Genomic DNA, 143,348 nt, shown 5'->3' with positions numbered 1-143,348 from the left:
TCTCAAGTATGTACTGGTGCATTTTTCGGTTAAGAACTGAATGTCAAGCTATAAAGAAAATGTGCCTTTTTGTTAGAATTTCCTAAGTTTTGTATCAAATACAAGTCCTGATTTACATAACTTGGTTTTACATGGCTGGGTTTTCCCTATGTAATTAAAGCCTTGCTGCATTACAGGTAGCTCATAATCTTAACACATCATCAAACATATTTTTTCTGCTTTCATTTTTTTATATATCGTCAACGGAAGCAATTAAAACATTCGTAAAATTTGAAGGTATTTAAAGTTATAAGTGAGAAAACTCAGTATGTACCTCAGTTGAAGGAAAAACGGAAGATTGTTGGTATCCGCTGATGTAACTTGTGTCTGTTTGCTGTATATATTCTTGTTTCTCTTAGTTGGAAGAGTACCGGCATCTGCAGAGTGAGAGATTTCGGCATGGACACGATCAGGCACCAGTATTGAATCTGGATGACCATCAGGCCCAGGTGGGCCGCACTGGAGGTCAAGCTTTGATGGGAAACGCAGACTTCGGTGCTTTTAGGCCAGATCTTCGCCTTGTCAGTGCCCCTACAGACACGAACGATGGTATGTTGACTAGTACTTCATGTTGTACGTGTATGTTTATCTAAGGTATCTTTAATCAACAAACGAGATTATTTGTTTAAATTCAATGTGTTCAATCAAATAAACCACAATTTCTGAATGAATTCTACAATATTTAATTGTTCCATGGTATTTGTAATATATTTTATAAAATAAAACCAAATTTCTTTGAAATATTCAGTGACTTGATGGAAAAAATATTAAAACCTAGTTTAACCTTCGAAATGAGACTGTTTTCTATCACTGTTAATAAATTCATTTCTATTTTATATGCAGTGATTGTAGTGGATGACCAGCCTTTTCAATCTTTAGAAAGACAACATAGTCACTTAAACAACCTACGGACAAGAAGTACCTACCGGCCTAATATAGAAGAAAGCACTCAGTTAAAGAGCCAATCAAATTCAGATGGAGATCACATGGCAATGGCAGATGGTCAGAAGACCCAGATAGACCAATCACAGACAGAAACCAGAAATTCAAATATAAAATGTGGCAATTGTGGACAGAAGGGTCACAACAGAACGTTTGTGAAATGTCCGAGCTACCACACAGCTGAGGAAACCGCTAGGAGGGAGGTGAGACATTTTTACTGAACAGTTATTAACCATAACAAGGGGTTCATTTTACTTTACATAACATGCTCTGTTAAGTTCATGATAAGGTGACTGAAATCACTCAATACTTATTGTTTTGTGTGGTTTCTCAAGTTACAAATACACTTGTGCCCTTCATACCATGGTATAAACTGTAAATTCTTAGAAACACAATTTGTTGTTCCATTTCTTTTTGTTTAAGAAAGCTAGAGTGACATAAAGCAATTGTGTATAATTTCAGGCAAAGCTAGAAAAGATCCGGCAGCAAAAGGATATGAAACGTAAGGAGCAACAAGAGACCATTGAAATGTTGGTAGGTGACAGCAGTTACATGACCTTGTTGAAGGGGTCTATTTGGGTGGTAAAATTATCCTACATACTGACATTTCGGAGGTGAACTCTTTCAGAAAGGGGATTTGCATGATAATGGCACTCACTAAATAAAAAAAACTAGTTTCATAGTTAAATGCATACTGAATACTTAAAACATTTTAGGGGTCGATTTTTATTTTGCTCCCCAAAGGGAGGAGCATATAGTCGCTGCTTTGTCTATCGATCCGTCCCTCTCTCCCCTCACACAAATAGGTATATTGTAGGTACTAATTCCTTCAATACTTATAGGACATAAATTTGTTTGGCATTGCTTGTTGGTTTGGGTTAGTTAGGGTTAGTAGGGCAATAGTGGGTATCATTCTATAATGGGAGTATTGGGAAACTCCTACCATGCATATTTTTCATATTTAAGTTATCTCTTTAACATTCTTAAATAATTGGTGCTTGTCCAGATCATTGCTACAAAACTACTGATCGGATTTAAATAAAAAGTGGTATATAGATATATGGCAATTAGAGGAAGTGTAGTGCACAGGAACTATAATCCTGCCATGCATGTTTGAGTTATTTCCCCTGAAACTCCCCTTATCTGATAGTTTTTCGAAAATTTGGAGTTTTTCCGGGCCTTATCTTGGATATTTGTGAAATTCTATTGCTGCTTTTTGATTTCATTTCTTGAATTTTACTTTTAAAATTTAATTCTCAAACCTGCCCATAGCTTTCCTTGTTATGATTTTTTCCAAATTGTGTATGATAATGCTACCACCATCTACCTTCTACCAGTACATTATATAACCATATTCATCTTTCCATAGAAAATGGGTGTATGGGGAGCATCCATCGCTTCAGGCAATATTTTGTTATGAAATGATTACTTTATATCTTTATTTCAAAAGAAAATTTGAGTTGGAAAAAGGGTATATCTTTAAGCATTGGGAAAGGGGCTAAAATTCGGACCCATATTTGTAAAAAATGTGTTGTTTTGTCTTACTTGTTTTATACATGTCGCTTTCAGTCGGACCACAAGCGACAAGTTGATGAGATGACGGAGCAAATAGAGCGTGAGATGGGTATGATCCAGCGTTCCTTGCAACAGCGCGCGGCCGAGCTAGAATCTCAGGTTTCCTCTCGCGTGAAACGCATGGCAGGGCGTGGTGGGAAAAGAAAAAAATGATTGGTTAATGGATTGTGCATAGACCTGTGTTGTAAGTAAGAGATGGAAATGATTGGTTAAGGGATTCTGCATAGATTTGTGTTGTTAGTAAAAGAAGGAAATGATTGGTTGGTGGATTCTGCACGGAATTGTGTTGTTAGTAAAAGGAGGAAAGGATTGGTTGATGGATTGTGCATGAATTTGTGTTGTTAGTAAAGGAAGGAAATGATTGGTTGATGGATTCTGCACGGACAGGTGTTGTTAGTAAAGGAAGGAAATGATTGGTTAATGGAATATGCACGGACTTGTATTGTTAGTAAAAGCTGGAAATGATTGGTTAAGGGATTCTACACGGACTTGTGTTTTTTACACACAGACTTGTGTTGTTAGTAAAAGAAGGAAATGATTGGTTAAGGGATTCTACACGGACTTGTGTTGTTAGTAAAAGAAGGAAATGATTGGTTGATGGATTCTGCACGGACTTGTGTAGTTAGTAAAAGAAGGAAATGATTGGTTAAGGGATTCTACACGGACTTGTGTTGTTAGTAAAAGAAGGAAATGATTGGTTGATGGATTCTGCACGGACTTGTGTAGTTAGTAAAGGAAGGAAATGATTGGTTAAGGGATTCTACACGGACTTGTGTTGTTAGTAAAGGAAGGAAATGATTGGTTAATGGATTATGCACGGACTTGTGTTGTTAGTAAAGGAAGGAAATGATTGGTTAATGGATTATGCACGGACTTGTGTTGTTAGTAAAGGAAGGAAATGATTGGTTAATGGATTATGCACGGACTTGTGTTGTTAGTAAAGGAAGGAAATGATTTGTTTATGCAGGGTCTTGTGTTATCAGTTTAAGAATGAAAGTTTTAGTTGATGTTTTTTTTCTAGTCAAATGTTCTATGATAACAATTATGTGAATGATATAAGACAGTTCAGTAACGTTTTGTTTTTGAAATATATATAATATATATGTATATATGTATATATATATATATATATATATATATATATATATATACAAACTGAAATGAACAAAGGCAGCATTACAGTATTATTATGTTCTTTGTAACAGAGTTACCCAAAGAATGAAAGAAGAACACAAAATATGTTCTTTTATTGCTATGCCAATTTAATTTGGGATCAGAATGTTTTCCTGTTAACTTTGTCAGATAGTTGAGCTACATATCGTCACTTTAGTTCAAGGACCCAATATCTGATTTTATTTCTATATGCAGTTATTGAGTTATTGCACTAAGGTGACGACATAGTTAGAATGCCAGGTTTTGATAAAATTCATTGTTCAGAGGTTTTCATTATCTTTTGAAATTTTACATGCCAAAATAATATGCAAAATAGAGCTTTTGTCAACCTTAAAGTGTTAACAAGTTTAGTTAAGAAATTTTGTACATATTTTTATTTTCAAGTTAAAACTTAATTGAATTATTATTAATAAATGTGTGCACAAGACATTGTAAATGTGTCAAAATTAAACATCTCTATATTCATAATTATACAAGTGTTATATTTATAAAGGCATCTTAAGTTTCCTAAAAAACATTGTGTACTGGGGCTGTATTCAATAAGTATCTTAGTGAATATTTTCAACTTAGTGAGATTTTCGTAAATTTCTGACATCAATTATTTTAAATACTCGCTACTTTTCATCAGATTTAGTCATATGCATATATTGTTTAGACCATTTTCTTGCTTATTTTCATATTTTTGGTGTACAAACATTGTTCGTTTTCTAAAAATTCAAATTAGTTAAAAGGCAATTTTTCACTATTAGTTGAAAATTGTTACTAAGATGCTTATTGAATATGGCCCCAGGACTCGAGTGCTTCTTGCTAGATACAGATGCATTGAAACCCATTATGACGCTGATAAAGCTTTAAAAGGCTTTACTCTTAACTGACAATCATTTTGTTTTTAAATAAACTCTTCATTTATTCCACACATCTTTCCTTATATTTTTGTTACTTGTGTACTTCTAATCATGTAGATATGAATGTGCCAAAATGTATCACTGTCTGGCATATGTTCCAGTAAGTTTGCTTAGTTTTCTTTTATTTTCGTAGCTGTTCAAAGGATGAATAATATCAGAATAAATGCCTTTATATGTTATATTTTTCTTACAGTGTCCATGAAGGTTGTTTGTGTTGTTATGTTTGGAATTAAAATGAATAAAAGTTTCAATATACATGGCTTCTTGTGCTGTTTTAACTCTCTTGCATGTTTGAAGAGAAAAGAGTCAGTTATTTCTAGATTAGATTGATACATTTTGTATATTGAACGTGTCAATGTTTTTTTTTTATAATTGCACATTCAAGAATGCATCTTGAACTGAATGTTTTATTCAAACCAAGTGATATTTTAATTCTGACAAGTATATGTAAGCACTGTGAAAACAATCGTATACGTAATATTTATTTAGCAAAACACTTTCAATTCTGACATGTATTCTACAAGTTGTAAAATAAGTGCAGGTACGTTTATACCAATGATCGTATGGTAGAGTTCCATAGCCAACAAACCCAATTGCAAAATGTCATAAATCAAATTTGACTGTAATTCAAATTTAGAACTCGAAAGCTTTAATGTGGAAAAAAGTTTTGGCAAAATAACTGGCTAAGTGTTGCATTGCTGACTGGGATCAATGCAGGACAAGATCAAAATATTAATATTACCACGAAACAGCCAAAATGTGACCCCAAAAAATACATTCAAATAAATGCACATTAAGATATAAGTTAAAGTTAGTATGTCTAAAATCACATTCCGAAGCCAAGTAAAAGTCGTTTCTAATGACAATTATTAGCCTGAGCAAATTCCAAGGTTGTGTCATTAAAACAACTTGTAATTCACAAAGTTCTTTGCTTGACCATTCGACTCAAATTTAAATCATCTCTTTAAATAACTGACTTGCTCTTTCTTCAGTTTCACGAAGGACATTATGGTTACTCTGACGAGTTCTACAAATACATCTAGAATGACAAGAATGGCAGAGTCGAAATACCAGTACTGTACACTATATTGATATGTAGGTTTTGCGTATGTTCATTGACACTACTACTAAATTGATATTTTACGAGGTTTTCAACAAATCGGGTCATTAAAATAATGTAAGAGATTTAGCTATAATATTACTGTGCTATGCTGGATTTTTGCGTTATAACGAAATGAGCAACCTCCGTTGTTTTCGTAGAAAGTATTTTACTTACAATGGACGGCTCTGATGTAAATGAATTGATAGAAGCCAGGCTGAATTTCGAATCATTACTCTTAAAGTATTCTTAAAAAAAACCTACAAAGCTAAAGATTTAGACACTTGCAACCTCCTCTCCAAGGATTCGCCGCGCACGTGGCGCCACCTGCACGCAAAGAGTGCAAACCTATGTTTGAATCCCCAACCACTTCTCTCAATCTAGCCAAAAGACACTCACCGCCACCAGAGCACGCCGGGCCATCCTCAGAATTCTAGGTGAGTTTCATGCAAGAGTGAACTACTTCTACTAATCTCATAAATCTCTTAAGTTTGTATCGACGTCCATCTGTTACTGAGAGCAAAGCCATGCAAAATTTCGTTCTACAATCCAAATACGTCATGATTTGAGATGTGTCCTTAACCCTCTAAATACCGAGAGTCCGTTTATGCTCGGACCTGAATCCGCAATACCGCATTATTTTGAAACGAATCCGTGTTACCATTAACGGGAATTATTGTATTAAAATGTCCATATATGATTATTTTTCGTATGTCTTATTTTCATATTGGCTTTTACGGTCATTTTTTAATAACCAGTTATACCACACAGTTAGATCGAGAATTACAAAGTTAAACATGTTGGCCTAATCTGATAGGGATCCTTGATCCATATTGACTAAGTTAAACGTTAATTTAAGACGAAAGACCCAGATATTTTGTTTTTACATACTGAATGTATGACTTGTATTTGATTAAAATAGTTACATTTAATTAGTTGACAACATAACGTGGTTGAGAGCAAATGTTTGTTAATTCGCAAATCTATACATAGTATTCAAATAATTGTGTTAATATTAGTATGGCATTATGTCTAAGTTATGCAATACAATACATATAGTATTAAAATAATACACTACATGGCGGAATGAAATTGTTCTGTTTCAGTTTCTCTTTGCTGCGAATGAAATTCATGTAAAATATTAATTGATATACCAAATTATGATAATATACATATGATAATATATCATGATAATATATCCCTATTGTATCGTTTATCCAATTATAAGTTCATACACGTTACATCACAGGTCACCAAGGCAACCCACGTGCTAACCAGGGATACCGATGATCAGTGGGGAAATCGTTTCATAAAGGGCAGCTCGGTAGTACAGGGCTTGTACTTCAACAAGAACGGACAGACGTCTTCCCACATGTACACGCTTGTTAACAGGCTTAAAGCGATTGTTTACGCCGAGGCAGTTATATACATTGTAGGCCGGCCCGACGAAAAAGATATTCAACTTTCAGAGTGTGATCATTTGGACATAATGTGTATGAACTTTTACGTAGAACACTGACATATGTAAGTATACATTCTTGTTTATGTAATGTTATTTTCATATAGAGGTTGAATAAACATTATACGTACACACATATCAAATATTTCTTAAAATATCGAACCAACATTATTTATGAAAACTGTAACCCAAACACCTTAAGTAATTCTTGTAACGTTAAAACGGTTAAAAATTACGATAACGTCGGTTACACTAATGTACGCCAATATCGTACGCAACGTAATTATAAGAATAAGTGTTAACGATGGAAATATGATGTTGTATATATTTATAGGTTTGTTTGTTTCAAATGGAGTTGTGCTGATGACATCAAGTTTAATTTAAAAACACAAACAAACGCGGTTGTTAGATAGCGTTTGAATCATGTGCGTGAAGTTAGCAGCACAACAGCATAGCAGCAAGCTGCCAGCAGCAAGTTGATATGCTGCTGGCAGCTAGCTGCTACATTTTTAAATATGAATATAATGATTTATATGAACTACATACTACTTTAGTTAATCATTGTATGCTTTCCAGCTGTTTATAGGAATATAAATAGTGGTAAGAAAAAATGAGATTTTACTGTTTTAGCTTAATGTTTGATAAACTTTTGATTACTTCGGGTCTTTTTGATAAGCGGAATGTGTGCTATTTCGATAGTTGGAGCTTTTGTCCTGAGTAGGCGAAAATAGAGCTCGAAAATCGAAATTTGCTGCTGTAAAAGCCATTTTGGGGACGCACTGACCCGAAAATTCGAGTAAGGGGGCCATAACGAAAAGTGCAGGGATGAACTAGGCCACGAGCCCTACAATGTGTGCTATTTCGATAGTTGGAGCTTTTGTCCTGAGTAGGCGAAAATAGAGCTCGAAAATCGAAATTTGCTGCTGTAAAAGCCATTTTGGGGACGCACTGACCCGAAAATTCGAGTAAGGGGGCCATAACGAAAAGTGCAGGGATGAACTAGGCCACGAGCCCTACAATGTGTGCTATTTCGATAGTTGGAGCTTTTGTCCTGAGTAGGCGAAAATAGAGCTCGAAAATCGAAATTTGCTGCTGTAAAAGCCATTTTGGGGACGCACTGACCCGAAAATTCGAGTAAGGGGACCATAACGAAAAGTGCAGGGATGAACTAGGCCACGAGCCCTACAATGTGTGCTATTTCGATAGTTGGAGCTTTTGTCCTGAGTAGGCGAAAATATAGCTCGAAATTTGCTGCTGTAAAAGCTATTTTGGGGACGCACTAACCCGAAAATTCGAGTAAGGGGACCATGACGAAAAGTGCAGGGATGAACTAGGCCACGAGCCCTACAATGTGTGCTATTTCGATAGTTGGAGCTTTTGTCCTGAGTAGGCGAAAATAGAGTTTGAAAATAGAAATTTGCTGCTGTAAAAGCCATTTTGGGGACGCACTGACCCGAAAATTCGAGTAAGGGGACCATAACGAAAAGTGCAGGGATGAACTAGGCCACGAGCCCTACAATGTGTGCTATTTCGATAGTTGGAGCTTTTGTCCTGAGTAGGCGAAAATAGAGCTCGAAAATCGAAATTTGCTGCTGTAAAAGCCATTTTGGGTACGAACTGACCAGAAATTTCGACTAAGGGGACCATAACGAAAAGTGGGGGGATGAACTAGGCCATGAGCCCTACAATATGAGCTATTTAGATCGCTGGAGCTTTTGTCCTGAGTAGCCGAAAATAGAGCTCGAAAATCGAAATTTGCTGCTGTAAAAGCCATTTTGGGTACGAACTGACCAGAAATTTCGACTAAGGGGACCATAACGAAAAATGGAGGGATGAACTAGGCCACGAGCCCTACAATATGAGCTATTTAGATCGCTGGAGCTTTTTTCCTGAGTAGCCGAAAATAGAGCTCGAAAATCGAAATTTGCTGCTGTAAAAGCCATTTTGGGTACGAACTGACCAGAAATTTCGACTAAGGGGACCATAACGAAAAGTGGGGGGATGAACTAGGCCACGAGCCCTACAATATGAGCTATTTAGATCGCTGGAGCTTTTGTCCTGAGTAGCCGAAAATAGAGCTCGAAAATCGAAATTTGCTGCTGTAAAAGCCATTTTGGGTACGAACTGACCAGAAATTTCGACTAATGGGACCATAACGAAAAGTGGGGGGATGAACTAGGCCACGAGCCCTACAATATGAGCTATTTAGATCGCTGGAGCTTTTGTCCTGAGTAGCCGAAAATAGAGCTCGAAATTTGCTGCTGTAAAAGCCATTTTGGGTACGAACTGTCCAGAAATTTCGACTAAGGGGACCATAACGAAAAGTGGGGGGATAAATTTCTGGCTACTCTATTTTCGGCTACTCAGGACAAAAGCTCCAGCGATCTAAATAGCTCATGTTGTAGGGCTCGTGGCCTCATTCTATGAATAAAGATTACCTTATGTTGGTATGTTCCCGTTGCCCCTTCCTGTATTTTAAGATGAGAAATTGGTATTTCAGAAAAGAATAATTATTTTGGTGGTCTACTTATTTAATAAACCCGTCGCAATCAAAATTTTACCAAATGACCTAAAACAGTAAAATCTCATTTTTTCTTACCCCTATTTATATTCTTATAAACAGCTGGAAGGCATACAATGGTTTACTAAAGTTGTATATAGTAAACCTAAGTCATTATATTTATAGTGAAAACATGTAGCAGCTAGCTGCCAGCAGCGTAGCAGCTAGCTGCCAGCATCATATCAACTTGCTGCTATGCCGCTGTGCTGCTGTGCTGTTAACTTCATGCACATCCATATAGTCTGTAATTAAATATTTTTCGAGTGTGCACTAGGAAGGACACTTTTGCACAAACGTTAGTTATTTTCCCCCGATAAAGCTCAGTGTAACTCGTCAGTTTAAAATGATAATATCCATATAGTTCACAAGTAAATAGTCCGGCCAAGGCGCGGCATACTGGTAAAAATATTGTTTGGATGTAACCGTTTCAGGATTGTTCGTTTTACTCAATCTGTTTTGTAACATGGAATACGGTAATTAAAAATAAAATAAAATATATCCCGGACGGGAGTTATTGAATTCCATAATTAAAGTACATAATAGAATGTGAATGCATTGTATGTGACATATATTTGCCATTCTTTCGGAATATCACAAGTGCTTCAGACAAATATTTTATTGAATGAGTGTAAAAAGTATTTCTGTGCAAAGTAAATTGGAACATATTTAGCTTAAATTTATATGTCAACTAAAAGGCATATTTTCTTGTTTGAGAAGGTATGTATTCATCTGTCTTGCTTTTAACATTACATATATTCTGGTGCTATTTTTTCAGAATTTTGTAACAAAATATGAAAAGAAAGAACGAAGTAATGGTCGAAAAAACAATTGCAGAAAATGATCAGTCATTTTTACCAAATATAAATATAAACAAGGATTTCGGGGAAAAACCTGGCCCTTATTTTTAAAAGCGTTTAACTGAAGCAAGCTGTAACTTATTTTATTAAGCCATTTTACGCTCACCTGAGCACAAAGTGCTCAAGGTGTGCTATTGTGATCGGTCTATGTCCGGCGTCTGTCGTCCGTCGTTCGGCGTCAACAATTGGTTATAATCATCCTCTTCTCCTAAACCCCTTGGACAATTTTGATGAAACTTCATAGGAATGACCCTTGGTTGGTGCTTTTTTTCAAAATTGTTCAAAAAAATGAATTCCATGCAGAACTCTGGTTGCCATGGCAAACCTAAAGGAAAATGTCAACAATTGGTTATAATCATGATAATCTTCTCCTAAACCCCTTGGACAATTTTAATGCAACTTCATAGAAATGATCCTTGGTTGGTGCTTTTTCAAAATTGTTCAAAGAAATGAATTCCACGCATAACTCTGGTTGCTATGGCAACCTAAAGGAAAACGTCAACAATTGGTTATAATCAACCATGTTCATTCAAATTATGCCTATGGAGAAAAATTTGCCTCACCCAGTGGATTACAAGTTCATTATAATTACATTTTGTTAAAATTTGATAGTTAAGTAAAGTTTACTCTTGAAACAAGGGCAGCAAGTCTTGCCATATGGTCTCCCTTTTTGTTGCAGATTCCACTACTTTCTATTTTTAGTAACAAGGGAATACAATTTAAATTTTATTAAGTCTTCAACAGTCACTTCTAGGGTAATTGTTGAACTTTTTTAGGTTCATAGATTAAAATAATTACTATACACTTTATTCTTTAGAAGAAAATTTATTTTTTTCTTTATGATAAATTTAATAATTAAACTTTTCCATTGAACTTCATGTAGATTATTGTAAACTTCTTGTAGATTATTTTAAGCTACCATTTATCTTCTGTGTGGGTAGTGAATAAGCCTTATATAGAAAATGATTATTGAAATTTGAAGGATGGTGATGTTGTCCTAGATGAAAGAAGCAATAATAGGATATGAATGTGTTCTGCTAATTATTTTTTAGAGCTTAAGGCAGTTTATTGGTTTAATTGGATGGTGCACTGTTTGTTCTTTCAGTGAGCAAGCAATTTATAATAGTTTTGTCAGTGTGCAGGCAATTAAACGAAGTCCTGTCAGTTGTTTGTGTATCCATACTAAAGTTATTTCAGTGTGCAAGCAATTTAACATAGTTTTGTCAGTGTGCAGGCAATTGAACGAAGTCCTGTCAGGCAACTGAAAAAAGTCCTTTCAGTGTGCAGGTATCTGTACCAAGTGCTGCCAGTATGCAGTCAATTATCAAGTCCTATCAGTATACGGTTATGAGAATCAAATTCTGTCAGTGTGCAGTCAATCATCAAGTCCTGTCAGTGTACAGGCAACTGAACAAAATCCTGTCAGTGTGCAGTCAATCGAAAAGTCATGTCAGTGTGCAGGAAACTGTGACAAGTCATGGCAGTGTGCAGGCAACTGTGACAAGTCCTGTCAGTGAATATCCAGGCAACATGTTTGACCAGTATGTTTTTCAATATTCTTTGAGAACAAATATCAAGCTATATTGATTACAAAGGTTAAACTCTTTTACTCAGGTGAGCGATTTAGGACCATCATGGCCCTCTTGTTTAAACTTTTTCTTCATTCACTTTATACAAAACATAAAGATAACTCCAATAAATGATGGCTACATATAGTTTTAGAATTATTTCCCTTTGACTCTCTGTGGGCCTTGACTATTACTTGGATGTAAAAATAGGTGTGTACCGCACCATTTCAGGAGCAGCGGATCCAGGGCCCCGTTTTACTAACGGACTTACGTAAGCGTAACTCCAATATTTCCGTAAGTTTTTGCGTATACATGCACAATTTTTCAGCGTAACTGCGTTTTACTTAACAGTTCGTACGTACGTATGCACGTAAGTTTTTGCGTAAAACTACGTTTAAAAAAGGCATCCGTAAGTTTGTTCCAAATAGCGTAAATATGGCCGACGGAAGAAATCCCCGACATCGCCTGCCGCGTAATTTTCGCGATAGAGTTGATTTGCTGAATAATTTGAATGATAATGAAGTAAAAGTGAAGTACAGACTATCCAGGCAGCAAATAATTGATTTGCACGACCTTATTGAGGACGACATAAAACCAAGAACAATGCGAAGTCGTGCCATTCAAGCGATGACAAAGGTAAAAAATGTTTGTATTTGACGAGGTAATAGTCGATGGAAAACTTATCGTTTCTATAGCTCGTTTCTATAGACTACGTTCTTTCACGATAGCCTACCTTTCTCAGATCTGACCTTCACCTTGGATGTGTAAACGCTTGAAACAAAAGTTTTACGAACTTTCACACAACCTGCTTTTCCAACTGATTTTAAAACAAAGGCATTGGAGGATTAAATCGTAGATTTTAAATCATGGTTTGAACGTGTTTAGAAAGACTGTGGATTGTTTGTATCAACGTAATGTGAAATTTAAATTTGTATCCGAAATTATCTCTATCCGGATGGAAGCAATCGAGTGTTTTATATTAAAAGAAAAGTTGTTTGTAAGCGTGTTTGTGCTTTATAACTTTTGGGTGGCATTTAATCCCCAATATGTGATATTGCATGACATATATTTATATGCAACTTATAATCTACAAGCTAAAATGTTTGGTTCTTTGTTGTACCGGTAGCTCCTCATAACACTGCAGTTCTTGGCGAAAGGTGAATTCTATAGTGAGGGTGGACTTGTACATGGCGTCTCCAGAAGCACTGTATGTGTATCTGTTTGGCAAGTAAGTAAAACTTCATGTTGATCATTTATTGATTTAAATTAATTTATTTGGTGTTGCATAAAATTGTGATTTTAAGATCTTTCAAAAAAAATTAACAGACATTTGCTGTATATAAATTAATTTAATGTGTGATTTGTAACTACAGTTTTACCATATGATATGAGGTCTTTAAAAATCCTGAACATTTTCCTTCTAATTATGTTTTTCTCATGAATGTTAATCATTAATAATTCATCGAAAAAATAAAAATGTGTTCAAACAGAGGCTCAACCATTAAACAATTCTTTAATTAAAGGGATATCGATAGTTATAGTACTTACAGAGTTATGTATATCATTCATATTTAAGCTTCATGTACATTTAAAGAAACAATTCAATAAATTTACTTAATTTTTAATATCAGGTTGTAGACGCAATTAACCAGTGTGTCAACAACATCAAGTTCCCTACCACCCAGGCTGACCTGGCTTCTATTAAACAAAAGTTTTATCAGGTAGCAAGAATGCCAAATTGCATCGGAGCTGTAGATGGAACATTAATCCCCATCATAGCGCCAAGAGTGAGGGAAGATATATATGTGTGTAGAAAAGGATACCATGCAATAAACGTGCAGGCAGTAGTGACACCCGATATGAGGTATTATTAAATTCAGAACTACCCGGTAATATAAGTGACGTTGATAATTAAAGAAATATTTTTAAATACATACATGTATGATGAAATAAATGATTTATCTGTATGTACCTAATGAATAAATTACACTGCAATAAAAACTGTATTGAATCATTCAGTGAATTAAAACTAACTCGCATTAATATCTGTATGCATAGGGAATCCAAATCATGTATCTGTCTGCATATGTCCATATTGCAGATTCACTGATGTGGTCGCTCAGTGGCCGGGGTCTACACACGACAACACCATATTTGAGAACTGTGGCCTGAAGGCATGGGTCGAGGCAAATAATGTTGGTTGGCTGATTGGTGACGCGGGTTATGCCCTGAAACCTAACATGCTCACACCAAAGGCAAGTATAAACATTATAATTGTGTACAATACTTTAATGTAATATTGTTCAATACAATTACAGAAAGGGTTTCATGTAATTGTCTGTATTTAATTAACACCATCATGTAAAATGTGTTTGTAGCATATTAGGTGACATATTTGCTAGATTATGATCAGGTAACTTGTAAAAACATGGTAAGGTCTTCGGATTGATCCCAGATATAATGCAAGTTATAAATATAAATGCAATAGCTTTAAACACTAATTTCATGCAATTGCTGATAGATCCGGCCTACGACCCAACAGGAAAATGCATTCAACTTGGCACACAGCCGTACCAGAATGGTAGTTGAAAGAGCGTTTGGTTTGTTGAAGTCGAGATTTCGGTAATTATTTTATTTTCAAATACAGTATTACCATCTTGTTACCATCTATTGGTGTTCATAAGTAAGCAACTTAACTTAAAGAAGTGTACGGCAATTAATTATGAAGTGTTTCTATTCAGAAAGCCCAATTGATAACACTTTTGAAATGGAAGATGTAAATAAATAATGAATAAAATATAACAACAATAGGAGACCAAAAATTATTTCTTTCATTAAAATATAACAAACTAATTTGTTTTCATTTGCAACCTTAAATTCAAATTATTATCCCTGAGCTGCTATTTTTGTTGTTTATTCATCAATATTATAAAAAGAAACTTAAATTAAACGAGATTTGATGTTTATATGTTATGCAATTGTTAGAAATGTCACTTTAAATTAAGCAATAGTAGTAGCTTATGATCTAGGCATACCGTTTCGGTAAAAAAAATCACATTCCACTGGATGTGATGTACAACTTAGAGGTGCAGCTCTACATTAAGATGTGTATATTTGTCTTTGTGCTTCTATGTATGTTTTCAAACAATAATGTAGCCAAGCTCTCTAACTTATAGATGCACCTCTAAGTATAGGCGGAACCCTATTTTGTTTACTCCTAGTACAATAATTTTGACCCTATAGGTACATCATAGGAAAATGCTGTTAATTGGTATCATATCATGTTTGCACTCACTTCATTTCATGCAGATGTCTTCATAAGACTGGAGGATTCTTCCAAATCACACCTGAGAAGGCAGCCAAAGTCTTTGTTGTTTGTGCTAAACTGCACAACATGTGTATAGATGATGCTGTCGTGTTTGATGGACAAATCCATGTTGCCCCTGACAATGCACCACCTTACATTGGAGCACTTGACCCAAATGCGCAGAGGGACAGAAGAGCTATTATCGCAAGATTTTGAAATGAACACTCGCATTGTTTTAATTGTGTGCATATCTAATTATTTGGACTAGTGAAGGAAATATTATTACCTTGTGATAGATTCACATTTTTATGTATAATTAAGTTAAGAACTTTCTGTATCAAATTTCATAAACTGTCACAATTGGCCCATTTTTTCTCAAAACATCTTAAGTCTCTAAAAACAGAATTTATCTTTTATCCACTATTTTGGTTAAGGTTTGACTTGTATCTAGTATAAACATTTTGAAGACTTTTTATACATGTACTTTCAATAGAAATAATTTTGCTTATATTAAAGACAAACAATCTTTAACTTTATAGAGTTTTATTAGTAATCTTTATTAATTAAAATAGATACGAAAGCTTGTTATGTTTTAGATGTTTCGAGAAAATGGGTCTAACAGATTAATACCTGTATGAATTAAAATACAATATTGACACAACTGATGACAAACTGTGCCTGTACCATTAAAACCTTTTTTTACTCAGTATATGTGAAAATCTTTTTTTTTAAATGGAGTTGCTGCAAACTCAAAAATGGAAACAACCTTGAATTTGAATGAAGCTTTAAATTGTATGGATTACTTTAAAATCTCATTAAAGTGTAAACAGAGAGAACAAACTTGTTAATGGTATAATGAATCTGAATGAATTCATGAATAAAGAAGACAATGCATTACTATTACTATTATCATAACCATTGTTAATTTGTTGCACAAACATATTTGAAATGTAATGATTACCATCTTAATTGTCATATTTTATTTCATATTGGCATGAAGAAAGTAATTACTTATTACAAAATACAGTACAGCCATGACTCATAATATGATGAAACATTAGCTATTCTGTTTATATAACTGTTTATGAGGGGGGTATATACTCCTAATTATATCAGTGGAAGAACTTGAAGTAACAAAACAAATGCTGTTTCATGGTGATTTTAATCATCCTTTATCTGATATACAAAGAAATCTTATAACACAGTAAAAGGAAGTTTTATATTTTGTTGAAATGCCAATACAGTGTACCTGACCATTCTTCTAAATATGACATGTTTTGCAAATTCAATCATTTCAAATAACTCAAAAATGTACTAGCTAATGCATAGATGAGGGGGGGGGGGGGGCACTCATTGCCAGATTTTAACTAAAGAACATTCAAAAATCTGTTTTTTTCTGTATCAGTTTTCTTAAAGTTAACCTGATTTTACATAATCCTATTGCTGTTTATGTATATTCTTTGTTTTGCCTAAGGACTTGGATGAGATTGACTTAATAGCTATGAACAACAACAGTACTGAACTTTGTAAAGAAAAAACTGTCACATGTATGATTATTAGCCACTTCTATGTAATCACATTGTTTGAAATATGTCACTTTAATATGAATGCAATTGTGTTTCCATATATGTTATTAGTTTACTTGAACATGAAAAAACTGACCAAATTATAAAGATTAAGAAAACTGAACTGTGAATAAAATTTGTTGATATTCAAAAGTATACGCAAAATTTAGATGTTATGTGAGTTTAAGTAGATGAAATGTTGAAAGATTCACAGAATTCTAAGCACATGATTCTAATAACAGTATTACAAATGATTATCATAGGTTACGTGTCGACTATTAAAAGTTATTTAGTCACATTTCATTTTATTAGTCATTTAATAAATATTTATAATTGCTGATGAAAACATGAAATGAATTAAAGAGGTATGAATTGATGAAGATTGAACTGAACAATACTTCTTTTCATTGAAACAGTGAAGCTACAAACAGGAAGCAAAACACATAAACATAATGTACAATGGAACAATAAAATTGCTCAGCTATCACAAAGGTTTTCTTATAATTTTTAACTAGCCAATGTCATTGACATATGAATTAAATACATGAATATGTACACATATTTCTACATAATACAGTTAACACATGTTGCTGTTACATCTACTGACAAAGTTGTAATATGAATCTATTCATGTACATATAAATGACATGTAATTCAATTTTTTGTATTAAATGCAATCTGTAACAAGTTTGTGTATACGTTTCAAAACAAGTATTGCTTTATGTATTGAATAGTTCCATTAACGTTTTTTCTTACTAAATAAAATTTGATTTACAATATTGCCTATATTTAAAATTCTATACAAGTCATGTAACATAAGTTGAAGTTCAGTTTTACATGTTGGCATTATGATGCTTTGACCTTTTTATTCAAGTTAGTTAGATGACCTGAAGTAAAATCTTAATGATGACGAATGGCTCACTGTCTACGCTCAATTAGCCAAATATTAATCTAACTATTAAATAGACAAATTTAGAATACTATCTTTATTATCAGAACATCATTTCATGAAAGTAGTACCAGTATCAGGACATGTGAACAATTTGCCTGACATCTTCATTAGCAAATGTTATGTACTATATAAGTGAGTAAACTAGACCCATAACTGGATGTGAATCTTACACCACTACACCACCACCTTCTTCTGTTCAGAAGTATCAATGGGAGTGATTAATGCTCATTGAATGAACAGTGTCAGTAAGAATACCTCAATTAAGTTATTGGTCTATACCTCAAAGACTTTTCAAGTTATGCTCAAGACAAATATATGTGTGCAAATTAATAAAGAGCAATCACTCAACAATTACAGCACCAAGAGTTATGGATTTTGTGCAATTTACATCTCCTTAAAGCAACTGTGCACAAGATGAACAATTTGCAAGAAAAAAAAAGAAAATTGTCGAAAACTGACAAAAATTGGCTAGTCGATGTTATAACGTGATATTACCAAGTTATATATATATCTTAAATATACCACCCTTTGTAGCACAGTGGATAAATAGCTGGACTGCAATGTTGGCGACACGGGTTCGAACCCGGTCTTCGACACAATTTTTTTTTTCATTTTGAAACTTTTTTTTACAATTATGACATCAAAGCGTAACACATTCTAATAGATAATTGTTCTGAGATTCGTTACAGTAAAAAACGTTTTGGTGCCAATCTGATGTACAGTCCCTTTAAAGAGATTTAATTATATAAAATTATTTGAAGTCGTGAATGGATACAGAGTGGACAAGGTGATTCCTATAAAGCCCACATCACATAGTGGCGGGGTCATAATAATGTTCTATGTATTTTTTTTTATTGCTTTAAAGTATAGAAGTTAATCCTTAAATCGTTTGTAATTTTCTGCTGTTGAAGAATATCGTTGAGGAGCTCATTCTGTTTTATAAGAAGTCTTTCAATGTTTACTGCACCTGGAAAGTAATTTGATTAACATTTATAATAAGTTCCAATCAATGTCAGGTATACCACTGTTAACATAGTGAAATCAATATATGTCTGCAAAGGTTATATTAACAGTTATAATGTATTGATAACTGATGTTAAATTTATGTTCAAGAAGTTGAATAGTTTTGTTCATCAAAACAAGCAGCTAAGTTACATGTAACCTTGAATGACACAAGGCCTCAAGAAATACACACTATTTCCATTTTCAACATGACAAGAGCGCGATGACAATTACAACAAAGGTAGTGATCACAATGTGTCTGCCATGCTTAGCAACTGACAAAATAAGAAAATTTAAAATCCAACCTTTATCACTGTCACTGTTTTCTCCCACTAATGGCAGTGTTGTCATCCTTGTATTACTGAAATATTGAAAAGTACATGTAATTTCATTGTTATCAACAAATAACAATGCAATCATGATATGAAGTTATAACATGTATAACTTATTTCTCCTTTATAACACTCCACAGAATTATCTGCCTAAGTCAGTAGTACTAGAACTATAAGAACAAGGATTAAATCTTAGGCGGTCTAATCACTAGAATTAGTTTATTTAGTCATATATTGTGTACTACCTTTTCTGAACCATGGCAGTACCCAGGGGGAGTGAAGGGGACACTTTGTTTGAGGTGGTTTGACCTGACTCTACTGGCAATGCACATTCAGCTGTTTTGATAGACGATGGACTTGTAGCTGCAGTTATATAGACAAATATAAATATATAAGTGTTATTAAAAACAAACAAAAAGGTATAAATATATACCACATGTGTATCACAACTTCATCTGGAATGACAACATGATATATTCAAATGTTATAACTATCACTTAATGATTTAACATTCACGGTATGAATTACTTACATAATAATTTCAAAGTTTAACTTTACATAAAGGATGAAGGCGAGTACTTTTCTAATCCATATTAAATGTGAAATTAAAAAAAATTATTACTATTAAGAGCAAAGGTGTCCACCCCCACAAACCCCCCTATCGCCGAATCGCCGATCAGCTGAATCATCTGTAATACAATATTACCAAATTTACAAAAAGCATCTTGATTTTATAATGAAAATGTAATTGTTTAAATATGTTTTCGAATTGCTAAGAAATTATGAAATACTACATTTTCAAATCTAGGTTTTTGGCATATTTTACAATTTTCTAATTATATTCATATATGTACTTCATTTCCAGAATCTAAAATATATACAGGAAGTCGATGAGATTTGCCATTTTATGGCTTAAACCGTTACTTATGGTCAAAACTTTCAATATGTTAGTGTGCACCTTTAACTTTCCTACAAATCCTTTAAAGTTTAAAGATGAAAAATAAGTTGCAAATAAGTAATAATTTACCTTCTCCTCCCACGCATCTAACTTCGGAGGAGGCCCACCGCCTGTCAGAGCTGCCATCTGGCGCCTCCTCCGCTCCCTTCTCTTCACATCAGTCTTAATATCAGATAGTTCTTTTTACATTCGTCAAGGGTTCGTTCACACACACCCTGGGCATTCACTCTGAAATACAAATAGATAATTTCTTCAAATTTTATGATTGAAGTTCACTTAGAAGATATTGTACGGGGCTGTGTGAGGGCGGGGGCTCATGATCAAAACTTGCAAACAAATCAACATATAATATCTTTGTGAAGCCAATAGTTACATGATGTGAATGAAACCGGTAAAAAATCTATTTCAATGACCAGAATAAAACTGTTACACGGTATATGATCAACGTCGTCATCCGCCATAGTCAAAGTTTCCAAACAAGCTTATAAAAAGGTACCATACCGCTCCACAATTATCTTCCAGGATTTGTCCTTATCGCAATGTGTCAGTCCTGGGCAGAATTTGCTATCGATGGCATAATTTTCATCGAAGTTTGCATTTCTAAGAACTTCTTGCTCCGCCCTGGACCAGTTCTCCTTTCTTTTCAATTTCTGCGGTGTCGCCATTATTGTTGATGTAGCAGACGAAGTTTGTTTACTTTTTTGACAGGTGCGCGCCAAGAGAGATTTCTACCTCCAATCGGAGAGTTACGCATTATTTACTCCTACGCAAATATTTACACTTACGAAATTTTAGTAAAACGCACGTACGCAATTCGTAATATTTACGTAAGTTGAAAATGTACGTAAAAACTTACGCACAACTTACGAACTGTTAGTAAAACGGGGCCCAGGACTTTCTAAAGGGGGGTGGGCACAACTAATTATAAACATATCAAACTTTTTTGAATGCATTATTTTAATCATATAATGACATGGAATTAACATTTGTCTTCACTGTCAATGATGTTTGGCAGATATATTGAATTAAAAATATATCATATACTGAGATAAACCTTCAAAAAAACCCATATCTAGCCGTTTTGCAAATCGAACTAGGGTGGACGGAATAACAGGCTAAGTCGTTAACCACTCGTCCACCTGAGACACACATATTTATGCTTTAAAATCAGTGCTATATTAACCTACACTACAGTATATTGATTGCACTCAACGATACTGTAGGTACTTCGTGTGTCATTGTTATAAATTTAAGCTAACTGAAGTAAAAACAACTTGACAACAAATTCCAACAAGGGTTTCAAATAAATTATTATGTATAAATTAGCAAAAGTTCTAGCATAATTCAGAGAACTAGACGATAAAAAAGGCCGTAATAGAAAGTTTCAAAGCGACGTTTTGAATGAAAAGGTTTGTATTGAACTGTTTTTGTATTAACATTACATATATTATGAGGCTATTTTTCAGAATTTTGTTCCAAGATATGTATAGAAAGAACGAAATAATAGTCGATAAAACTTTGCAGAAAATCGTAAGATTTTTCCAGTATACACTGTAAATCTTTCATCAGTGACAGTACACTGTTTGATCAGTCATATTTTTTACCTAATACGGGCAAAAAAAAGGATTTCTGGAAAAAGATCCTGATCCCAATTTTTCCGAAATTGTTTAAGCGTAGCAAGCTAATGTAGCTTATTCCATTTAGCCATTTTTTCACTTTTTCTTTACTTCACTGAATAAAAACAAAGTTTAGGGTGATACTTGCCTTTAATCTTAAAAAAGGCCGGTATAGTGTATGGTTACCATAACAATTGACACACACCGTTTGAAGAATAAAGATCCATGTTAATCCACCTCTCGTCTACTTTATCTATTGGTTATCTGCAAGTCAAAGGCAGAATTGTGTGACTATTAATTGAATGCCGCTGTCCATTGTATCACTTGCTTAAGTTTATACGTACTTCTAAGGTAAACATATTTGATACTATGCCCAAAAGCTCGCAACTCTACAATCAAATATATCACATTCTTCTGCTGGTCGCGTAAAATGTCTTATCAATGTAAAACCATTGATGTACTTTTCAGCATTTTATTAGCATTCGAAGTGGGTTTATCCAAGGAGAACACTATACTCCTTACAGACAAAGCCTGCCCATCCTAAGATCGTTCAAAAGGGAGGGTAGTTACAAGTCATCATGTGAGTATAATAATAAAAATAAAATATTGACATTGTTTTAGGCAAATGTTTTAAAATAATTGAGTTCTATGTCAAAATTATTTGATGAAAACAAAAACAAACTTAACGGTTTGTGTTATTAGCCGAGTAATGTGATTGGGATACAATCAATGATACATACAAATTCCGCATGCTTGCTAATATGTTTAATTTTCTACACATATGAAGAGAACCATGGAAGACAACTGTTTTCGTTATATCTCCTATCGGGATTTGGAAGAAAAAACATACAAGAGTGTATGTGTTGGACTTGCCACATTGACAATTGGACAGTTATTCATTTTGCTCGCTTTGATTGCATCGTGGAGAATTCATCAGGAGCCGCCGCCATTGATGAGCAGCACGTACTGTGTGCCATGTAATGATATCAACCAAGCCTATCCTTACACTGACACAGAAAACATCATTGATGCATGGAGACAAATAAATAACGAATCAGTATGCTGTGGTCCCATTCAAAACGTGATGGAGCTTCGCACTCAAAACGTAATGAGCGTTTAGCTTTTGTTTATTCAGGGGCGTAGCCAGCGTAACGCACTTACGCATGTACGTAATATCAAATTGTAAAATGAAAAAAACAAAAACAAATGACCCAAAATGGCATCAAAGTCGAGGGCTAAGTTTATTATTGATATCAGAATAAAGGGAAGATCAGCTATAGTAAGCATTGTTCCTCTGTGCTAGTTACGGCTTACTGAGCCTAAATCAATCAATTGGTAACTACAAAGATGCCCCCCGACCCCCCCCCCCTCTACGGCTACAGGGATATTCCCCTACCACACTCTCCCCCTTTCGGGCGTAACATTCATTTTAGCCTGGCTGCGCCTCTGTTATTGATATATGTTACATTTCCATTATTTTAGAATGATCTCAAAAATTCTATATCGATTTAACTGTTAATCAGTTACAAGAGGTAAGAAATGCATATTGTACTATATCGACCTTCTCTTTAATGAACCGTTTTTCAGAAAAAGCATAGTTATGCATTTTGTTTCTAGATCTGGGGCGGTATTCATAAATTGTAAAGTAATTTCCTAACTTAAGTCACTTTCCCAATTTTATTATCTCTTTAGTCATAGGAAATAAAAAAAATGAAGAATTTCCATCACTATTATATTTACCTTATTGAGAAAAAAAACAACACTTTAATGTTAAAAAAAACACTAATATATTTCTTTTCATTTGACTTTGAATTTAAAGAAACTGACTTAAGTTAGAAAATGACTTAAAAAGTCTTATGAAAACACCCCCTGTCCAATAAACCTTACTCAAACTACTTTAATTAGTTATGTGAGCTGTATACATGTCTACAATGGATTTCTTTTGTTGTTTTTCCTCAAGGAGATGACAAAGCAATTCTTTGCAAACAGACCATCAAACTTGAGTAAGTATTTCTTTAATAACCAGATTAGAATTGGTATTTATATCTCATTCAAATGATTAAAGAAAACAATGCAGATTTTAAAATGTAGTTTGCAGAAGTAGTGTTTTAGTTCGTAATATTTTCAATACATCTTGTTTGCAAACATTAAATTACAATACAATCAACATATTTAAAAGATACAAACGTTTTATGAAGGGTTTGCCACACAGATATGTCGTTATGTAAAGCGTACCAATGTTATTACTTTTGCAAGATTTCAATATAAATCCAGCAGAAGATTTTCATTAAATAATTTTAATTGCTTGAAAAAATACGTATTTTTTTAAGTTTCGGAAGGTTTGTTATCTTATAATTTATAAAGGTTTACCAGTTATCAAAAGTTCATGTAATGATTATTGGTCTTAATTATCTTAATACAGGTCTTCTTGGCGGAGAATCATTTATCACTGACTGTGAGTGGAAGGGAATCGAAACGCCGACAGCTAGGTTGGCTGGAGTGGTAGATAGCGTGCCAAGTGACATAGTCCACGGTAATCATAACAACGTCAACAAAGTTTGAGCTTTTAAATTAATAAATATTCATTAGCAGAAGGGGAATTCAGACCATTTATTTGATGTTTTGTGCTTTTAATACAGACTGTCGTATTTTCGTATCGGTTTATATGTACGTGAAGTTAGCGGCCTAGCGGCCTAACGGCGTGAAGTTAGCGGCCAAGCGGCCTAGCGGCGTGAAGTTAGCGGCCTGGCGGCCTAGCGGCCTAGCGGCGTGAAGTTGGCGGCCTAGCGGCCTAGCGGCCTAATTATTTTTTCTATGTCCAAGCAATTGTTAATGCGTTTTTTTTTTAAAACAATGATAAATCAAGGTTTTTTATTCATATAGTTACATAGCGGCCTTAAATTGTTATCTATTCAGAATATCTTTCTTTATCTTTTATTCTAAAACAATTTTAAATTAACTGTTTTATGCACATAATATCACTCTGAAGCGTTTTTCAACTTTTTTCAAAAAAGTCGATCGAGCACTTCAGCGGCCTAGCGGCCTAGCGGCGTGAAGTTAGCGGCCTGGCGGCCTAGCGGCCTAGCGGCCTAAAATGGTATCCTATTTCAAAGCATGAATACATGCATTTTCTTCTAAAACAATGACATCTTAGCTATTTTTATGCACAAATTAACACTTTGAAGCTATTAGCGATTATCAACATTTTTTTTTTAAAAGCGTCGATTAAGCAGTCAGCTATTTCAAATCATTAAACATGCCTGATCTTCTAAAACAATGATATATTTACTGTTTTTATGCACAAATCATCACTCTAAAGCGTTTTTTTTTTTTTTTTTTAAAGTTCATCGAGCACTTCAGCGGCCTAGCGGCGTGAAGTTAGCGGCCTGGCGGCCTAGCGGACTAGCGGCCTAAAATTGTTTCCTATTTCAAACCATGTATACATGCATTTTCTTCTAAAACAATGACATATTAACTGTTTTTATGCACAAATTAACACCCCGAAGCGTTTTTCAATTCTTTTCCAAAAAAGTCGATCGAGCACTTCAGCGGCCTAGCGGCCTAGCGGCGTGAAGTTAGCGGCCTGGTGGCCTAGCGGCCTAGCGGCCTAAAATGGTTTCCTATTTCAAAGCATGTTTACATGCATTTTCTTCTTAAACAATGACATATTAACTGTTTGAATGCACAAATTAACACTTTGAAGCTATTAGCGATAATCAACATATTTTTTTTTCTTTCAAAAAAGTCGATTGAGCAGTCAACTATTTCAAAGCATTAAACATGGCTGATCTTCTAAAACAATGATGTATTTGCTGTTTTTATGCACAAATTATCACTCTAAAGCGTTTTTTTTTGTTTTTTTTTTTCAAAAAAAAAAATGATCGAGCACTTCAGCGGCCTAGCGGCGTGAAGTTAACGGCCTAGCGGCCTGGCGGCCTAAAATGCTCTCCTATTTCAAAGCATGTATACATGCATTTTCTTCTAAAAAAATGATATGTTAACTGTTTTTATGCACAGACTATCACTCTGAGGCGATTATCAACATATTTTTGAGAAGGATAGGCATGTTCACATGCTTTGAAAAGCTGACTGCTTGTTCGACTTTTTGAAAAAAAGGTTGATAATAGCCTCAGAGTGATAGTGTTTGCTTAAAACAGATAATATATCATTGTTTTAGAAAACAATGCATGTATACATGCTTTGAAATAGGATGCCATTTTAGGCTGCTAGGCCGCTAGGCCACCAGGCCGCTAACTTCACGCCGCTAGGCCGCTGAAGTGCTCGATCGACTTTTTTGGAAAAGAATTGAAAAACGCTTCAGAGTGATAATTTGTGCATGAAAACAGTAAATACATCATTGTTTTAGAAGAACAGGCATGTTTAATGCTTTGAAATAGCTGACTGCTTTATCGACACTTTTGAAAAAATCGCTAATAGCTTCAAAGTGTTAATTTGTGCATAAAAAACAGTTAATATATCATTGTTTTAAAAGAAAATGCATGTATACATGGTTTGAAATAGGAAACAATTTTAGGCCGCTAGGCCGCTAGGCCGCCAGGCCGCTAACTTCACGCCGCTAGGCCGCTAGGCCGCTGAAATGCTCGATCAACTTTTTTGAAAAAAAAAAAAAAAACCGCTTTAGAGTGATAATTTGTGCATAAAAACAGTAAATACATTATTGTTTTAGAAGATCAGCCATGTTTAATGCTTTGAAATAGCTGACTGCTCAATCGACTTTTTGAAAAAAAAAATATGTTGATTATCGCTAATAGCTTCAAAGTGTTAATTTGTGCATAAAAACAGTTAATATGTCATTGTTTTAGATGAAAATGCATGTATACATGGTTTGAAATAGGAAACCATTTTAGGCCGCTAGGCCGCTAGGCCGCTAACTTCACGCCGCTAGGCCGCTAGGCCGCTGAAGTGCTCGATCGACTTTTTTGAAAAAAGTTGAAAAACGCTTTAGAGTGATAATTTGTGCATAAAAACAGCAAATACATCATTGTTTTAGAAGATCAGCCATGTTTAATGCTTTGAAATAGCTGACTGCTCAATCGACTTTTTGAAAAAAAAATATGTTGATTATCGCTAATAGCTTCAAAGTGTTAATTTGTGCATCCAAACAGTTAATATGTCATTGTTTAAGAAGAAAATGCATGTATACATGGTTTGAAATAGGAAACAATTTTAGGCCGCTAGGCCGCTAACTTCACGCCGCTAGGCCGCTGAAGTGCTCGATGAACTTTTAAAAAAAATAATAAAAAACGCTTAAGAGTGATGATTTGTGCATAAAAACAGTAAATATATCATTGTTTTAGAAGATCAGCCATGTTTAATGCTTTGAAATAGCTGACTGCTCAATCGACTTTTTGAAAAAAAAAAATATGTTGATTATCGCTAATAGCTTCAAAGTGTTAATTTGTGCATAAAAACAGTTAATATGTCATTGTTTTAGATGAAAATGCATGTATACATGGTTTGAAATAGGAAACAATTTTAGGCCGCTAGGCCGCTAGGCCGCCAGGCCGCCAACTTCACGCCGCTAGGCCGCTAGGCCGCTGAAGTGCTTGATCGACTTTTTTGAAAAAAAAGTTGAAAAACGCTTCAGAGTGATAATTTGTGCATAAAACAGTTAATTTTAAATTGTTTTAGAATAAAAGGTAAAGAAAAATATTCTGAATAGATAACAATTTAAGGCCGCTATGTAACTATATGAATAAAAAACCTTGATTTATCATTGTTTAAAAAAAAAACGCATTAACAATTGCTTGGACATAGAAAAAATAATTAGGCCGCCAGGCCGCTAGGCCGCTAGGCCGCCAACTTCACGCCGCCAGGCCGCTAACTTCACGCCGCTAGGCCGCTAGGCCGCTAACTTCACGCCGCTAGGCCGCTAGGCCGCTAACTTCACGTACATTCGGTTTATTTCAACTTTTTCATGTGTACTATTTCACGGTCATTGCAAAAGCTATATTTTTTTATAATTATGATTATATTTATCCGCGGTCGACACTCGATATCAATCGTCTGTTCTTTGGTCAACTAAACATACAAATTCAAATATTGCAACATTTGAACACTATTGCAAGATGATAAAGAGCCACTTATTTCGGGGGCTGCAGGTGTGATAAACATGAAACACTTGCATCTCATTTAGGATGAAAATAATACACATTATCCTAGAACGATGTTTTAACGCTTATTTATTTTCAATTTTCATTAAAGTCTTTCATACTTATATATTTGATTGAAAAAATATAATATCCTTTTCATAAACCACATACTGAAAGACATAAGAAATGGCGCGGAGCTGCGCGAGACTCATCTTACATGGGGGTACGGGGTGAAACGGGTTTTCCAGTACTTATGCACGAAAATAATAGCTAATGCACTTACCGTGTAATTATGCACTTGTGACAGTTTAAATAAATTAATGTCATAAAAGTAGTGAAGAATTTGTTGTATGGAGTTTTAAACACTTGACTGTTAGCCCGGGGATTCCCGCCTCACCACTAACAATAATTGTAGATAGAAGAAAACTCCAGCTTTCTTTGAAGCCGTATGAGCGACAATATTTATTTGCGTTTAAATCAAACAGTTTAAAACAAACGTAAAAAACAATCAAATGAAATTGAGTGCCCCAGAAGATCCCGTTTCTTTATATAATAAACTTGCATGCTCTATATTTTAAAATATGAATAAAAAACACATATTTTTCGTGAACGGCAGACACTCAATATTTGCCAAATAATATTTTAAAGAGGTGAACACGCAATTTTTACACGTCTGCAAAGCGGTGTACGGTGGTCCAAAAGTATATGTGAAGAATTGTTCTTAAAATAATCGTACAAAAACATAAACGCTTTGTGAAATCTTTATCGGTATTTAAATCATTATGCGATCTTCTCTTTTAAAGGTCATTCAAAACTTCGATGGAACAAAAACAGCAGCCCATTTACTGCAAAAAGCTTCATTCATCTCGAACTTGAGGGGGAAATCTTCATTAGGAGACCAGGCTACTACATAGTGTCTTCAACGCTGAATGTAAATACAACAGGAACGATAAATACAAGAGAATTCAGTCACAGCCTAAGTCAACTGTCCCACAAATATGGAACCAAAGGTGTTCTCATGCTACGCAAAAGGTCCATCGAAGAATCCGACGGCAGTGTTTTTACAAGTTTTATGTCCTCGGTTTTTAAGTTGTATGAGCATGACAGAATATCTGTATCTGTCAGCAATCCAAACGTTTTAGCTTGTAACCAGTCAAACGACCATTTCACTGCATACTACACTTATGACATCGCCTAAATTCCGAGTATTGACTCGATTAGCAATTCTTTTTTGGTATATTTAGTTTTATAACTAGTTTTGTTTATGCAGTGTGAGCCTTAAAGTGACACTTTTATTCAAAATCAATACATACACATGTATAACAAACATAAATTTTGACTGATAAACCTTTAACTACTTACGAAATAATGCACTTATGGAAAATATTAATTACCGATAACAAGATTGTAACCGTGTATGTAATAGCAGAAAGCGCAAAAATATTAAATGATTGGTGAATGCTAAAAGATTTACTGTTATTAACAAAAGTCCCATAAGGTAGAAATATCGTGTTTTATGCTAATTTCCTTCAAATTAAACTCGGTATCCTTCATTATTTGGAGTAAGAGTGCATATTTAAGAAGTTGTATGACATGTATGTAATATAACACTGCCGGTATTGCATAAAAATACACTAGCTTGGTTTCAATTTTTTCTTTTATTCTTATGAAGTTGTACACATGAATTTATATGTCCAATATGAAGTCTATACGAAGACTAGCTGAAATTAACAACATAATAATATGATATGATTACTAATTTTTCATTCACTCTGACTTTGTTAAGGCATGACAGGCCTGGCAACATAAGTCTGTTGTGTATAAACAATCAGGCATGATTAGAAAATGTGACAATCGTTAACAATCACAACCGTGAACATAAAATATCTCTTCTATAAACATACTGAAAACAGACAATGAAATAACAATAGATACGTAGTTATAATTATACATGGCATGTTTATACTTTTTCCAAATAATTTTACTGCCCGTGCCTTTTCGGAAAATAAGCGCGAAAAGTCCAAAAATTTAGAAAATTATAACACGGTCATTTTACCTATTAAAGATTTAATTTTTTGCTTTAACTGAGGTTATTATATAGTATATGTGTCCAAACATACTTTTTCTATAACACGGTGATGCAAGGCAGCCATTAACAAGACTGTCCGACCTTTTTTATCTTCTTTTATTAAACGTTGATGATTCATATAAATACTGTACTGAGAAATGCATTTTTGAATTCATAACAATACTCACGATAAAAATATTTTCAGCTCTTCTATGTAACATGAGTGCGCTGACTCTCGTATAAGTTAATAAAGGAAAAAGAATAAACAAAACCAAATGATAGTCAATATGTATTGCCAACTGTTCGTGCCATAGAATGAATATAATTAAACATTTTTCAACAAATAACCAGAAACATATAAATCCGCCAACCCAAAGCCCGACTCGGCAACATCCAAGTAAACATATTAACTAATACCAGACAATATTTCATGCAAAAATCAACACAAAACCAAAATTACCTCAATATAAATAAACAGAAATATATATATATAAACATGTATATGTACAGCAGACGAGATGAAAACACAACAACAGAGTAACATTTAACTCTTATAATTATTAGCAATACTGACTTCTTGTTCAAAATAACAAAAACAAAATGAAATAAAAATCCCTAATATCTAAGAAAGATAATTAAATAAACATTCAATGAAAACGGCCATGGCTTAGCTTACGTCCCCTCAATATACAGTCCTGAGATAAATTAACTGAAATGACTCTTATATAACCTTTATAACAAAAAGGCCTTTAGGATCTGATTAATAAAAAACTGAAATATTTAGCCATGACCTTTTTCAAGTATGAATTTAAGCCATGATTAACGCCTTTAGACTTAGCATCATCAACCGGTCTAGGGAGCACTGACGACACTATGACACGAATATATGGATAACGTGATCTAATTCCCCTTATTAGATCGACAAAGGCACTGCGCATAAAGTGAATTTTCTCGCCGTTTAAACGCATTATTGGTACCTCATTCAAAATAAAGCTAAATTGTAGCAAACTAATTTCAGCGATTTGTCGTGTCAGTCTTGAAATAATTGTCCCCGAAATGGATAAATGTCTACTCCCTCAATCGGTGACAAATGTTTGATAATAGAATCTCCAACAATTATGCCATACGTACTTCTGAAAAACACATACAAGAACATGTGCTCTAATGACAAAAACTCATTAATTATTGTTGCAGTCATACATTTACATATAAACTTTTTTTACAACTTATTTCAAAAGACAACTGTCAGGCACGACAAACAAAGATCGAATGAAAATTTTAGCGCGGAAATATTTGCAACAAAACTATCACAAGATGAGGCAACCAGTCAGAATTGATACAATGTTAATTACTACCGTGACTTCCTGTAAACTTTGACATATTCGAGGTGAATAATTAGATGTTTTATAGTTAACATAAAACTACTGCTGCATTTTTTTTACAACTTTATTCAAAAATGAAAATATATTTTTGGAAGTTTTTGAGAAATGTAATAAAAAAATATCTGATATTTACATTATACAAATTCTGGGTCTGTATTTTAAAACACAGATTCAGTCTCAGCAAAAAATAATTGAAGAACAAAAAATCAAATAATTTATAGTACATTCATTATACACTATAAATGATAATGAATATACACTTAGCAGTTTCCATCATCAATACGCTGGTAGCAAGAAAGTGACAATATTTTGAGTAATGAGTATAAATTCAAAACTAAAACCGTTCGTAATCATAGCCCTTTCATGAAGTATATGCTTGTTTGACCATAAATAACATTACATTTGTACATAAATAATTACCACCAAATTCAAGGAAATTTGCGGAGTCTGCCAAAACACTAAGAGAGTGAGTCATTTGTCTTTGCTGGAATTGTTTTTACCAAACTTTTTAGTCATTATTACAGGTGATCTTAGAGACGGGCTTATAATACATTATTAGCTTTTTGACATGCTGGCTATTATGTTTTAGTTGTGTTTACTTGAAATAGTAGGCTATTTATACTTTGCGGAACGGAACGAAACGGAACGGAACAAACATTGAGGCACCACACGGGGCACAGCATTTTTTTTACTAATATGTAAATATATTAAATAATAATAATGATATATTGAAACTGCCTAGCGAACAGTCGATCAAGGGCTTTTTCGAACTGAACCATCTGAAAACCCACTTCTAAATGGATATTAAAATCTTCGGGACTGCAAACAGTTGTTCCGTTTCGTTCCGCAAAGTATAAATATCCCATAGAATAATGATATTCTATGGAACGGAACGGAACAAGATTTATTTTTTCTTGTCAATGGAATTTTTCATCCTGGTATATTACAGGTACACGAATTTATTACATGCAACCTAGCTGTTTTAAAAAAAACTATGTTCTTGACTTAGTCAATTTAGGAAATCCTATCGCCATAAAATTTATATATTAAAATGTTTTGCACTTGTTGCAGTAATTTAATATTTATTATTCATATAAACTGACGAATGAAAAAAAAATGAGTAGACAATCTAAATATTTTTTGGCGATATCAGGACCTCTTTAATATGTATCGAATGGCCGTCATATCCAGTACACTCATTTTGTATTATATAAAATTCTAAAAAATATTAATAATCATCGTAAACAAATTAAATTTGAAAACATGCTTGCCATATATAAATTGATATTAATAATTAATATTAATAAAGTTGAAATATCACTATTACAGTCGGCATTGTGTACAAACCATGTCTTCAACTCTATAAATTGTGATTCCGTTTCGTTCCGCAAAGTATAAATATCCCCTAGGATAATGATATTTAGCGGAACGGAACGGAACAAGATTTGTAGCTGCCAACTTCCCTACATGAATCAGAGGTGGAGGACAAATGATGTCAGACTAAATGTCTTATCAAATCGGCACGGAGAACATTGCCCGCCCAAGGATCGAACTTAGACACCGACGCTCCTACTTATTGATCTAAGCGGGCGGGTTGGAAACTTCTATAATTATCGTAAACAAATTCGATTTAAAAACATATAATTTGAATGTGCATGCACTAATAAAGCTGAAATACATGAATCACTATTACAGTCAGCATTGTGTACAAACCATGTCTTCAACTCTATAAATTGTGATTCCGTTTCGTTCCGCAAAGTATAAATATCCCCTAGGATAATGATATTTAGCGGAACGGAACGGAACAAGATTTGTAGCTGCCAACTTCCCTACATGAATCAGAGGTGGAGGACAAATGATGTCAGACTAAATGTCTTATCAAATCGGCACGGAGAACATTGCCCGCCCAAGGATCGAACTTAGACACCGACGCTCCTACTTATTGATCTAAGCGGACGGGTTGGAAACTTCTATAATTATCGTAAACAAATTCGATTTAAAAACATATAATTTGAATGTGCATGCACTCATAAAGCTGAAATACATGTATCACTATTACAGTCAGCATTGTGTACAAACCATGTCTTCAACTCTATAAATTGTGATTTCGTTTCGTTCCGCAAAGTATAAATATCCCCTAGGATAATGATATTTAGCGGAACGGAACGGAACAAGATTTGTAGCTGCCAACTTCCCTACATGAATCAGAGGTGGAGGACAAATGATGTCAGACTAAATGTCTTATCAAATCGGCACGGAGAACATTGCCCGCCCAAGGATCGAACTTAGACACCGACGCTCCTACTTATTGATCTAAGCGGGCGGGTTGGAAACTTCTATAATTATCGTAAACAAATTCGATTTAAAAACATATAATTTGAATGTGCATGCACTAATAAAGCTGAAATATATGTATCACTATTACAGTCAGCATTGTGTACAAACCATGTCTTCAACTCTATAAATTGTGATTCCGTTTCGTTCCGCAAAGTATAAATATCCCCTAGGATAATGATATTTAGCGGAACGGAACGGAACAAGATTTGTAGCTGCCAACTTCCCTACATGAATCAGAGGTGGAGGACAAATGATGTCAGACTAAATGTCTTATCAAATCGGCACGGAGAACATTGCCCGCCCAAGGATCGAACTTAGACACCGACGCTCCTACTTATTGATCTAAGCGGGCGGGTTGGAAACTTCTATAATTATCGTAAACAAATTCAATTTAAAAACATATAATTTGAATGTGCATGCACTAATAAAGCTGAAATACATGTATCACTATTACAGTCAGCATTGTGTACAAACCATGTCTTCAACTCTATAAATTGTGATTCCGTTTCGTTCCGCAAAGTATAAATATCCCCTAAGATAATGATATTTAGCGGAACGGAACGGAACAAGATTTGTAGCTGCCAACTTCCCTACATGAATCAGAGGTGGAGGACAAATGATGTCAGACTAAATGTCTTATCAAATCGGCACGGAGAACATTGCCCGCCCAAGGATCGAACTTAGACACCGACGCTCCTACTTATTGATCTAAGCGGGCGGGTTGGAAACTTCTATAATTATCGTAAACAAATTCGATTTAAAAACATATAATTTGAATGTGCATGCACTCATAAAGCTGAAATACATGTATCACTATTACAGTCAGCATTGTGTACAAACCATGTCTTCAACTCTATAAATTGTGATTCCGTTTCGTTCCGCAAAGTATAAATATCCCCTAGGATAATGATATTTAGCGGAACGGAACGGAACAAGATTTGTAGCTGCCAACTTCCCTACATGAATCAGAGGTGGAGGACAAATGATGTCAGACTAAATGTCTTATCAAATCGGCACGGAGAACATTGCCCGCCCAAGGATCGAACTTAGACACCGACGCTCCTACTTATTGATCTAAGCGGGCGGGTTGCAAACTTCTATAATTATCGTAAACAAATTCGATTTAAAAACATATAATTTGAATGTGCATGCACTAATAAAGCTGAAATACATGTATCACTATTACAGTCAGCATTGTGTACAAACCATGTCTTCAACTCTATAAATCCGCTTCGTTCCGCAAAGTATAAATATCCCCTAGGATAATGATATTTAGCGGAACGGAACGGAACAAGATTTGTAGCTGCCAACTTCCCTAACAAATCGTAAATAAATTAAATTTAAAACATGTTTGCCATACATAATTTGATTGTGCATGCACTAATAAATCTGAAATATCACTATTTAAGTCAGCGTTGTGTACAAACCACGTCTTCAACTCTATAAATTGTGATTCCGTTTCGTTCCGCAAAGTATGCAGAAATGTGGAAGCTGTAAATGTATCAACGTAATATCATTTTAACCTTAACCATGTGGGGTGGGGTGTTGAACTTCTAAATGCAGTATTCTGCAATCTTGGTATAACAGCCCTATGTAATGGGGTAGATCAGGACTGTTTGAATAGTAAGTAATGTTGCAATTTTTTATGTTATGTATAACTCCACTGAATATGTCGTGTTTGGAAATAGGCGTTTTCATGGTTTTAACAAATTAAACGGTGTCAGTTTTGTTTTGTAAATACTAAAAGCTTGTCTTGTTCAGTTTTCCACCATGATTCACGCGAATAACAAGTCGCAATTTTTTAAATTGATACAATTTATCTGCTACGGTTGTTAATGCTGATACTGCCACTACTGTCCAAAGATCGTCAGTCCATTTCAAGTACGATATTGTATTAACACTAAGCATTTTAAATGAAAATCTCCATGGAATACCACAGGTGGTAGTAGCATAGCTTGAATACAGTATGGGCTCATGTTATATTGCATGTTATACGTAAATGAGTTAAATATATAATTACATGTTTTATTTGTTTCTGAATTATTTACTAAACAAATAATTACTCTTAGAGAAGTCTATCAATTGTCCTTTAATTAAAAACTTATTAATCAAATAATACTAAAAATAATCAAAATACTTTAATTAAAAACTTATTTATCAAAAAATACTAAAAAATAATTAAAATAAACATATAAAAGCACATTGTTGTTGACTTATTTACTTTATAGAAAAAATTGGATGAGGGGTGAAGTGTCTTACTGATTTTGGGGGGTGAAGTGTCTTGAGGGGTGAAGTGTCTTCAAAATTTGAGGGGTGAAGTGTCTGGAGGGTGAGGTGTCTTGCTACCGGGCTCATGGGCAGTATATACATAAATATATCACAATAACAATGTTTTCTGAGAAAAAAATGGTTTTTATTTTGACAAAATTCAAAGTAGTCATGTCCTTCAAAATCTCCTATTTAATATCAAAGCTTTAGCTCAATTTTGTGAAAAGTTGGACTTAAAGAAAAATTTAAACCAATACCCACAATCAAGTAACAACAATACCTTATAATTATATTTTTTTTTTTAAATCAGATGAGCTAAAAATTATTAATTAATGCTATCCAGATTCTTCTGTCTATAATGTTTGCTAGCAGTTTTTTTTTTATAAAATGGATTTCTTATTTTGAGAAAGTGTAATTGTTACATCTCTATATGTGGTGGCTTACTTTTAAAAGGGGTACTCCACAATCCTTAATTCTAAGAGGATTTCAACACAGCACGTTATGGTGTTGATTACACTAGGTTTAAAGTGACATGTCTCCAGATTTTGGCGAAAATTTTCTTTCGTTCATGTTAAAGTTTGGTAATATTATTAACATTAAATTTTCAATATGAGCCTTTGTTGCTAAAATATTTTTAAAACTGCAACACAATGTTGCAATGTTTGAATGTTTGATCAATGAAATGTTTTTATGTTAGGTAAACTGTATCAATAAAAAATATCTTCATTTAGAGTACAAAATTCATTATATCAGCCAGAACTCTAATTGTAACACCAAATGGAAAATATGTTTATTGCTGTGGAAATCACCCGGTTCAATTCCTGACATGGTCATATTTTTTCTTTGTGTATAATAATAATATTTTATATATATATAATAATAATATTATATATATATATATATATATATATATATATATATATATATATATATATATATATATATATATATATATATATATATATATACGGAACAAGATTTGTAACTGCCAACTTTCCCACATGAATCAGAGGTGGAGGACAAATATTATACACAATAATATACACAGATTATATATATATATATATATATATATATATATATATATATATATATATATATATATATATATATATATATATATATAATCTGTGTATATTATTGTGTATAATATTTGTCCTCCACCTCTGATTCATGTGGGAAAGTTGGCAGTTACAAATCTTGTTCCGTTCCGTTCCGCTAAATATCATTATCCTAGGGGATATTTATACTTTGCGGAACGAAACGGAATCACAATTTATAGAGTTGAAGACAAGGTTTGTACACAATGCTGACTGTAATAGTGATATTTCAGCTTTATTGGTGCATGTAATTTCAAAAAAATATATGGGAAACATGTTCTCAAATTTAATTTGTGTAAGATTAGATAGTTTCCACTTTTCTGTATATGATTAATATGTTGTCATTTCTAAAAACAAAGTGAAGAGTCTTCATTAGCAGCGCAGGATAGCAGGATAACTGATTATATATAAGTGAAGTTTATACAAGCATTATAAAGGAGGAAATGAGTCATAAATAACAAATCTTGTTCCGTTCCGTTCCGCTAAATATCATTATCCTAGGGGATATTTATACTTTGCGGAACGAAACGGAATCACAATTTATAGAGTTGAAGACATGGTTTGTACACAATGCTGACTGTAATAGTGATACATGTATTTCACCTTTATTAGTGCATGCACATTCAAATTATATGCTTTTAAATTGAATTTGTTTACGATAAGTTTCCAACCCGCCCGCTTAGATCAATAAGTAGGAGCGTCGGTGTCTAAGTTCGATCCTTGGGCGGGCAATGTTCTCCGTGCCGATTTGATAAGACATTTAGTCTGACATCATTTGTCCTCCACCTCTGATTCATGTAGGGAAGTTGGCAGCTACAAATCTTGTTCCGTTCCGTTCCGCTAAATATCATTATCCTAGGGGATATTTATACTTTGCGGAACGAAACGGAATCACAATTTATAGAGTTGAAGACAAGGAGTGTACATAATGCTGACTGTAATAGTGATATTTCAGTTTTATTAGTGCATGCACATTCAAATTATATGGCAAACATGTTTTTAAATTTAATTTGTTTACGATAATGATATAGTTTCCAACACGCACACTTAGGTCTGTAGGTAAGAGCGTCGGTCTTAGGGTCGCAGAGTCGCAAGTTCGATCCGGGAAGTTGGCAGTTACTTGCGGAGAACAGGTAAGTACGGGTACAGAATCCAGGAACACCGTTTAGGTTAACTGCCCATCGTTACATGACTGAAATACTGTTGAAAACGGTGTTATATAAGTTCCACATTTCTGTATTTGATTTATATGTTGTGATTTCTAAAAGTGACGAGTCTTCATTAGCAGGATATGTAGCCTGCGATTTTGTTTATGCATCATGAATGATTATTTATATGTGAAGTCTATACAAGCATTATAAAGGAGGAAATGGATATTGAATAACAAATCTTGTTCCGTTCCGTTCCGCTAAATATCATTATCCTAGGGGATATTTATACTTTGCGGAACGAAACGGAATCACAATTTATAGAGTTGAAGACATGGTTTGTACACAATGCTGACTGTAATAGTGATACATGTATTTCAGCTTTATTAGTGCATGCACATTCAAATTATATGTTTTTAAATTGAATTTGTTTACGATAATTATAGAAGTTTCCAACCCGCCCGCTTAGATCAATAAGTAGGAGCGTCGGTGTCTAAGTTCGATCCTTGGGCGGGCAATGTTCTCCGTGCCGATTTGATAAGACATTTAGTCTGACATCATTTGTCCTCCACCTCTGATTCATGTAGGGAAGTTGGCAGCTACAAATCTTGTTCCGTTCCGTTCCGCTAAATATCATTATCTTAGGGGATATTTATACTTTGCGGAACGAAACGGAATCACAATTTATAAAGTTGAAGACATGGTTTGTACACAATGCCGACTGTAATAGTGATATTTCAACTTTATTAGTGCATATAATATCAATTTATATATGACAAGCATGTTTTCAAATTTAATTTGTTTACGATGATTATTAATATTTTTTAGAATTTTATATAATACAAAATGAGTGTACTGGATATGACGGCCATTCGATACATATTAAAGAGGTCCTGATATCGCCAAAAAATATTTAGATTGTCTACTCATTTTTTTTTCATTCGTCAGTTTATATGAATAATAAATATTAAATTACTGCAACAAGTGCAAAACATTTTAATATATAAATTTTATGGCGATAGGATTTCCTAAATTGACTAAGTCAAGAACATAGTTTTTTTTAAAACAGCTAGGTTGCATGTAATAAATTCGTGTACCTGTAATATACCAGGATGAAAAATTCCATTGACAAGAAAAAATAAATCTTGTTCCGTTCCGTTCCATAGAATATCATTATTCTATGGGATATTTATACTTTGCGGAACGAAACGGAACAACTGTTTGCAGTCCCGAAGATTTTAATATCCATTTAGAAGTGGGTTTTCAGATGGTTCAGTTCGAAAAAGCCCTTGATCGACTGTTCGCTAGGCAGTTTCAATATATCATTATTATTATTTAATATATTTACATATTAGTAAAAAAAATGCTGTGCCCCGTGTGGTGCCTCAATGTTTGTTCCGTTCCGTTTCGTTCCGTTCCGCAAAGTACAATTTTTCGTATTTTCTCTGGAAGTATTGCATATCTGTGCATGTTGTAAAGTTCTGTGCTTGCATGTATAAGTTCCTATTTTCCAAACTTCGTGGTTATTACTGGACAGTTCAGGCTTCCTGGCCAAATTTTTGTTCCTTAACCCCGCATATAGTTTATAGCAAGCGCATTACCCGCATTATGGTGAAATGCAAACACACTTCTGCAGAATTGCATAGCCTTTAGCAAACTCCACGCAGTGTTACTTCCCTTGCAGTACAGTAATCACTGCCTTCACAAATATCACGTGATGATAGATAAAACGGCACGTGATTGCAATTTACAAAATGGACGGAAATTCCAGCAACATGTTTTGTCTTCCTCTGCAAGAACATGCGGCCAACATTCGATTTGTTTTGGTTTTGCTTGCAATCCTGGTTCAAAACGTTCGATACATGTCTGAATAGCTAACAACACATCCATGTTGATATTGTAATTTGTAACTCCTACTTTCAATTTGAAAAAAGACCGAACATTTCCGAATGTTTTTTTTAATTGTTATTTTTTTTATAAAACATATTATGCCTATCAACTGGCGTAAAGTAATTATTTAAGAAAGGATATAAGAATAAATATATATGATTAAAAAAAATGCCATTAAAAGTTTTCATCCAATTTTGGATGAAAATCTTGTGGTGGCAGTGATTACTGTACTGCAAGGGAAGTAACACTGCGCGGAGTTTGAGCCTTTAGACTTTTAGAGGATACTTCTGCAGAAGTGTGTTTGCATTTCACCAAGACAACAATACATTTAACAAATAATAAATAAACGCTTTTCATCATGTTTATAAGAGATCTCGTAGCCTGCTAACACATTACAAACAATAACCAGTGTGGACATACATATTTGTGACGTCACATTCGTTTATAACATGGCTCAAAAGATATCTCGATTCTGAAAGGATTATCGCTGTAAGTTTGTTATTTTTTATATCACGTTTTATCAAACATAGCGGAGGCCGAGCGGAAAGTGTACAATAAAATGGGTTAAGTTCAACAGTTCTTATCCGAAGACGATACACACCTCCGACCTTCCTTTTATTATATTCGAATGTGCGGAGCTCCCTGTACTAGTCCGATTACGTCCTTTAATCGTCATGTCTTCGGGCGAACAAGTGACGTTGGTCCCTCTCTCTCGAGGTCCTCTGATTCTACCGCTATATAAACCACATTGGCCGCCTGGCGAAGTAAAGACGAATATTTAATATTTATGCGAAAAACTACAGTTAAACAAGCTCAGTAGCAAAAAGTTTAAACATTAAAGCCACCATGGAAATAAATAATATATTTCGATATAAAAACTGTATTTAACCATGGTTGGAAAACATATTTCTCAAAGTTATACTCAGTAAACGAAGACAAATCTTTTGACACCGAATACAAAACGTATGTTGAAAAAGAACTGAACGATTTAACAATTAATACACGTCAAGTGTGCATACAGTTTCCAAGAATATCTATTGATATGGTTACATCAGCGCTAAAACATGTACACATGTTTTGTGAAAACTACATCCTCGGCGGGAAACTCTTAATTAAATGCATAACGAAATTGCTTAATCATATGATACAATTCTCGCACACATCCCACATGAAGAAGGGCGTGATTAAAGTTCTTTTCAAGGGAGGCAACAAAATCAGATCTGGCCCGTCAAGTTACAAGGCTATTTCCCTTTGTTCTACGATGCTCAAACTTTTCGAAAACGTCGTTTTAATCCTTCTTGAAAAAGACGGTTCTATACAGTTAAATCCCTCCTAAGGTGGCTTTCAAAATACATAAATTGTACAATAACGTCAATTATGTTACGTGAATGCATTTACTACGCCAAAGAAAATAACTCGAAACTATATAGGGCCTACATTTTTCCTTTACGCCAAACTCGCCTGTAGCCCGCAATTGTATACCCTCTTTATTGATGGGATTACTACATAAGATTGACGCCTGCAACAGCAGCTTTAAGATACATAACATGGTCTGCGCATACCCAACGACAGCAGACGATATGGTCATTATGTCTTATGCAAAAAGGGGGTCTCGACGAACTTTTGGATGTCTGTTTTCACAATGCCGGAAAAGAAAGATATTACTTTAATCCATCAAAATGTAAAGTTTTAGTATTTAATGAAAATAAAAAAGCTTTATGACATGGAAACTGGGTGATTATTTAATTGGTGAAACAGATTCCTATTACCACATTGGAATACTTTGTAATCAACATTTAAGTATTAATGAAAACATCACAGAAAGCTGCCATAAGCTTCGAAAAACATGTTTAAATGTGACAAACTGTGGAATCGATAAAAACGGGCTAAATCCAATCACCTTAAAACGCATTTATGAAACGAAAGTACTCTTGGCCGCGCTTTACGGTAGCGAGCGCTGGAGCGGTGTCACTTCGAACCAGTTGCTCCATGTTACAATAGCGTGGAAAATAAGCGATGACGAAAACCTCAGACTGTTCTCTCATTTTCACTAAAATTGTGAATTTGTCTGATATGGCGATTTCTTTAAAGCTTCTCAGTCTATAGAAGGCAATATTTATCAATGTTCGGCTTACTATGCAAATCATTTGCAAGGAAATACAAAATGACATGCTATTATTGTGGTACAGTAACAAATGAATTTTTTCTCGGAAGGTGTTCGTTTGTCAATATTTTGAAAATGAACGATGCCGACTGTGGTCAAATTTTGAAAACCTCATAAGTGAAGAACACTTTAGACGCTTGATTTTATTAAATCTGAACCATCAACTTATTGAAATATATAGAGGATTTACCGTTCTCGACATCACTGATGAGTGTGGAATCCACTGTTTTATAGTTGTGTCAAATTTTGCAACAAACATAAGTTGACTATATTTGCCATTGTAACCACAACCCAATGATAAACTAACTTGAATACAAACAGCGTCTGTTCCTGACAGTATGTTAGATTCAATGTATTGTTTGTGAATATTGTAAATACCCTCATGCTTAATAATTATATGTGCCAACAATGTTTGTTTGTTTGTTTGTTATTATTTTTACTATTTCTATACATGTATATAGTATTGTGTATATTTGTTTGTTTATAGGTTGATGGTGTTTCAATGTTCTGTTACTATTGTAATGTAACCTTCCGCTGTAGGCGGAAGTACGTTCGTAGTACGCTGATGTACTGAATTAAATCAAAATCGGCATATCAGGTCTCGGTGTGGATGGAACATAAATATGTATATAAAGACCAGTCGGCCCGTTCGGGGTTGAGCATGCTTTTCTCTGAAGGGATTTGTTGCGTCTTTGACCGCACGTTACACTGTCAGCTTCACTATACGTTGGAGGTGATCCGTTCTACTGGTTCTGTTTAAATCGTAAGAGTCTCATGTGTACTAAACAATTTCTCCATATTGGGATACTGCTCTAAGTGTTTCTTGTAAAAGGTCTAACATATAATCATAGGATTACAGAGTGGCAGGCAGTTTCTGTATGATGCCTTCAGTATCTGTCATTCGTATAGAGTCTACCACTGGCAGACTAAGATGTTCAGCAAGCTTAGACACCTAAACATCGCCAAAGAAAGTTGGCATGGCACTTGGAACACTGTTACATCTAGGGCACAGGCAGCAGTTACGTTGACAGGACCCAACCTCTGGCCACGCCTCCCCCCACCCCATTTTTTTCTCTTTTTCATGACTAATAATGATTGAACATTTATCACAAAAATCTGATGTACAACCAAAAATTCAACGATTTTTTTTCTCCAATTTTTACTATTATTATATAGTAAAGGTTGACATGTGAAGGCCCTCAAACTGACAGTGGTATTTTTGTCAAGCACGTATCTAACCTAATTTTTAACCAATTTTCCTCAAATAACTTGCATTCTTCTAAGAACATAATTAAGTTTTAGAAAATGTACAACATCTATGTAAACCTAAACTTCGAGAAGCCGAAACAAATTGACGTAATACTGACCTGGTAGCGATTTTGGAATTATTTTTGCGTGTGAGTAGGTTGTTACCGTTTGTTTAATTGCCCCCGACAGCTCTCATGCCCTGTCATTTGTTATATTTGACGAAACCAGCGATTTTTTGTTGAATGTTGTTGAAAACACAGATTCAGATGGTGATTATGAATTGCCTACCAGGGGCTCCTCGAAGTTTGGGCTTTAAATGTCAGTTTCGTTGATGGTAATATATTGATGCTGTACATTTTCTAAAACTTTATAATATTCTGAGAAGAATGCAAGTTACTTGGAGAAAATTGGTAAAAAAATAAGTTAGTTGCATGCTTGACAAAAACACCACTGTCAGTTCGAAGGCCTTCACATGTCAACCTTTACTATAATAATAGTATAATTTTGAAAAAAAAAATCGTTGAATTTTTGGTTGATATTAAGTTTTTGTGATAAATGTTCATGTTTCAATCATTTTGGTAATGAAAATATATTTTTTGTGTGTGTGTGGGGGGGGGGAGGCGTGGCCATAGGTTGGGTCCTGTCCACGTAACTGCTGCCTGTGATCTAGGGCGGAGACTGCACTCACAGGAACATGTGAGCCTAATAAGTCTGCAACATTTTTCTCAAACAGTCTAGTCAAATGAGACAAGTAGTCGCAGTCATCACACAATAGGTGTATCAAAAAGATATTCTGGGCACACTCATCATTTTCAGGAGTTTCTAGTGCTCTGTTTCGGTTCGCCAATGTGTGTTCAGTCGTAGCTGAGTGGCTTTTGATGGAGTCCAAGCCGATATATGGAGTCTTCACCCATACTTGACTCAGTGGACACCACTTACAGCATGTTTAACAGTTCATCGCCTCCAATCTGTGTACACCAGGACTGCTTTCCTCCATGCAAAGGAGCCAAGATCGCCCACTGAGCTACTCTTTCCTGAACGCTGTAGCATGTCCGCTGCTTTTCTGTCGTCTTTCGAGCTACAGGCGAGGGTTCCATTATTTCAAGTGGTAGCATCTGTGGTGCTTGTCTTCTTGTACGCTAGTTACTCATCCTGATAGTAATCCTAACACGCAAAGCTTAACTGAGCACCTACACAGTGTGTCAACCACATTGTTAATATTAATGCCAGTCCAGTAATAAGATTTTGTACTTGTCTAAAATAGCAGACGCTCACAACGGCATTCTTCTTATCCGATGGGGGATATTAAAATTGTATTCAGATAAGTAGTTGATGCTTAGAATAGATTATAAAAAAGTTATATTTATACTTTATCAATATAAAAATATTTTGCACAAAATTGGCATTGAATTTTACTAAAAACTGGTTTTACCTATTTAAATTAATTCGGTTAAAAAACCTAAAATGAAACAGTTTCGTGTACATACCAGTATGTTTTGACAAAGTGAAAAGAAACAAACACCTTAAACTCATAATTGTTTGTTGTATATTTACTTGTTTGTAGAAGGACCTGATATGAAATAACACTTACGTTTAACTAAGCATGTTCTATAACCGTTCATAGACATAATATGCTTTAATTCCGAATCCCAATCAATACATCTGGCCGAAAAGTGCGTCAGAGTGCGTCCTTCATGCCGTATTAATAAGGACTCGTAAAAGAATCCGTCCAGGTACAATTATTTGAACTAAGATTAATCATTTCTATGCACTTAAATTCTCAATCCAAAACCTATTGATTTCGTATTCTGTATTTCCTAAATATTATGTTGCAGTCATATGGAAGTAAAATAGAAAAAAACTGTCATCAACAATTTGATTGGTGTGGAGGAACAGCTCATCATTTTTAGTGTGTCTTCTTACATTCTGAAGGCAGAAGCATACATATACATCTGTACATTTAAAAGTATTTACAATTCAAAATTTATTACAACCTCATGTTGAGAATATATGTATTTTAACATATGATTTTCAAATAATCAACAAGGTGTGTTTTGAAACGTAAGTCTAGATGGTACGACAATGATGGGTACGAAGACAAATGTAAATAACGCACTATTTAACCTCTTGCATGTCCACCACGATGGTTTGTGCATAATCATTAACGTCCAAAATGTTTCTGTTGTTGTTTTTCACGTAAACAAATAAACTACGGTAAAAACCCATTTTCGGACAACCCGCTCTCTCATTTTTAAGTAAGTATGATACATTCTGACGCGTTAAATTCGCAAATGGGTTAAAGTGTAGGAAATGATTAGAAGCGATACCGCAATTACAAATTACGTGATATTCATATCTAATTAACTTTGTAACAATTACAATTTACCCTCTTAAACTGTCCAAGTGAACCATGCGTGACAATAATATTATGGTAAAGAAAATAAGATCAATTTGCACTATTCAAACTACAATTAGCAAACATTTTCGTTGGCAGAAGCACCGTTGAAACCTTGTACCAAATTTGGAGCCGAACTGGGCGCTCCATTTAGCGTAACATCCTGAAGTCCCTGGTCCAAACAAGTATTTTAAAATAAAACAAAATTGTATGACTGTGTATGCAATTCCATACCCATATTTTATTTTATTAGTATATGTGCTTGGCAACTACAGCATCACCAACAACAACTCTATCAGTTTATAAGATAGATAGAATTGGGCTTGTAGTTAAACACCAACAATGGCAACATACGAATACCGTCATTAAATAATTTACGCAAAATTCGCGACATTTTACAGTGATAAGTTCACTTATGCAGTTTTTCCCCCAACACAATACCACACTCACGTGCAACATCGAATCAACGAGAGTGATGATTATTATAATGTTGAAATAACTTGTTTCCCAATCGTGGAAACATATATGTAAAATTTAAAAAACAATAAGTTGACTGCAGTACTGTATGTGGGAGCAATAAACATCAAACTCCCAGACTTAGCTTTAGAAAGACAATAACGTGGGAATTCTGCATGGTAAAACTACATTGTGGGAACAATCAGTATTCACAAAAAAATCATCAATGCAAACATTCATTCATATATGTAACATTTAAAGCTCGGGGATGACGGGTTAATGTGCCCTAAATTTGACTTTGTACACATAAGGTGAAATTACCAAACTATCCTGATATTATTGTTTTTCCTGTTTAGGAATTTTAATCTGCCCTAATCTGTTGATTAAATCCATTGAGTATAACGCTTCACGGGATCAAAAGGTCATCATCGCGAGCTTAAAGGCGTGTTCTAAACTAAAAGAACAGCCACAAAATAGTCAATGCATGAACAGAAATACTTATACTTGCCAACTGTGTCTTAAACGGTCAAACTTTTATGTGTTTAAATTTCATACCCTACTGCAAAACATGGCCAGTATTTATATTAAGTCATTTTGACTAAGTCGATTTGCTTAATTTTTCATAGATTCTAATCAAATTAATTTAAATTGATCAAAATAAAGTATACGTTTGTCTTTTTTATTTCAACATGCAAAGTGTTTATTTTGAGTATTTTAGAAATTAGCAAGTATTTATATCATATAACCAGTGTGATACTTTACTTAAGAAAATGTCTTAAGTTAGGAACATACTTAACTTGATATGTTTTTGAAGTGTATTTAAGGGAAGTAAAGTTAGATCATAAACCCGTGACTAATGCATTAGGTTACATTTTGACTTGGTGTCAAAATTTAAAGCCCACAAATACAATATCTATATACATTTAATATTTTACTATGTTCATAACCATTGAACATTGAAACAATATAACCATGAAACAATGCATGTAACAAGATAGCATAATTTGTAAACATTGGATATATGGAAAGTTTTTTGCCCTATTTTAGAAAGAATGTATATTTGATCGGAACAACATAGTACACTTTTCTTTCTATTTCAAATCACTCTATCGGATCAGTGATAGGGAATGGCGAATGCCTTTAAAAATGTTTTGTAAACACGGAATGCATTAGAATACGGTATCTGACTTGGAGTTAAAGTGTTAAATGGTTTCGTAAACGGACATTCAAGTAATAGGTTACTATTTTCATATCGGTGTGAATGGTTTTATAAAAGGTTCAGGATACTGGTCAATGGATCTTTCCGTTGTTAAAAGTGGACACTGAAATCGATACAACTTACAGAAAATGTGGTGGAACTAACTTACTATTTTCGGAAAAATCATACAGGAATAAAGATACATGTAACAGTTTATGTGGCACCTTTTCTGTTTGTGGACGTTATTCCAAGTGAATATTTTTGTGGAACGGGTATCTAGTGAAAGTATGTGAATAATAGGTGTCTATAAGACCTTTCCTCGTAAATACGTAATATTTACACAATTAAAGGATAAGTAATAAGGTTGCAAATTCACAACATACTGTTGAATTACAATTTTATACAAGTATAATAGCATTTGTGTTCGGACAACATAAGAAAATTGAATGTAAATACCATCTTAAGTGGATCTAAAACCACCTTATTTATTATAACGTATCGCCTACCCTGTTAAGCATACATACAGTGAGACCATAACATTAATGTGTTTCCTCTTTAATTACCTAGAGTTTTAATAAGGTACCCATGTTATTGAAATCCCACAGTTCCATCTAAATCAATATCTAAAGGATACGCGGTTAATTAGAGCACATGACGGCTAAATCAATGTAACTACCAATATCACGAAGACTGGTGTTTGTATTACTAAAGTGCATTGATATTTCCAGATATGGGATACATTATGGACATAAAGCGACATTATTATATTTGCCTGTTGAAAGATACATCAAATTTCAGTATGTCATTTGGTTATCAATTTACCAAAACGTTACGGGAGCTATACCATCTTGGTATGCGAATTTTCGGTATTAATTGAATAATTCATAGCTTTAATTAAAATCTCCGTTTTTTTCACAAAGAATGACAAAACCTATTTCATGGAAAATTATGTAAAGCTACAATACTTTTGTACGCAGAGGATAATCATATCTCAGCATCTCTTATTTCAATACATTTGAATAATTTTATCGTTTATTCCGCGTGAAGTGAACTAAGATCGACGGTGAGGATTATGCCATTAGTTTTTGTTGCAACCGTGATAACATGCACCTTATTTGCATGGTCTGAGCCTAAGGAGTTATTTAAAAAGTGAAACTGACATTCATGCATGTACACTTTTCTAACAAGTAAGTGGATTCATTGGCTCAGATAATGAATGTCGCGGCAGTTTAACCCGAATACTGAAAGTACATGTATGTATAATACAAGTAAATATTCACCATCAGTTAATATATTAAGTGTAAATCTGCAGCTCAAATATAAGCTAGATACATGCATGTGGAGTACCGTGATAAAGATTGAGACAATGGTACGTAAGAAGGGAAGCGTCTGATCATCTTATCAAATATTAAATACTTAGCTGTAAGTAAAGTCCACATGTGGCATGTTATCATGTTTAGACTTAATTCAAATATGTGATAATTTTTCCTTTCTTTACAGCTCTGTGAAACCATGAGTGCCCTTCTTCGAATAGGACCCATGGCTATTTCAACACCAAAGAGGAGGAACGGATGTTACTAACATTTTCTCTCATATAAAATGTTCTATACAGTATGTGCAATTATTGTAGACACAAGTGTCAAATGCTATTGAAAGTTTCTTTTCGAATTATCTCTGAAATGGACGGAACTAGCTAGGGTACTGTCAGTATTTGACGATGTACAACCGCTCTTTGTTATGCCGGTGAGCTCAAAACCACTGCGAGGGAAAAGGCCGCCGCCCATTCTCGCACCCAAACCCTTCAACAATACCCGGAAGTTGGCATGGAGGTCGGTGGATGCATCCCCGACACAAGATGTGATCACAATCGGTGTCGAAGAGGAGCAGACACTCGCTCCATCCCTTCCACCAAGACCAAGACAGTCCATACTGCGGCAAAAATCCTCAGATTCATCCAACGGGCAGCAAAAGCCACCCCCTACAGTTAAATTCAGTGAAGACTTTCAGGACTTTGAAAATCCCCCACCACGTCCAACTGCCTTAAGCAAGAGAAGAGGGGGCGATTCTGACGATGCTTGTTTCTCTAATGGACCTATCGGAGCGATGGCTGGTGCTGACGAAAATGTCGGGGCCAGACGAAAACCTCCCCGACCCGCCACAATGAGCAACGCCCAGGCACTGAGAGAATGTGAGGTACATATTGTTTCTGAATTGTTATCTTAACATGTATACATGTATGTTTACGTTTTTTACATAATTGATTAGTTACTTTTTGTTCGGCTTAGAAATGGGGTTTTGACAGCTCCAAAAGGCCGTGAAATAACTCGATGTATATGCACCCATATAAACTAAAAGTGTAGCCAAAGTTGCTCTGTAGTTATCATAGGGGGGCTACATCGGCATAATTTGTTTTTCGTTTAAACTTATTTTTTTAGAATAATTATTGGTTATTACAAAATCATTACTACGTACATATTGTATCGGACTCGGACCACATCCGTTGTTCAGAACTCAAGAATGTGATATACTATGGGTGCCATGATATCGCAGTACCCGGTGGACATTCATTTGGCCGTCTTGGTGGCCACAAACCAAATTCATATGCGCCCAAGCTGGAATCAAACCTTAAACACTATGTCGATCGGTGAGAAGCGAATGCGCTTACCACAGCACTAACCCTAGTCTAAAATAATAGACGTGTTATACGGGATTCATCCAATCCCTAAGGATTTGATAAGGATTTGCCATATCAAAAATCGTAAAAAAAACCCTCAACATACAATTATTTGGACTACACTAACCCCAGCGCTTCCTCACGAAAAGCGCTTAACCAAAATTTGTATTGTATAGACAATAAGGAAAGTGTACATGTATGATGTATTTGGTAGTAATATGAAGGAATTACAGGAAATATTAATGAAATAACTTGCAATATGCAACAAACAAATGTTAAAATGAACTAAACTAGTAACACCTGGCAGAATTGCATGGTTGTCCATTAAATGCGGCAGATCTTCAATACAAATAGTTTACTGTGGTTTGACCTGGTAGGATCATTTGTTCGCGATGTTATATACCTGGGAACCGGATAACAGGTAGTTTGTTTTTCGGATTTATTTATCTTTGTGTGTCTAGAACCGATACCGGTAAAGTAACTTCCACTTACTTACAATTAAATAACTGTTATTCTTAAACAGACAACTGTCATGTCCTTGTCGGGAGTATTAAAGCTAAATATTAAAGATATTATAATTAGTATTCAGGATAAAAATTGTACAACTAACGATTTGTTGTCATTGTGATTGTCAGGCTATTCAAAGAATATACCAGAAACGTTAGTTTATACTCAAAATAACCAAAATATTCATGAATCTGTCTTACTATGTTTAGACTCTACATGTTTTTTATGTATAAATATAGTTTGGGTTCTGGGGCCTGTTTCAATAAAGATTATCGTTGTAAAGTGGAATTATCTTAAGTGTCATATTTTCATTATTTGACAACATTTATGAAAAGAATCTTAGCCAGTATTAAAGAGTAAAACACAGCAGAAAAAAAGATAACTAAATGCCATCTGTGATGTTACTTGGGAGTTATTTTCGAAGTTACAACTAAAATCCTTTATTGAAACAAGCCCCAGTCCAAATAATTGTACGTTGACAGATTTTTTTTACGATTTTTGATATGGCAAATCCTTCACGTACAAATTGTTTTGTACCAAAATTGGGTAGTTATTCTGATCGGGATTCCGGGTTAAAGCATATTGCGTCTATAAAATATCATAAAAAGAAGAAATATTACCAGATAATGTTATTTTATATTAGTTCCGTTCACAAAAAATAAATATCCAACGAACAATTATGAGTTTGATGGGTTTTCTTCATTTCATTCTGTCAAAACATAACGATATATACATGAAGGGCACCTGTAAGGCTTCAGGGCACAATATTTAAACAATCGGAACATTTCGGCCATGGCCGAGTTGTTACGATTGTATTTACGTGGTCTATCTCGAAGCTTTTCGGAGGTGGCCGAGTTATTACGATTGGATCGAGTTGTTCTGCTTGGCATAATTGTTGTATGTGTCAGTCAACTTTCGTTTTATTGGAAAGGTAAACAATGTGTTTTAATGCATTAAATGCTTGTTGTGTGCAAAATAACGTTTCACTTAGATGTTAAAATATGAATACCCCCGGTATAAACCTTTATGATCAATTTCAACCATAAAATACTTCACTTAATACAACTTCAATATTTTTCAAACACACGCGTTTTTTGCACGAACCCGTTTAGACATTAGGGATTGGAAGAATCCCGTATAGCACGTCTATTATTTTAGACTAAAACAAGCCCCAGGAAGGCTCATGTCCAATGTTGTGCCCCCACTTATAAATGCCAACCCCTGAAACCTGATGTCATTCAGTTTTGTTACAATGAACATGTAATTGTTTCTACTGGCAGAGTCAGTAGCACAGTATTGTTTACTATTTAAATAGTAATATATGTCATTGTCGTATAAATTAATAATGTATATACATGAAAAGTACAGTGTATTTATAAATTGTAAATTTGATGAAATGCCATTTACACATGGATTGTTTTTTATAATACTTAGTCCAGGCAAGTGAGCACTTAGTAAGCTTTTGACATACGCCCCTACCTCAGAACCGAAAGTATATGGCATAAACTATTTTCATAGATGTTTGAAGTTATGCTCATAAGAAAATTTTAACAATTTGTAGTCGGATATGGTGCATTTTTAGCATATTTTATTACTTTTTTTCTCCCATATTGAAATAAAAAGTAAACTTTGACAATTTTTGAGGGGCGCATCCAGAAAGATATCACATTAGTGACAAGGTCTATTCTTTAAGTCATTCTTTCTCATTTTTAGGCTTTATTTGAATTTCCAATTTTAGACAAAATGTTGCGTTATTCCAAATCAGTAAGGCCTTTGACCCCCTTTCTCATGGTAATGAAAAAAAACACTGCCAGCATGTTTAATCTCTTCTGAGTTATTGCCCTTCAATTGTCATAATTTTGCCAAATTTACACTTTCTTCTCCTTTGGCACCTAATTGTCAGACTTTGTCTCCTCTTTCTTTTATTACTTTTTCAACCAAATAATTTTTGTCTGCTGTCTTATCAATATCAGATTGAGGCATAGTCAGAATGTTTGGGTATTATATTTCATTATTATCATCAAGTAAGTTTGATACCCAGTCAGTTCACCAAGGACACTCCAGAGTTATCAGCCTTGAATTTTCAAATATTTGCAAAATGGAATATTAGCACTGTCAATTCTATAAGTTTAACTGAAGCAATTACCAAATTTGTCTAATAAACAATGTGTTTATTGGCGTGATATATCAAATGAAGTGAATTATTTGAATGGTCTCAGACAGCCTGGAGTCATCCCCCTTGAATGATTTGCAATTGCTAGCCATGTTTTATGGCCCTTTGAACAGTGTACATGTGAAGAGTTTCATTCTCAGTCAGAACTCTTATTTAATATGAGTACCTGTTATAAAGCCCTTTGAACAGTGTACATGTGAAGAGTTTCATTCTCAGTCAGCACTCTTATTTAATATGAGTACCTGTTATAAATAAAATATGTGTAAAAAGACAATGCCGAAACATGCTTTTAAGGTTTGCTGTGTTTTTGCCACTCAAAAGTGAACCTTAGAACACCTCAAAAGGACTCGATCAGGTTTAAAGTGTCAGACATTGAATTTGAGAAAAATGCTTGTTACAAAGATAAAACATACTCAAATGAATGTTTAAATAAGAACTCAATTGTCAAAAAATAATTTAAATGTGTGACTGAAAAGCTTGTTTGGTTTAAATGCTATTGAACGTTGAATCATTTGAGGCTTGGATTTACACTATTATGTTAAAAGGAGTATCTACCAGATGCTGTTTGGTGTTTGTTCATAAAAGTACGTAAAATAACTCTGATTTTATGAAAGCTTTAAAGGTATAAAGGTTGACAAAATGTTCCCTTTTTTTCATTTAATGCATTATCATTTTAAACTCATTTGACTTTAATGATTTAAATACAAAAGAACTAGGAACAGATAAATAGATATTGACTTTTATATTTTTTTATTTATAATGGTTGTTTTTTAATTAATATCTGGGGCAGTAGTCAATACTGATTTTATCTTTATCCTTAGACATGCCTCAGTGATTCCATTAAGCCTATTGGTCAGCTAAATATACTGGCCAATCAAAACACTTAGTTTCAAATCATAAATTTAAGTTCAATCTAAGTTGCTTATTGAATACTGCCCACTAATTTCTTAGATGAAAAATCACCAAAATATTGCTAATGTATATATACTATGGTATAGTCACAATTTTAGGCATTTTGTCGCTATTTTCACAATTCTAAGTGCCCTGGCTCAATAGTTAAAGCCTGGAATTATAGATATTCTGTTTTTCCCAAGCTTATACTGTTTTAATATACATAGGATACTTCAGAAACAATAGTCATTGGACCATTACATGATTTTAAATAACCGAAATTCACCTTTTATTATTTTGTACTGGCATGGGAAAACCCAGTTTTGTGAATTCCGGGTTATATATATTCACAAAAATGTGGGGAAAAAAGGTGAGGAATGTGTCTTATTTAAAATTAACAAAATGGTTAATGACATTGTTGTTAATTTTTAAAAGTGATATTTTTTTTTATTGATGTGCAAATATATATTCAAATAAAATGAATACAGCTGAAACACTTGTTTCAAATCCTGTAAGGAACTCTGCACATGACAAATGACAGATGTATCCATTCAACATCCAGAGCAGTGAAGATTTGTAAGTTAACAACAATGTTGTTAAAAACGTTGTTAACTTTATAAACTTCTGAACAATCAGCCAAATGTTTAATACTTCTATCATTCAATTTTCAAATTGTTAAACATTCCATATCATTCCAAACAAAGGCATTTTAGTTGGTGTAGTTTTTGCAGTTAATTTATTATTTTCTATTTTGCATTAATTATTTATAACCGGTAATTTGCAATGCTAAAAAGACGGGGGGTTCTGAAATTACAGCAGGTCCAAAAAAACTGCAGCTTGTAATAATTTATCTTTTGTAAACAGTTTACCTCCTATTTTAATGCAAAAAGACTTTGTTCAACAAGGCGGTATCATTTAAAAGAGTACTCCATTTATTTTAAGTGTATTCCATTTATTTAATTGTTATTTACTGGAGTGTTTAGTTTGACAATTTTACGTATCTGATCGATCAATGAATTGATTAGCCAATACTGTGTTCATGTCGGAACCGGCAATTTGTTTACAATAGAACATAATAGCATCGGTTCATTATTGCTTTTGACTCCACTGCACAACTTCCAATATTAGATAAAGAAAAATTTGATATTAGAAATTTGAGGAGTCGTATATCGCGATATTATTAACTTTATGGGTCAGGTGGACTTAATTTTTTTTGTGTGTGAAAAAGTATTGAGTTATTTAATAAATTCATAGGTTCTTAAAAGGATGAATTGTGAATTTAAATAGTGAGAAGAAAATGAATTGAGAAGCCAAACATGAAACCAGAATGAGATAAGAGTGGTAAAGCGGATTTGATTTTTTTGTTCAATGAATGAAAAATACTTGACACAGTGAAAAAAAATCAGCGGAAATAATCTCCTCTTGGTGGGTGTTTTTAATTTTGTATAATCAATATCAAGCTGTATATGTTAGCTTAGAAATATATTATTCTTGCTTGTCTGTTGTTGTTTTTAAGACAAAAGTAAAGTTAAAGTAATAGTGTACTGGTACAAATTTGTTAATGTTTTCAGCGTCATGGTCAACTTTGCCAAAAGTTCTTAAAGAACTTTTTAAGATATTTCAATGAAACTTGGTACATATGTTACAAGAGACAATACACACATGTATGGTACATAACAAGGCCCTTAACTCTGGATTTAACACTTGTCAAGTAATGCACCTTATTGGACTGCAGGAAAGAAACAATTAAGCGTTGATTTTTGTGGTATTTTTGTTTTTTACAAAATTTCTTCAATTTCACTTTTTTTTTAATTTTTTAATTTATTTTCACATTGTCGCAAAGTTTTGCAAAATTGCTTTTCTATGATGTGGGTTTATTTGTGTAATGGTTATGAATTATTTTCTGTGAAGAAACATACTTTGCTTTCACATTTTTATTATTAATGTTTGAAAAATGCAGAGGTGGGGATTTAAAATATAAAAAAGATAAGCCAGAGATTGTTTTTCTGGAGTGGTTTGAGCATTATGTTTTGAAGTGTTGTTCATTTTTCCTTCCCTAAATTCTTCAATGTGGATATTATGTATGGTTCAGCACTGAAAAATAAAAGACCTGGCGTGATTTTGTGTGAATAAATCGGGTTAAGCAGCTTAGTACTGTATTCTATAAAAAGATAGGCAGGTCATGTAATGGTTTTATATAGTGGCTGACATTGACGATAATTTAACTGGTGTTACAATGACCGTAAACATTTTCTTAAAACTACCCTGTTCTACCGGTAATAACAAGGAATATTTTATAAGATACACACAATTTCTTAAAAGCGCTTGATTTTGTTTTTCAGTTCTGACAGTAAGACAAACATATGTCAGTTGGTGGATTAAATTAAGTGTTAAGCTTTAATAAAATAGTTTGATGACTGATGTTACATGTAAGGTTTTGCATGTATATAAAACATGATTCTGTCATAAGTGATTTGTTTGAATATGATAAATTTGTAATCAACGTGAAGAGGATGAATCATTTGAACGGATTTCTTTAATGTAAAGAGTTTTTGAAATGTTATTTTATCGCTTTATACAAACATTTGTCGAAAACCTTTTGCTTTGTGACGATTTGGGAGAAGTGCAATTAAGTTGTAAATACAAGAGACGGAGATAAAAGATCATCATCGTAAATAGGAGAGTGGGAGATAGAAGATCGTCACCTTACATTTCTTTGTAATGCGTATTGTTTACTTTGAAGAGTAGAGTTTACTCTTGGCTGTCATCAATATTTGTGTCAATAATGCGGAAGACATAACAACTGAGCAGTTCATCTTGAATGCCATTAATTTTGATGATTTCAAACTGTCTCTTTAGGGGTCGACACTAACTTAAGAACTCAGAGTCCATTTAACCTCTTGTTCAAAAAATTTGTAAATAAAAGATTTTGTTTGACTATTAATTATATTCTGCTTCTTTTTATTTATTTATTTATTTTGGGTTCCTTTTTGAATTTCTGCTAACAAATGAGGGTATACCGACAGGACACCTGACTTGGAGGTTCTGGTGTCCCTCCATGAAATGCAACGTCCTCAGGATCCTGGGACATGGTTATGCACCAGTCAATTGTTACCACGGGCCCCCAAGATCCGGGGGTATACAGGGGATAGCCGGGGAAATGGGTCTTGTTTTTACCTTTCAGGTGGCCGCGCAGTGCCACCTGCGTCTTTGCGCCAAAAATGGCTGTGAAAGGGCCTTACTTAGAGTCCCTGGGGTGTGGGGGCATTCAGCAGGGATTTTACCAGCAGTTTGTCCCAGCCAGACAGGAATCTTACCCAGGGGCTTGTCTGGACCGAATTTCAAAGTCCCCGCTATTCTCTGGACCTGGGGGGGGGGGGGGGGGCGTTGTTTCAATCGACTGGTGTATTAGTGCTGAAGGCTGCTCTATATATATGTGAGGACAACGAGAAAATATAGCAAGAGTGTTAACACTTATATTTCTTCAACAGGGATTGCCTGAGGGATTCTGATTAAATCATTTAGAAAGCTTCCGACAAAAAAAATTGTTATTCAGTCATTATTTGATATCATTAAGTGTGTTATTTAGTGGTTTACCCATGCAAACTAGCGTAAATTAATACAGACATTTACACAAAACACTAAGAAAATTATTATTTGATTTTGCATTATCAAACAATAATTTGATCTGAGCGGGCTGAAATAAACACCATAATTATTAATTCATGCACAGTTAATTTCCTCATTAAACTGCTTTTGCCCAAGTTATTATGTTTTTGTTGTAAGAATACTTATATAAATATTATCAATTTTTACGAACATGGAATTTTGAATCATAGATTTTAGATTAGAATACGACAATAGCCACATGAATCACCCATTTTGATTTGTTCCTCGATTCCTTTTCAAATCGACAAACATTCTAAGCCATTATAGATTTGTGATTATCCAAATATGTTTAATCAATTACTTTCTCCTCAGTTACGTAATACAAAAGAAAAAATTGATTACCTTGGAATTTGATTGTGTTTGATTGGGTTAGATAACATCACTTTGAAATATTTAATCAAATAATATGAAATTTAATCATTTAAAAAAATATTATTAAAGTGAAAAAGACATTCTTATGGTCTATGAGTATGTTCCACAAGGAACAGAAATTACGTACAGTCTCAAGAATGAGTTCAGACTCAAGTGGTAAAACTTCAGATGTTCATTTAAGAAATGGATTGCGGGCTTGATGTCATTATCAGGGTTTGAACGCAATTGGGCTGGTCAAAGTGTGTAGGGTCTGAAGGACTCCACGCATACTTTGACCAGCCCAAAAGCGACCCAGGTTCAATTCCCAGCCTGGGCGCATGTAAGTTTGGTTAGTGGTCACCAAGTCGGACAAGTGGGTTTCCTCTGGGTACTCCGGTTTTCCCCACAACACAAGACCACACTCTCTCCAAACATTGTGCCAAAATGAGTGACTTACAGTTGTACAAGTTATCATAAATTATTTCACAATCGTTGTAAAATAAATAATGTTTAAACTGAAGTCTGAAAAGCGCTGGTATTAAATTATAAAGAATTATCTTTATTCCTTTCAATTAACAAATATAAATGCGAATAAATGTACAATTTTGAATAGTACTGAAATTTTATTATCGGAGAAAGAAGGACGCAATGAAATGAAGTTTGGAGTCTGATCCATGATTTGAGCCTGTTTGTAATTATGGCCCTGGGGCTTTATTTGATAAGCAACTTAAATTGAACTTAAATTGAAGATTAGAATCTTAGTGTTTTAAATGACCTGTATATTAAGCTAAGCAACAGGCTGAGTGGAATCACTGTGGCATGTCTAAGGATAACGATAAGATCAATATTGAATACTGGCCAAGGCCTCAGATATAAAAGAAGTTAAAAAAAGGTAAAATGGTATTTTGGATCAATGCTGTACATGAAATATTCATATGGACACATGTTTGACATCTGGGACAATTTCATTCATTCAAGCTTAATATGACATTTGTTTTCTTACAAACGTTAGACGTGAAGACTATAAGAAAGATGTCCACAGTATATGTAGCATACTTTTCTATTAAGAGGGTCATCAATAAAAAAAAATATGGGTGCATAACAAGAAGATACTTATTGAAAATTAAAGCTGCACTCATACCGATGAATATGATGTTTTAAAAAAAAATTGTCATGGAATTAGCCATTTTTGCGTAAATGTCTGGAAACCCGTGATATAAGACCGCTAACAAAAGATCAGACCACAGTTTTATGTTTGAAAATTGATGTTTTATGGCTAAAATTGCTACTTATTGCTTTAAGAAGAATGAAAATTTCGTCAGTTTTTCAAACAATTGAGATCAGTTCTATTATGAGTTACCTTATACGACTGAGTGATGCCAAAATCATCTGATTCTGAGACAATATTTTTTAAAAGGTCAAAACTGTCAATCAGTGAAAGTGCAGCTTTAAAGCGAACTCTCACAGATTGACCGTTTTGACAACTTTTTTATTTTTTGTCTTGGAATGAGCCAATTTTTGCGAAAAACTTGGAAACCAGTAATTTAAGACTGCCGACAAAAAATTAGATCGCATACTTTTATATTTAAGTTCAAAAATTAATGTTTTATGCTTTTTTCTTAAACCGTATAGTAATTGTTTAATTAATATAACATTTTCAAACTGAAATATGCAAATCTGCGACCAGATCTTTTGTCAGCAATCTTTTACCATTGGTTTGCAGACGCAAAATTTGCTCTTTCCAAGACATAAATAAAAAAAAGCTGTAAAACGGTAAATCTGTGAGAGTGCAGCTTTATGGCCAGTTATCAACTTTTTATGTTTGTGTTCGGTGTTTTCTGGACCATGGAGAGATTTTTTGTCGCATCACATTAGGTAAAATTGTGTTGGATTTATATGAATAATTGAGATTCTTTATGTGAAATAATTGAACAGATATGTTCAGATGTGGTTTGATATATTAATTATTATTATATCATAAATTTTGTTGCATGCCTGATACAATATCATTATATATTTTTTTTATGCACCTAGTGTACTAACTTTCGATGTGATATTAGAATCGAATAGCTTTGAAAACTTGTATTCTATAGAGCGACATTTATGTATTTAGTGCTGGAAATTATCAAGCTAGTATTTAAATAACAATAAAAAAAATCACAGGCGTTCAATTTGAAAACTTTTTTATTTAAATTTATAAAAGCGCAACTGAGGCTTGATTGACAAATTTCATATTTAATGACAACTCATGTTCTGTCAAATATTAATTATTTATGTTTGAATTGTCTGGTAAGCACAATGGTAAGCGCAATCGCTTCTCACCAAGGGGACCTGGGCTTGATTCACAGCTTTGTCGCATGTGAGTTTGGTTGGTGTTCGCCACAAAAGTAGGACAATTGTTGTTGTTTTTCTGGGTCCTCTGGTTTCCCCCACAACAAAAGACAACACTCTAGCGCAGCATCATGCCAACGAGAGTGAATTAAGTTAATATAACTATGTTCACAATCATTGTAAAAAAAAATGTTTTAACTTATACTTTTTTATTCTATAGTAGTAATACATATATGACGTTCTATTTCAGGAACATACAGACTGGGCCAATGAAGTTCTCACCAGGCACAACCTACCAATAATATCTGACCTACGTACCAGCATCGGGGACGGATATACGCTACCCACCATCCTCGAAATTATCAGTAATTAGTTTGTTTCTTTTTATGGTTGATAGCTTGAAATAATGTATTATTGATATCACAATTATGTGAGAAATGTTTCCCACCAGTGAATGTGTCTGAAACAGAATGCTTAAAGCTGCACTCTCACAAATTGACAGGTTTGACCTTTGTCTCAGAAACAGCTCATTTTGGCATTAGTGCCTTCAATTCAGTCATATAAGATATCTCTCAATTGTTTGGTAAACTGCTGAACATTTTATTTTTGTTAAAGCTCATGTAATTCTTTTAGCCATAAAATAATAATTTTCAAATGTAAATATGAAAACTGCAATCTGCTCTTTTGTCAGCAGTCTTATATCACTCTTTTGTCAGCAGTCTTATATCACTAGTTTCCAGACAAAAATTGGCTTATTCTGAGACAAAAAAAAAACAGTTGTCAAAATTATAAATCTGTGAGAGTGCAGCTTTAACTTACTTAAATATAATAGTTTTTAAGTGTGATTGTGTTTGACAGTTTTGCTATGTTTGAATAAGTGTCGTGTCTAAAAGCCACGTGTCAGGTACATAAAACAGCATCTAAATGGTTTACAATTACAAATGTTTGCCAGGAATAAATATCCATTTACTTTCACTGCCATTTCTGTTTGACTGATGGATTAATCTTATGAATTATTTGTACAATAATAATGTACTTCCTATAATTCAGGTGTCAGCTAACATCGTATTTTAGTATTCAAATTATAGGTTTTCCAGTCATCTTATTTTTGAAAAAGGAAAAAGGTTTTGTCGTAGCCTTGGCATTGTTGTTGATGGCATGCACAAAATTTAATCTGGCCGTTACTCAAAAGGTGCTCAAGATATTCACATATTGTCGGAGACAAAACACACATACACATAAAGGTGTAAAACTCTCGCTTTATAGGTGCACAATGTAGGTTGATGCAATTATTTTCATTTTTATGCATTATTGTATTTAACTTATTTGACTTTAATGTTCAAAACAAAAATATGCATGTGATTTAGGTACAGATAAAAAAAATATTAGTGATGTTTGGCGCTTATTAAAAAGGAGAAATTTTGGCCACGTTACTAAGCTATTAATTAAATAAAAACATTTATAATGGCCTATTTTTAATCTGTACCTAAAACACGTGCATTTTTGTTTTGTTTTTATTATTAAAGTCAAAAACAAACTTTTTATTGTATCAACCTATATTGTGCGCCTTTTGAAGTAAATGAGCTATGTCCCTTATTTGACTGAAATTTTAGAAATGTTAGAAATACAACAGACAAGGGTTGGTGTTCACTCCACAGCTCTTATAATTGTTCACACAAGTATATTGAAAACATGTCCTCCTATTGTCTAGGTGGCGTTTCATTGCGATGTGTTGAGACGAGCCCACAAACAAAGGAAGCGCGTGTGCGTAACATTCGTAACTGCCTGAAGTTTGTGTGTAAACGCGGCGTTGACATCACAGATATCCAGCCTGACGGTAGGTGTAACTGTGTGAAAAAAATAAATAAACTGTGAATTTGTAAAGGATTTAAGTAACATTACATAAAGAAACAGATAGAACATTTTATCTTTCACCATCAAGATACAAATAATGTACATTCAGTTAAAACCAGTTGGCTCAATATCCAAGGGACCGACCAAAACACTTTGACCCTCAGGAATATCGAGCTTAAGGAAATGCTTTCCAAGAGTTTAACAAAATCGGTCAATGACGAAATTGAGCCAAGCGATATCGAGCAAACGGGTTTTGACTGTACTAGATAAATTGTGGTGATGTAGCTATAGTTTTGAGTTTTACTGATTTGTGGCTCATTAACAAAAAAAAAAAATCAGCTAATAGGGGAGTACATGTGATTATGTGATGATTATAGCAAGTCTTTATTATATCATGGAAGAAAAAAACATGTTCACTAAATAATTAATGTCATGTTCAGAATCATTAAAATTGATTGTGGCTTCACCTATTGATTTTTTTTGTGAGTGGCTGAAATTTCAAGGTCACAATTAGTGTTAAAAAATGACGAATATGTCCACAATTGTCTGTTTTGAGTTTCACTATCAAAACTTTGGGGGGGGGGGGGGTAGGTAGGTAGATTTTTTTTTTGATTTTTTTACTACCTTGCACCTTTTCTGAATGACAAGTGAACAAAAATATCATGGCAGAGACTAAAAAAATTGTGTTATGGGTTGTTTTGTGAGACAATAAGGAAACACTTCACAAAGTACTTATAAATTGTGGCCTTTATAATGTTGTATATTCATGATCACCTTCAGAATTTGGACCGGTTTACCATCTTTCACCAAAGACTGCCTGTAAAATGTTTAAGGAGAGATATGTTAATATTAGCTCTAAGTTATCTCTTGGATCCTTTTTCCTGTATACTTGTAATATGCTGATGTATTGTCATCATATTAATACTGTTTAAACCATTTTTTTCTATTACCAATCTTCCGTTCTTGTTTGAATTGCCTAATATTTATACCAGTATAATAGCATTCTCATTTATAATTTCAGAGATAGAAGATGGACATTTGAAAACCGTTCTGCTACTGATTGGCAATATTCGGAAACATTTTCAGGTATATATTGAATAATGAGCTGAAATATGTACATTATTATAAATATCGATAGAAGGTTTCACGTAAATGAACATAATTTTCCTTAAGATTTTTAGCTTTTTTTTTGTTGTGTCATTGGCAAGAACCTTTGGCATATGTTGAAAATGGTTCCAAAATATTCTGATGAAACTTTGTACCCATGTTACAAAAGGCAATATGCACAAGTAAAGCATTAGGCCATTAACTCTAGTTTTGATTACTGTGGAGTAATGCCCCTTGCTTGATTGAGAGAAAAAAGAGACTTATGTTGACTTCTGTGCCCAACGATAGAATTTCCTACTTATAAAAATGGGAAGGAAAATAAGTACCTATCCCAGGTTTTTCAAAATATCACTTAAATTACATGATTTGTTTGTGTCAAATTACAATAATAGGTTGAGTTTAAACTACACCAAAATTAAATAGGGGATGTTTGTAAAGTTTCAACAAATTTAAATTACAGAATGGATACAAGCCGGAGTGCAATGGTTTCACATCGCCTGTAGAGGAGAGTGGGGCAAGCGTGATGCCCGGGGCTGTACGTCTCCCTGGGGCCGTCCCCACCCCCTTCATGGGGGGCCAGCATACAGGACATGGTATGTTAATTATGCTATTAAGTGGAATAGGGTGGAAATGTAGTGTAGAGTGTCATTTTAATGAATGGTATAATTATGATATATCAATTATCCAGCTGTTCTTTTATGTCCACTTTATCAGTATCAATCAGTTATAGAAGATTTTTCTAATTTTAAATCATGATTATAATTTAAATAAATTGAAAATGAAAGAATTGATCTCAGTGATTCAAGTGTTTATGCTGAATGAATGGATGAGGGCACACGGCCAAATCCTTTAAGCACACTAAGGCATGCTTGCATATACTAACATTAAAAATGAGATCATAATTAATTTGGACATTATTATGTTTTATACTAAGGAAGTGCTTAACATAAAAGTAAAACAGTATGTTAAACATCTTCATAATTTTAGGTGGAGGGGAACCTTTATCTCGGTCTGGTTACCATGACAACAATGACCTGTTGCTGGGGACGATGCGGCTGGAACCAAATGGCGATGGAAACAACAACAACAAACCTCACAACAATATTATTGTAAGTTTTCATGATGGAATAATTAAATGTTTCATACTAAGTTAACTGGCTGTTGAAAAACTATTAAAATCATACACATTCATATTCTTGACATTATTTCTAAGAGTCTGTCTTATACTGCTGATGATGTGCTGATCAATATTGTGTCCAATGTGAACTGCTGGGCCCATGATAATGTCAACTGCTGGGCCCATGATAATGTCAACTGCTGGGCCCATGATAATGTCAACTGCTGGGCCCATGATAATGTCAACTGCTGGGCCCATGATAATGTCAACTGCTGGGCCCATGATAATGTCAACTGCTGGGCCCATGATAATGTCAACTGCTGGGCCCATGATAATGTCAACTGCTGGGCCCATGATAATGAACAGTCTCAAGTCCAAGCCTAGACTCTGTCTGATTTAAACACGAAAAAAATCAGAATGATTTCACTTTTTTTACAAAATGTGTGAATGATGTCAGTGTTTGGTTTAATAACTTTGATGTGTATTTTCATTATAAAAAGTACCTCTTGCTTAAATAGTTTACGTAAGCAGTAATTTTGTGGGTGATTGTATGGTCAGTATGCAGTATCAAGAATATAAAAGAAACATGATATGTAATGTGTTGTTATTCCTCAGTCTACAACAGAGATTGGAGTAAACGGTGTAGCCCAACATGGGGTGGATGAGCGCCGTACCCACCTGGGGGCTGGGGGGTATAGGGGTGGTGTTATCCGGCACCCCAATGCACGCCCCCTCACCCAGCCTACCCAGGAAAGCCCTGGCGCCCCTCCTACATCAGCACACAGAGCATGGACTGGCAGTCCTCTTAACAATGCACAAGTGAGTGTATACACTAATGTATAAGAGTGTAATTCATTTATGCCTTAAAGGGACAAGACACCAAATGACACAAATGCAAGAAAATTGTCAAAAACTTGAATTAAATTGAGTACAACGCATTGAATGTTACTTACTGATGTATCACATCACTTTCAACACATGTATCTTTCGCAGGCATTGCATATTTTTCCACTTTCAAAATTTACTTGGTTTGTCTACCATGTTAATCTCAGTTTATTTAATAATAGCGTCGGTATATGTATAATAATTATAATCCTGTAAAATGATGCATTATCGGCCTCATACTAGCTTGCATTGATAATTCTAGACTTGTTTTGAGGAAATACTGTATTTGCCGACTTTGGGACCATCTGGTGTCTAGTCCCCTTAATTTGTCTTTAAAATGAACTCAAATAAAATATATAGAAAGAAACTGAATTTCCATGGCTTTGAAATTAAATGTTGTACAGATGATACATGTCTCCTGCTGACTAAAGAGTTCTGTGGTTGATCTTGTTTCTTGAGGTGCTTCAGTAAGGTTCCCAGTAAGTGGCATACCTGGCCATACTCAAGTACTGGTAAAATCTTGGCACCATTAAAATGGCAAGTGCCTATGACTCAAAATCATTAACAAAATCGAAGGCTAAGGGGATGTATATACATGTAACTTTTCAGTGGTTAAGTTTTTCATAATTTAAATGTTAGCATTCAGAATGCTTTGTATTTGTATTTTTTAAAACATTCCTAAGTCAGGGGACAAAACTCCCGCTCCAACTCCATATAACATTTTCAGACCAAAATAAAGAAACACCTGCACATGTTGACACCATCCTCAACTGTAAAGGTGTACAGTTCAAAATGCTTCTGGTACGCTCCTGCACATAGTTCATTTTCTAAAAAGGAAACAATTTTTGTTGCAGAATAATAATGGTGTAATGACAAGTCCGACTGTTGAAGAGCGACTTCGACAACTAATTGGGAGCAAGCAGTCTGGAGGGTCTAAGGGAAATGGGGTAAGTGATGCTCTCCCTTTGTAGATTATACAAAATGTAGTAAACTTGGAGTTACTTCCCTTCCAGAAATCCCAAATTATTATCGGTGAATCCCGAATTATTGCCCCTTCGTCATTCAATACCCTCATAACACTATTATGCTCTGCTTCATGGAGTACTGTGGGAAATTGTGCTAAGAAAATCTCGTAATCATGATTAATTAATGAGGTAGTTTCATTAATGCCAAATGGGGACCTCTTCGGAATCCTAGCCAATGAAATTACCTCATACAAAAATAAAATGAAACATGTGTTTGTTTCTTTTTGAATATAAAAAAAGACCTGTTTGATGTCATTGTTGATCTCCTAAGTTGAAAGAGTTTTCTCCCCTATCTCTATTAAAACTCTTAAAAAAGATATTTTTTCATTCAATTTTCCCACGGTACTAATGAAGTGTAAACAGAATAAAGTACCTGGTTGCAGGCGATGTTCCCCCTTGAGAATTTTGTTTGTGTTTGTGTGTATCTTTGCATGTGGAGACTGGTATGGTTTTTTCATAGGAAGTTTTTTTTGTATTGAATATTGAAGCACTCTCGTCCCAGAAAACCAAAATAAAGTCAAGGAAAATCAAAATATATTCTCTATTAGTTGAGAAAACCTACAAATAAAAAAAATGGTGAAAGAAATAGAGTTTTCCGTGCCTCTTACATGGTTGATATTAAATAAATCTTAGCATAGCAAAAACATAAAGGATTCAAGTTATTTAAATATTCTTTTAGACAAAATGACCATACCAGTCTTCATTAGTGTTGGAATGGTGTTAAGGTGATGGTTACTGTTGTTTCTTGAACTGAAAATTCTGATGTGAAATCATATTTGAGACTGAGCACAACATTACTTATGTATTTTGAAATATTGTTAAATCATAGGCTTTTTAGCTCATCTGTTTTGCAAAGATAAGACACCTTGGCCATAACTCAAAAACCATTAAAGATGTTTAAATGAAATTTGGTACACATGTTGTCTGAGACAGTGCACACATGTTTGGTAAGGCCCATAACTCTTGCTTTAATAATTGTTTAGTTGTTCCCCATTTGGAATTTTTTGAACAACTGTTCACCTGTCATAAGCAACCACTTTGACCTTTTCCCGAAGGTGGCCTCTTAATACAGGTTTGACTGTAGCTGGCAAGCGTTGGTGTTTGCTTAGAGGGAAGCTTGTAAAATATATATTAATTATGTTTTATGTCAACGATGTACTTTAAAAGTTTGTTTTAAAATGTCTGAAATTAAATTCACAAACAGTCTGCTTTCTGGTGTTACAATTGAAGATTCATCTGCATGTATGTGGCATTACGAGGGTATTTATTATATTAAGTGATATTTACACTTCCCAGGCTGGTTTATTTACTCCTATGTATTTTGTCATGCAATGTTTTCACGAACACTCCAGATATTGTTACAGGGCCTTATTTCAACTTTGTAAATTGATAATAATTGTTGACAAAAAATCATATAACTATGAAAATCAATTCTTTTGCAAAAGAATTATAGTGTACCTTCGAATTTTATAGTTATCTTTAAAAGTGGGTCAGTTTCAAGTTCTATTAAGAAAGTATTCAAATTGAAATAGCAATATCAATCATCTTAAAGTGATACTTGTATTTAAAATCAATACTTACACATGTATAACAAACATAAATTTTGAGTGATAAACCTTTAACTACTTACTAAATAATGCATTTATGGAAAATGTTAATTACTGATAATAAAACTGCAACCTTGTATTTAATAGCTAAAAACACACAAATATTATATGACTGGCAGATCCTAAAAGATTTATGGAGATCAACAATCGTCTCATTAGGTAGAAAGACTGGTATTTCTGCACCTTTCATTCAAATTGCACACAGTATTCTTCATAAGAACCATTGTTTTTCAATATTATTTTATTCATTCTTTGGTAAATTAGAACAGTTGTATTAATTGTGGTACTGCTAATTTGGGAGTAAGAGTGCATCTTTAAATCTTGGAAGAAAACATTATCTGGAGTGTTATCCATGTTGTGTGAATCCTTACCCCGTGTGTCACTGCCTACATGTACTAACACGTGTGTGTGTCTGCCCCATGTCTAGGGCTACCCGGGCGGTGGAGGGTTTTTCCATGGTGGTGGGAGTGAGGTTTTCGACAGTGACGGGGAAATGTTGGTGGTTCCCCCACCCACTAGCCGCAAATCTCCAGACTTTGACTCGGTCATGTACTCTCAGTATAATTACGGGCCTGGTTATCGGGCAGTGACCGATAGCTCACAGGGGCCCCAGCAAGGCTATGTGGTAGGTTCAAGAAATATACTGCAAATAGCTTAATATTTGTGACGGTTAAATTTTTTGCATAAAACGTAAAAGTTGAATCATATCATAAATTTCAGGGATGTGATTTATAAGCAGATTCACACAGAAGTCAGGAGTGTCATTGAAAAAGGCTTCCTTATAAAAAAACAGTTTTGCTTTTGTGGCAGGGTGCTTTCCCCCTTTGACCCCCATTGAGGGCCTTTATCATCCCAAAACCCATTGTCAAAATAGTTTTAGTCATTTAGCCAGTTCAATCACATCCCTGAATTTAAAAATCTAGCTTAATATCATTTAAACAATAATTACCTCTAAAAAAATGCTTGGCCTAGATGGTTCTAATCCAACTTGTAAGACATGGGCCTGTATAATATAATATGGTCTGTTACAGTTGACCTCACATCATTGCTAGTATTACCATCAAAACTTGGTGAATAGTCCGCATGCAAGCCAAAGTGGTGGATATTTGTAAATACCCATGTTCGAAACCAACACCAAGGCCACACCAACTTAATTTTCCGTCAGATCTTGGCTGAAACATATTGAAGCTCGAGCTAGAGAAAAAGTGAATTTCATTTAGTTTATAAAACTGGAGAGGGTGATATAATACATATTTAGAAATAAAATGCTCAACAATTATAAATTTATTCCTTCTTTTAAGTGTAATTTATCCCTATAAAATACTCCAAAATAAAAACTCATTGAGTCTTCCTGAAATCAACAAAAACATATTTTTTTTTACAATGACATAATTTGTTTGCTTCATATAGAAAAGTTTTTTGCTTTTATTAGATTGTCAAAACATTACCATTATTCAGGATGGCATTTCTTATTCTTGGTTTTTGGTATAAAATAGAAGTGACTCTGATCCTTAAAACTGTAAAAGCTTTCTTTGTATTTCTCTGAAAAAATAGTGCGAAAAATCAGATCAACAAAATATATCCGTTTGGTGTGGCCAAAACATGTCTTCAGAAAGTCAAGGGACATAACTCTTGATTGATTTTAATGAATACATTTTTCCCCTTTTCTGGGCTATGCTGAATCAAAACTTTATTGACCAGAAATGTCATGGAACCCGAATTGTAACTCTTGGGGCCATGATTACCAACTGTCTTTGAAGTCTGAGTTCAGACTCAAGTGACAAAACTGAAAAACTTCATTCCTTCTTGATGATGAAATTCGTTGAGTTTTTATTACTATATGAAGTTGTACAATTATTATCATTACTTTTTTGTGAAACCAGTTGAATAATGATTATTGTATGTAATTTGATAAAAGTGCTTTCCTGAGTCTGAGTCTATATTCAGACTTGGGACTATGTTTGTAATCATGAGCCCTGGATTAAAATGTAAATAGTGGCCCATTTTCAGACTTTCAATTTCGTTTATGGTAAACATAGTTTTTTGCACACACAACATTTATGGTTGATACTTTGCATACAGTCTTTTGGGGAATATTTAAATAATCATTCATGATTTTTTTTTAAAACGAAATTATACAGACTACAAAGTAGAGTTTCGTAAAGTCTTGATATGATGACCTTTTATATGATTGACAAATGCTTTGCATTAGGCCTTAAAAAAAATATGTCTGTTTCGGGTAACCCGACCCTACCTATAAAAATGTGCCGACCCTCACTATTTTTTTCCGTTTCTGAGCAAAAAATATTCGTTAGTGAATAGAGAGTTACGAAGGGCGGATAAATGCGAATTGGACAATCAGAATTATTGTTTATATGATAAAACAAAGTCAGGCAATGACAGTTATGTAGGAAAGACTGCCATGTGCAAGGAAACACTCTGAACTTACGACAGATTTTGAAGAAAAAAAAGATAAAAAAATCCCTACCTACCCTACCTAAAATGTTTGGGAAGGTTACCTATAACAAAAAATTTTTTTTTTGGCCTTAGCAAGTTATTAAGGCTAGGGTTTTAGCTAAAGAGTAACCAATATGTGCTGTACCCTGTCCTTTTTGTGGTAGCACCTTTATGCCCTTATGGAAACCAGCATTGGTGCCCGTCTGCCTGCATAGCCCGATACAATTGGCTCTTTTCTCAATTATCACCCCGTCCCTCTTTTGCAGCACCTTTCCTTCTCAAAACCTGGCTAGAACCCCACCCGTCTGCCTTCATAGGCTGACACAATATGCCCTTTTCTCTATTATCACCCTGTCCCTCTTTCGCAGCACCTTTCATCTCAAAACGTGGCTAGAACCCTAATACCAAATAATTTGGGATGAAATTTGCTCTTCATACTTGCCTGTACATGCATAACAACATACGATAGGATTTTGAAAATATTTTAAAATGATATATCATAGTCTGACCTACATTATAATTTTGTTTATTTTTTTAATGAATTAATTCATGCATGATCTATATAAATATCTTCGTACAGCCATCAAAACCATCAGAAAAGCGTGAAGGATCCCGTGCTGATATCATTCGTTATCGACCTCCATCTGCTGTAGCGTTTCGTCAACATGCCCCGGCAGCCCAGATAGCAAGCTCCGTTCCCCGTGCGCGACCCTCATCAGCAACTGGTAGTCTCATGACTAACATGTACAACGGCGGGGAAAACACAGAGTTTAACCAGGAGAATGGGCCGAATTCTGTTCCCATGGGAAATAGAGCCAGTGATGTACGGCCCACGGGAAATAATACTCCGGGGAAAGGCTTGAGGTTGGTTGACATATATCTTTTGGTTTAGTTTATACCTGAATTTCAGCTTGAAGACAGCTTCAAATTACACTAAAGTCTGTCACCTGAATAGAGATGAGCGATAAAAAACACACACCAAAAATGCATTTTATTTAGGTACAGATAAAAAATATAAGCAATGGTTGAGCGCTTTGTTTTAATGGGGAGTTTGTGGCCATGTTCCTAGTAACTTAAAAAAAATCATTTATAAAGGCCTATTTATCTGTATACCTAAATCATATTTGTTTTTGTTTTTCACTCAAATCAAATGAGGTAAACATGATAATGCATTAAAATTAAATGCACCTATAAACCTATATTGTGCACCTTTAAGGGGACTAATGTTTTAAAGAGAGGATAATACTGGAGATAACTTAACCAATAATAAAAAGAGGATTTTTGTTCTATAGAACTCAAAACTGAAAAAAAGTTTCCATTTCAAAATAGCGTTTCAACTTCCAATTTCTCATTCTCAATTTTTTTTTATATTATGCAAAAAAAAAAAATGGTTTGGTTAGGATTACATCCTTTTCAAAAACTGGTAAACAAGTAATTAAGTTACACTTTTAGGCATTGAGGTAGATAGTTTATTATGCCCCCCTTTGAAGAAGAGGGGGTATATTGCTTTGCACATGTTGGTTGGTTGGTTGGTAGGTTGGTCGGTTGATATACCAAAGCTTGTCCAAGTGATGACTTGACAATTCCATATGGTTATCAAACTTAACATGAAGGTTGGGCCTGACCAGTAGATGACCCTATTGATTTTGGGGGTCATCGGGTCAAATGTCAAGGTCATATTGACCTTTCATGTTAAAAGGTTGTCAAAGCTTGTCCAAGTGATAACTCAACAATGCCTAGACCTTTGATCATCAAACTTGACATGGAGGCTGGGCCTGACCAGTTGGTGACCCCCCATTGATTTTAGGGGTCATTGGGTTAAAGGTCAGGGTCACAGTGACCTTGATGATAAAAGGTGATAACTTGACAATGCCTGCACCCATGGCCCTAAAATATGACTTGGAAGTTAGGCCTGACCAGTAGATGACCCCTATTCATTTTAGGGGTCATATTGTCAAAGACACAAACTCTACAAGTGCTGGACTTATTTTCATCAAACTTGACATGAAGGTTGGGCCTGATCAGTAAAGTATACCTATAGATTTTAGGGGTCATCGGGCCACAGTAACCTTTAACGTGAAAGGGTAAAGAAAGCTTCTCTGAGTGATATTTCCACAATTTCTGGTTCTATGATCATCAAACTTGACATGGATGCTGGGCATGACCAGTAGATGACCCCAATTGATTTTAGTAGTCATCAGGTCATAGGTCAAGGTCACAATGACCTTGAGTGCGAAAAAGTTGTATGGGTGATTACTCAACAATGCCTGCATGCAGGGCCCTCAAACTTGACTTGGGATTGGTCCTGACTAGAAGTTGACCCCATTTGATTTTAGGGGGTCATCAGGTCAAAGGTCACGGTGACCTTGAATGCAAAAAACTTGTCTTGGTGATAACTCGGCAATGCCTGCACCCATGGCCCTCAAACTTAACATTTAGGTTTTGGGTGACCTGTTGATGACCCCTATGAATTTTGAGATAGTAGGATCAAAGGTCAAGGTCGTAACTCATTCATCATAAAAGTTTATGTCATATTTACTTATTCCCTGCTGCTTAGAGGATACATTTTTATCTGCAAATATCAGTCATCATCTGAACATGATTAAAAACTGTACCTTCAATTCTCACATTTTGAATGGTCATAAAACTGCCTCAAAGGCATCCAATGCAATGACAAATGCAATGACAAATTAGCTGTCATTTTGGCACATGCAAATTTCATTTAATTGTCCAAATAATCCTGACAATATGGCGCTCAGGGGGGGCATAATGTTTGACAAACATCTCTTGTTAAATTTTGGATGCTCAGATTTCTTAAATATGCAAAAAAAGCAGCTAAGCAACTGAATATCCTTCAAAGACTAAACTGATATTTGACAATCATGACTTAGCTTATTTTCATTAAATCTTTTATCAGATATAATTTCAACTACTGTTGTGTTATTTGTCATTTTTGTAGCAAGACCAACACAGAAAAATTAGAAAAGATTCTATACAGAGTTTTAAAAAATTGTCCTAACTAATGAATGTTTTTTTCATTGAATTCGACTGCCCACATTTTTATCGAGCAGAGAAAGTCATCATGCATCGATATTTAAACTTACCAATGTCTATAGGGTTTATCACAAGAATATGTTCAAAACCTTGTGATTTTAATCTCAGATATTAAAACTGTATAAATCTGCCATCAGTAAGAACAACCTAATATGGGAAGGACTCTTTCCGCTTTGAGGTCAGTCAGGTATGGAACAGCCTCCCAAAGCAAATATAAGGTTCTCTCAAAACTACCTGGAATTTAAAAGGCTGATCCTCACCAGTCCTGGACAGGTCCCTCTTGTAAATTCTAAATGTGTAAATAATCTTTTTTCAAAGATTTGTTCTTTCAAACTAAAGTAAAAAACAGAAATGTAATTCATAACATTTTTTTACCAACTACACTACTATACCATGCTGTATTTTCCATGTAGATAATGCTACTTACAATCTTTGCTGTTTAAGATGTATACTATAATTATCCTTAATTCATACTCTTAAAAGAACTAACCATTTACAGTCAGGTACGTCAACTAGAGAAACCGTGTTTGTAGTTGATGTTATCTTGGTATACAGTGCTCTTATCCATCTTACTTTTTGTAATTGTTTGCATGAATATAATTAGAAACGGCCTTTGTCAATACTAGCTGATTAGATTTTCGTACTAAGGGCTGACGCTCAACATAAAAAGAAATTGGTCCGGCCTTGAAAGTTATGATGTAAAACAAAAAGCCTTATTATAGCTACCTGCCCACACCTCAAAAGATTAAACACAGATTTTTTTTATATTGGCCTTTAAGCGGTGATTTTGTGGTTTGTTTGCAGAATGGTAAACTTTGTTAATATCATTGCATTAGTTCAACATTAAGGGAAATCTGTATATGACCAATAGTTAACAATGTACGAATATGAAATTTTAATGAGATTTTCCAATATTTATTCACATAAAGCCTTCGAAAATCCAATTTTGATGCCAATACTAAGATTTGAAACAAATCTATTACTCCGGTCTTGTGATAAACTTTATGATATTGCAATACATTGTATTGATGGGATATTGAGGGATCAAATGATTCCTGTTTACTGATAAGATTTTGAGATCAAGTGATTATAGCTTTGTTAAAAATTTCATACGGCAAACATGATATTATCTTCTCAATTTTAACAATCCAGTAGAATTTGCAATTCTTCTATTATGGATATCTGTTATTGCTAACTATAAGCTTTTCTGTCATTCGGCACATGGGATATTCGCGAAAATGGAATATTATGAATAATTCATGAAAAGCTATAATTGGTCATAAGTTCATATTATGACATATGGACTTCTATTGGTTTTTATGATAGACCTTTGTGTAATGCAGATATCTACTATTCAATATTCAGGTGAAATTTAGTGGAACAGGGTCGAATGTTTATTTTGATAAAGGGATTTGGAAAGCCTTAGTTTAAAGATTTTTTTTCTGAGGGATATATTTTTTAATGACTCTTGGTGATTTAAAATGAATTGAATGATTATCATAGTGAGATAAACTGGATTTAACAAACGAAATTAAGAACCATGGATGTAGCCATAAGGTAACAGATCTTTTTTGTTCAATACATATTTTTTTCACAGAAAAAGACACATTTATGTTTATGAACCAATGTTGTGAAGGAATTGTTAAATATATTTGTAAAACTATAATGGCCAGATTTACTCGTCTTTAAGTCTTGAGCTATTTTTTTTGTCATTTTTTTCAAGTTGAGGTACTGTCAAAGCCTTAGTGTCCTTGCCGTCGTGCAAATTTTTTAACTTTGGCCACAAAAATGCTTCAATATATTTGAATTAACGCATGTTGCCCGAGTCCATACACAAACGTATTCCAAATTGAAAAAAAATATATGTCTCTCAAAAATGATACAAAAAAATTATATGCATTCATGTATAAAGCTAGGTTTGTTTCTAATTGTATGTCAATCGTCCATTAGTTCCAATAAATTAGTGTGAAGCATTATATATATATATATATATATATATATATATATATATATATATATATATATATATATATATATATATATATATATATATATACAATGAAAAAAATGTGTGTTTATTGTCCCAATTTGAATTTTTCAATGGGTTGAATTAAATTTTCCAATTTCAGCTGAAAAAACCTACAAAGCTGATGAACACTTTCTTTTTAAAACGAATAGTTATGAATAGGATTACAGATTGGCTCTTTCACATAACCAAAGTCAAGGAAGAGTTAACTCATAATATATATTCAGGCAAATTCTTGAGTCTCAGCCAAACGTTGAGTATAAGACCCAGGCATAAGAAATAAATCATCATTTCACATTTGATTCACAAACAAAAAACAAATAAATAGGGTTAAAAATGGCTGAAAAAAGAGGTAAAATAATTGAAAAAAAATGCTAATGCATCAAATAGGGAACTCCTTTGAAAGAGTTACAAAATATCTTAAGCGTTTGAAACATGTCAGTGACAAACCGCAGTTTATGTCAATCAATACACACACCCTGGTTTACACTGGTATGGTTCTTAACATAGTTGACCACTTGTTGTCCCTCTTACAGATAACAATAATCAAAACATTTTAATCATTAAAATAATATTTAGGTATCTGTAAATGAGCTAAACGTCAAGAAATTGAATGTTATTAGACTGGCAATTAGTTATTGATTCCAATGCTATGGTTCCTAAATTTTAGCAGTATGTGTTCAGGCATTTGCACTATAATCATAACAATGTTTAAATTTGGAATTTGACTGTACATTATAATATTATGTCACTTAGTTCACATTCTACATTATAATATACATTATAATATTTTGTCACTTAGTTCACATTCTATAATATTATGTCACTTAGTTCACATTCTACATTATAATATACGTTATAATATTATGTCACTTTATAATATATGTTATAATATTATGTCACTTAGTTCACATTCTACATTATAATATATGTTATGATATTATGTCACTTAGTTCACATTCTACATTATAATATATGTTATGATATTATGTCACTTAGTTCACATTCTACATTATAATATAAATTATACATTATAATATTATGTAACTTAGTTCACATTATACATTATAATATACATCATACATTATAATATTATGTAACTTAGTTCATGGGTGAGCGTGCCATTACATGTTACAGAATGCGTGGAACCATTAGAATAAAGGGAACCATTACTTCCAGTCCTGAATATCTCATCCTTCATCATAAATGTATGTTAGTATAGATGTTTATCTAATCCGGATTCCAGGTTGTCCTGTTAGCAAAGTGATAAGTGCACTCGCTTCTCACTTAGGCGTTATTAAATGAATTAAGTTTAAGCTAATCTATTCCAGTGGTGGTCGTGCCAACAGCAGCGACTTACGGAATGCCTGGAACCGCCTGTATGGAGGGAGCCAACCTCCACCGTATGTTTCTCCGGCAATGCGCAGGGCTACAACACAACAACAGGTATAGTCAAGTGGAAATCATTGTTTTGATTGTGGTATTAGTTTTATATTTTTTTACATGTGCTATATTGAAAAATAAATCCAAACAGTGGGTTTACTTTAATATAAGTTCACTGTTTCTCTCATTTTAGCCTGTGTCAATGTAAGAAAAGGAACGTTAACGCACACAGCGTTGTGGGAAAAATCAATTACGAAATTTGTTGCAATTTATTGGAATAATAATTTTATCAATTAATAATTGCGAATTAATTAATAAAGCATGAAATAAAGACAGGAAGAAAAGCCTCTCCGAAATATATATTTCGGTGCTCACTGAATGACATAAGACATGGGAAGATGTTGATAGGTGTAAAAAAAAATTGTATAAGTGAATATTTCTTTATTTCTATGTTTAAAGTTTGCATTCTAAAGAGTTCTGTAAAACGTTATACCTGAAAAAGAGGTCACATATTGCCAAATATTGCCTTTTTAAAAATAATATTTTCCCCTTTTTTCACAGGTTCGTTCACAGTCACCAGCGAGTCGGCCAGTGTCTGCTCCAGCCCCCGCTCACATGCAGGCTCATTACCAGCAAGAGGTCAAAGGTCAAGGCAATAGCCCTCAGACTGGTTTTCAGCCAGAGGTCAGCAGGGGTCACAGCAATAATCTGCTGACTGGTTTACCTCATGAGGTCAAAGGCCATAGCAATAACACCCCGAGTGGGTTGCACAATGATATTAGGGGTCATGGGAATTTTCCACAGACTGGTTTTCAGCCAAATGGTAATAAAGGTCATATCAATTCCCAGACTGGTTTTCACTCTGAGCTAAGGGGTCACAGCAATGGGCAGACTGGTTTTCAGCCCGAAGTGAGGGTTCAGGTTGACCCTAGGGCACAGTCAACTTCCCAGCATCGTGAAAGCCCTATGGGTCAAAGCTCCAGCACGCAGGGTCACCTTAACGAGTCCTCGTCTAGTCAGCAAAGTAGGCTCTCTGAGGAAATTACAAATCATGACCCTCAAGGACATGGTGGTATGGATGGAAATTTGAGGAAATCGAGCGAGAGTTCACACCAAAGTTTTGGCCAGGCTAGTCCTGGAAGTCCAGGTAGCCCAAATTACGCAATTGGGCCGGCGTCAAAGTACCCAGAATATCACAGTAGTCGGCCATTGTCAGCAAGAAAACCTCCGGCATTACCGTCGCGTTCTCCACAGAGGCCAGATAAACTTGTGTTGACTCAGAGGAATAACCTTCATAGTGAACTTGGTGGTAAAAATGATAGGAGAACAGCTAACAGGTCGTTTGCAGAATACGGTGATAGGGCGCCTAGCCCTAGTGTTCATAGGAGTAATAAACATACAAAGGATCTAACAACTGCTCTCCAAGCCGCCAGCAAGGAGCATAGACATAATCTGGACTTATCTCGAGATTTCTCTCATAACAAATCTCATGACTTATCTCAGGAGATGCAGACATGCAGCATTTTTGACTACAATGTGCCATCACGGAGCGAGAGTACGGGGTCGATAACTCCGCCTCTGCCCCCACTGTCACCCGCTAATTCCGATTCTCCGACAGAAGAATTTCCATCCAATCTTGCACGATCTACGAGTGCGAGTAATCTAAGAATGCCAGATCAGCACGCAGTTGAGAGCCAGTTGAGAGATGGGCGTAAACCTCGCAGAACGTCGGAGTTGAACTTCAGGATGGAGAGAAAATCTCATGGGAAGAAACAGAAGAAAAACTTAAAATCGAAAGGTAGGGGAATTTAACATGTTATTTCATTTTGGGGTTTATATAATAATATTGTACATAAATAAGTACCGAAAATGTTGCTTTAGATAATCCGCCATGTTAGATAATTAACTTGTGGAAAATAGTGAGAAGATCATGTAAATCTCTAGGGATATGATAAGTACCCAGAGAAAAAACGAATCTGAAACAATTTATTCCAAGTCCATTAAAACATTCTAAAGTATGCAGGTTATGACTTCAAACATACATGTATGCTATGAAATTTTATTTCTGATTTCTGTTTTACTTAGTGTATCATATGCTTTAGAAAGTGAGAGTGGTCTAGTGGTATAGGTGGCCTTCTCAAACCTAAGAGATGTTGGGTTCAATCCCTACTGGGGTGTTGAGTGGTCTAGTGGTATAGCTGTTCACCTGCAACCTAAGAGTGTGGGTTTGACCCCACCAGGGTGAGAGTGGTCTAGTGGTAAAGCTGTGGGCTTGATTCCTACCAGGGTTAGAAAGGTCTACTGGTATAGGTGTCTGCCTCTCACCGAAGAGCTTGTGGGTTTGATTTCCACAAGGGAAACAAGCTCATGGCCTCTCAGAAGAGATATTGAAACGTACCTGAGTGATTCTGTAAGCTTTCAGCTTCCTTCACAATTGAGCTAAACGAAATTAAGTGTAAACTATCATGTGCTTTATTTTTGTCTTTTCAAAGGTGCTAATTTAGTGGATGTTCGAGAATCTGATTCAGAGAGCAACCTGTCCTTTGACATCGATATTGACAACACAATACTCACAGTGGAATCTCACGACACAGAGCAACTAAACCCTGCAGGGATGGGTGCGGGCCTACCCCAGACACGGGATACACCATTGCGACACCCTGCTGGGGACATCCTCACGACACGGGAGTCCTCTTCTCTCCAACATCAAATGCATAGCCTTGAGAACCGCTACCTCGATCTCCAGACACGCGTGCAGGGAGGGCACCCGGGTCATGGTCCGCCGGCTATCGGTCGGCAGCGCAGGTGGAGCATTGGTAGTTCTGATACTAGCTCATTCCGACGGGAAGCTCGTTTCAAACCAGGCAAACAGCTACACCATAAACATCAATCCCGGGAATTCAAGTTAGTCTTAGTTTCTTTATAGTATTGGATAGTTAACATTTCACTATATTGTATGTTTACCTACATTTCTATACTAGCATTGGGCCTTAAAAACAACAACTTTTTAGTCTGGGTTACCTGACTCTACCTACGGTACAAATTAAGCATCAACCTTACCTTTTTAGGTGCACTAATTAATGATGTGCTTATTTTTTTTCATATAACTAGTACAGCTGAAACAGTTGTATTAAAATGTTCTGTGTTTCTGGATACATTTTGGCATTTTCATAATAGTAAACTGTGATGTTGGAAATATATGCAAATTATTTCTTTTATAACTTCATGTTTTAGAAATATGTGAAAATATTTATGATTGACCTGAAATAATTTTGCTGTATTAGTAAACACAGCATGAAGACAGTGTCCTATAAATCTTTTTAAAACTGTGTAAGTTAAAAGATCTATATGAAACACTGAACATTCATAAATGGTTTGAATACCATAGATATATTTTGAGTATAGACATGTACCTGGAATTATATATTGTGAGAGACCATTGTGCAAAAAGAAAAAAACGGGCTTTCAGATGAAATTTTGTTTGCTCAGTTAGCTTAACTGGGCTTCAATAAAAAAAAATTGTTAACACAAAGAATTGTACTATTTCAGGAACATAAACAAGCGTTTCCAGCGTCTGGAATCACACGTAGTTACGCTGGCCCGTAGTGTAGCTCACCTCTCCTCGGAGTTGCGAACACACAACACAGTGGTGACAGACCTGGAGGGCATTAAACGCCAGCTAGCCGATCTGTCCCAACCTTCGAAGGGTCAAGGTCATACTGGGACGGTCAATGCCCGTACGGACCGGGAGATCTTCAGGGAATGGGCTCCCGGGCTCACAAACCCCAAAAGGGTTAACAAACTTACAAAGTAGGTTATTAGAATTTGATAAGTCTAACCCGATTATGGGTAATATTGAGTGGTCAACATTATATTTTGTCCAATGAGAAGGCTGTATTTGTCTCCAAGTTTTCCAATACATTTGATTGAGTAAATCAGCAGTCAGTCATTATTGATTTTAATCAAGTGAAGCGGTAGATGTAAACAAAACAATGGCTGGCCCTATTAGAGGGTAGTTTAATCAATAATAATGTTGATTGTTTAACCACTTAAAAACTTAAAGATAATGTTTATATGTACTTTGACTGACTGTAGCATCAAACCATTTATTTTTGTACATACAAACAATCTTTAACCATTACTAAATGTGTAATATTATAATAGTAAATATTAAACTTACAAAGTAAGTAATAATAATTTGATGAGTCAATATTATTATGTGTAAGAAATGAGGATCTGAAAAACTATAAAGAAATTAAGGTCTTTACATTGATGCATATATTTCTGATTACAAAATGTTTTTCATAATGTTTATTTATATTGTCAGTTAAGTAACTGTAATATTGAATTTAAGGTGAATTACAAAGCCATTACAAATTTTATTTTGCATACTTTTTATGACGTCCTGGTATCATTGTTTCAGGTTCTTTGGATCGGAGCCACCGTTACTGGAGTTGTTCTTGAAACAGCTTGGCTATGAGGTATGGTTTGAATGTTTGTCATCACGATTTAAGACCCAAGTCTCTTTATTTCAAGTAATTTATCAGGGCCTGTATTCACAGACAGTCTGAGTTTGAGACTCGGGCTAAGGAAAGTGAATTCTTAAATGTTTCAGCATATTTTTTACATATCTATTTTTGACAAAATGTCCAACTGAAGCCTGATTGTTAAAAAAGGTTATTTGTTACAGATATAGCTATTTTTACCATTATGATTCATATTAGTGATTTTATCAGAAAAAACAACAACACACAGCTTAAGCCTTGAGTTTCAGTTTAACATGAGCACAGGCTGTATGTGTTAATTAACTGCTATAACATGTCTTTAAACAATGTTTGAATTTAAGATTATTGTGTGTATTTGCCATCAGATTTAAGTTCATGTTTCAGATTCATTTTGTAAGATACATTACTGTTCAAAATAATGTAAATGTTGTGGTAAGAAAATTCTTATTTGTTTTTTTTAAAAACTGTTTACCCAATCATGTCTTTGATCAAACTCTGGCTAGATTTTAAGAAATTGACAGTCCTTAATTGTGGTTCTCCTGCTAAAATCAAATCTTCAGCATCAGAACTATAAGTCAACCAGCTTATTTCTCCTGAGTTCATATATTTACCGATCAGTCGAGCACCTGGGGGCTGGGGCCATATTCATAAGGCTTTATTTAGAAGATTTAAATTTAGTGGGAAAAAAAGCCTTTATTCAAATTTGAACTCGAAAAAAAATAACCCAAAAAATGGATTATTTGTATTATCCAAAAACTGAATATAGGCAAGAAAACAGTCCTTTAACGTTCAGCATTATTATAAAGTTGATAAAAAATAGCAGTTGTTTTAAAATATTTCACCAAGTTCCAATTTTTTGTCTTGAAAATTAGAAAAACTTCACTAAGTTGAAAATGTTGTTATTTTTTATGCCCCCCTTTGAAGAAGAGGGGTATATTGCTTTGCACAGGAATGTCGGTCGGTCGGTCGGTCCGTCGGTAGACCAAAGATTGTCCGAGTGATAACTCAACAATTCCTGGACGTATGGTCATCAAACTTCACATGAAGGTTGGGCCTGACCAGTAGATGACCCCTATTGATTTTGGGGGTCATCGGGTCAAAGGTCAAGGTCACAGTGACCTTTAATGGTAAAATAATTTTAAAGCTTGTCCGAGTGATAACTCAACAATGCCTGCACCCATGGCCCTCAAACTTGACATGGAGGTTGGGCCTGACCAGTAGATGACCCCTATTGTTTTGGGGTGTCATCAGGCCAAAAGTCAAGGTCACAGTTACCTTGAATGGTAAAAGGTCGTCCGAGTGATAACTTGACAATGCCTGCACCCATGGCCCTCAAACTTGACTTGGAGGTTGGGCCTGACCAGTAGCTGACCCCTATTGTTTTTGGGGCTCATCGGGTCAAAGGTCAAGTTCACAGTGACCTTGAATGGTAAAAGGTTGTCCGAGTGATAACTCAACAATGCCGGCACCCATGGCCCTCATAATTGAATTGGAGGTTGGGCCTGACCAGTAGATGACCCCTATTGTTTTTGGGGGTCATTGGGCCAAAGGTCAAGGTCACAGTGACCTTGAATGGTAAAAGGTTGTCCGTGTGATAATTCGACAATGCCTGCACCCATGGCCCTCATAATTGAATTGGAGGTTGGGCCTGACCAGTAGAAGACCTCTGTTGTTTTGGGGGGTCATCGGGCCAAAGGTCAAGGTCACAGTCACCTTGAATGGTTAAAGGTTTTCCGTGTGATAACTTGACAATGCCTGCACCCATGGCCCTCAAACTTGACTTGGAATTGGGCCTGACCAGTACATGACCCCTTTTGTTTTTGGGGGTCATCTGGCCAAAGGTCAAGGTCACAGTCACCTTGAATGGTAAAAGGTTGTCCGAGTGATAATTCGACAATGCCTGCACCCATGGCCCTCATAATTGAATTGGAGGTTGGGCCTGACCAGTAGAAGACCCCTATTGATTTTAGGGGTCATTGGGCTAAAGGTCAAGGTCACAGTCACCTGGAATGGTTAAAGGTTTTCCGTGTGATAACTCGACAATGCCTGCACCCATGGCCTTCAGACTTGACGTGGAGGTTGGGCCTGGCCAGAAGATGGTCCCTATTGATTTTAGGGCTCATTGGGCCAAAGGTCAAGTTCATAGTGACCTTGAATGATAAAAGGTTGTCCGAGTGATAACTCAACAATGCCTGCACCCATGGCCCTCAAACTTGACATGGAAGTTGGGCCTGACCAGTAGATGACCCCTATTGATTTTAGGGGTCAAAGGTCAAGGTCACAATGACCTTGAAAGCGAACTCGACAATTCCTGGACCTATGGTCATCAAACTTGACATAAAGGTTGGGCCTGCCCAGTAGATGACCCCTATCGACTTTAGGGGTCATCAGGCCAAGGTCAATGTCACAGTAACCTTTAACGCAAAAAAGTTAACAAATCTTCTCCCACTGATATCTCAACAATGCCTGAACCTATGATCATTAAACTTGACATGGATGTTGAGCCTGACCAGTAGATCACCCTTATTGATTTTAGGATTCATAGAGCCAAAGGTCAAGGTCACAGTGATCTTGAATGGTAAAAGGTTGTCCGAGTGATAACTCAACAATGCCTGAACCCATGGCCTTCAAACTTGACTTGGAGTTGCATCTGACTTGTCTGTGTGATAACTTGACAATGCCTGCACCCATGGCCCTCGAACTTGACATTTAGGTTTCTGGTGACCAGCTGATGACTCTGGATTTTGAGTTCATAGAGTCAAAGGTCATGGTCATAACACACTCTATCCTCACACTTTAATGGTCATAATCTTAAAACTGCCTTAACGGCAACAAATCAGCTGTCATTTCGGTCCATGCATATTTCATTCAATTGTCCATATAATCCTGACAACATGGCGCTCAGGGGGGGCATAATGTTTGACAAGCATCTCTTGTTTTTAGATATTTCATTCACTCAGTTGAAAAAACGTGTTGTAAAAAAATCAAAATATTTCACTAAGTTGAATATTTTCACTAAAAAGCTTTATGAATACAGCCTCAGTTAATAATTGTCCAGCCGTTACAAAACTTAAAGTGATTGACACATTTCATACTAAATTTGTGCGTTATTTATAAGCTCATTCTTTCCTTTACAGCGATACGCGATCAACTTTCACTCAGAGCATATTGGGATGATTGAGCTGCCGTATATGACGGAAGACAGGCTTGAGAAAATAGGGGTTCCCATGGGGCCACGAATGCGCATTCTACAAGAGGCTAAACAATGCTTCAGGGATGACAATATGGACGTCTACATTGTTTGATAGTAGTTGGGGGATGGGGATGTTCAATATGGATCTGCTCTGTCCGGTTGTCTGCTTTGTTGTAAAAAATTTGAGCGAAGGCTGAAAATAGTTAATTATAAATGGCATTATACAAATAGTCCAAGCTTTTTAGGTTCCAATTTGCTTGTGTTATATCCCAGGAAGTCTTAAGACAAATCTGTAGCGAAACTCAAAAGCCTCGTGTTTGAAATTTAGACAAGCTCGTACTTCGTATTGAAAAGTATCACTGTTTAAATTTTATATTGTGTTAGTCCAATAATTTGTTTTTTAAAATGATAGGTGTTAATAACTGTTAAAAGCACGATTTACCTCAAGTTTTGCAAATATTAAAATCCACTATTTTGTTTTACGCTGTGTGGGTTTTTCAAGGGCAGTTACACATTACTCTGTATTGCCAAAACTCAATAACATAAAAGGTCAATAACCGAGTTATGAAATCCATGACAAATAACCATTCCATGTTAAGGTAAGGGACACATATTTTCTGATCTTGTACTAGCTAAACAGGTAGTTTGGCTAGTCAGAGAAAGACACATGTTGAGGAAATATTTCACTTTTCTAGTGGATCGGGTAGCCAGTGGCTGGTCAGTGGAGTCCATGGTTAAGATTATAATGATTAATTAAAGTAGAAAACATGAGTTCAGAACATGACAGAGTTGTACAACTTGTTCTTAAAACATGGCTACATCTGTAGATCTTAAATGCCTTGTATAAATATTAAATGCTCAATTAACAACACCTACACACCCAGGAACACTCTGGTATATACAGCGATTGAGTTTCAACTGGTATCCATTAAAGTTTTAGCCAATGCTGTGCAACTGATCATTTAGTAGCCACTAAAATATACACTCCTTTTAGCAATCATTTATAATTGAATTCAATCAAACATGTGCAAGTTGATTGTAATAAAACCTCAATTATTAGTTTATTATGTAACCTTTATAGCATTGCAGACATAATATTATAGGGATCTCATGTTGTCCAGCATCATACTTTCAAGTATCCTCTCTCACTTATACATTTTTTATTCAATCTTTACTCAACTTGGTTAGAAGTTTATTGGCATAATATCTCAACCAAGTTTAATACAAAGCCAAAATCACACATTGAACTCCAGAGAAATGGCCTTTTAAACTTAAAAAAATTCATCTCTCCAAGCAGGCAACAAAGTCAATACACAGGATTTTAGTTTTAACCAGTGTACATGTATATGCCATGCTGAACAATGTTCTTTTACTTTGTTATGACTGATGGCATGCCCTTTATTTTTGCCCAAGTTGAAGTGATGTACTGTACCCATTATTTTATAGTTAAAGCCACATGATTCAACTTTGATCTCTTCAAGTTTTGTGATTTCATACAACTGGATTTAGATATATTTTTTCTGTACTTTTTATAACCATGACTTCACAAGTGTATACAGTGACTACATAAATATTAAATTTGACTTGGTAAAATGTCCTTGTTTTGATGGTGCGTTCATCTTTCCATTTAACACAAATAACACTTTCAAAATACAGCACAGTGGCTTTTTTTCTGAAGATCTAATCAAGTATACAAACATTTGATATAACCGAAATACAAAACATGTCAAATTAAACCCAAAATATTTGAAAAAAGTTTGACATACCTGTAACCTGAATATCGAGATAACAGAGTTCAACTGTATTATCATACATATAGGTAGCCTAGGTAAACTGATTAAGATGAATATTTTTCTATATTTTTACCTATGTTTAAAGGCTAATTAGGCAAGTTAATGGCTTGACTCACTGTATAATCATGCAATGAAGTATATTTTAGGTACATGTAGTATAACCATTCATTCCATAATCTACAAAGACCTCTGTGATAACATTAACTGAACATATATTTATTTGTGTGTGTCCATAATGTATCATGTGCTTTTATACTTTTTATATTTGTTGTGCCTATTTATTGTACATGTATTGTTTGTGTTTATATCAAGACCATAATTTGTGGGGTCAACGCTACAAAGTTCCAAAGGTTCTGCTCATACATGCCATATTTCTGGATACCATTCCAGGGGATTTGTTCAGAAAGGCTGAAAATTCAGGGGGATTTTGGTTGTTATCAGCTATCAATTGTCGAAATATCAAAATAATTTTAGACGCACTATGAAAAAATGTATTCACATATAGTTATTGCTATGAAAACCTTTACCTTTTTGGACATACAAAAGTATTTTATATATCATCATATTTTTATGAAACTGTCATGTCATACTGTTATGCACTTGCAGAAAAAATATGTCATGGGAAAAATATGTTTTTTTGAGACAATAAATTTGGCTTACCTTCCTCCAAATTCTGCTTACTATCAGCAATGATGACTTTCAGACAATAAGAGAATGGAATAAATATTATCAACTTCTTCCATTTTCCAAATAGCAATATTTATTTGCCCTTGGTCATTGTTACACAAATAAAATTTATAATTTCATGTAAAAGTTTCTTATGGCATTTATCAAGTTTTTTTTTAAATATTCATTGTTATTCATGAAGTAATTTTCTCCCTTGTGGAGTTGTTTGTTTACATTCAGTTTTACACACATACTTTAGTTTCGCTTTGTCATCATTACATGAAAAATTTCTCTTAAAAAGTTAAATATATATTTATTTATTTTTAATTCCGGGGGATTTTTTTCCCTGCTGGGAGACCAGGGGAAGGATCGGAATTACGGGGAATTTCATCTATTTTTTAATGTCACTTGGTACCTTATGGCATTGACCCCACGATATTGTTTGTTTCATTTTTGAAGCACATCAGGGGTATTCATAAAACATCTACTTAAGTCATTATCCTAACTTAATTCACTTTTTTTCTAAGTTAAGTATGTCACTGTTCATATGATAAAATATTGTAATATTATCTAAATTACTCTATTTTATCAATACTTTTATGTAATAAACACACCCACACTTATAAGGTTGAAAACATTTGTATTTTTCTTTAAATTTGACTATTAAAATTTCAGAAAATCGACTCAAGTTAAGAAATGACTTGAGATGTTTTATGAATACCGGCCTAGATTTGTACCATTTTATTTTCATTGTGAATTGTTAGCTTCCATGAAGAAACTTATTTATAAAGTAATATTTAATATTTTTAAAATGTCTCAATTATTATAATTATCTTATAATAAATGCATTTATAATGAATATCTGTTCTTTTATTTTCCAAGAAGTTTCATGTTGGCAAAGTTGAGCAAGGGACTCCAGAAAAAATATCATTTATTTCACAAATGAGAAAATGGATAAACATTACAACCCACAACATGACAAAGACTCGACCTAGGTGATTTAGCTTGGAAAAGTGAGATTGCTTAGATAAGATGCTATTAGAAACATCCTTGTAATGTAATGGTTGATCTATATGTATACTTAAATACATGCCTCATTTATCCTGTGACATGACCTAATACATGTTATTGAATATATTCATGTAATAGAGTGATCAGAAGCGTATTCAATAACCAATTTAGGTTTAAGAGAAAAATTGGAGTGTTTTGATTGGATTGTAAGAATAACTGGCCAATAGAACTAATGGAATCACTGAGGCATGTCTAAGGATAAGAATGATAATTATATTGAATACTGTCCCTGTTTTACATCCGATACAAAAACAAACAAGATAAGATTTTTCACAAGTTGATTAGTTATTTACAATAGCACCAAAACTTGCAAAATTGAGCACATCACTATGTCATCCATTCACATCATTATGAGTGACGTCATCATCGAAATCATCGTCCGATTGGTTATCAGTGTTTGGTTTCACATCACTTAGCATGACCCGGATGGTTGGGAGGTCAGACGGTTCCACGAGATCCAAGGGTCGTTCGCCTTCGTCTGTCAAGATGTTCCTATCAGCCCCACTTTCGAGTAGAAACCTGGAACAACAGATTTGATCATAATTGTCATGATAGTTAATTCCTTTTCGTAGAATAAACTTGCTCAACACCATGCTTGACAGTTCTTGAAAGGGCAGATGAACAAAGTGATATTATGTAACTTTTTTCCAGAACAAATTTGCACAGCGTCTAAAATACTCCTCAGATCGGTTAGCCTGCCTAGAAACATGAAACAGTATATACTTGTACTTCATGAAAAATTGTCAGTCTTAACTTCTAACCATAAACCTCGGACAATAAGTCATCTACCTAACTTCCTAATTTTTCATGACCAAGCTCCTCTACCTTTTATCAAATGTGTTCATATGCATTCAGTATGGATACTAATACAATGAAAAAATAGAGGAACACGCCCAGTAGTAAAAAAAAATCCACGACTAAAGATGCCACGTCCTTTCTTGTTTTTTATAGTTTTGGTGTACAAAAACGTTTTAAAATGTATTAACAATCAACTTGCAAAAAAGACAATGTTGCACAAACTCACTACTTATAAGCGGTCTCATTCGCAAAGGATCCATATATGTACAGTATGCGTTGTTTACAAATCAACCAATTAAATCAATGCGTTGATTTGCCTAAGATTGAGTTACTCTAAGTTGCAACAAGGCATTTTGATCATGACTTTATCAGCTGATCTACGAGAGGAAGTACTAATATACAAACAAAAAGAACATTTACAGCATGTTCTTGGGAATTTGCAGCAAAAACAGAATGTTTATACACCAGACAAACACATTAAATCATAATGTTATACGTTCAAGAGATATCCTGAAACAGCGGAATGCAGGCTTCGGGAAATCATGTTTGTTGGATCTATTTCAAACTAACTTAGCAATAATCTAAAACGGAAAATTTTCATTGACATATTAAAAGGAGATTTTTTAAAGTCACATGATATATTACGACCAGAGTACAAATGTCGAAAAAGACAATATTACTCAAAACACGCGTTCCGCACCATCGATAATACTAAGTTACAGATTGAGTCAAAAGTAATATCAAGCTGTTCTATAGTTCTATAACAGATCATCAGTCAGTCTGTCCGTCATATTATACTAAGTTGTTAAGCTTTTAAAGAAAACCTACAGAAAGACAGGCCGGCCATGCGTCAGACAGAGATTTTGGTTTCATGCTTACATAAAACACCTGACGTGAAGCACCGACATGACGTGTCCAATTCCAGAGTGCCAATTTGCGACGGACATTCTTAATATCCAGTGAGGCAATTTGTTTATTTTACTTAATCTTTAAATAATAATATTCGGAACGGAACTAACACAAGAACTTAGGTCAAATGTACTAGTTTATAGTTTCAACCAGGTTGATTTGTGTGAGTGTGTGATTAATGTTGTTTTTGTCTCTCATTTGATCATGATTCAGGACACGTTGAAATCGACTTGGAAATATAGTAACGAATTTGTTATATATTATACACGGGTCTTGGTCGCGCTCGTTGACAGACTGTTAAGTGAGAAAGTGGTATTATAGGCCTTTGGGAAAACCGGAGTGCCAGAAAGCCCAATATTTGTCAGGCTTGATGACATCCAACCAAACTTAATTATTAAAAACTCAGGACCATTCCAAGGATAGAGTATTCTTGCCAGTGATTCTTTACTTGGCTATGTCCGCGTGTCCCTCTGCGCATGCGGCGTGCAACGGCGTCCAAGAATCCTCGTCCTGTTTGTTGACCGTCGCTCCGTGGGCCACGAGCAGTCGAACGGCCGCCTCGTTCCCATCCAGAACCGCCTGGTGCAGCGGCGTCAAACCTGATAACGACATAGAACGCATTATTATTTAGTAACAAATTTATTCAAAAGTCTATCAAATTCGTTTATATTTATACATTTGGTTCTACGCAAGGGAAATTGTAATGATACAAAACATAAATAACTTACTGTTTATGTGTATTCTCAAGTGCTATATTTGCCGATGGAACCATTCCAAGTTATGCCGAACTCACCGGCGTTGTTTACAACATTGATATATATAATTGGATGCTAATTCTTATAACCATGGTCCTCCGGTCTTAGACATAATTAACGAAATAATTTGACTCCCATGCATCGTTAATTACGCTGATATACTCGTGTAAACAGGTTTGCTTAGCACGGCACCAATCGCTATATTATACATACATCGCTAAACAATAATGCCACTGCGACGCTTACTGCGCTGGTAACCACTTTTTGATTACATGCATTAACACGCGATTTGTCTTTAACCGCGCTGATATTTATTTAAAGACCAGCTTGCCTTAGCATGGCACTAAACACTATTTTATATATAATGTCATGTCTAAACTCTTACCCACCTGCGACGTTAATTGCACTGATATCCACTTGTAGACTTGCTCTCCTTAGCATGGACCCAAGGGCATGCACGTCATTCTCTTTTATGTTGTCAAGAAAGACAAGCTCGTCTGGAAAGCGTACACCCTTTGGTTTCTTTTCTTCCGGGATTTGTTTTGCGAGCAAACTCGCTCGGCGACTCATTGTCGAAAACGACCGTGTTATAGATACAACTGAAACATAGAGATCACAGTATAATTATTCCATCGACAAGCGTCTTGGGGGAACGTCGATACTATTAAGTTCTGTTCAAGATTATTTCCTCATGAAAAACCAATTGGGACCATCATTGCCTGATAAAAACAACAACAATAAGTTGCATATTATTTTTCGCAAAATTTGACACAGCGATAAAATCCTTGATTCGGCCTTTATCACTGATGTCGAGATTGATGAATCTTCTTGACATCTAAATAAGTCGATGGTTCGGATTTGATAAAATCAAGCGTCTAAAATGTCTAAATCTACGAGGATTATAAGTTTGGACCATAGTCGGCATCGTTTATTATTTTTCCAAGTTGTATTCCGGTTATCAGCAATAATGCAATATGAACAGTTAAACTGATAAATGACAGTGTACTTATCCGCTGTTTCAATTAAACGCAGTCACTTACACAGCTTATGTATCTTACATTGTTCGCAAACTTAGTGATATAAACATTATTTTACAGATAAAGAGAGATATCATTTATAATGTTAAATAACGCTATATAATGCTTCAAACGATTGTTAATATTCTGAATTTCTAGATCTTACAGTCTTAAAGGAAAACAATGTCCTTGTTTTGACAGGTCACGGACGAGTTTAACAGATTTTCTTAAGCAAATGTAACAAAACTTGGGAAAATACCATATATATTCGATTAAAATCTAAGAAAATAATTAAAAATAATTATTTATCTTTTTATTTTAAACTGTGTTTAAGAGTTATTTTACCGACTTCAAAGGGGCGACCACAAAACAGCAATTGGAAGCCTGGAAGGAATATAGTTCAAATGAAAGCTGTATCGTTGATAATTGTCAATAATGAAGCAGAAAATGCTATATTTTCAGAAAAGCGTTGTTATGCTATTGAAAATTGAATTATTATCCTGGGAGGAATAATGTGCTGGCCAGTTATTATTATTAAATAAAATGAAAACAAATCTGTATTCATATGTAACTGCATTTCACGATGTCTGGCGCCATAAAACGATAACGAATCCTTTATTACAGTGACCACAGAGAAGGGACCAAGCAAACACGAGTTACACAAGTTATTTTTCACATTGATCAACCATTCTCATACATTAAAATAATAGCGTTCTTCCATCAACTGAACATGTAATAGCAACAATTCCAATAAAACTATTTGGCAGTTAAATGGGAAAAGGTATTATAGATGTTAGCTTTAGGGTTAACTTGGCAAACAGGGTTTTGGAATTCAACTGAAGCATCGACCTATAATATAATATTTGTTAACAATGGTATGTTTCAAAATTGGTTTACAACGATAGTTAAGCATGCACACAAATAGGGGCTCAGCTGAAGATTTTTAGAAGGGTACTGCGCCCTACCTTTTTCCAAGAGCCCGGGGCCTCATGGAGACTAACATGTGTACCCTTCTTTTTATCCCCCATAAAATTCAATAATCACTTGAGTCGGATGTATACTTTTGCCCTCATAGAATTAAAAGCTAATCATTTTAATTTATTTCATTTACACTTATTTAATTAGTATAACTGCATACAAAACATAACCTATTTGGCAGCTGAACCCCAATTTTATTTTAATTAAAGACACTTTTTAACATTTTCTGTAAAATTCATAATATTTTAGTATGTTACAGCCCGATACAATGTCCCCTTTATACCTGAAACATTGCCCCATTTTTTAAATACCCTGCTCTTTTAAAAGCATGGTCATAACCCCAAAACATACCTCTGTATAGACGTTGCTATATCCTTATATTTCGTATCTGATTTCAGCTCATATACATACACCAGAGTCTACAGGACTTACGTCGCACTGTTCCAGCACCTTAAGTCCGTTGCCCAAAGAATTTCTATGATTTACAAGGAACATAAACATAAAATCCACAAAGTGAACTCGGATATATATAACAAACAGTTCAATATAACATCGAGAAACCCATCTCGATATCACTCATTTACAACACAATTACCCTCAGATCGGCCTTTTCGGCTTCCTAGAAACACAATTTTATTAATAGTTAGCTACAGGTTTTTCCCAGGAAGAATAACAAGAATGAAAAGTGCGTCAACAGTTTACATAAACAGAGAGTTTTATTACGCACGTGAGCCAAAACTATTGTTTATAATAATCACATCCAATCTGACACTCGATATCATTTATTAAATGCACTGTTTATCTTTATATTTGTTACAAATAATCAACTTAACTAGCTAGTAGCTAGCATTTAATACCATTCCAAATAAACAAGGACGTTCAAATTCCAGGTTTACTAAGTCGCAACTCCTGAATCAAATTCAAAACATTATTTTCACTTATATTCCAGATATGCCTTATTTTTCACTATAACTATAAGGACTTCGAAACATACAAGCAAAACTCGTTAAGATGTATTGTATTTTTCATAGAGCCAGTGATCGCTATTGTTATATGATCTACTGTAAGGCCCAGAATGCTCCGCTTCTCACTTTATTTCCAGAGTGTATAATTATGTGGAAAACATCTGCTAGCTGGAAATTATTTCCTTGTGTTGCAATTCGGGCGGGTTAGATTAACTATGGTGAACATTTTGTTTTCGATATTAATTCTAAAAAAAAAACGAAAACAGACAAGATTTGTTCAAGTAGTGCATAACAATTTTATTTGATTTAATGGATACCCAATTATCACTTTATAATTAACAAAACTTATTGAAATTTATCGCAGGGTATTTATAAAACTATCAAATAAAGCGCTTCAGATGATGAAAACGATTGATTCAATGGTGAATTGTTTATATTATCAAATAAGTATGGGGTTTTGTCTCAACTCACGACAAGCGTTCTAAAATTGTATTATTATTCGCATTAAATGAAAATTGTAGCACTAAAAATACCAGTAGATGCACACTCATGTATCGTAATAGTTTTGTCTGAAATATCTATTGACACAAAATTAAAGTCCTTAGTTTTAATGTAATGGAACACCTTACAGCTTAAATTCCAGTAAATGGTATATTTGCAATGCATATTTAAAACGATTTTATAGCGAAGTTTTGATAACAAGTCACACATAAGAGCCATCCTATTAAGGTGACAGGGTCGTAGTTTATAATCAATATCTTAAATTATATAATATAGTTATTTTAATAATTTATCTTATTATAAATGCATTTATAATAAATGGTGGTTTCATTGCAAGGCGATTGACAATTTTATTTAGTACTGGTACATGCATAAACCCATGCTGGTGGAAAAGATGACCAAAATTGAATACACATGTGAAATCTGCATGATGACCAAGACTATCTTGTGCGTAAGTTTAGAAAAATGAGGATTTTTGGACGATGTTATACAAATCTAAATAGGTGGAAACACCCTGATCTATATGTACATTGCATTTTCCTGTAACATTGGCATAACCGATGTCTATTATTACTTTTATCATACCGTATTTAAATGATTGATCAATATGTACACTGCAATGTTGATGCAGGCATTTTACAACGTAATATGAGTTTTTTTAATATGACCATGATGAAGTCATACATTATAAACCTTGTACAGTTCTTCATATCGGGTATAATAAACACATATGATGAATAATGAGTTTTCACATATTGATTAGTTATTTACAATACGCGAGACATATATCTATATCAGCCAGTGAAATCATTTTTAGTGACGTCATCGTCCAACTCGTCTTCTGATTGGTTACCTGTATTTGGTTTCAATTCACTTAGTATGACCCGGATGGTTGGGAGGTCAGACGGTTCCACCAGATCCAGGGGTCGCTCGCCTTCGTCTGTCAAGATGTTCTTGTCAGCCCCACTTTCAAGTAGAAACCTGGAACATCAGATTCATATGTGTCAGGATTGTTAATTACATTCGCTACAGGAAAACTACTAAACATCGAAACCTGAAACCATTGGTCTGACTATGCTTGGGAATTCCCCTTTCAAGTGGGAATCTGAGAGAACAGACGAACATAGTGATTATATGGTATTCTTTTTTTCTAAAACAAGTTTGCTCAGCATCATACAAACTAGATAATGATGGCCAGAAGATTTTTCATGTAATTGTATTCCTGCAAAAGGTTCTACCAGAATGTTCTTTGGTCTTCTTGGCACTATCAGTAACACAATGGAATGTAATGGGATACAAACTACAAGGCAATTAAAAATCAAACAAGATGCTACAAGACGTTACAAGATGCTCTGACCAAAACCCCGTTTCAAGGTATAAGCACCAAAATTTAGCAAACACCAAACAAGAGACACAACGTTACAAGATGCCCAGACCAAAACCCTGCTTCAAGGTATAAGCACCAAGACTAAACAAACATCAAACAAGAAACACAACGTTACAAGATGCCCGGACCAAAACCCTGCTTCAAGGTATAAGCACCAAGACTAAACAAACATCAAACAAGAAACACAACGTTACAAGATGCCCGGACCAAAACCCTGCTTCAAGGTATAAGCACCAAGACTAAACAAACACCAAACAAGAGACACAACGTTACAAGATGCCCGGACCAAAACCCTGCTTCAAGGTATAAGCACCAAGACTAAACAAACATCAAACAAGAGACACAACGTTACAAGATGTAATGGATCAGGGTGCTAACTTTGGCGTTCCACGTGGCTAAAAAGTCACGATATTACAACAGTGACCTTTCAAATTCAATAACATTGATGTGGTAATAGATATAGCTGTACACTATAGCTGGTATTGTATTTCAACTTGTTGCTACAGCTATAAAATACAGATCTAGCTTTCTTTTGTCGCCAGAAATTCAGTTACAGCCTTATAATTACATCAGACCGTTGCAAGTGTAGCAAATACAGCTACAACTGTAATTTTACTACTGATGTTCTTCATTTGTGGCTACAGATGTGGCTTTAGAATATAGCAGTGTTCAATTATATATTTTACAGCTGAAGTTTGCGTCGCTTTCACATCAACCAATTAAAACCAAACATTGATTTACCGAAAATTGACTTTCTCATCGTTGCACAAAGGCATTTTGATTGTGCTTTTATCAGTTTATTAACGAGTGTAAGTACTAATAGACATACACAACGAGCAGTTATAACATGCTTTTGGGAATTTGCAGCAAACAGGGTTATTAATACACCAGACAAACGCAATAAATCATAAAATCTAGACATTATACGTGAAAGAGATGAAACAACAAGATGCATGGGTAGGAAAGGCATGTTTGTTTTCACAGTTATTAATTCATATATAGAAATAATATAAAACGGACCGTCCTCATAGACATATTAAAAGTAGATTTTTTAAAGTAACATGATATATTACGACCAGAAGATATAGTGTTAAAAAAGACAATATGGCTCAAAATTACTTGTTCCGCACCACTAATAATACTAAGAGACAGCTTAAGTCAAAGGTTTTATCAGGATATTCATTTAAGTGCTGTGACAAATCATGTCAGTCTGGTCTTAAAATTATACTTAGTTGTTCAGCTTTCCAAGAGAACCTAATGCAAGATCGATATGACAAACATTTTGGTGTCCTGCTTTCCAGCTTATTCCTGACGTGAAACACAGACAGGACGTATCCAATTCCAGGGTGCCAATTTGCGAGAGACATTCTTATTATCTAATTTTGTCATGTCTAAAATCTTACCTACCTGCGTCGTTAATTGCACTGATATCCACCTGTAGACTTGCCCTCCTAAGCATGCACGGGGTTCTCCTATATCTTGTCAAGAAAGACAAGCTCGTCTGGAAAGCGGACACCCTTTGGTTTCTTTTCTCCCGGGATCTGTTTTGCAAACAAACTCGATCGGCGACTCATTGTTAAAAAAATACGTTGTAATATGTTAAACGGAAAAAAAGAAGAGATCGCAGTATATGAATAACATTGATAACATTGGTGAACTTCGGTACGATTACGTTCAGTTCAAGCATATTTCCTCATTATGGTAATGATTAAAAGCAACAGTATATTGTACTTTGGTCCTGTCTAATATGCATTACAACTCAAAGTAAAGAACTCGAGTGCTGATGCCGTTATCTAGTTTTAAAGGAACTCGCTCACAGACTTCATGTTCGTATAGTTTTTCCAAACTATTTTTTAATTGAGTTATTTTACTTACGTTTATGAAATAACAACAAACAGCAATCACAAAACTCCTTTTAAAACTTGAGCATTTTCAATAGCTTTTCTATTGACTTGAGGAACACTTTGTCGTGGCCACGATAAAGTCAACTTCTTGGGAATGAGATGATAAGTCGTGGGTACTAGGTTGTAAGTTGTTGCCACGACATACTAAGTCGTTGAAAATAATAAGAAAGTCATGTCCATTGATTTTAAATTCACGTGTCACCCCTATGCCACCGTACATATCTGAGCGAGAGTTTGTTTATATTGTAACGACTTTTGACACATTCAGTACATGTAGGAATCTTGCCCTTTGAATAGTAGTACACGGTCCATGGATATATTACATCCGAGCAAGTGGCTGTTTTCACTGTTAACCAGGGCCACCTATATGAAATACAGAACGCAATTAAGAATTTTGTACTCCAGATACAAAACTAGTTTTTGTGTATTATGTAAAAGAAACCATTATGCTTGTTTCGTCGATTTGGGAAACATTCAAAGCATATACAGAACACTTTGTGGTTCTACTGTTGAAAATCTCTCCTAGATGCAAAATCGCAACTAGGATGTTGGTGAAACGACCACAAGTCAGAAATTGTATAGTGAATGCGTATTAAATGCAACAGTTTGGAGGAAGGGCATTCTGAGCCCCGTTATCGGAACCCGCAAAATGAAAATTTGTTTAGTTTAGTTCATTTTGTTTTTCTGTTTAAAAACGTTATGGGCACATATATAACATAGGGCTATTTACCATATACACAATCAATACATTGGATCTCGCATTTAGATCAAAACAGACGCTAATCGTCTGTTTGTACAGTTAGTCAATAACTGTGTTTACAATGGCACATATTGTCAACTGATGGTTTATGAAAAAAAAATATATGGCGATAAAACACAGGATTCAGCCTTCATCAGTGATGTCTATATCGGTGAATCCTCTCAACATCTTAATAAGTTCATGATCCGGATTTAATAAAATCAAGCGCATAAAGTGTCTAAAGTATTCTTCAACCCAGAGGTCTTTCATTATTTTCCAAGTTGTTTCCGGGTTATCAACAACAGTTTATATAACTTAAAAGGGGCAAAGACGTAACAAAAATTGAAAAACTGGGCGGAATATAGTTCAACAGCTATATCGCTACTATTTGTTAAAAAACGTAGCAAATGCTATATATTTCAGAAATGTTTTAGAAACGCTATTGAAAAAATGAAATACAATCCTGGAAAGTATAATTATTAGGCCTTTAATTTAATAATCATTTAATAAAATCATATTTCAAAATTGGTCAACAAAGATATCTTTGTGTGCATATAAATAGGGTAATTTCGGAATGATTAGCTTAAAAGGTGTTGCTCCCTGCCCTTATTCGTAGAGCCCGCGGCCTGTTGGAGACCACCTTGTGTACCCCTTTTTCGGTCTTTTTTAATTAAATTCAACAACAACAAAAAAACTTCGGTGATGTGTATACTTCTGCCCTTATGGCATCAAATGAATAATATCATCATACAATTATTTATTTTGTTTAAAAACTTATTTTATTATTACACGTACAAATGTATACAAAACGTTAACTATTTTCACACATTTTTTTCATATTTAAACATTTATAACATTTTCTGTCCACTTCATTCAATACTTTAATTGGCTGCAGCCCGATACAATATGCCATTTTCACCTGAACCACACTGCCCCATTTCTGAAATACCCTGCTCTTTAAAAATATGGCCATAACCCACACACATACATCAGAGTCTTCAAGACTATTGTCACACTATTACAGCACCTTATGTCCCTTGCCTATACAATCTCTATGATTTATAGGGAACATAAACATAAAATCCACAAAGTAAACTCGGATATAACAATCAGTTCAATATAGCATCACGGCCCAATCTCGATATCACTCATTTGCATAACAATTAGTCTCTGATCGGCTGCCTGGATACATATTTTATTTATGGTAAGGTCCAGACCTAAATATCTCGAAAACACTTAAGTCAAAATCATCAATCTCAGTTTAACTCATTTTACCGCATAGACTTTAAATTTATTATAAAATATATGTTTTCATACCTTTTTAAAGTTCAATCTATAATAAAACATGTTGATCAAAACCTTTGATACAGAGTCCAAGAATATTATTCCTTTGCCAATATGTGTTTGCGTGCAATTCATTGTTTTTAACAATGACGCAAGTATATGTTTTGCTATAGAATTAGTTTTCCTTAAAATATGGATAAAATCTTTTGATAAAATGATCACATTCTATGAAAAAAAAAATCGATTGCAAAAATTATACAAGACGCAAATTTTAAATCATGCTATGCTTTTATGTAGTAAAATGAGTTGAGATTGCGATTTGAGTATTTATGAGATATTGGAGATAGGTTTTCCTCAGGAAAAATTACAATAATCAAAGCCTTTTAACCTACTACGTTTCTAGGCCTCTCAGGATTCTAACCTCTTGTTTACATTAACCCTTGGAACAGAGAGATTTTTATTCACATTAGTCAAAAATCGCAAAAATTTTAAACACTTACTATTTTAAATTATTTACATTGTTTTTCATTTGTTATATATCATATTACTAAACTAGCTATTAGCTACTAGCTACTAGCTAGCATTTAATACCATTTCAAAGAAACAAGGACATTCAAATTCCAGATTTACAATGTTGCTACCCCTGAAACAAATACTCAACTTTTTCACTGCAATCCCAGATTTTTTAAGTCATAAAAATTGTTTCAAACAATAACTGCATCGTATCTTTGAATCATTTTTGCATTAGGCAGTCTGGATTGTATTCCCTCGTCTGCAGATGTATTCGCGATCCCTAATCATTGAAGTACTTGTTAGTTTATCATTATTTGTTTTATTATTAAGTTTCCTCAAGTTAATGCATACATTGATAAGATTTACTTTCATGTTTTTACTTTATTCAGGATTGTTGGGATAAGAGTGAGGTTTGTGCACGTAAACTGGTTTAAACCCCCAGTTTACAGTTTACTGACCGGTCGAAGGCAGTACCTAACACTCCTTGATAAACATACCTAGCTTTTTTATATAACATATATGCACTGTGTTGTTTGTGGAGTTTTGTGCTGTTGTTTCATGTTTCTTGTTTGTGTTTTTATTGTTTTTTTGTGTTTTATGTCATTGGCGTTTACCCTGTTCCAGTAAACGGGGTTAATGTTTAAACTTTTGGCTACTGAGCTTGTTTCTGTAGTTTTTCACAATAATATTGACCTCGAAACATGCAAACAAAACTCGTTAAGAGATATCGTCTTTTTCAAAGAGCCAGTGATCGTTATTGCTATATGATCTACTGTAAGGCCCAGTATTTTCCACTGATCAGATTATTTCCATAGTATATAATTGTGTGGAAAACATCTGCTCGCTGGAAATTCTTTCCTCGTGTTGTATACAGGACGGGTTGGATTAAGTATTAATGCTGAAAACCGAGCCGAGCAGTGCAAAACAATTTCATTTGATTTAAGGGATACCCAATAATCACTTAATAATTAACAATACTCATTGAAATTAATCACAGGGTATTTATAAATCTATCAAATAAAGCGCTTCAAATAATGAAAACAATTCAATGGTGTAATGTTATCAAATAAATCTGGGGGGTTGAAGCAACTCACGACAGACGTTTATGAATTGTATTTTTCTTAACATTAAATGAAAATTGTAGTCCCAAAATAAAACCAGTAAATGAATACTCATGTATCGTAGCCCAAGTTTTGTCCAATATATCGTACAAGAGGGGTTGAAGATCTTTATTTTAATGTAATAGAGCATCAGACTCCAGTAAAAAAAGAATGTGTCTAATGCATATATACAACGATTCCATAGCAAAGTTTTGATAACAAGTCACTCATTAGAGTAATCCTATTAAGGTATCAATCCATGTTGGCAAATTTTACCGACATGGCAAAGGGACTGGTGAAATGTGACTTTTATTGACCGAAATTGAATACACACTTGCAATCTACATGGTTACCAAGACTAGATCTTGTGCGAAAGATAAAAGAGGATTGATTTCTTAAATGATGTTTAAATTTTATACAGTTGGAAACACCCTGATTTATATTAACACAGCAATTTTCTGTTAAATTGGCTTATTCAATGCCTATTAATACTTTTAAAACACCCTTTTATCATACCGTATTTGAATGATTGATCAATATGTACACATCAATGTTGATGCAGGCATTTTGCAGCGTAACATGAGTTTTTATATGGCTATGATAAAGTCATACACAATAAAAAAATTGCCCAGTTCTTCATATCGGATACCATAGTACAAATTGACCAGTTAAGTACAATAGTACCAAAACGCGAGACATATAACTATGTCATCCAGTGACATCATTATCAGTAACGTCATCGTCCAACTCGTCTTCTGATTGGTTACTTGTATTTGGTTTCACGTCACTGAGCATGACCCGGATGGTTGGGAGGTCAGACGGTTCCACGAGATCCAGGGGTCGCTCGCCTTCGTCTGTCAAATGTTCTTGTCAGCCCCACTTTCAATTAGAAACCTGGAACAACAGATTCGTATTTGTCAGGATTGTTAATTCCAATCGCTAGAGGAAACCTACTAAACATCGTAACCTGAAATCATTAATCTGACTATGCTTGGCAGTTCCTCTTTCAAGTGGAAACCTGAGAGAACAGTTTGACATAGTGATGATATGGTATTCTTTTTTCCTAAAATAAGTTTGCTCAGCATCTAAAATACTCCTCAGACCGGTAAGCCTACCTAGATGAAGAAACCTGAAACAGCACATAAGTTTACTTAATATTATTCATACCGGTCTAACTTCTAAGCATAAAGCATCTTCATAACTACATATTACTTATTACTTTTTCATGATAAGTTTTCATCAATTCCGTTCAAATCTATTAATTATATATACAACGTTCTTGTTGCTTTCATAGCTTTGGTACTCAACTATTGTAAAATGTCTTATTAAAAAACAACTTACAAAAAAAGACAATGTTCCAATAAGTTCAAAATATAAATTTAAACGCTTAATGAGTAGGCCTCATAAGAAAGACCACGAGATTGCTATATTTCATGAATAATGTGAGTGTCCTTGCTAACTTTATTTAAATAGAAGGCTGACACAACATATGAACGTCTTGGGAAAGTTTATGTACAGCTCAAATGTCATGTTATTCATGAACACAACATAAAGATAAAATTTCTTGTCAATAAGCCCTGTTTTGAAATAAATCCTAGATGATGAGGGCAAGAATTGTGAATCATGTTACTGTTTTCCTGCAAAAGGTTCAGTCTACCAGAAATTTCTTTGGTCTTGTGGGCACTACCAGTAACACAATGGAATGAAATGCAATACAAACATCAAGGTAAACAGACATCAAACAGGAGCCACAACGTTACAAAATGCCAGACCTAAACCCTGCTTCAAGGTATAAGCACCAATGCTAAACAAATATCAAACAAGGGACACAACGTTACAAGATGCCCAGACCTAAACCCTGCTTCAAGGTATAAGCACCAAGACTAAACAAACATCAAACAAGAGCAACACCGGTACAAGATGGCCAGACCTAAACCCTGCTTCAAGGTATAAGCACCAATGCTAAACAAATATCAAACAAGGGACACAACGTTACAAGATGGCCAAACCTGAACCCTGCTTCAAGGTATAAGCACCAAGACTAAACAAACATCAAACAAGAGCCACGACGGTACAAGTTGGCCAGACCAAGACCATGTTTAAAGTTACCAACATTTGCGAAAACAACACCAAACAAGAGCCACAACGTTACAAGATGCCCAAACATAAACCCTGCTTCAAGGTATAAGCACTACTGGTTGAGAAGCAGTTTCCGACAGTTTTTAAACGTTTTTATTGAATTATTTATACGTGTTTAAATATCTACTGAAAGTGTTCACATTTTATATAACTACAGCTCAAGTTGCTATTGTCGATATATTTCTAACATGTGTGACGTCACATATAGTGTATCTAATAGTGGCGCAAAGTGGGTACTTACGTTGTTCTGATTAGCTTGTGATGAGAAGCAGTTTCCGACAATTTGAATGCGGGGCATATTTGAGGTGCCTGTTGTGTGTTTTTATTATCCGTTTATTTAATAAACTAAATATAAGACTGTAATAAGAGAAATGTTATTTAATTTTTCAGCATTTCCAAAAAACTTAAACCTTAAAAGTTTTGACATTCAATTCATACTCGAAATCAGGCAGAGACTGAATATCAATGATTTTTTTATTCATTTTTTGATGGAAACTTGTGTTTGTATACATTTAAGTGAATGTGGATGCGAAACAAGCATGGCACCAGTGTTCACAAATATGTACACAATGATCATCGTTTGTATAAGTCAATTAAGGAAAACCTTGTAGCTATTCATAGATATGCAAATTAGGTTCACACGCATGCGCAATACGCTGCGCGTGCAGATCCCCCACGTGCAAGTTTGTGTACAAAATGAAAAATAAACATTAAACATTAAATAATAATAAAAGTTTCTTACGTGTCTCGGTAAGAATTTCAACTTTTGATTGCCTAGTTACCATATAGCTGAATTGCAGTACATTCTTTATGAAGATCTAAGGAAGGTACGCGAAAAAGCGATTTGTCGGAAACTGCTTTCCGGAAACTGCTTCTCAACCAGTAAGACTAAACAACCATCAAACAAGAGCCACATTGGTACAAGATGGCCAAACCTAAACCCTGCTTCAAGGTATAAGCACCAAGGCTAAACAACCATCAAACAAGAGACCCAACGTTACAAGATGCCCAGACCTAAACCCTGCTTCAAGGTATAAGCATCAAGGCTAAACAACCATCAAACAAGAGACACAACGTTACAAGATGCCCAGACCAAAACACTGTTTAAAGGTTTAAGCAACAACAACAACAACAACAACAACAACAACAACAACAAAACAACAACAACTATCTTTATTACACTCAGGTCATACATACATGACAACATCAGGACAAATAAGGTTAGTCAGCAGTATCAATAAAAGCTTAATTATACTAATACGAAGAAGGATGACTTTGTCTCGAGTGGCGGAAATAAAATGTGTTGTTTTTTTAAATTTTTTATGGTCGTACATCTATGAAATATGTGTCTTATCATGAAAAAGAGGGAGACAGTTATTTTAAATATCTTTACAAAATATAAGGGATAAAAGGGATATTCAATATAGTGCAGATTTCAAAGGCTGTGCCTTGAACAAGCATATCGTATAAATAAATTACAAACGGTATTGGGGAACTCAGTATAATTAATTTAGATTAACAAAAACTGGAGAAATTACACTGGCTGGCATACGTTGCGTATTAAATGTTTCACAAATAAGGCTACTCTTGTCAATAGTTTAACATTTGTGCAAGTTAAGTTGTATTTAATTGTATTTGGCCTATTGAAATAATAGGTTGATAGGTATTTTCTTCTGACATTTGAAAAGGATGGGCAAACTAGTAAGTAGTGGTATTCATCACCAAGGTCTGACCTACAAATATGACAGTATCTTTCTGCGTAGTCAACATTATTATACCTTCCTATTTCTATCGGGAATTTGTGGTTCGCCATACGGAATTTACTCATAAAGAGTTTCAAATTAGGAGCAAGATTTAAAAAGTATTTTTCTAATTCGAGGGTTTCCTTGAACAGTGAGTAGTTTTTGCCTTTAGAAGAGTTATTCATTACAGAGTGCCAATCTTGTTTAAACTGATCGATGAGGACTTGTTTAACACATTAATGTAAATTAGGGTTTATGTTTGTAGATTGTTCTAGCCATACATTGGAAAACCCAGTATTATCTCAAATTAATTTGATGTTATCTGTCCATTTAAAAGTTCTGGAATTATCATATTGCATACACTTACAGCAAATATGTGTTAATTTAGTTTGTTTACCTCGAAGAATGGATATCCAGAATTTTATCATTTTACATTTTATGGTAATTTCTAATGAGTATCGTCCAGTTTCATCATACAGCATATAAGCAGGCGTGCTCATTTTAGTTTTTGTTATTTTTCTGAGAAAACTAAGATGAACTTGCTCAATAATTTTTAGGTTTTCATAGCCCCCAGAGTATAATAGTATTGGCAATATTGTATGGTCAAATAATTGTAATTGTAAATCAGTCGGTAAATCTAGATTGTAAATACGTTTATATAGTAAGTGCATTGCCTTTTTGGCCTGTTCAACTAAATGTTTTTTTGCGTTAAGAAATCTTCCAGAGCTTGAAAAGAGTTCTCCTAAGTATTTATATTTAGTAATCGTTTCTATTATATTTTCTCCTATTTTGAAATTATAGCGAGTCGGCCTATTAGTGCCAAAAACAACTACCTTTGTTTTATCGATAATGACCTTTGAATCAAATGTACTGCAAAAATTATCAAAATCATCAATTAATTTTTGCAAATCTGTTTCAGTTTCGCTAAGTAGAGCTGTATCGTCAGCGTAAAGTAGGGTGAGTATTTTTAGATAGGTAACCAAGTTTTGTTCGTTGCGTACAGTTATTTCGACTCCTGTATTGTTCCGATTAAGAAGGTAGGATGCCAAATCATTCAGAAAAATTGCGAACATTACCGGTGACAAATTTTCTCCTTGTCGGACCCCCTTTTTACTTTCAAAGAATGGTGATAGTATGTTATTATCACCGGAAACACAGGATTTGATATCGCTGTACAAATTGTATATCATACGTATGAATTTGCCTGGTATGCCATACTGGAGTAGTTTTCTCCACAAATAAACTGTTAATATTGTCAAATGCAGAGGAAAAATCGACAAAATAGCAGTATAAGTTTATACAAAACAAAAATATGATCTGTCGTTGCCTATTTTGCGCTAAAACCAGCTTGATTTTCTTCTGGTATAGAATTTTCTTCCAAATATTTATTTAATCTATTATTTAACAGCGATGTGAATAATTTTCCAAGATGACTTAGAATTGTTATTGGTCTATAATTTTTACAATCTTGCGGACTTATATTAGGGCCGAATTATACCAGCTATCCAAACTTCGGGTTTAAACAACAAGGCTAAACAAACATCAAACAAGAGACACAACGGTACAAGAAGTAATGAAACGTGGTGTTAAGTATGGCGTTCCTTGTGGCTCAAAAGTCACGATATTACAACAGTGGCCTTTCAAATTCAATAACATTTATGTGTCAATAGCTATAGTTGTACATTATAGCTGCAATTTTATTTCATTGCGTTGCTACAGCTATAAAATACAGCTGTAGCCCTTGTTGTGTCGCCAAAAATACAGCTACAGCCGTATATTTACATCAGACTGTTGCAGTTGATAGGTGTAGCAAATATAGCTACAGCTGTAATTTTACGACTGATGTTGTACTTAATTTATGACTACATATGTAGCTATGAAATATAGCTGTTGCTATATATTTGGAGCTGAAGTTATATTATTGTCTTACCGTTTTGATATACCTTTGAGCCACTTGGTTCGTCAAAGCTAACTAGTATGAATTGCAATGGTGACCGCATTTTAGCCGTGAAACTACTCTTTGCAAATGAGAATTTGAAGGTTTTTAGAGCATTGAATGATAGGAACTTTTTCTCCGCCCAAATGCACACAATGAAACCGAATCAAGTGTGACTAAAGCCAGTCAATCCACTGCAAACATCAGAGAAAGCTCACTGCCACTGTTCAATATGGAACTTGCAACTAAGAGGCGGACGCATTGCTTGTTTATTTGGGTTAATAATGTCTGCCCGTGCTTTTGGTTGCATTGTGGCTTGACCTCAAGTCATAAATTGTGTTTAAATGCCATAAGTGAAGTGATTGCAATAAAGTCCGGGTGCGATACCCTATCTCTTTGCAATCAAACTTTTCGGTTCTTTAACGCGCTTGGTTAAAGCACGGATACATGGTATACAACTTTCCTGGGTTGAACCGGTACTAAATACAGCATTTTTTCAGCGCTAGACAAGGGAGCTACTGCTACCATATTTTAACTCATTTTGGTTTGATGCGGCCGAGGTTTGAATCCACGACCTTTCGCACTCGAAGTGAACGCGCTACCACTGAGCTATCAGGACGGCGAGGCTGGTACATTCCCAAAGGATACATAATTGTACAGTTTGCATCGGTAACATCAATCAATTAAATCGAAACATTGCCGAAAATATGCTTTTTCATCGTTGCACAAACACTATGGGGGAACGGACACCGGATATAGCTAAAAAAAAGATAAGTAAACAGACAAATATGCAGTTGTTGTTCTTTACAAGCGGTAAGATCTTGCTGTGTTAACGCTTATCTACCGTATCTACAAATGAAACAAGTGTTTGAAGTAAAAGCTGAATGCTAAATTTGGCCTATGGTGTACTTTATAATGCTTACGATTTAGCAGGCCATGAAATATGTTACTTCAAATCTGAGATGATCACCTCAAAATTCACAGAATTTCGACAAATATTGTTATTTTTAGGAAATAGATCGAATAAATAATAAATCGAACGATTTTACAAGCATGAGCTAAACTAATTTTATTGTAAGAACTGGCAATGAACATTTAAACTGTTAAAGATATGCCCTTAAAATGTTCACAGTACTGTACTGGAGATAGCCGTATTATGTACTGATGATAGTTTCAAAGTTGAGAAATGTGAACTGGGGATAGCATGTAAAATGGGACAAAATATGATAGTAACACTGTTTATATACATGTACACTATACATGTATGTCTAATTGGAACTTTTTCGTTTATTCCAGTCTTCATAAAAATTAATAAATATTTGTCATACGCACGTTTAATACTAATTTAGTATCCAAGTAGTTTGCAAGTTGTAGCGAGACGTATCACATTTTACCAGAGGCTGATAGGTCCAGGGCAACAACCTTTGATATCATCTTCCTTATCAACTATTCGACTCTTGTTCAATTACGTACAAAATCACTTTACTTTCAGAATAACAATGCAGCCTGATAGATTTACTACTAGATTCACCTACTTGATTTACAAAGCAATTCTATATATATGTATAGCAAACACCACATAAATTCTACGGCCATATGTTTTGTGTTCCTCAATAAATCAGATTATGGCTTATTTCAAATATTTTAATATTTGCGACTCGAACGTTGATGCTTGTGAAAAACACATCAGGGTTGACTAATCTATATGAATGAAACAGATTTAAGTACATACAGATAAAAAAACAACAACTTTTTTTGCTCTCATCCCTCGATATGGACAACATCGAACAATTTCCCCCAAGCTTGCCGTAAAAAGCCGTATTTATTACCACAGACTCGTTATTCTAAATACATCGTTACTATCCTCAGTCCACTTAATAGCTATCCCCTGTTCAGTTATTTATTTGCTTCATCCATCAGGTCATCAAAAAGTATGAATATCTCCGTAACAACAAAATATTTCGTATTGATATATATCACCATAAAACACAAAAACTGATAGAAAAACTTACCAGGTGTCACAATCAAACGCTTATCAATTTATCACTTTTTGAACTATATCCGGTGTCCGTTCCCCCACAATGACAAAGGCATTTTGATCATGCTTTTATCAGCCAATTTACGAGTGGACTAGTAGACGAGCAAAAAAAACAGTATTAACATTGTTTTGGGAATTTGCACCAACAATAGCATGATAATACACTAGACTAACACAATCAATCATAATTACTAGACATTATACGTGAAAGAAATGTCCTGAAACAACAAGATGCAGTAGTCGGTAAAGCATGTTTGTTGGATTTATTTCAAAGTAATTTAGCATTCGTCTATAACAATAAGCTAAAACGGACCGTGTTCATAGACCTATTGAAAGTAGATTTTTTAAAGTCACATGACGTACATATATTACACCAGAAATATTAATGTTGGAAAAGACAACATGGTTCAAAAACCCTTGTTCCGCACCATCGATAATACCAAGAGACAGCTTGAGTCGAAGGTTCTATCAGGATATTCTTTTAAGTGCTATGACAAATCATCAGTCAGTCTGCCCGACATATTATACTTGGTTGTTTAGCTTTCCAAGAAAACCTAAAGCAAGACAGCCAATTGATCTGAAGAGATTTTGGTTTTCTGCTTTTCAGCGATTTCCTGACGTGAAACACAGACAGGACTTATCCAATTCCAGGGTGCCAATTTGTGAGAGACATTCTTATTATCCAATGAAGCAATTTACCCATATATTTCATACACCAAATCCTTACGTAATAATACTGGACATGGACCTTACATAAGAACTACAGTTCAAACGTACTAGTTTATAGTCTTGACCTGGGGGATATGGACCCGATTTATATCAGGACTGTATTACAATATTTAATTAAATATTAAACACGGGTCCTGATCGAGCTCGTTGACAGACTGTTAAGAGAGAATGTGGTATTATATGTTTTTTGGGAAGACTGATGTGCCTGGGGCCACATGTGTCAGGCTTGATCATCATCAAATAAATTCAATATTAAAACGAATTTTTTTCAGGATCATCTTAGGACAAGGCATTCCGGACAGTGTTATCTTACTTGACTATATCTGCGTGTCCCTCTGCGCATGCGGCGTGCAGCGGCGTCCAAGAATCCTCGTCCAGTTTGTTGACCGCCGCCCCGTGAGCCACGAGCAGTCGTACGGCCGCCTCGTTCCCGTCCAGAACCGCCTGGTGCAGCGGCGTCAGACCTGGAAACAACACAGAATGTTTTATCATTATTGTTCTGGAGTCCATACAATATGATGTGATATACACATCAAACTACTGTTTATGTGTCTCATTAAAAATTAATTTATTTTCGCAATGAAACACTTCCAAGCTATGCCGAACCTATCCGCGTCGTGTCTACTTCAAAACTGAATCTTATTAACATGGCTCTCAGCGCTATATTCAACATTCTTTCACCTGCGTCGTTAATATGGCTAATAGCCACTATTTTCGACCGTTAACACATGGCCCCCAGCGCTTAATTCTACATTCTAAGAACTAAAACCACCTGCGTCCTTAACTGCACTTATTCCACTTGTAGACTTTTAACATGGCATCAGCTGCTATACAAAACTCAAACCATATTGTCATGTCTAAATTCTTACCCACCTGCGTCATTAATTGCACTGATATCCACTTGTAGACTTGCTCTTCTTAGCATGGATCCAAGAGCATGCACGTCATTCTCTTTTATGTTATCAAGAAAGACTAGCTCGTCTGGAAAGCGGACACCTTTTGGTTTCTTTTCTTCCGGGTTCTGCTTAGCGAACAAACTCGCTCGGCGGCTCATTGTTTGAAACAACAGTGTTATAGATACAACTGGAAAATAAAGAGATCACAGTATAAGAATTCCATTAGCCTATTGGGATATTATCACGTTCTCTTCGAGTTAATTTCCTCATGATGAAACTGTTTTGAACCATCATTGTCCGATTAAAAGCAACAATAAGTTGTACCTTTGTCCTGTCGTGTATGCGTTACAACTCCCAGCGAATACATTGCGTGCTGATGCCGTTTTCTAGCTTTAAAGATACTCGCTCACAAATTGTTTTCGAACATTTGACAAAGCGATTAAACACTGGATTCGACATTCATTACTGATGTAGAGATCGGTGAATCCTTTTCAACACCTAAATAAGTTAAGGGTTCGGATTTAATAAAAATCAAGCGTCTAAAGTGTTCTTTATCTACAAGGTTTATAAGTTTGGACCATTGTCGGCATCGTTCAAGTTGTATTCCGGTTATTACCAACAATGCAATATGAACAGTTTAACTGATAAGTGACAGTATACTTATCCGCCGCCTCAGTCACTGAGTATGTTCACAAAGCTAATGTTCCTTACATTGTTCACAAACTAAATGCTGCAAACAAAGTTTCACAGGTAAAGAGAGATAGCTAATGCCATTAATAATGTTACATAATACTACAGAAAGCTTCAAGCAGTTGTTTAATTTCTGAATTCTAAAACTAACAGTCTTAAAGACAAACAATGTCCTTGTTGTGACAGGTCACGCATAATTTTTATATATCAGAACAATACAGAAGGAAAACATTTGTCTACAATAATGACATTATATGTAAGTTACGGATTATTTAACAATATCATAGATCCCGTTCCAGCCCAAGATGTATTAATGATATTTGAGGAGATACCATATATTCTAAATAAATATCAAGAAATGTGGAAGAAACTGTTACGTTTTTCCGAAAAGCGTTAGTAAATTTAATTATTTTAGTTTGTGCCTTAATGTTAAATAATAATATGCTGGCAACTTTAATTACAAAATTAAAAGTGTTTATGTCTGACCCCATATAAAACGAGTTACACATGTTATCCCATTGGGATAACATCCTCGTACATTAATAAAATAGCATTCTTCCATCGCCTAAACAAATAAGAGCAACAAAAGAAAGAATAGCTCATAATTCGTCAGTTCAATGGGTAAGATATTGACAATATCAGCTTTCATAGCAAACTGGTGGATGTTATTCAACTGAAGAATCAACCAATAATTTAATATTTATTTAATTATGGTACATGTATATTTCAAGATTGGTTAACAACGATATTAAAGCTTGCGCACGTATAGTGTTTTATTTGAAGAGTTTAAGAAGGGTACTGCTAACTGCCCTTTTTTGTACAGCCCGCGGCCTGCTGGACACAGGAATGTGTGCCCGTCTTTTTTTTTTAATATAATTCAACAGTCAAAATATACTTGGGTTATGTGTATACTTCGAATGCTTTGCATTATCATCGAATTATTTCGATTTGTTTAAAAACTTATTTTATTATTATCGATGTATACAAAACGCTTCCTATTTGGCTGTTGTACACAATAAACCCATTTTTAACACTTCCTATCTAAGTCATACAATATTTTATTTGGATACAGCCCGATGCAATGTATGTGCCCTTTTCACCTTCGGAGCCACCCTGCCTAATTTCTGAAATACCCTGCACTTAATAAATGGCCTTAACATCAACACATGCCTCTGTATTGACGTTGCTTATATCCATATATTTCACATCAGAATTCATCTCACATACATACATCAGAGTCTACGAGAATAATGTCGCACTATTCCATCACCTAAGATCCCTTGCCCATACAATTTGTATGATTTATAGGGAAAATTAACATCAAATCCACAAAGTGAACTCGAATATAACAATCAGTTCAATATAGCATCACGGCCATATCTCGATAACACAATTACCTTCTGATCGACTGATTTGGCTGCTTATAACACATTTTATTAATGGTAAGTTCAAGGTTTTTCGCAAAAAAATATAAGAATCCAAAGCGTGCTAACAGCCGGTATCTCGTCTGTGTGTGTAGGCCTCTCTGGATTTTGATCTTTTATTTACATAACCACTTGAAACAGAGTAATTTTTACGCACATTAGCCAAAAATAAATGCAAAAATATTGTTCTCAGATAAGCTCCAATCTAACACTTAATATTATAAATAAAATCCACTGATTTCCATTTGTAATAAATCATACTACTTAGCTTGTTAGTAGCTAGCAATTATAACCCTTTCAAATAATCAAGGCCGTTCAAATTCCTGGTTTACTAAGTCGCTAATTTTGAAACAAATTTAAAACATTATTTTTACTGATATTCCAGATATGACTTTATTTCTTTACTATAATTATAAGCACCTCGCAACATAAAAGCAAAACTCGTTTAGAGATTTTGTCCTTTTCAGAGAGCCAATGAACTCTATTGTTATATGATCTACAGTAAGGCCCAGAATGCTCCGCTACTCACTATATTTCTAGAGTGTATAATTATGTGGTAAATATCTGCTAGCTGGAAATTCTTTCCTCTTGATGCACTCTGGACGGGCATGGATCAAGTGTGCTGATCATTTCAATTTCGAAATTAATGCGGGTGAACGAACCTTGAAAGTTAAGATTATTTTTCAAGTTGTGCATAGCAAGTTGTTTGGTTTGAAGGATTTTCAATAATTACTCATTAATTAGCAAAACTCATCGCAAATTAATCACATGGTATTTATAAAGCTATCAAATAAAGCGCTTTAAATAACGAAAACAATTGATTCAATGGTGTAATGGATATGTTATCAAATAAATATAGGGTTTTGACGCAACCAGAACATAGGTAGATGAAAACTTATGTAGCATAGCACAAGTTGTTTTTGATATATCTTGTAATACAATATGAAAGTCCTTAAGTTGGCACGCACAAAATTCAAACAAGTTATAATACTAAGAATGGACCGAACACTTGGCCTTCAAACTTCCAATTGTTTAGTCGAGACAAGGTGGATCTCGACCTGTATTTATGGTATATAGTTGTAGTTGTGTTCACTCGTTTGATCATGATACAGGACATGTCAACAACGGCTGCGAAAATAAAGCATTTATCTTGCACGAGTCCTGATTGCGCCCGTTGCCAAACTGTTCGGAGAGAATGTGGTATTACATGTTTCGAGGGAATCGAAATTCCTGAAGGCACCGTACTTTAGGCTTTATGACCACTAACCAAACTTAAAAAGGAAAAAATATATTTTTACGAACCATTTAAAGAACAGAGCATTTTAGGCAGTGTTACTTTACGTGGCTATGTCTGCGTGTCCCTCTGCGCATGCTGCGTGCAGCGGCGTCCCGGAATCCTCGTCCTGTTTGTTGACCGTCGCCCCGTGAGCCACGAGCCGCTTCCCGTCCAGAACCGCCTGGTGCAGCGGCGTCAGATTTTAGAAACTACATAGACCGCTCTATTATTAAGAGTCAGATAAATTTAGAAGCACGTCAAAATTGTTGTGATAAACACATCTGGTTTTACACAAGAAAGAAATGAAATTATACAAACCATATACAAACTACTGTGTGTGTTTTAAGTATTAAAGCTGCCGATGGAACTATTCCAAGCTATGCCGAACCAGTCCTCGTTTTTCCTATACTGATATCTACTTGTAGACTTACCCTTATTAACATGACTGTTAGCGTGATAGTCTATATTATATGCTAACCCAATCTTCGTCGTTAACTGCGCTGATATACTCTTGTAGATAGGCACCAAGAGCTATGCTCAAATGCTACCAACTTTTGCATTTACAGCGCTAATAGTTGCTTGTTGCTAATGTTGCACCAAGCGCTATATAACTACTTTGTATACATTCAGATATGCTAAACTGTAGCCGAACCACGACGTTCACTGTCCTGGTTACCACTTGTAGTGTGTTAACATGGCACTCAGCTCTTTATTCTACATTTAATTCTAAACTCAAATCAAACTGTGTATTGACACGCGCTGATATCCACTTCAAGACCAGCTTGCCTTAGCACGGCACTCACTGCTATATTCTAAATTACGTCAAAACTAAACTCTTACCCACTTGTGCCGTTAACAACACTTATATCCACTTGTAGACTTGCGTTCCTTAGCATGGACACGTCATCATCTTTTATGTTGTCAAAAATACAAACTCCTCCGGAAAGCGGACACCCTTTGGTGTCTTTTCTTCCGGTTTCTCTTTTGCGAACAAACTCGCTCGCCGACTCATTGTTAAAACCGACGGTGTAATAGATGCAACTGGAAAATAAAGATATCTATAGGAATTCCATTGACTAGCGTCTTGCTGTACTTAGATACTAGTTCTATTAAAGTATATGCACTTACCATAAACATGATTAAAAGCAGTCAGTTTAATTACGCTGCAAGTAGATTGTGTATTTCTTTCAATAGAGTAGTTTACTTTTGAGAATCTTAATTTTTTATGCTATTATACACTTCATTGGAAGTAAACTTATTTATATGAAATATATATTTAAACACTACAATCAACTATTGGGCCTCACACAAGAGCTTGGTTCAAACGTACTAGTTTATAGTTTTGACCAGGGGGGTCTGAACCTGATTTAAGTTGTGTTTTTTTTTTCGTTTGATCATGATTTAGGACTAAAATGTTATATTTATAATTTATTAAACACGGTTCCTTATCGCGCTCGTTGACATACTGTTAAGAGAGAATGTGGGATTATATGTTTTTGGGGAAACCAAAGTGTCTGGGGGGCACATGTGACAGGCTTGATCATCATCAACTAAATTCAATATATTTTCTTCAGGAATATTCTTAGGACAAAGCATTCTGGATTCTGGATTCTGAAGTGATAGCTTACCTGACTATATCTACGTGTCCCTCTGCGCATGCGGCGTGCAGCGGTGTCCAGGAATCCTCGTCCTGTTTGTTTACCGTCGAACCGTGAGCCACGAGCAGTCGTACGGCCGCCTCGTTCCCGTCCAGAACCGCCTGGTGCAGTGGCGTCAGACCTGGAAACAGCACATAATGTTTTATCATTATTGTTCCGGAGTCCATACAATATGGAGTGATATACCCACCAAACTACTGTTTATGTGTCTCATCAATAATTATATCTATCTTCCCAATCGATCATTTCTCAGCTATGTCGAACCCACGCGCGGCGTATCTACTTCTTAACTGAATCTTATTATTATTATTACACCTGCGTCGTTAATATGGCTAATAGCCACTATTCTTGATTGTTAACACATGGCACCCAGCTTTATTTTTTTCTACATTTTAAGCAAACCTGAAACCACCTGCGACATTGACTGCTCTGGTTACCACTTGTAGACTGTTAACATGGCACCAGCTGCTATACTAAACTCAACCCAAACTGTGACATTAACAGCGCTGTTATCCAATCCATAGCACATGGTACTCAGTGCTATATTTTACATTTTTTCATGTCTGAAATATTACCCACCTGCGTCGTTAATTGTACTGATATCCACCTGTAGACTTGGGGTCTGTTTTGCGAACAAACTCGATCGGCGACTCAAGATAAAAAGAAGCTATCGCAGTATATGAACAACATTGACAAGCGCGTTGGTGTACTTTTAAGTTCAGTTCATGCATATTTCCTCATCATAGTAATGATTAAAAGCAACAATAGATTGTACTTTGGTCCTGTCTTATATGCATTACAACTCCCGTTAAAGAACTTGAGTACTGATGCCGTTATCTAGTTTTAAAGACACTCGCTCACAGGTTTCATGTTGGTTTATTTTTTCCAACCTATGTTTTAATTGAGTTATTTTATTTACGTTTATCAAATAGCAACACACAGCAATAACAAAACTTCTTTTTAAACTTAAGTATTTTCAAAAGCTTTTCTATTGCATTGAGGAACACTATGGCGTGGCCACGATATAGTCATCTGCTTGGGAATGAGATAATAAGTCCTGACCACGACAAGCTTAGTCGTGGGTATTAGGTTGTAAGTTGTAGCCACGATATTCTTAGTCGAAGAATAAGAAAGTCATGTCCATTTCTTTTTAATTAATGTGTCAACCATATGCCACCGTACTTATCTGAGTGAGAGTTCGTGTATATTGTAACGAATTTTGACTCATTCAGTACATATAGAAATATTACCCTTTGAATAGCAATACATGGTCCATGGAGATATTACATCCGAGCAAGTGGTCGTTTTCACTGTTAGCCAGTGCCATCTATATGAAATACACAACGCAATTAAGAATCTTGCACTCCAGATACAAAACCAGTTTTCGTGTATTATATAAAAGAGACCATCAAGCTTTTTTGTTGATTTTGGAAACATTCAAAGCATATACTTGAAACATTTTGGTTCTACTGTTTAAAATCTCTCTAAGATGCAAAATCGCAACTAGGTTTGTTGGTTAAACGAACACAAGTCAGAATTGTATAGAAGTAAAGCGTATTAAATGCGACAGTTTGGATGAAGGGCATTCTGAGCCCCGTTACCCGAACCCGCAAAACGAAAAAATTTTTAGTTTAGTTTAGTTCATTTTGTTTTTCTGTTAAAAAACGTTATGAATACATATATAACATAGGGTTATTTACCATACACACAATCAATACATTGAATATCGCATTTAAATCGAAACAGACGCTTATCGTCTGCTTGTACAGTTAGGCAATAACTGTGCTAACAATGGCACGTATTGTCAACTAATGTTTGTTTTTGCAAAAAAAAACATGGCGATAAAACACAGGATTCTGCCTTCATCAGTGATGTCGAGAACGGTGAATCCTCTCAACATCTAAATAAGTCGATGATACGCGGGATTTAATAAAATCAAGCGTCTAAAGTGTCTTAATTGTGTTCTTCAACGCAGAGGTCTTTCATTGTTAACCAAGTTGTTTTCGGGTTATCAACAAACGTTTATGTAACTTTAAAGGGGCAAACACGAAAAAGAAATTGGAAACCTGGGCGGAAAATAGTTATATATTTGTTAAAAAAACGTAGAAAATGCTATATATTTGAGAAATGCGTTAGAAACGCTATTAAAAGTTGAATTACTGTCCTGGAAAGTATAATATGCTCGTGAATTTTTATCATTAGATTGAAAAAAATAAACTTCAAGCGAAACTACTTTTCTCGTTGTCTTCCCCCCCCCCAAAAAAAAACGTGTCCGGTTCCCATTTTGCATTGACAAAGGGACAAAGCAAACACGAATTTAACAGGTTATCTATTGCATTGGTACATAATTTTCTTACATTAGTATAATAGCATTTTCCATCACCTAGACAAATAGAAGCAACAAGAGACAGTTCTCCTACTAACAAGTACAATGCTCATGAAAAAGTTAATCAGTCAACTGGAAAATGTATAGTTAGTGTAAGCTTAAGGGTTAACTTGGCAAACAGGTTTGTTGAAATCAACTGAAGCATCGGCCTATAATTTAATAACTCATTTAATAAAATTATATTTCAAAATTGGTCAACAAAGATATCTTTGTGTGCATATAAATAGGGTAATAGCGGAATGTTTAATTTAGAAGGTTGATGCTCCCTGCCCCTTTTCGTAGATCCCGCGACCTGTTGGGGACAACCTTGTGTACCCTTTTTCGGTCTTTGAATCAAATTCAACAATCAAAGTTTGGTGATGTGTTAATATCTGCCCTTATCGCATCGAATGCTTAATATCATCATACAATTATTTGTTTAAAAACTTATTTTATTATTAGATGTAAAAATATGTACAAAACTTTAACTAATTGGGAGAAGTAGATTAACATTTCATATAAACACATTTGTAAAACATTTCTTTCAAATTCATATCCTATTTTATTTCGTTATAGCCCGATACAATGTGCGCTTTATACCTGAAACATTGCCCCATTTTTTTAAATACCCTGCTCTTTAAAAAGCATGGTTATAACCCCAACACATACCCCTGTATTGCATTGCTAATATCCATATATTTCACATCAGGTTTCAGCTCGTATACATATATCAGAGTCTACAAGACTTATGTCACACTATTCAAGTAGCTTAAGTACCTTGTCCATATAGATTGTATAATTCATAAGGAACAGAACGAGGAACTCCACAAAGTGAACTCGGATATAACAATTATCTCGATATCACCCATTTGCATCACAATCACATTCTGATCGGTTGCCTTGAAACATATTTTATTTATGGTAAGGTCCAGGCCCCAATATCTCAAAAGTAATTAAGCCATATCGCAATCTCTAACTCAACTCATTTTAACACATAGACCTAAAATTAATGAAAAATTATATCTGTTTTTACATCTTTTAAAAGCGCAACCTATAACAAAACATAACAAGATTAAAAGCGTGTAAACCTACTGGGTTTCTAGGCCTCTCTGGATTCTAGCCTCTTGTTTGCAACCATGAAGCCTTGGAACAGAGATATTTTTATTCACATTAGTCAAAAATCAATGCACATTTTTTTTTCTCATGTAGCTACTAGCTAGCATTTAATGTCATTCCAAATAAGCAACGACATTCAAATTCCAGATATACAAAGTTTCGACCCCTTAAACATATTCAAAACTTTATTTTCACTGCTATCCCAAATTTATTTAGACTAATGAATCTTGTTCAAAAAAATGTTCTATTTTTTACTATAAGCACCTCGAAATATGCAAACAAACCTCGTTTAGATAGTGTTTTTTTTCAAAGAGCCAATGATCGTTATATGTTGTATTGCAATACCCAGACTGCTCCGCAATTTTTCCAGAGTGTATAATTGTGTGAAAAACATATTTTAGCTGGAAATTCTATTCTCGTATTGCACTCTAGACTCCGGACGGGTTCGATTAAGTATTTATGGTGAAAAAAGAGCCCAAAACAATCAATATCTCTTCAAGCAGTGCATATCAATTTATTTGATTTAAGGGATACCTTAATAATCACTTAATAATTAACAACACTCATTGAAAGTAATCACAGGGTATTTATAAAGCTTTCAAATAAAGCGCTTCAAGTAATGAAAACGATTGATTAAATGGTGCAATGTATATGTTATCAAATAAATATGGGCTTTATACGCAACTCACGATCAAACGTTTTTGAACTGTATTATTTTCTATATTAAATGACCATAGTAGTCCTAAAATGATACCAGTAAGTGAAAACGCATCAATTGTTTTTGTCTGTTATATACTGTAACACAAAATTAAAGTCAATAATTTTAATATAATTGAACACATGACCGCTTTAATTCCAGTAAAAAGTATATATCCGATGTATATTTATAGCCAAGTTTTCATATCCAGTAACACTTTAGGTTAATCCTATTTAGGAAACATTGCCGTAGTTTATAATATCATTTCATAAGTTATATTCATAATATTTCCTTCAATATTGTTTTTAATGTCATAGTTATTGTAATCATTGATCTCATTTTAAAGGCATTCATGATATTTGGTGGTTAATTGTTCTAACATTGCAAGCCAATTGCCAAGGATATATCAATTTATTAAGTACGGGTAAATGTATTAACCAACATGGCAAAAGGTTTAGTGAAATGTGGCTTATATTGACCAAAATTGAATACACACTTGCAAACTACATAATGACCAGATCTTGTGTGTTTAGAAAAAAATGAGGACTCTGAGATGATGTTCTACAATTCTAAACACTTGGATTATACCCTGATTTATATGTACACTGCATTTTACTGCAATATTGCCTTATTAAATGTTTATTTATACTTTTAAAACACCCCTTTATAATACTGCATTTAAATGACTGATCAATATGTACACTGCAATGTTGATGCAGGCATTTTGCTGCCTAATATGAGTTTTTGAATATGACTACGATGACGTCATACACAATAAAAAGTGTCCAGTTCTTCATATCAGAAACAATAAACACACACTATGAATTATGAGTTTTCACAAATTGATCAGTTATTTACAATAGCACCAAAACGCGAGACATATAACTATGTCATCCAGTGACATCATTATCAGTGACGTCATCGTCCAACTCGTCTTCTGATTGGTTATCAGTATTTGGTTTCACGTCACTTAGCATGACCCGGATGGTTGGAAGGTCAGACGGTTCCACCAGATCCAGGGGTCGCTCACCTTCGTCTGTCAAGATATTCTTGTCAGCCCCACTTTCAAGTAGAAACCTGGAACAACAATTTTATAATTGTCAGGAATATTAATTCCTTTTGCTACAGGAAAACTACTATACAATGAAACCTGAAACCATTGGTCTGACTATGCTTGGCAGTTCATCTTTCAAGTGGAAAACTGAGAGAACAGATGAACATAGTGATTATATGGTATTCTTTTTTTTCTCAAACAAGTTTGCTCAGCATCTTAAATCCTCCTTAGACCGGTAAGCCTACATAGATGTAGAAACCTGAAACAGCACATACTTGTACTTAATATTATTTTTGCCGGTCTAACTTCTAAGCATAAACCTTGGGCTATTTTGTCATGATTAATACTAATATTTTACTCTTTTTTCATTAAATCTGTCCAAATGTATTCATTATATATATACAACGTTCTTGTTACTTTCATAGCTTTGGTACTCAACTATTGTAAAATGTCTTAAAATCAATTTACAAAAAGGCAATGTTCCAATAAGTTTAAAATTTAATTTAAAAAGCGTAATGATTAGGTCCCATAAAAAAGACCGAGAGATTGCCATATTTCATGAATAAAGGGAGTGTTCTTGCTAACTATATTTAAATAGAAGGTTGAAACAACAGATGAACATCTTGGGAATGTTTATGTACAGCTCAAATGTCATGTAATTCATGAACAACATAAAGATAAAATTTCTTGTCAATAAGCCCTTCTTTCAAAATATAAACTAGATAATGACGGCCAGAAGTTTTTTCATGTTACTGTTTTCCTGTAAAATGTTCAGTCTTCCAGAATTTCTTTGGTCTTGTGAGCACTACCGGTAACACAGTGAACAGAAATGCAATATAAACATCAAGGCTAAACCCTGTTTAAATGTACAAACATAAAGGCTAAACAAACACCAAACAAGAAACACAACGTTACAACATGCCCAGACCAAACCCTGCTTCAAGATATAAGCACCAAGACTAAACAAACATCAAACAAGAGACATGACATTACAAGATGCCGATACCAAAACCCTGTTTAAAGGTACAAACAACAAGGCGAAACAAACACAAAACAAGAGACACATCGTTACAACATACCCAGACCAAAATCCTGCTTCAATATAAAAGTACCAAGACTAAACAAAAATCAAACAAGAGACACAACGTGATAAGATCCCCAGACCAAAACGCTGTTTAAAGGTGTAAGCACTAAGGCTGAACAAACATCGAACAAGAGACACAACGTTACAAGAAGTACTGAGATATGGTGCTTACTATGGCGTTCCACGTGGCTAAGAAGTCACGATATTATAACAGTGACCTTTCAAATTGAATAACATTTATGCGTTAATAGCTATAGTTGTACATTATAGCTGCAATTGTATTTCATTGTATTGGTACAGCTGTAAAATACAACTGTAGCTATTCTTTTGTCGCCAAAAATACCGCTATAGCCGTACATTTACACCAGACTGTTGCAGTTGATAGGTATAGCAAATATAGCTACATCTGTAATTTTACGACTGATGTTGTTCTTCATTTATGACTACAGATGTAGCTCTAAATAGAGCTGTGGCTATATATTTGGAGCTGAAGTTATATTAGTGCCTTAACGTTTTGAGATTACAACTTTGAGCAACTTGATTCGTCAAAGCTAACTAGTATGAATTGCAATGCATTTTAGCCGTGAAACTACTCTTTGCAAATGCGAATTTGAAGGTTTTTTACACCATTAAATGATAGGAACTTTTTCTCCGCCCAAATACACACAATGCAACCGAATCAAGTGCAGCTGTACCCAGTCAATCCACTGCAAACATCAGAGAAAGCCTACTGCCACTCTCCAACATGGAACTTGCAACTAAGAGGCGGACGCATTGCTTGTTTATTTGGGTTAATAATGTCTGCCCGTGCTTTTGGTTGCATTGTGGCTTGACCTCAAGTCAAAAATTGTGTTTAAATGCCATTAGTGAATTCAGATGGAAGAGATTGCAATAAAGTCCGGGTGCTCTTTGCAATCAAACTTTTCGGTTCTTTAACGCGCTTGGTAAAAGCACCGATACATGGTATACAACTTTCCTGGGTTGAACCAGTACTAAATACAGCTTTTTTCAGCGCTAGGCAAGGGAACTACTGCTACCATATTTTAACTCATTTTGGTTTGATGCGGCCGAGGTTTGAATCCACGACTTGAAGTAAACGCGCTATCACTGAGCTCTCAAGACGGCGAGGCTGGTACATTCTAAAAGGATATATACTTTTACAGTTTGCATCGGTTTCACATCAATCAATTAAATCGAAACATTGCCGAAAATTTGCTTTCTAATCGTTGCACAAACGGTGTGGGGAAACGGACACTGGATATATAAGTAAACAGACAAATATGCAGTTCTTTTTCTTTACCAGAGGTAAGATCTTGCTGTGTTAACGCTTATCTACCGTATCCACAAATGAAACAAGTGTTTGAAGTAATAGCTGAATGATAATTTGGCCTATGGTGTACTTTATAATGCTTACGATTTAGCAGGCCATGAAATATGAAACTTCAAATGTAAGATGATCACCTCAAAACTCACAGAATTTCGACAAGTACTGTTATTTTTAGGAAATATATCGAATAAAAAAAATCTGAATCGAACTATTTTACAAGCATAAGCTATACTAATTTTATTGTAAGAACTGGCAATGTTACATTTAAACGTGAAACGATATGCCCTTAGAAATGTTCTGTACCGTATTATGTACTGATGATAGTTTCAAAGTTGAGAAATGTGTACTGGGGATAGTATATAAAATGGGACAAAAATGATAGTAACACTGTTTATATACAATATACATGTATGTCTAATTCGTTTACTTCTTCATAAAAAAATAATAAATATTTATCATACGCACGTTTAATACTAATTTAGTATCCAGGTAGTTTGCAAGTTGCAGCAAGACGTATCATATTTTACCGGAAGATGTTAGGTACAGGACAACAACCTTTAATATCATCTTCCTTACCAACTATTCGACTCTTGCTCAATTACGTACAAAATCACTTTACTTTCAGAATAACAATGCAGTACAGATGTTGTTATTGCTGTGTTTTCAAGACTACAAGGATATAATCTGGAACCTGATAGATTTACTACTAGATTCACCTACTTGATTTACAAAGCAATTCTATATATATATATATATGTATCGCAAACACCACATAAATTCTACAGCCATATGTTTTGTGTTCCTCGATAAATCAGATTATGGCATATTTCAAATATTTTAATATTTGCGACTCGAACGTTGATGCTTGTGAAAAACACATCATGGTTAACTAATCTATATGAATGAAACAGTTTTAAGTACAAACAGATACAAAAAAAACAATAACATTTTTTGCTCTCATCCCTCGATATGGAACAATCGAACAATTTCCCCGAGCTTGTGTAAAGGTATAAAACCGTCATTATCACAGACTAGTTATTCTAAATACATCGTTTCTATCCTCAGTCCACTTAATAGATATCCCCTGTTCAGTTATTTATTTGCTTCATCTATCCCCAGTACACCTTCAGGTCATCAAAAAGTATGACTGTCTCTACGAAACTATTTCGTATTGATATATTAAACAATACTAGATGCTGTAATTACAATGAAATCGCTCGATTCAGTTTTTATTCTTATTTTCTATTTGTTATTTTATGTTTGAAATCGTACCACATTAGTGAACACTTGTGAGCGATCATGCAACTTTCGGCGAGAATTGTGCTATTAATATACAAAAGAGGAGACACATTCCCATCATATTGCATAGGATCAAGCTATTCGAAAATCTTCGATTTGGATATACAGAATATCACCATAAACTACAAAAACTGATAGATAAACATACCATGTGTAACAATCAAACGCTTATCAATTTATCACTTTCTGAACTATATCCGGTGTCAGTTCCCCCACATTGACAAAGGCATTTTGATCATGCTTTTATCAGCTAATTTACGAAGTACGAGTGGAAGTACTAGTAGACGAGCAATAAATCCAGTATTAACATTGTTTTGGGAATTTGCAGCAACAATAGCATGATAATACACTAGACTAACACAATAAATCATAATTACTAGACATTATACGTGAAAGAATTGTCCTGAAACAACAAGATGCAGTAGTCGGTAAAGCATATTTGTTGGATTTATTTCAAAGTAATTAAGCATTCGTCTATAACAATAAGCTTAAACGGACCGTGTTCATAGACCTATTGAAAGTAGATTTTTTAAAAGTCAAATGACGTTCAAAATTTATATTGCACCAGAAATATTAATGTTGGAAAAGACAACATGGTTCAAAAACCCTTGTTCCGCACCATCGATAATACCAAGAGACAGCTTGAGTCAAAGGTTCTATCAGGATATTCTTTTAAGTGCTTTGACAAATCATCAGTCAGTCTGCCAGACATATTATACTTGGTTGTTCAGCTTTCCAAGAAAACCTAAAGCAAGACAGCCAATTGATCTGAAGAGATTTTGGTTTTCTTATTTTCAGCGATTTCCTGACGTGAAACACAGACAGGAGGTATCCAATTCCATGGTGCCAATTTGCGAGAGACAATATCAAATGAAGCAATTTACACATAGATTTCATTCACTAAATTATTAGGTTATAATACTGGACATGGACCTTACATAAGAACTACAGTTTAAACGTACTAGTTTATAGTCTTGACCGGGGGGATATGGACCGGATTTATATCAGGACTGTATTACAATATTTATTATCTATTAAACACGGGTCCTGATCGCGTTCGTTCACAGACTGCTAAGAGAGAATGTATATTTTATAAAAACAATTGGGAAGACTGATGTGCCAGAGGCCACATGTGTCAGGCTTGATCACCATCAACTATAGTCAATATTAAAACATTTTTTTTCAGGACCATCTTAGGACAAGGCATTCCGGACAGTGTTATCTTACTTGACTATATCTGCGTGTCCCTCTGCGCATGCAGCGTGCAGCGGCGTCCAAGAATCCTCGTCCTGTTTGTTGACCGTCGCCCCGTGAGCCACGAGCAGTCGGACGGCCGCCTCGTTCCCGTCCAGAACCGCCTGGTGCAGCGGCGTCAGACCTGGAATCAACACAGAATGTTTCATCATTATTTTTCCGGAGTCCATACAATATAATTTATACACACCAAACTACTGTTTATGTGTCTCGTCAATATTTATATTTATTTTCCCAATCAAACAATTCAAAGCTATGCCGAACCCATCCGCGTCATGTCTACTTTAAAACTGAATCTTATTAACTTGGCTCTCAGCACTATATTCAACATTCTTTCACCTGCGTCGTTAATATGGCTAATGGCCACTGTTTTTGACTGTTAACACATGGCACCCAGCACTAAATTATGCATTCTAAGAACTGAAACCACCTGCATCGTTGACTGCACTGATTCCACTTGTAGACTTTTGACATGGCATCAGCCGCTTTTCTAAACTCAAACCATTTTGGCATGTCTAAATTATTACCCACCTGCGTCGTTAATTGCACTTATATCCACTTGTAGACTTGCTCTCCTTAGCATGGAACCAAGGGCATGCACGTCATTTTCTTTTATGTTGTCAAGAAAAACAAGCTCGTCTGGAAAGCGGACACCTTTTGGTTTCTTTTCTTCCGGGTTCTGTTTTGCGAACAAACTCGCTCGGCGACTCATTGTCAAAATACCAGTGTTATAGATACAACTGGAAAATAAAGAGATCACAGTTTAAGAATTCCATTAGCGTCTTGGGGTACTTCGATACTATTACGTTCTCTTCAAGTTTATGTCCTCCCCATGAACCTAATTTTAACCAACATTGCCTGATATAAAGCAACAATAAGTTGTACTTTGGTCCAATCTAATATGCATTACAATCCAAAAATGAAGAACTTGGGTGCCGATGCCGTTGTCTAGATTTATAGATACTCACTCACTGATTGTTTTCGAAACATTTGACACAACGCCATGATAAAACATTGGATTCGACATTCATTATTGATGTCGAGATCGGTGAATCTTCTCAACATCTAATAAAGTTGATGATTTGGATTTGATAAAAACATAATTCAAAGGAGATATAAACTGATTTATATTGTGCATTTGTATATTTTGATATCAGTCTTGGACAGGCTGAGAGGCAAGGCAGTGTTGGGTTCTGTTTACGATACATATATCAATATAAAATAACCGCAGCGCAACGGAAGCTGTAGATATATATATACGCCCAACTTTATGGGACTTTTACTCATTACTTACATTATTATGTAATTATACAAGTTATGCGAACTGGATTGCAAATGCACCAGTCCTTTTCAAAATAAGTTCTGGCTTATGCAACATGCACCAGCCCTTCTCAATCCAATTGGGTGTTAGTATTTTTTTGTACCATAAATAGACTTCGGATGTGAGAGCGCAAATATAAGCTTAAGCGTATAAAGTGTATAAATCTACGAGGTTTATAAGTTTGGATCATAGTCGGCATCGTTCATTGTTTTCCAAGTTGTATTTCGGTTATCAACAACAGTGCAATATGAACAGTTAAACTGATAAATGACCGCGTACTTATCCACTGCCTCAGTCACTGAGTATGTTCACAAAGAAAATGCTCCTTACATTGTTCACAAACTAAATGCTGCAAACAAAGTTTCACAGATAAAGAGAGATAGCTGATGCCATTAATAATGTAACATAATACTACAGAAAGCTTCAAGCGGTTGTTAAGTCTCTGAAATTCTAAAACTAACAGTCTTAAAGACAAACAATGTTCTTGTTGTGACAGGTCAGGCATAAGTGTTATACTAGTATATCAGAACAATACAAAAGGAAAACATTTGGCTACAAGCATAATTGTGGCATTATATGTTAGTTACGGATTTTAACAATATCATAGATCCCGTTCCAGCCCAAGATGTAACAATATTTGAGAAAATACCATATATACTCAATGAATATTAAGAAATAAGGCAAAACATGTTACGTTTTTCCGAAAAGTGTTAGTAAATTTAATTATTTTAATCTTTGCTTTAGCCTGAAATAATAATATGCTGGCGACGTTAAATACAAAATTAAAAGTTTTGAAGTCTGACCCCATGTCCAAACAAGCCACATTACAGTGACGAAGGAAAAGGGACAAAGCAAACACGATTTACACACGTTATCACATTGGGATATCATTCTCGTACATTAATAAAATAGCATTCTTCCATCAGCTCAACAAATAAGAGCAACAAAAGAAAGCATAGCTCATAATTCGCCTTTTCAATGAGTAAGATATTGACAATATCAGCTTTCGTAGCAAAGAGGTGGATGTTATTCAATTGAAGAATCGACCAATAATTAAATATTTATTTAATAATGGGTATTTCAAAACTGGTTAACAGCGATATATAAGCTTGCACACATACAGGGTTTTAGCTGAAGAGTTTAAGAAGGGTGCTGTTGCCTGCCCTTTTTTCGTACAGCCGGCGGCCTTTTGCACTTGTTTACCAATCTCTTATTTTCTTTTTTAATGAAATTCAACAATCAAAGTATACTAGGGTTATGTGTTTACTTCGAATGCTTAATATTATCACATAATTATTTCATTTTGTTTAAAAACTTATTTTAATATTAAATATGTATACAAAACGTTACTTATTTGGCTGTTGTACACCATGAACACATTTTTAACATTTTCTATCTAATTCATATTTAATTATATTCGGTTACAGGCCGATACAATGTATGTGCCCTTATTACCTGAACAACCCTGCCCAATCTTTTAAAACTATGGCCACAACACAAATACAAACCTCTGTATAGACGTTGCTAATATCCATATATTTCACATCTGTTTCAGCCCACAAACATACATCAGTGTGTACAAGACTAATATCGCACTATTCCAGCACTATTAGTCCCTTGACCATACAATCTGTATAATTTATAAGGAACATAAACATAAAAGTGAACTCGGATATAACAAGCAATTCAATATAACATCGAGGAACAAATCTTGATATCACTCATTTACATCACAATTATCCTGTGATCGGCTGGTTCGGCTTCCTTATAAGAATTTTATCAATGGTAGTTCAAGGTTTTTCAAAATAATGAATATAGGAATCAAAAGCGTGATAACAGCCGGTATCCCCTCTGTGTTTGTAGGCCTCTTTGGATTCTGATCTCTTGTTTACATTAACACTTGAAACATAAGCCAAAAATCAATGCAAAAATATTGTTCTCAGATAACCTCCAATCTAACACTTACTATCATAAATGAAATATACTGTTTTCCATTTGCAATGAATCTTACTTCTTAGCTTGCTAGTAGCTAACAATTTTAACCATTTGAAATAACCACGGCCGTTAAAATTCCTGGTATACTAACTCGCTAATCCTGAAACAAATTCAAAACATTGTTTTCCCTGATATTCCAGATATGCCTTATTTTTTACTATAATTATAAGCACCTCGCAGCATACAAGCAAACCTCGTTAAGAGATATTGTATTTTTCATAGAGCCAAAATGATCGCTATTGTTATATGATCTACTGTAAGGCCCAGAATGCTCCGCTGCTCACTTTATTTCCAGCGTGTATAATTATGTGGTAAATATCTGCTAGCTGGAAATTCTTTACTCGTTTTGCACTCTGGGCGGGCATAGATCAAGTGTGCTCAACATTTTAATTTCAAAAGTAATGCTGAATAACGAACCTTAAACGTTAAGATTTTTTTAAGCTGTGCATAACAAGTTATTTGGTTTGAAGGATTCTCAATAATTACTCATTAATTAGTAAAACTCATCGCAAATTAATCACATGGTATTTATAAAGCTATCAAATAAAGCGCTTCAAATAACGAAAACGATTGATTCAGTGATGTAATGGATATGTTATCAAATAAGTATGGGGTTTTGTTGCAACCAGTACATGAGTAGATGAAAACTTATGAAGCATAGCACAAGTTGGTTTTGATATAACTTGTAATACAATATAAAAGTCCTAAGTTTAATGTAATGGCACACCTTACCGCTTAAATTCTAGAAAAGAGTGTATTTGCAATGCATATTCAAAACGAGTTTTGTTCCGTTGTTCCATGTTTCTTGTCTGTGATTTTTTTTCGTTTTTGTGTTTTATGTCTTTTGTGTTTACCCTGTGCCATTAAACTGGGTTTATGTTTAAACCTTTGGCTACTGAGCTTGTTTCTGTAGTTTTTCACATAAATATGGATCAAAAAAATATTTTAGGCTCTAAGAACCTCGAAACATGGTGCACCAAAGAGACACGTCTTTTTCAAAGAGCCAGTGATCGTTATTGCTATATGATCTACTGTAAGGCCCAGAATTTTCCACTGATTGGATTATTTCCATAGTATATAATTGTGTGGAAAACATCTGCTCGCTGGAAATTCTTTCCTCGTGTTGTATACAGGAAGGGTTAGATTAAGTATTAATGCTGAAAACCGAGCCGAGCAGTGCAAAACAATTTCATTTGATTTAAGGGATACCCAATAATCACTTGATAATTAACAATACTCATTGATATTAATCACAGGGTATTTATAAATCTATCAAATAAAGATAATATATGATCAACTGTAAGGCCCAGAATGCTCCACTGCTCACTTTATTTCCATAGTATATAATTATGTGGTAAATATCTGCTAGCTGGCAATTCTTTCATCGTGTTGTACTCCGGACGGGTTGGATTAAGTATCAATGATGTAAAGCGAGCCTTAAACAATCAAGATTTGTTTATGTAGTGCATAACAATTTTATTCGATTTAAGGGATACCCAATAAACACTTAATAATTTACAAAACTCATTGAAATTAATCACAGGGTATTGATAAAGCTATCATATAGAGCGCTTCAAACGATTCATTCAATGGTGTAATGTATATGTTAATATCAAATAAATAGAGCGGTTTGACGCAACTCACGACAAACGTTTATAAATTGTATAATTCTTAACATTAAAATAAAATTGTAGTCCTAAAACAAAACCATTACATGAATACTCATGTATCGTAGCCAGTATTGTATCCGATATATCGTATAACACAGGATTAAAGTCCTTAATTTTAATATAAAATAGCACCTGACTGTTTCAATTCCGTAAAAAAGAATGTGTCCATTGCATATTTACAACGATTTCATAGCGAAGTTTTGATAACAAGTCACTCATTAGAGTCATCCTATTAAGCTGACAGGGTCGTACGTTATGATCAATATCTTAAATTATGTATATTATATTGTTTTTAATATTGTTTTAAATGGCAAAGTTATTGAAATCGATCTTATAAAAAAGGATTTATAATAAATGGTGGTTAATAGCTCTAACATTGCAAGCCGATTGCAATATATATAGCAACTTGATTGGTATTGGTTCATTTCCCCATTTTTCATTTGGAAAATTTTACCAACATGGCAAAGGGATTGGTAAAAATGTGGCTTTTATTGCCCTAAATTGAATATACATTTGCAATGAACATGATGACCAAGCCTAGATCTTGTACGTAAGCTTAGAAAAAAGAGGATTGATTTCTTAGATGATGTTTAAATTCTAGACAGTTGAAAGCACTCTGATTTATATAAACACTGCAATTTTCTGTAACATTGGCTTATTCAATGCCTGTAAATACATTTAAAACACCCTTTTATCATACCGTATTTGAATGATTGATCAATATGTACACATCAATGTTGATGCAGGCATTTTGCAGCGTAATATGAGTTTTTAAATAAGACCATGATAAAGTCATACAAAATAAAAAGTGTCCAGTTCTTCATATCGGGTACCATAAACACATATGATGAATTATGAGTTTTCACAAATTGATCAGTTATTTACAATAGCACCAAAACGCGAGACATATAACTTTGTCATCCAGTGACATCATTATCAGTGACGTCATCGTCCAACTCGTCTTCTGATTGGTTATCAGTATTTGGTTTCACGTCACTTAGCATGACCCGGATGGTTGGGAGGTCAGACGGTTCCACCAGATCCAGGGGTCGCTCGCCTTCGTCTGTCAAGATGTTCTTGTCAGCCCCACTTTCAAGTAGAAACCTGGAACAGCAGATTCATAATTATCAGGATTGTTAATTCCTTTCGCTACAGGAAACCTACTAAACATCGAAACCTGAAACCATTTATTTGGCTATGCTTGGCAGTTCCTCTTTCAAGTGGAAACCCGAGAGAACAGATGAACATAGTGATTAAATGGTATTCTTTTTTTCTAGAACAAGTTTGCTCGGCATCCTAAATACTCCTCAGTCCGGTAAGCCTATCTAAATGGAGAAACCTGAGACAGCATATACTTGTACTTAGCATTATTCTTACTGGTCTAACTTCTAAGCATAAACCTTGGGCCATAAAGCATTTTCCTTAATTATTTTTGTTCATGATTAATACTACTATTTTAAATCCACTCTAAGTTTTCATCAACTCTGTTCAAATGTAGTCATTATATAAACAACTTTCTTGTTGCTTTCATAGCTTTGGTATTTAACTATTGTAAAATGCCTTAACACCAACTTAGAAAAAAGACAATGATCCAATAAGTTTAAAATTTAATTTAAAAAGCTTAATGAATAGGCCCCATAAGAAAAACCAAGAAATTGCTTATTCCATGAATAAAGTGAGTGGCCTTGCTAACTCTATTTAAAAAGAAGTCTGAAACAACAGATGAACATCTTGGAAATGTTCATGTACAGCTCAAATGTCATGTAATTCATGAACAAAACATAAAGATAAAATTTCTTGTGAATAAGCTAAATGCCTTCTTATATAACCTAGATAATGATGGCCAGATTTTTTTCATGTTACTGTTTTCCTGCAAAAGGTTCAGGCTACCAGAATGTTCTTTGGTCTTGTGAGCACTACCAGTAACACAATGGAATGAAATCCAATGAAAACATTAAGGTAAACAGGCATCAAACAAGAGCCACAAAACCATGTTTAAATGTATAAGAACCAGGGCTTAACAAACACCAAACAAGAGACACGACGTTACAATATGCCCAGACATAAACCCTGCTTCAAGGTATAAGCACCAAGGCTAAACAAACACCAAACAAGAGACACAATGTTACAAGATGCCCAGACCAAAACCCTGCTTCAAGGTATAAGCCAAGACTAAACAAACAAGAGACACAACGTAACAATAAATAACTAAGTGCCTACTATGGCGTTCCACGTGGATCAAAAGTCACGATATTATAACAGTGACCTTTCAAATTAAATAACATATATGTGTTAATAGCTATAGTTGTACATTATAGCTGCAATTGTATTTCATTGCTTTGCTACAGCTATAAAATACAGCTGTAGCTACTCTTCTGTCGTCAAAAATACAGCTACCGCCGTATATTTACATCAGACTGTTGCAGTTGATAGGTGTAGCAAATACAGCTACAGCTGTAATTTTACGACTGATGTTGTACTTTGACTACAGATGTAGCTATGAAATACAGCTGTGGCTATATATTTGGAGCTGAAGTTATATTATTGTCTTACCGTTTTGATAGTACACTTTGAGCCACTTGGTTCGTCAAACCTAACTAGTATGAATTGCAATGGTGACCGCATTTTAGCCGTGAAAGTACCCTTTGCAAATGAGAATTTGAAGGTTATTGCAGTATTGAATGATAGGAACGTTTTCTCCGCCCAAATACACGCAGTGAAACCGAATCAAGTGCAAATATAGCCAGTCAATCCACTGCAAACATCATAGAAAGCCCACTGCCACTGTTCAACATGTAACTTGCAACTAAGAGGCGGAGGCATTGCTTGTTTATTTGGGTTAATAATGTCTGCCCGTGCTTTTGGTTGCATTGTGGCTTGACCTCAAGTCAGAAATTGTGTTTAAATGCCATTAGTGGATTCAGATAGAAGTGATTGCAATAAAGTCCGGGTGCGATACCCTAGCTCTTTGCAATTAAACTTTTCGGTTCTTTAACGCGCTTGGTAAAAGCACCGATACATGGAATACAACTTTCCTGGGTTGAACCAGTACTAAATACAGCATTTTTCCAGCGCTAGGCAATGGAGCTACTGCTACCATATTTTAACGTATTTTGGTTTGATGCGGACGAGGTTTAAACCCAAAACCTTCCGCACTCAAGGCGAACGCGCTACCACTGAGCTATCAAGACAGCGAGGATGGTACATTCACAAAGGATACATACGTGTACACTTTGCATCGGCTTCAGATTGATCAATTAAATAGAAACATTGCCGAAAATTGACTTTCTCGTCGTTGCACATTTTTTGCATGCTTTTATCAGCTAATTTACGAGTGGAAGTACTAGTAGACAAGCATAAAGGGCAGTATTAACATGTTGTTGGGCATTTGCAGCAACAATAGCATATTGATACACTAGACTAACACAATAAATCATAAAATAGCTAGACATTATACGTGAAAGAAATATCCTGAAACAACAAGTGCAGTAGTCGGAAAAGCATTTTTGTTGGATTTATTTCAAAGTAACTTAGCATTCATCTATAGCAATAAGCTAAAGCGGACCGTGTTCATAGACCTATTGAAAGTAGAGTTTTTAAAGCCACATGACATACATGTATTACAACCAGAAGTATCAATGTTGGACAAGACCATATGGTTCAAAAACACTTGTTTCGCACCATCGATAATACCAAGAGACAGCTTGAGTCAAAGGTTCTATCAGGATATTCTTTTAAGTGCTATGACAAATCATCAGTCAGTCTGCCAGTTATATTATACTTGGTTGCTCAGCTTTCCAAGAGAACCTAAAGCAAGATAGCCAATCGATCTGACATAGATTTTGGTGTTCTGCTTTCCAGCGATCTGCTGACATGAACACAGACAGGACGTATCCAATTCTAGGGTGCCAATTTGCGAGAGACATTCTTAATATCCAATGAAGCAATTTACCCATAGATTTCATTCACTAAATCCTTAAGTAATAATACTGCACACGGACCTTACATAAGAACTTAGTTCATACGTACTGGTTAATAGTCTTGACCTGGGGAATATGGACCCGATTTATATCAAGACTGTATTACAATATTTATTATGTATTAAACACGGGTCCCCTGATCGCGTTCGTTGACTGACTGTTAAGAGAGAATGTGGTATTATATGTTTTTTGGGGAAAACTGATGTGACTGAGGGCCACATGTGTCAGGCTTGATCATGATCAACTAAATTCAAAATTAAAACGATTATTATTTTCCAGGACCATCTCAGGACAAGGCATTCTGGACATTGTTACCTACCTGACTATATCTGCGTGTCCCTCTGCGCATGCAGCGTGCAGCGGCGTCCAAGAATCCTCGTCCTGTTTGTTGACCGTCGCCCCGTGAGCCACGAGCAGTCGTACGGCCGCCTCGTTCCCGTCCAGAACCGCCTGGTGCAGTGGCGTCAGACCTGGAATCAACACAGAATGTTTTATCATTATTTGTCCAGAGTCCATACAATATAATTTGATATATACACCAAACTACTGTTTATGTGTCTCATCAATAATTATATTTATTTTCCCAATCAAACAATTCCAAGCTATGCCGAACCAATCTGCGGCGTATCTACTTCTAAACTGCCTCTTATTAACTGTGCTATATTCAACATTCTAACACCTGCGTCGTTAATATGGCTAAAAGCCACGATTTTTGATTGTTAACACATGGCACCCAGCGCTTAATTCCACATTCTAAGAACTGAAACCACCTGCGTCGTTGACTGCACTGGTTCCACTTGTAGACTTTTAACATGGCATCAGCTACTATACTAAACTCAAACCAAACATTCACAACGCTATTATCCAATCCTTACCATATGGCACTCAGTGCTATATTCTATATTTTGTCATGTCTTAACTCTTACCCACCTGCGTCGTTAACTGCACTGATATCCACTTGTAGACTTGCTCTCCTTAGCATGGATCCAAGAGCATGCACGTCATTCTCTTTTATGTTGTCAAGAAAGACAAGCTCGTCTGGAAAGCGGACACCCTTAGGTTTCTTTTCTTCCGGGTTCTGTTTTGCGAACAAACTCGCTCGGCGGCTCATTGTTGAAAACAACAGTGTTATAGATACAACTGGAAACAAAGAGATGACAGTACAAATGTATAAGAATTCCATTAGCGTCTTAGGATACTATCACGTTCTCTTCAAGTATATTTCTTCATCATGAAACTGATTTGAACCATCATTGCCTGATTAAAAGCAACAATAAGTTGTTCCTAGGTCCTGTCTTGTATGCATTGCCATTCCACCAGCGTATACCTTAGGTGATGATACCGTTTTCTAGATTTAAAGATACTCGCTCACAGATTGTTTTCGAAACATTTGACACAACGCAATGATAAAACACTGGATTTAACATTCATCAGTAATGTCGAGATCGGTGAATCTTTTCAACATCTAATTAAGTTGATGGTTCGGATTAAATTAAATCAAGCGTCTAAGGTGTATAAATCTACGAGGTTTATAAGTTTGGACCACGGTCGGTTCATTGTTTTTCGAGTTGTATTCCGGTTATCAACAACAATGTAATATGAACAGTTAAACTGATAAATGACCGCGTACTTATCCGCTGCCTCAGTCACTGGGTATGTTCACAAAGATAATGTTCCTTACATTGTTCACAAACTAAATGCTGCAAACAAAGTTTCACAGATAAAGAGAGATAGCTGGTGCCATTAATAATGTAACATAATACTACAGAAAGCTTCAAGCGGTTGTTTAGTTTCTGATATTCTAAAACTAACAGTCTTAAAGACAAACAATGTCCTTATTTTGATAGGTCACGCATAAGTATTATACTAGTATATCAGAACAATACAAAAGGAAAACATTCGTATACAAGCATAATTGTGACATTATATGTTAGTTAAGGAATTTAACAATTTCATAGATCCCGTTCCAGTCCAAGGTGCAACAATATTTGAGAAAATACCATTATATACTAAATAAATATCAAGAAATGTTGAAGAAACTATTACGTTTTTCCGAAAAGCGTTATTTCATTTGAGTCGTTGCTTTAACCTTTAATGCTGGCGACGTTGAATACTAAATTAAAAGTTTTGATGGCTGACCCTATGTAAAACAAGCCATATTACAGTGACCACGGAAAAGGGACAAAGCAAACACGATTTACACATTTTATCACATTGTGATATCATTATGGTACATTAATAAAATAGCATTCTTCCATCACCTAAACAAATAAGAGCAACAAAAGAAAGTATAGCTCATAATTCGTCAGTTCAATGGGCAAGCTTTTGACGATATTAGCTTTCATAGCAAACAAGTGGATGTTATTCAACTGAAGAATCGACCAATCATTTAATATTTATTTAATAATGGTACATGTATATTTAAGATTGGTTAACAACGATATTAAGGCTTGCAACACATATAGGGTTTAATTTAAAAAGTTTAAGAAGGGTGCTGCTGCCTGCCCTTTTTCGTAAATCCCGCGGCCTGTTGGACACCATTTAAAAAAAATTAACAATCAAAATATACTTGTGTTGTGTAAATACTTTGAATGCTTTATCATGATTATCACATAAATATTTCAGTTTGCTTAAAGACTTGTTTTATTTTTATTGACGTATACAAAACATTACCCTTTTGGCTGTTGTACACAATAAACACATTTTTAACATTTCCTCTCTAAATCATATAATATTTTATTTGATTTATAGTACAGTCCGGTACAATGTATGTGCCCTTTTCACCTTCGGAACCACCCTGCCTAATTTCTGCAATACCCTGCTCTTAAAATCAACACGTACCTCTGTATTGGCGTTGCTAATATCCATATATTTCACATCAGAATTCAGTTCACATACATACATCAGAGTCTACGAGAAAAATGTCGCACTATTCCAGCACCTTAGATCCCTCGCCCATACAATTTGTATGATTTATAAGGAACATTAAGATCAAATCCACAAAGTGAACTCGGATATAACAATCAGTTCAATATAGCATCACGTCCCAATCTCGATATCACTCATTTGCATCACAATTACCCTGTGATCGGCTGGTTCGGCTGCCTAGAAACAGATTTTATTAATGGTAAGCTCCAGGTTTTTCAAAAGCGTGTTAACAGCCGGCATCACGCTGTGATGCTCGGCCTCTCCAGATTCTGATCTCTTGTTTACATTAACACTTGAAACAAGGTGATTTTTACGCGCATGAGCCAAAAATCAATGCAAAAATATTGTTCTCAGATAACGTCCGCTCAAACACTTAATATATAGAAATTAAATGGCCTGTTTTCCATTTGTTTCCAATCATACTACTAAACTAGCTAGTAGCTAGCATTTAATACCATTCCAAATAAACACGGTCATTCAAATTCCAGATTTACTATCTCGCGACCCCTAAAATAAAGTTAAAACTTTATTTCCACTGATATTCCAGATTTATTTAGTCGTGAAACTTGATCTTAATTCATATTTGTGTCTATAGCTAGGCTCGTCGAACAAACCTCTTTCAGGTATTTTGTCTCTTTGGGTGAGCCAGATATCGTTATTGCTAATTTTCCCAATGTTAGTGGGATATCTATCATCTACAGTAAGTCCCAGTATGCTCCACTGCTCGCATTATTTCCGGAGTGTTTATGTGTGGAAAACGTCTGCTCGGCTGGAAATTCGTTCCTCGTGCTGCGCTGATAATGTGTGTTTTTCTTTTTTCTTGACATCAACGATTACAAAAACGATTTCATAAAAAATGCTTTGAATTTCACAACATGAATGAATCTTTGTTTTAACTTTCAGTCTTACAGTAATTATATTTATGAACTTTCATATGTGATCATCAATTCTTCACGATGGAGAAGTTCAAACAGTGTCCGGGATTTCTTCTGAAAATTACACACAAAAACACTATTCCCCAAATAATTTTTCGCTTTGCATATTAACTATTGCAATTTTAAGTTTTATACCGCTTCTTTATTACATAGTAGCTCATTTTACAGCCGCGTGTATCTATACATTGGAATGCATCAACAGCAATAAATCACAGCTGTAGCTGTCACTGGATGTCATATTGAGACTTTTGAGTCACATGTTACACCATTGACATCATTCGACAAGGGTTTTCTTGGAATGCCTGTTTTTCTACTTGTAAAAAAATAAACCAAATAGGGAAGAGCTCAATTATGTATGTCTACATGTGGCACCGGGATTACAATGTATCAATTCATGCAGATTCTCATATGGTCGTCACAAATCGTATTTAAAAAAATCAACAAGTAGATTCCGTTATATTATACGTCAGCAAAGCGTTCGACACAGCGAATCACAAGTTCACAAAACTTCTACACAAGCTCCAATCACGGTCATCTACTAGCTTTTATAAGCAATGTTCTGATCACGCGGCAATGGGAGATTCACGAAGTCATCAAGGGTGAACAGTCAATATCAGTCCACGTCGAAACAGGCGCCCGCCAAGGCACAGTATGATAGCGTTTGCTCGTCCTAAGTCCCAAGTGAAGTCCCAACTGAGGCCATTTGCGGACGACTGCATTCTTTATTGTACCATAAAAAAGACCACATATAACTACACGAAAACATTAACACACTTAATAGTATTCACTACAACCTATATAAAGCGGGTGTTAAATTCTTAGCTTAAAGACAAAATTTAATTAAACCACTTATTTTTCTTCGGCAATGATATACCCTATCAACTCCATGTTAAAAGCTGCACTCTCACAGACTGAACATTTTGACAACTTTTTTTATCTTTTGTCTTGGAACGAGCCAATATTGGCGAAAATCCATGGAAACCAGTTATATAAGATTGCTGACAAAAAAATCAGATCGCAGATTTTTATATTTAAGTTCAAAAATTGATGTTTTATGCATTTTTCTTAAACCATTAGTAACGGTTTAAGCCATAAAACATTAATTTTCGAACGGAAATATGAATATCTGCGATCTGATCTTTTGTCAGCAATCTTTTATCATTGGTTTGCAGATATTTACGCAAACATTTGCTCTTTCCAAGACAAAAAAATAAAAAGTTGTAAAAATGGTATATCTGTGAGAGTGCAGCGTCAGCATATGAATTGCCTTCTCGGACGATATAAAGTGGACAACGCACATAACCAACTTCAGTAAATTTTACACTCAGTTTCACTGGCCTTAGCCGCAACTACATGTTAGACATTGCCCCAAAACACGCAGGAAAACAACCTACCTCGGAAGTGTACGTTCCAAACTTGAATACGGCAGCCTGATATGGGATCTCTACACAAACGAATTGAACATATTTAAAGATCAGCTGCAGGACTCATCAACAAAGACTATTCTTCAAGACAAGAAGGCTGCGTTACCAACATGCTGAAACAACTAGAACTACCACATTTCAAAGATAAAAGAAAGCAGTGCTCAGCGCTTAACTTTCCTATACAGGGTAGCGGAAGTACCAGATATAAACTACGAGACTCCCTCACACCACAGCGCCAGAGACGTTCAAAAATGGGTCACACTTTACTGACCATAACAGTGGCAATCTTGTTAAAATATCAGTATGTAACAATCACTTGAAAAGTGTTTCAAGAAAATCAGAACTTTTAACGATTAAAACAATATCTGTGACTGAACAGTAAATTATTATAGTGTTAACTCTCAAAAATCTATAAGCTTTAGTGACAAAATGTTTACACGCACTGTCCCGTCGTGTGAAAAGCTAGTATTGGTCGCGGTGTATGGTGCATACAGATACCGAACTGCACAGAATCAGTGTTGATAGAAAAGAAACGGGGTTAAACTTTCTTTTGTTTCAACCCTTTATAAATGTCTCATGCAGTTATCAAACAAAACTAAATAGTATGGCCTAAACATTTCGAAAGCCCTTCTTGCACAAGTTTAGAAAACCGGAAACGTTTCCTGCTGCTTGACCTTGCCCGGTTTAATCGATTAAGAATTGGTCACACTTTTGATCAAATGCACCAAAATGGCGAAGAAACCAAAATATTGACAATTTCAGCGATAGTTTTTGTCATAATACAAAGTTAAAAGCAGCGTTTTTGTTCTTTTACGCTATGCAAAGGGTGAGACGCATTGTTTATAAATGAAATTCTTCAATCAGTTGTCATTGGTCCGTTTATTTATGACGAAAATTAGAAATATTTTCTTTTCCCTGACATTTCGACTTGGAAATATGATAATTTCTTAATATTCAGGAAGATGTCATTTTTATCAATGATTTAAACGAAGATTTATGTTGAGTTATATTTTTCATCCCAACATAAAAGTACTTACCTTGTGAAGTTTGTACGGTATAAAACATTCAAATTCCACACATAAATATAGCTGTACAGTGTGTGGGGGTAAGAACCAGCTGCCTGGTTAGTGCAGTTGGTAGTCCAAATAATTGTACGTTGACGGATTTTTTTTAGATTTTTGATATGGCAAATCCTTCACGTAGTATCAAAAGTGGGTAGTTGTTCCGATCAGGATTCCGGGTTAAGCATATAGCGTCTATAAAATATCATAAAAACAAGAAATGTTACCAGATAATGTTATTTTATATTAGTTCCGTACACAAAAAAATAAATATCCAACTTATAATTATGAGTTTGACGGCTTTTTTTCATTTCATTCTGTCAAAACATAACGATATATACATGAAGGGCACCTGCAAGGCTTTAGGGCACAGTTTTAAATCGCTCGGAACATTTCGGCCATGGCCGAGTTGTTACTATTGTATAAACGAGGTCTATCTCGAAGCTTTGTCGGAGGAGGCCGAGCTTTTACGATTGTATCGAGTTGTTCCCCTTTGCATAATTGTTGTCTGTGTCAGTCAACTTTCGTTTTATTGGAAAGGTAAACAACTTGTTTTAATGCACTTAATGCTTGTTTAGTGCAAAATAACATTTCACTTACATGGTAAAATATGAATATAACTCTTTATGATCAATTTCAACCATAAAATACTTCACTTAACCCTTTACCGCATGTATACGAGATAGGCCGACATAGCTCATTACCAGATGTATACGCATTTGGCCGACCGTATCCATTACTGGATGTAAACGCATGGCCCGCATATTTCAATAGGGTCATTTCAATATTTCAATTTTGCATCTTTCTTTTTGTAAACAATATCCCGGATGTTTATAAAATTAAAGTTTAACCTTTTGTGTATTGATTTTCCCTTGGAAATATCGTCTGCTAAATTGAGAAGGTGTTTATACTCCCAATCGCAGGTGTGATATCCCATTGTGACGTAATAAGACCACGAGCTAAGTACTGTATGGAATTTCCCCCAAATTCATTGATGCGTAAATCATTAAATATATTACGTCAGTTCAGTTTACCATTAAAATCAATTGAGATTATATTTACTTAAAGGTAATATTTTGTTTACAAACAAAAGAAACAATTAGTAAATGAGAAAATGATGGGTAAATTTTCTGTGAAGCTTATATAATGTCCATCATAGTTTTGGCTGTAAAATAGGTCATGTGCAAGCGTTTTGTTTGATCTAGATCTTTTTATTCATACCGGAAAATCATTTATCGGCTTTCTTTTTTTGTAAACAATTTTATGAGGGGGTAATAAAGTTAAACAACAACCTTGGACTGGATCTCTCAGCTGGATGACACCGGATATTCCTGACATATTTCTGTGTATTAATACACAAGAACATAAATTGTCGGCTTTTTAATCCAGATGGGTCTTTTTTATGATAGGGGTAATAAAAATTAGATCAATCCCAGCATTTTATTACCCTTTGATTTAATGCAATTATGACATTTCAAAGAAATGTTACAAATCCATCTTGAAAATACATTCACAGCTGAAATAAAATAATTTAATATTTCATCATTGACACCATTTATTAGATAATTTAATTATCTATAAAAAATGAATTCACATAAAAAAGATTTGGACACAATTATTTGGAGTAACATTGATTTTAAGGTCATACTGCTGTATTCATTTTCTCATTTTCAAATATCCAGAAAAGTACCTATGCAGATAAGGACTGCTTATCAGTAAGATGGCTATTGACTGGGAGGTGTAATCTGGCCACTTGTCTATGTGCTAAAGGGTTAAAACAATTTCAATATTTTTAAAACACCCCCGCTTTTTGCACATTCCCGTTTAGACGTTAGGGATTGGAAGAATCCCGTATAACACGTCTATTATTTTAGACTAGTGCAGTTGGTTAGAGTGCTGAGCAAGTGTTTCAGGAGTCATGGGTTTCAGGCCATAGCATAACAGACATGCAATTCCCCATCTTTCTGTTATTGTTTTGTTCAATTATTAGAAAGGAAACATTTTAATAATGGAGTGTAAATTTACACATTGTTGAATATGCAAATTTACACATAATAATGTGTTAATAAGCTGCCTATATTTTCGACCTGATATAGTTGTACTATCACTTATTCAATGGTATCTGGCTTGTTTAGACTTCCAGGGTTTCCCCTGGGTTCCAAAAAGTTGTCACCACTTTTAGCCGGGAGTTAGGCACCCTTACAGTCTAGGGCAGCGCCCTTATCAATGTTCAGAGGCTCCTGGGGTTTAAGCATTTTAATAGCCTTAGATTGCATTAAAACATACCTATACATGCTAATATAAGACAAACAAAAAGTCAAAATGCCATTTAAATTTTATTATAAGAATAACACATTTAGTTAGCACATTGTCATGCAATAACAAAAAAAATATTGTGGAAGAGGCACATGTTATTAGCACTTCTAGTTTATTTCTTTCTAATGCC

At 34.8% G+C, this 143,348-nt stretch overlaps 7 protein-coding genes and 1 pseudogene across 18 annotated transcripts in view; 4 read left to right on the top strand and 4 right to left on the bottom strand.

Annotated features, from left to right (window-relative positions):
• The first annotated feature begins 12,365 nt into the window (after positions 1-12,365).
• On the top strand, positions 12,366-29,504 carry LOC128208999 (uncharacterized). Of its 2 annotated transcripts, none has more exons than XM_052912786.1 (6): positions 12,366-12,471; positions 22,378-22,489; positions 22,697-23,014; positions 23,870-23,912; positions 24,332-24,442; positions 28,826-29,504. In XM_052912786.1, exons 3-6 carry the CDS (start codon positions 22,703-22,705, stop codon positions 29,218-29,220), a joined length of 861 nt encoding a protein of 286 aa, XP_052768746.1. In that variant the 5' UTR covers positions 12,366-12,471; positions 22,378-22,489; positions 22,697-22,702; the 3' UTR covers positions 29,221-29,504. The 2 variants fall into 2 exon arrangements, with proteins under 2 accessions (XP_052768746.1, XP_052768747.1); XM_052912787.1 differs by having other exon boundaries at positions 12,398-12,471; positions 22,389-22,489.
• Positions 12,733-17,761, top strand: LOC128209000 (putative nuclease HARBI1). Of its 4 annotated transcripts, none has more exons than XM_052912789.1 (6): positions 12,733-12,813; positions 13,304-13,405; positions 13,809-14,041; positions 14,279-14,432; positions 14,699-14,799; positions 15,487-17,760. In XM_052912789.1, exons 1-6 carry the CDS (start codon positions 12,781-12,783, stop codon positions 15,698-15,700), a joined length of 837 nt encoding a protein of 278 aa, XP_052768749.1. In that variant the 5' UTR covers positions 12,733-12,780; the 3' UTR covers positions 15,701-17,760. The 4 variants fall into 4 exon arrangements, with proteins under 4 accessions (XP_052768749.1, XP_052768750.1, XP_052768751.1 ...); XM_052912790.1 differs by lacking the exon at positions 12,733-12,813 and adding an exon at positions 12,928-13,046; XM_052912791.1 differs by lacking the exon at positions 12,733-12,813 and adding an exon at positions 12,934-13,174 and having other exon boundaries at positions 13,899-14,041; positions 15,487-17,761.
• An 18,087-nt stretch (positions 29,505-47,591) lies between the features above and the next one.
• On the top strand, positions 47,592-88,227 carry LOC128208772 (uncharacterized). 6 transcript variants are annotated; one of them, XM_052912359.1, is made up of 17 exons: positions 47,592-47,961; positions 49,177-49,869; positions 60,523-60,637; positions 61,984-62,109; positions 63,148-63,212; positions 63,694-63,826; positions 64,221-64,342; positions 64,966-65,169; positions 66,090-66,182; positions 68,295-68,492; positions 70,905-71,188; positions 76,736-76,850; positions 77,349-78,585; positions 79,280-79,691; positions 80,337-80,597; positions 81,211-81,268; positions 84,430-88,227. In XM_052912359.1, exons 2-17 carry the CDS (start codon positions 49,414-49,416, stop codon positions 84,595-84,597), a joined length of 4,047 nt encoding a protein of 1,348 aa, XP_052768319.1. In that variant the 5' UTR covers positions 47,592-47,961; positions 49,177-49,413; the 3' UTR covers positions 84,598-88,227. The 6 variants fall into 6 exon arrangements, with proteins under 6 accessions (XP_052768319.1, XP_052768318.1, XP_052768321.1 ...); XM_052912358.1 differs by lacking the exon at positions 47,592-47,961 and adding an exon at positions 48,742-48,863; XM_052912360.1 differs by lacking the exon at positions 47,592-47,961 and adding an exon at positions 48,868-48,929.
• Positions 88,228-88,279: 52 nt separating this feature from the next.
• LOC128208773 (protein phosphatase 1 regulatory subunit 27-like) lies at positions 88,280-93,555 on the bottom strand. Of its 2 annotated transcripts, none has more exons than XM_052912364.1 (4): positions 92,823-93,555; positions 90,867-91,076; positions 90,171-90,321; positions 88,280-88,534 (listed from the first exon to the last, which is right to left on the bottom strand). In XM_052912364.1, exons 2-4 carry the CDS (start codon positions 91,045-91,047, stop codon positions 88,348-88,350), a joined length of 519 nt encoding a protein of 172 aa, XP_052768324.1. In that variant the 5' UTR covers positions 91,048-91,076; positions 92,823-93,555; the 3' UTR covers positions 88,280-88,347. The 2 variants fall into 2 exon arrangements, with proteins under 2 accessions (XP_052768324.1, XP_052768325.1); XM_052912365.1 differs by having other exon boundaries at positions 92,904-93,555.
• Positions 93,556-101,572: 8,017 nt separating this feature from the next.
• On the bottom strand, positions 101,573-110,502 carry LOC128209884 (protein phosphatase 1 regulatory subunit 27-like; annotated as a pseudogene).
• Positions 110,503-119,998: 9,496 nt separating this feature from the next.
• Positions 119,999-128,763, bottom strand: LOC128210020 (protein phosphatase 1 regulatory subunit 27-like). The gene is made up of 4 exons (XM_052914319.1): positions 128,418-128,763; positions 126,120-126,328; positions 125,562-125,712; positions 119,999-120,647 (listed from the first exon to the last, which is right to left on the bottom strand). The coding sequence occupies exons 2-4, from the start codon at positions 126,298-126,300 to the stop codon at positions 120,461-120,463; spliced, it is 519 nt and encodes a 172-aa protein (XP_052770279.1). The 5' UTR covers positions 126,301-126,328; positions 128,418-128,763; the 3' UTR covers positions 119,999-120,460.
• A 1,578-nt stretch (positions 128,764-130,341) lies between these two features.
• On the bottom strand, positions 130,342-138,481 carry LOC128209090 (protein phosphatase 1 regulatory subunit 27-like). Of its 2 annotated transcripts, XM_052912939.1 has the most exons (5): positions 138,097-138,481; positions 137,396-137,659; positions 135,485-135,694; positions 134,874-135,024; positions 130,342-131,678 (listed from the first exon to the last, which is right to left on the bottom strand). In XM_052912939.1, exons 3-5 carry the CDS (start codon positions 135,663-135,665, stop codon positions 131,492-131,494), a joined length of 519 nt encoding a protein of 172 aa, XP_052768899.1. In that variant the 5' UTR covers positions 135,666-135,694; positions 137,396-137,659; positions 138,097-138,481; the 3' UTR covers positions 130,342-131,491. The 2 variants fall into 2 exon arrangements, with proteins under 2 accessions (XP_052768899.1, XP_052768898.1); XM_052912938.1 differs by having other exon boundaries at positions 137,396-138,481.
• A 2,069-nt stretch (positions 138,482-140,550) lies between these two features.
• LOC128209526 (G patch domain-containing protein 2-like) overlaps positions 140,551-143,348 on the top strand; it is a 14,330-nt gene continuing 11,532 nt past the window's right edge. The window contains exon 1 of the mRNA XM_052913579.1: positions 140,551-140,667. The gene's annotated coding sequence lies outside the window, so the exon portion shown is untranslated. The remainder of the gene's footprint in view (positions 140,668-143,348) is intronic.

Source organism: Mya arenaria, chromosome 11 (genome assembly GCF_026914265.1).
Source record: "Mya arenaria isolate MELC-2E11 chromosome 11, ASM2691426v1".
NCBI lineage: Eukaryota > Metazoa > Mollusca > Bivalvia > Myida > Myidae > Mya > Mya arenaria.
Note: the sequence above shows the minus strand (reverse complement) of the source record. Positions and strands in the feature narration are given on the sequence as shown.

Bases quoted from the DNA above. Each gene is read 5' to 3' on its own strand.
- LOC128209000 (XM_052912788.1), top strand. From the start codon at position 13,133: ATGGAAGCAATCGAGTGTTTTATATTAAAAGAAAAGTTGTTT. The intron at 13,175-13,303 runs GTAAGCGTGTTT...TTGTACCGGTAG, and splicing joins TATTAAAAGAAAAGTTGTTT to CTCCTCATAACACTGCAGTT. The intron at 14,042-14,278 runs GTATTATTAAAT...TCCATATTGCAG, and splicing joins GTAGTGACACCCGATATGAG to ATTCACTGATGTGGTCGCTC.
- LOC128208999 (XM_052912786.1), top strand. From the start codon at position 22,703: ATGGAAGACAACTGTTTTCGTTATATCTCCTATCGGGATTTGGAAGAA. The intron at 23,015-23,869 runs GTAATGAGCGTT...TTTTTCCTCAAG, and splicing joins TGGAGCTTCGCACTCAAAAC to GAGATGACAAAGCAATTCTT. The intron at 24,443-28,825 runs GTAATCATAACA...TCTCTTTTAAAG, and splicing joins GCCAAGTGACATAGTCCACG to GTCATTCAAAACTTCGATGG.
- LOC128208772 (XM_052912359.1), top strand. From the start codon at position 49,414: ATGCCGGTGAGCTCAAAACCACTGCGAGGGAAAAGGCCGCCGCCCATT. The intron at 60,638-61,983 runs GTAATTAGTTTG...CCTATTGTCTAG, and splicing joins CACCATCCTCGAAATTATCA to GTGGCGTTTCATTGCGATGT. The intron at 80,598-81,210 runs GTAGGTTATTAG...TCATTGTTTCAG, and splicing joins AGGGTTAACAAACTTACAAA to GTTCTTTGGATCGGAGCCAC.
- LOC128208773 (XM_052912364.1), bottom strand. From the start codon at position 91,047: ATGAGTCGCCGAGCGAGTTTGCTCGCAAAACAAATCCCGGAAGAAAAG. The intron at 90,322-90,866 runs GTGGGTAAGAGT...TGTCGTTATCAG, and splicing joins CAGTGCAATTAACGTCGCAG to GTTTGACGCCGCTGCACCAG. The intron at 88,535-90,170 runs GTAAAGAATCAC...CTGTTGTTCCAG, and splicing joins GGACACGCGGACATAGCCAA to GTTTCTACTCGAAAGTGGGG.
- LOC128210020 (XM_052914319.1), bottom strand. From the start codon at position 126,300: ATGAGTCGCCGAGCGAGTTTGTTCGCAAAACAGAACCCGGAAGAAAAG. The intron at 125,713-126,119 runs GTGGGTAATAAT...TGTTGATTCCAG, and splicing joins AAGTGCAATTAACGACGCAG to GTCTGACGCCGCTGCACCAG. The intron at 120,648-125,561 runs GTAAGATAACAC...TTGTTGTTCCAG, and splicing joins GGACACGCAGATATAGTCAA to GTTTCTACTTGAAAGTGGGG.
- LOC128209090 (XM_052912938.1), bottom strand. From the start codon at position 135,665: ATGAGCCGCCGAGCGAGTTTGTTCGCAAAACAGAACCCGGAAGAAAAG. The intron at 135,025-135,484 runs GTGGGTAAGAGT...TGTTGATTCCAG, and splicing joins CAGTGCAGTTAACGACGCAG to GTCTGACGCCACTGCACCAG. The intron at 131,679-134,873 runs GTAGGTAACAAT...CTGCTGTTCCAG, and splicing joins GGACACGCAGATATAGTCAG to GTTTCTACTTGAAAGTGGGG.